At 54.1% G+C, this 141,666-nt stretch overlaps 1 protein-coding gene and 2 long non-coding RNA genes across 5 annotated transcripts; all 3 read right to left on the bottom strand.

Moving 5' to 3' along the window:
- Positions 1-763: 763 nt before the first annotated feature.
- Positions 764-63,230, bottom strand: RET (ret proto-oncogene). Its single transcript, XM_082424703.1, has 20 exons — positions 62,974-63,230; positions 33,383-33,646; positions 31,068-31,355; positions 28,594-28,835; positions 27,293-27,488; positions 25,755-25,954; positions 23,407-23,665; positions 22,531-22,656; positions 20,695-20,805; positions 19,997-20,119; positions 18,090-18,346; positions 15,303-15,450; positions 13,725-13,832; positions 12,418-12,632; positions 12,212-12,334; positions 9,886-9,956; positions 8,441-8,578; positions 7,265-7,364; positions 5,104-5,251; positions 764-3,775 (listed from the first exon to the last, which is right to left on the bottom strand). Exons 1-20 carry the CDS (start codon positions 63,038-63,040, stop codon positions 3,618-3,620), a joined length of 3,342 nt encoding a protein of 1,113 aa, XP_082280829.1. The 5' UTR covers positions 63,041-63,230; the 3' UTR covers positions 764-3,617.
- Positions 46,524-48,973, bottom strand: LOC309643177. The gene is made up of 2 exons (XR_014253608.1): positions 48,227-48,973; positions 46,524-47,047 (listed from the first exon to the last, which is right to left on the bottom strand). It is a non-coding gene; the product is annotated as an uncharacterized lncRNA (long non-coding RNA).
- A 543-nt stretch (positions 63,231-63,773) lies between the features above and the next one.
- Positions 63,774-93,659, bottom strand: LOC309643160. 3 transcript variants are annotated; one of them, XR_014253591.1, is made up of 4 exons: positions 91,787-93,659; positions 83,808-83,928; positions 78,172-78,295; positions 63,774-67,767 (listed from the first exon to the last, which is right to left on the bottom strand). It is a non-coding gene; the product is annotated as an uncharacterized lncRNA (long non-coding RNA). The 3 variants fall into 3 exon arrangements; XR_014253592.1 differs by lacking the exon at positions 63,774-67,767 and having other exon boundaries at positions 77,754-78,295; positions 91,787-91,944; positions 92,680-93,659; XR_014253593.1 differs by lacking the exon at positions 63,774-67,767 and having other exon boundaries at positions 77,754-78,295.
- Positions 93,660-141,666: the final 48,007 nt, after the last annotated feature.

Raw genomic sequence — 141,666 nt, forward strand, 5'->3', positions numbered from 1 at the left:
CAAGAATCGTTCATGTGAATCCCAGTTCCCTAAAGAGGTAGGAGACTCTACAAAGTTCTTTTTTTTTTTTAGTCGCATGGCACGGCGTGTTGGATATTAATTCCCCAACCAGGGATTAAATCCGCGCCCCTTGCAGTGGAAGCTCAACGTTCTAACCACTGGACAGCCAGGGAAGTCCCTACAGTGTTCGGAATGAGGCTACCAAGGTTGCTGCCGTGGAGAAGGGGCGGGGCGGGGCAGGCAGCCTCAGTGGAGGGTGTTTTCTGGATGTATAGGCCCACCCAGAGGGTAAGCACCACGTGCAAGTTCACGCTAAAGGGAAGGTGTGCCCTAACCGCTGCACGTGCCCTTCGGGCCCACTCTTACTACATCTTTTCCAGGGCTACAGAGATAAGGATTTCTTAGGCACTTTCTAGAACCACCCTAAATACCACCATCCAAATATCCTACATGTTAACATGCTCGAAGGAGGAGAGGAAACCATTTGCTCCTCTGCCTGGGAAAATGCTCTATTTGTAGTGGGGGAAATTATGCTTTCCTTTTGAATTTTCTCTTATGTGTTCAGTATCTAAGACCTGTTCTCAGACATTATATTCAAACTACATTTCCACCCAAATAAGCCGGCCTCGTGCCATCCTTTGTGGAAGTTGGTGGAGAATGTGCTTTTTCAGAAAAATAAACCACACACACACACACACACACACACACACACACACACACACACACACTCTCTCTCTCTCTCTCTCTCTCTCTCTCTCTCCCCTAATGGAAGTTCTCTGCTCTTGAAAAAGGGGTTTTTAGTATTTTAGTATAAGCTTTTCTCAGCATGGGTTTCTAAACATTCAGAGGCAAAGGCTGTAGCAAGTAACTGACCCTAGAAATTACGTTTATTTCCTGTCCCTGTGGTCCAGATTGAAGGAGGAAGCTGAGAACAGATGCAGGTGCTGAGGGCAGGAGCTGTAGCACCGTGGGCCTGGGGCAGCCCCTGGGTGATGCGGGCACGTGACTGTGTGTGCACATGTGCACCCAGGACAGGACATAGGCCCTCAGCATCCAATGCACAAGGCAACCACAAATCAGATTTATGTTGGTAACAACTCACGTTTCCCTATTGACCCACCTGCTCCTTGCCAGGTTTTTGAGGAGGAGCTCATACCATTCCTACACAACCCGACAGGAAGACATAAACAGAAGCATTTAGTATTTTAAGTTTCATAGTGGTTCGGGTCAAAATTTTTCCTCTAATGGACCTTCAGTCATGTCTATGCATTTTACATTCTCTCCCACAACTGTCCAACTCCAGCTTCAAGAAATAAGCAGTCAGCAAATCACTAGAGAATACCTGAACTCGACATCGGCTGCTGCTCTATTTTAGGGAAGGAAACCTAAAGGAAGGAATTCCTTGAATGGCAGGATGAGCTGAGTTTTAACAATGACTATAAATGTGGCTGTTCGTGTACATATTATGCAAGACAAGTCAACAGTATCACCAAGAGCCTCCTGGTCCTTCAATCGGCATCATTTCCCCGGTGGTCACCACAACAGACTCCCTTGTGACATCTTACTCCTTACATTGAAACTTCAAAATCAGAAACCTGATGTTTCCAACCGGGAAGTTAAAAAGAGAAAAGAAGTTTACACATTTGAAGATACACGATTTTATTTACATAACTGAGATTATTTTCTTAGTCACCTTGATTACAAAAGCAAATTAACATGGTATGGTTTAATAACCTTTCATAAATAGATTTAACAAATTTTAATAACGGACAGATTGCTACTTAATACTCCAGTAATGCTTAATAGTTAGTAATTTTTGCATATATGCATATGAAAACTCTTGTCTGATAGGGCTAATAAGTATGAGTACCTTTATAACTTAGGAATAGACAATTAGATTATGAGTCAAGGGTTAAATCCCCATCACTGGGTCAGCCAGTTAGACCTGGAGTTCTCACCCTGCCGAGGACAAACCTGCTGCACCCGCTCACACTGAGGAGGCATTCTTAATAACTTGACGAAGTTTATCCCCACTTCTGCATTTAACAAGGTTATCATTAAGCACATCTGAAACACAAAAGTTTACCACAACTAGATATTTGTAAAGGAACGTATCACACAGCGTGTCTGAACAATGGCCCAAACTAAAGTTGCACTGCATCTGCAGTAAGTGTTTCTCCAGCGCTCTTCCTGGGTGTGTGTGCACACACAAGGGCATATGCGCGCATACACACACACACACACACACACACGGCTCCTCCACATACTCATCCAAGCCTTCTTGGCCACAAAAATGCCATAATTTTACTGCTTTTGTGAAATGGCTATAAAATCCACTATTTTAATGAGACGACATTAAGTCCTTTCACAGCGGTTTAAGTATGAAGCCCAGGCAGTGTTTTGGTAACTGACACTCTCCTGCAAAGTGAGAGCGCTGGGACAGAAAGAAGAGCCGCTGGGACTTCCCGAAAGCCACCCCGGCAGGATGGGAGGAGTGCTGAGTGTCTGTGACCACAAACAAGCAGTGAAGAATGATAAGAAGCTTATGAGTCATGGTCAGAACCTAAAAAACAGAAACGTCTTACCATAGCAGCATTACGTTACAGTCACAGGAAGAGTGGATACATGTACCTTTTCACACAAGCTCTATAAGAGCCAAAACACTGTCTTTTCCACATCAGAATCGTAATCAGAGGTGTCACTGTCGATGCTACTTCTAACCTAACTAACTGAACTGTCCCTTTGAAACTGAGCGTAAGTCCCACCCACTAATGTGTGAGATGAGCCTCCGTCACTTTTCAGCGCTGGACGGGGGGACGCTGAAGGCTGTGGGGTGCAGGGATTCACAGCAGCCAAGTCTCTGCGGTCAGCAGTCCTTGGACACGAGGCCACTCCACTCAGCGGCCCCGCTCCTCCATACGCTTCTCGTCAGGGGGTTAGTGATTACTCAGCGACGGGAACAACTGTGTCCTGGGAGCCCTCTCCCCTCACACCACCTACCTACACAGCAAACGTGGCATCACGTCTCTCCACTGTGCTAAATCTAGGAATCATTTTAATCATGATAAAAATCAAATGTCTCCTTAAGAAAAGATTACATGATTTAAAAAAACAAAACAAAACAAAAAAACATTCTCAGGATCTCGAAGGCTGAGCCGAGGCCTGTCCCGAGGTCCCCTCTCCCTCTCCAGCCCTGGCTGGGCTTTGACAACCCTATGAGGCCTGGCCGGGCTCTCATTCTGAACAAGGACAGGTCGTCTGGGCCAGTTTTTTTTTCCTGCTGCCTTTTTGGTGTGTGTGCTTCATGTTTAAATCGTGTGGCCTCGTTTGGCGGCAACTGGAAAAATCAAACAGTTTGGATAGTGCGTGAGGGACCCACACGTGTGAGCACGGAGTATGTGGTGCTCACTGCTGAACCCAGACCAGCGCTGGGGGCTGCCGTGGACTGAAGAGGAAGGGACACCTACATGTTGGACTCAGAACACTCGTCCAGAGCGCTACGTCTGCTGGGAGGGAAAACCACCAGCCAGTGTGAAATGTGCAAGGAGGGGCCAGCAGACTTTCTGTTCTCGGTATGTTTCTTCCCCTGCGAGTCCATTACCTTTCACAAAGAACTGTTAACTATCAAACGTGTCCATTAATTGTGCCGCGGAGGGTGAAACCATCCAGTTAGCATATACACTATCATTTGCATATCTCGGACACCCAGTGTTGGTGCCATCGGCTCTCGTGAGTGGTACAGGACTCTCTTCAGGCCAGTTCGGGTCTGACATGCCTAAAAATGAAAACAGATCATTTGTTCTGCACTGAAGAACCCAAACTTCATGTGCAGACAGTAAGGCCTTGGCAAAACTCCCTTTGAGGTTCAAACCAAACTTCTGGTTTCTGGGCCAACTGCCTTCAGAGTTTCGTGCTCCAGGTTTCCAAAACGTGGGTAACATTTGGGGGGAAACATCACGTGCTCTCTGGTAACTGCAGCTTACCAGAAACTACCAATTTGGACTTTTATAAGCTTCAGACTCTCAAATCTGATAAATATTTGTTGACCTGTTTAACTCTTTTTCTAAGGCAGCATAAAGCATCAGCACCTTGCTGTAATACATGGCTTACTGCAGCAGGAAACTTTCTATAAAAAGTTCTCTAACGTAAAGGAGGCTGCTTGTCTTCCATCCCAGCCTACCACGGAGGAGAGGATCTTCCAAACCAAGGGTGCACGCAGGCGAGCCCCACAGCGTCGACAGGACAAATGGCAAGTAGCACTAGCCAGCAAGGAATCAGTGACCCAGGAGGCATGCAAAAGGAACAATCTCGGCAGAAAAATGCTTGAAACTCCAAGATTTCAAAACAATCCATGATGAAGTTAGGAAACAGGAAAAAATTTCAAGTACTGAATCGAAGACAAAAGAAGGAGTTTTGGCAAGAACCGTATTTACTGTCCATTGCAAGACCACAGCACCACACACTACGTTCTTTCAAAAAGCATTTTGCTCCAGCTTTTTGCACTGACTTCATAAGTGACAACTGTCATGACAGTTTGTTACGCAAAGGATGTGAAAACAGCAGTCTGCGTGTGTCCCCCCATTCCTCTCCCCCCGCCATGGTGGTCCCCAGCACCAGGTGGCCTCCAAGAGCTGCCTTCCACCCAGGAGGGGTCTGGGGGAACGGCCACTGGCTGCGCTCTTAGTGGAGGCAGAGTGGTGCTGGCTCCTCCTTTCTAAATTAAATGCCTCCCCAGATCAGGTAAATTTATCCCAGTAGTTAAATTAGAAGTACTATGACTTGATACCCACCCAGGAAATGACTTAGTCATCATTTTCTAAATATCCCCTGAGAGTTCTGCCCTGCCCTCTTTCTTCTCTATCATCCTAAGTTGCTGGGCAGTGTGGTAATTACACGTATTTTCACATCCTTTTAAAAAAACAGAATAGTAAAAATGCCTGAATGTAAACGGATGCAAAGTCAGACATTTACAAACAAAAAGATTCAGAGCAGACTTTGGCTTCATTCAGACCAGAAACACTCTTAAAAAGCATTACAGAGAGTAAGGACAGTGCAGAGAGGAACAACGTGGCTAGAATCTAGTAAATGCATGTGAAATTCTACCATAGAGTTTGTTTTCAATCCACGTGGAGGGGAGGGTTCGAGGGAGGGGAGCGTTATTACAGTCCACCAGGGGCATCTCCTCCTCCGACAGGCCGTCGTCGTACAGCAGGGAGTCGGATGGGGTGGACGCGGCCAGGTCCAAGTAGTCCTGGAAGGGAGAGACGGCTGGTCACCCCTGGCGCAGGCCACTACTGGACACGCCCGCCACTCCCTGCCCAAGAGCAGAAGCCCTGGCAGAGTCCCACCCCATGCCTACTGGCCTCTTGTGAGACCTGAGCCCCTCGCCAGGGTGCCAGCACTGAGCTCCTCCAGCCCCTGCCTCGCCTGGCCCTGCTCCGTGGTCCTCATCGCTCCCCCTTAGAAAATCACCTCCTCGGGGGCACAAATGTGCTCCCTCACTGTCCTAGTTCTCTCTCTGCAGCACTGGGGGCACCAGGCCGAGCACTGGAGAATCGGCCTGTTTACAAAACCCAAGGCTCTGGGAGAGCTCGCTGCAGCCCCATGACTCATTGCAGGAATGCCAAGAAGCACTCCCCAGCTTCCCTCCAAGCATCTCGAACATCATGTCAGGACTCAGAAATCTGAGGCACTGATGTGGGTTTTGCAGAGGACACTGCTATAGATAGGCTTCAGCTCCCAAGCATGACGATTCTTGAATACCTGCTATTTCCACTTCCCTGGTTAAATGTGTAAAGAATGGTTCCAGCGTTTTGCTGGCTGGTTCTCAGCACTGCTCTAGGAAGGCCATCTTTTGGCATCAGCTATCGCCTTTGTTTAGGACAAGCCTGCACTCACTCACAGGGTTCACCCAAACGGTACACTGATGCTCGATGCTGAGTTTTATTACAAGTGGCCGAGTCCATGCATCTTGCTCTGAAGAAATAACTTTTAGTAAATGTGTCAATGGAAGGACAAAACCACGACGGCAAGGTCTGTGCCTGTTTTGTTTACTTGCATGCCCAGCATCTAACACAGAACGTGGGAGTCAGCGATTGCTTAATCAATATTAGTGGAAACGTTGTTGACTTCCTCAGTCACCTGGAGTTGTAAACTTGGAGGCACACGGATACGACTGTTTGGCCCACACAGAGGTTTTGGAAATTTAAATGAGTTGCTATTAAAAACTGGGAAACAACATAAATATCCCTTAAAATTCAGAAGACCCGGCATGCCGGCACTCATGTCCCTACAGGTTACAAGTGTCCACAGTGAGGGGCCTTTCAGGGGCAGCTGGTGGGCTCCTGTCTGTCACAGTCTCCGCTGCTCTCTAGTCACTTCCCACCCCGAGCCGGGCCCCTGATAGCATATGAATTTAGGACACAGTCATTTCAACTCTACTTCCTCATGTTCTGTTATTGAAAATGATTCTGTTTGGCTTTGGAATATTTTCCTCCCACCCCTATCTGTGCAGGGCTCTTCCTAAGGGTCAAGGTAAAAATCTTGGTTTCTTCCATACAATGGAATATTACTCAGCCATAAAAAGAAACGAAATGGAGTTATTTGTAGTGAGGTGGATGGAGTTAGAGTCTGTCATACAGAGTGAAGTAAGTCAGAAAGAGAAAAACAAATACAGTATGCTAACACATATATATGGAATCTAAGGAAAAAAAAAAAGGTCATGAAGAACCTAGTGGCAAGACAGGAATAAAGACACAGACCTACTAGAGAATGGACTTGAGGATATGGGGAGTGGGAAGGGTAAGATGTGACAAAGTGAGAGCGTGGCATGGACATATATACACTACCAAACGTAAAATAGATAGCTGGTGGGAAGTAGCCGCGTAGCACAGGGAGATCAGCTCGGTCCTTTGTGACCACCTAGAGGGGTGGGATAGGGAGGGTGGGAGGGAGACGCAAGAGGGAGGGGATATGGGGGTATATGTATACGTATAGCTGATTCACTTTGTTATACAGCAGAAACTAACACTCCATTGTAAAGCAATTATACTCCAATAAAGATGTTAAAAAAAAAAAGAAGCACAAAAGGCCTGGATTAAGGACAAGGGTTCAGTCGCTGGCTCCCCCTGGGGGCAGCATGACCAACTCCCTCCAGGCAGGCTCACTCTGTGTTCCGCGCTGGGAACTCCACGGGCCGGGAACTCCACGGGCCGGTGGGAGGCCCGCGGGAAGCCGGCACCAGGAATGGGCTCCAGGTACTCACTCTGCTCTTAACCATCATCTTATCCAGGTCTTTGCTGATGTCGGCAAACACTGGCCTCTTGTCTGGCTCCTCCTTCCAGCACTGCAGCATCAGACTGTACCTGATGGGACACACAGGTGGGCGGTGACAATCCAGCAAGGACTGCCCGGTCATAGCCACCAAACTCAGTACAGTGCCCTGGGTCCCGGGGGCTCTGTTCCCAAACCTCAAAGCTGCTTTTGTGTCACTGACATCCTTCCCTGAGGTGGGTCAGAGCTTGAGGGGTCAGGAGGGGCTCACAGCGTCTGGCGCTGTGGTTCAGCTGTGTCCGCTATGATGGCTAAGGCAGAAATGCTGGTCATTAAAACTCTTAGGAAGGACGAACTGGGTATGAACACAAACACCTGCCAATCACACTCTGACCTGTACCTTCCTCCCTCCCCTGGGGCCCTGGCATGGCTGCAGGGCTTCCGGAGCTACCACGTGGGTGTGCGCTGGGCCCCTGCCTGTCAGCCCAGGCCGTCCAGGGAGGTGGCACCTACTCACCCTTGCACTCCCCCATCTAGCCTCGAGCCAAGCACGTGGCAGGTGCACGACAGACTCTGTAGAATGAATGGACCAGTGTCCCTCTGCCTGTGGATGACCCCTTCTCGTGTGTTCTCAACCTGTCCTCTGAGAATCACCTGATGGAACCACCATCAGATGAGAAGATTCTGGTGCCCTAGGGCTAAAGTCCAGGCGCCCCCTGCCCACTCCTTGCCTGCCTTTGTGCCTCCACCTGTGTACTCCCCTATATGCGCCCTTGGGGCCATTCTGAATTACCCACCCCGCCCCAATCATCCTGGGACAGGTCTCTGGCCTTTGGCTCAAGCTGCTCCCTCAGTCTGAAGCACCCTCTCATCCTTCCACCACCTTTCCCCAGGTCCTGCTCCCCCTCATCCCTGTAAGTCCCTCCAGGAGGCTGACCCAGCCCCCAGTGGAGTCAAGGGTCCCCAGCATCTGCCGTCACACCCAAGGGTGGTTCCCTGACTTCTGCCCCATCATGCCCTGCCTGTCACTACCCGCCACACAGCTCGCCCTGGGCTGGCACCCAGGGCTGCCCAGGAGCGGGAAAGAATGAGTGCACGTGTCTCATGCCCGCCAAAGGCCAGTGTGTCTGTGTCTGAGGAAGGCTGGGCCAGAGCAAAGCCTGCTCACATCTCCTCGCTGCAGTTGTCTGGCCTCTCCATCCGGTAGCCTGTCTTCAGAAGGTTGAAGAGCCGCTCTGGAGGAATCCCAGGGTAGGGGTTGCCCCCCAGGGTCACAATCTCCCACAGCAGGACACCGAAGGACCACCTGCAGGGAGCAAGAGGACCAGTGAGTGGTTGTACTGGGTCTGCAGTGCCCTCTGTGCACCAGACACTCATCCCCCCAGCAGCGTCTGACCCCGAGTCCCCAGTACAGAGAGCGGCCCAAGTGCTCACAGCTTCAGCCTGTGCTGACCCAACAGATGGGATGGGGAATAGCGGTGGGGATGAGCCATCTGCCTGCCCTGCCCCCACCCCTGCCAAGCCGCTGCCCAAGCTCAGCCCCCTCACCCGAAAGGGCACACGGCTGGCCCCTGAGGTGATGCTCTTAAGCACCACAGATGGCACAGGGCAGCCAAGCAAGCACATCAAAACGTAGGCGGGACCTAGGCCACAGGGCAGAGGGCTCCCTGCACAGTTCCTTCACCTTTTCTGCGTGCTTGCAAATTTTCGTAAGATCTTAGAAGAAAAAAAAGCACTGCTATAGAAAACATACTTAACTGTGAGAGAAAATTTACTGTGAAGGGGGGACAAAATCATATCACAAAACAGTATTATCACACGAGCCCACTTACAGTCACAAAAAGCATATACCTGCACGCCACAGAAAACTCTAGGCCATGCCTGCGAGGGCCAGCAGTAGTTACTTAGGGGTGGTGGGATCCTAGTGGCTTTTAGTCTCTTCATTTTGCTTTCCCCTGCATTTCCAATTGTCTTACAGTCAACTTTGTAATCAGAATACAGTTGTTAAAACTGTCTAAGAACTGCCTTTTCACAGCCCACATTGTTCAAAATATGCAAGCCTGTTCAGAGCAGAACACTTGAAAATAAGTCTGTTGTATTTTTGAAAACTATCAAAAATGTAATTGGACCTGGAAGACTTAGGTTTGGTTCCCATCTTGGAGTAGTTTGGGGCACCTGCCTAGAAACTCACTCAAGGCCACCCCTGCCTGTGGGCGGGGACCAGTCCCCAGGGACCTGCTTGAGGCCAGCCTGTGCTCAGGCCCACAGGAGGGGAACTGTTTGGCTGAGCCTGTGTGTCAGAGACACCCAGAGAGGAGAGGGGAGGGGAGAGCGAGGGAGGCGAGGGGGTCTGCAGCCATGGCTCACACCCTTACACTCCACCCTTACACTCTGAAAGTAGTAGCTGTCAGAACTACTGCCTGGGCCCTCGCCAATTGCTGAGTGAATACACAAAGCCCCGGCAGCTTGGAGCCGGGTTGAGCTGTGGCTGGTTGGCATGAGCCGACAGGCACTCAGGGCCAGCACTGTTCCCCAGTGGAGCTGCTGAGACAGGTGGCATGGCCCTATACATGTGTAACCGCCCCCCTCCCCGGGAAGGCAACACCCACTCACACGTCACTCTGGGTGGTGTAGATGTGATCGAAGAGGGACTCAATGGCCATCCACTTGACTGGGATCCGACCCTAAAGAGGGTGTGAAAGAAAGGCATTAACGTAGCTCTGACATCCTGGGAACTGGCGGGGGGGGCGGGGGGAAGGGGGGGCCACGTCCCAGGCTCTTCCAGCTCTGAGGGGATGCTGAGTAATGACACCAGAGTGGTCCTGGGTACAGGACTGGCGCCTCTCAGGGGCCGGAGCCCCAGCCTGGCCCTCGCAGGCTTGACTGAGACACCAGATGGAGTCAGCTGGCCTGCCCACATCTACACAACATGTGCCTGTCACGCACCGCATCCCTGTTGAGAAGAGACCCAAGAAATTGATATCGAGCACAAGCCAGGTCCCCCTGCGGCCGCTTCCCTGGCTGCTGCTGCCCAGTGGGTGGGCCAGGAACACCACACAGCGAGGCCTCCCTTGATTTCTGAGGGTGAACGAGTTTGGGAAACTGACATCCAGCATTTTCCATCTTGGGGACTTCGGATGCAAACAAACACACTAAGGGCTCTTCTGAGAAGCTCTGAGGGAAGAAATCTGTGTGTGTGCCTTCGGGCTGGTTTTTACCTCTTATTTTATCCCAGGGCCCTTTTAGCATTCTGTGAAAGAGTGCCCCCTACCACAGAGGTGCTGGGGTCAGACCTAACAAATCCTTTCTAATGCAACTCAAGAAATAGCTTTTCAGTACAAATAGGTCAGCCTTAAGGCAGAAATCAATTTTTTTTAAAAAAAGGCATGCATTTGACTTCAATGCAACGTTTACTATAATTCCTTTTTAAAAAAGTATTCTTGGGCTTCCCTGGTGGCACAGTGGTTAGGAATCCGCTTGCCAATGCAGGGGACACGGGTTTGAGCCTGGTCCGGGAAGATCCCACATGCCACGGTGCAATGAAGCCTGTGCGCCACAACTACTGAGCCTGCGCTCTAGAGCCCGCGAGCCACAACTACTGAGCCCACGCACCTAGAGCCCATGCGCCGCAAAAAGAGAAGCCACCGCAATGAGAAGCCCACGGGCCGCAACGAAGAATAGTCCCCGCTCGCCGCAACTAGAGAAAGCCCGCACACAGCAACAAAAACCCAACGCAGCCAAAAATAAATAAATAAATTAAAAAAAATTTTTTTCCTTTAGGATTTATGTCCTTAATGAAGTGTGACTGTTTCGGGGGTGTGTGTTCCCAACAATGCTGCCTACAGCCTGTGCTCCTGGGGGACCTGTGGCTCTTGGCCACATTGTGCTTCTTGCTTTGTGACACGGGGCTTTCCTGAGGACCTATGTGTCAACAGGAAAGCTCTGTCCACCGCCCTCCACAGGGCAGGGAGCAGCCGCTCTCCACTTCCCCTTCAGCACTTCTGAGATGTGTTGTCACAATGGACACCCCAGAAGAAATGAAGCATCACCCTCACAGCCCCTGGTAACACCAGGTCTTCTCCTGACCCTCAGAGCAAAGCTGAAGGGTATGCCGTCACTTTTTGTGTTTTTCTTTTTGAGCAGCATATGTTCTGAATGCCAGGTTAGCTGTGTGTCTTGAAGGTACCCGTGAGCTGGCCCTGTCCAGTCTGTCACAGGGAGGCTGCAGGAGAGGGGCTGAGAGGGCAACAGAACTAAGAGGGTCAAGACCAATGCCACAGAGAACTGGACCACGCCAGGGAACCAGACTTCCCGAGAAGGGCCCCTGACCACCTGTTTCAGTGACTCGGAAAAAGCTTCTGAAATCCCTACATTGCGACTCCAGACCCTGTCTCCAGGGCCTCCTGGTGCATCTTCCAAACTCTCTTAGGCAGGGGTTCCCAGGCCCTCGTCCCAGGAGAATCCCCACCTGTAAAGCGATTCATTCCCTTCTGCAAGGAATGAATAGCAAGCTCGGGTTTATTTCATTTCTCTCCTCTAAGCAAAGGACTAAAGGAAACAGTGACTTTCGCTCTGTAGAATCAAGAGGAACAACTGCAGAGAAGAAGGTTGTTATTTCTGCAGTGTTAGGTGACCTTCAAAAAGGATAGTGATCAAAAGCGAGAGAAGCTGCAGGGTCCCCACTACCCAGCGGGCAGCTCTGCAAGACCACATGCGGCCCTGAGGAAGAGAAGGAACAGACTTGGGGCTGAGTCCTGAGCTGGGTTTCTGGGGACCCAGGACTAGGGAAGGGTTTGGGGATGAGGGCTGGAAATTTATACTCTAAAAATCTGCTTTATCTTCTCCAGATAAAAATCTTGCCCCTACCCTGTGGGTACCCTGACGGTTGCCCACACCCAGCCTGGGAGCCCCAGGCCGGCACACCCCAGGACCTGGGTACCTTGCTCCTCTTCACGTAGGAATCCTCTTCATAAACATCTCGGGACAGACCAAAATCCGAGATCTTCATCCTGCGCCCCTCGGCTACTAGGACGTTTCTGGCTGCCAAGTCCCGATGGACGAGCTGCAAGGAAGACAACGGCAGGGACCCCTGAAACCCGGGCCCATGGCAGGCGGAGGGGAGGGCAGGGCTGGGGCGGCACACACCTTCATCTCGGCCAGGTACTGCATCCCCCGCGAGATCTGCCAGGCGAAGGAGATGAGGTCGCCCATGGTCAGGGCCCGCTCCTCCGGGTTGTCCAGGTAGCTGGAGTTGCGGCTGTCTCTGCTGCCCACGTAGCCGGGCCCCGCCTTGCGGCTCTCTCGGAGGAAGCCCCGCAGGGAGCCGTACTTGGCATACTCCACGATGAGGAGCAGCGGCCCTGGAGGCAGAGGGGGCTGTGGGCTGGCTGCCTGCGGGGCCCCGGGCAGGCGGAAGTCAGGCCAGCTCTGGGCAATTGCTTCCCAGAGCACGCAGCAGGCCGCAGGGCCCCTGGGCAGGCTCTGCACCTGGGCAGACAGACCCAGCCCTGCTCTGGGGGGCAAGTACCTGCGTTCTGGAAGCCTGAGGACTTAAGCCCCAGCTCACTCTCACATCACTGGCTCTCCGCCTTGCGGGGGCCATGCCAAAGCCAGCTGCCTGGGTGGTCGAGCGTGACCTCTTCCCTGGGTGCCCCAGGCAAGCAGTCACTGCATTCAGGACTGTCCTGGGAGGCACCCCCTGCTGCTAGGATGTCAGGCCTTTCTGCATCCTCGGTCCTGCCACAGCATGGCCTGGGGACGGCTGACAGAGGCAGAGTCTGGATCTGCCCGTGGCCACCTGCTCCCTGCTCCTGCCTGCTCTCAGCAGCTCTGGGCTGCAGTCCTGCCCGAGGCCCAGCCCTGAGTTCCGCTGGCGCTGACCAGTGTCCCTGCTGCCCTCTCCCTGTCAGCCCCGTCTCCCTCGCACCCCAAACACACACACACACACACACACACACACACACACAGTGGGAGGTGCCCTGGGTGGCACAGCAGGTTTGGAATACCAGCAGAGCAGGATGCTTTTATGTGAGAGACGGTGACAATGCCTTTGCCACGCAGGGCTGGGGTTGGGGTCACCCGGAGGTTATGGCATGTCTGGTTCCCCGTGCCCAGGAGGTACTGCTCGTTTCTGGAGCTCCCTGCCTTGGGGGCTCTGCCTGGAGCAGGGTGCTGACAACCAGGATGTCCCCGGAGACCTCATGGCAGCACTGGGAAGCCCAGGGAGCACACCGCAGGGAAGGCCTCACACAAGCACTCCTGCTGCACCCCTTCCGGCCCTCTCACTGACACGCGAGCTCCAGGCAGGAGCCAGAGCCGGAGACCCTGCTTCCGGGAGGAGAGAAAACAGGGGCCCAAGGAGAAAAGGACGGGGAAGGGGAAAGAGGCAGGATGGGGCGGCCCGGAGGCCCCTGGCCTGGGCCTGGCGGCCGCTTGTCCCAGGCTGGCCTTACCGTCCTGGCTGCAGGCCCCGTACAGCTTGATGACTTGCGGGTGGCTGACCTGCGTCAGGAGGTTGAATTCTGACAGCAGGTCCCGCAGCTCACTCGCCGAGGCGTTCTCTGAAATGCACGTAAACACAGCAGGTTGCAAAGCAGTCCCTTCTGTTAGCCCCTCCTGCAGCCCTGCTGGGTCACGGCACCCACACCGAGGGTGGGGGGCGGTCTGCACACACCCATTATCCCCTTCAGAGACATCCTACCCAGGTTCAGACGAGGCCTGCAAGGATCCCACTGCTTGGGGCTACTCTCAGCCCGTGGGAGGGTCAACAGCAGCCTCGTGTGCCTCCGAGGAGTAAGAACCCGAGAAGCACACGTCCATGTGAGCGGATCTTTCCATGGAAAGCCTCCCAGGGCTGGGCTGTGCCCACAAATGGCATTATTTCCCTGCGATCACCATCTCTCAAAGACAGTGGTGCACAGAGACCCCCTCGTTAACCCTTCTGGGAAGGTAAAGGGACTCCCTGTTGTCCCCAAACACCTGCTGACCAAGCACTCAACAGTGGCGGGTGAGGCCCTGCAGAAAGGTGAAGACCGCCAGACATCACAGAAGTCCTCCGGCCACGCTGAGCACGCGTGTCCCAAGGGTGGACGGAGCGTGCTCGGGCTCCCACCAGAATCTTGGGTGTGGAGGTATTCTGAGACAAAAGCTGCGGCTACACAGTCCTGCTGGGTCAGTGGTCCCACAGCCCAGTGCCCAGCTGTGTCACCTCCTCAGGGTGCAGACTTGTCTGGAGATGAGAAGACAGCTGGGAGATGGGGCACTGGGACTCTCTGGACCACATGTGGGTGACCCAGGGCCAGTCTCACTGTGCCCCTTAGGGCCTGGGGTCTCATGGGCAAGGGGCGACCCCAGTCTGAGGGCCTGGGCAAGTACCCAGAAGCACTCTGCACTGCATGGCCCCCTGACTGCTGAACCCACGTGTACATCAGCCGACTGTGTCCACTGCACGGCCGCTGGGCCCTCCGTCGGTCCACTTGGGCCAGAGCCCGGCTGTGGCAGAGGGCCATCTACCCAGTCTCTGCTGAGAAACACCAGTGAGGACGCCTAGCTTGCAGCAAGACTGGGGCGGGGCAGACCCGCTGAGGACCCGTGGGGACTGGGCAAGGCAGGGCCCTAGGGGGCAGGGACTGGTCCTTACAGGTGGTCTCTTCACCAGGACTCTGGCGGATGCTTGGCTGAGAGAAATGAATGGAGCAGACTGGGTTGGGGAGAGCTGTCAGTCCAAAACCAAAAGGGCTTTTAATTTAAACTCGGATCTTTACCCAACACTGGTACAGAAGTAGCACCACTCCAGAACCTTCAAAGGGAGGAACGTCCTCACCCTGCTTCTCCAGGGACCACGCCAGCCCACGTCATCCACGGTGGGGATCCCCAGACTGTAGCCGCTCAGGAAGAGCAACGGGGGGGCCTCTTCAGGAGGCAGCAGGCCAGCTGCCAGAACCCTGGCTGTCGCGTGGCTTCATTCACCCCTTGGGGCTCCCGCAGGTGTGTGTGGCAGAACCATCACTGTGTACTGCCTGGACAGATACCTTTCAGCATCTTTACAGCCACAGTCGTGTACCCCGCTTTGCCTTTCAGCCGGAAGGCCGTTGCCTTGACCACTTTTCCAAATTCTCCTTCTCCCAGAGTTTTTCCAAGAACCAAGTTCTTCCGAGGGAATTCCCACTTTGGATCCTCCTATGTTGGGTGTGAAGGAAGGGAGAAAAGAAAAGAGGGAAGAAAGATGGTGAGAAAAGGAAAAAGGCAAGACCTGGTGGACAAGCTCCAGTGTGCAGACAACTGACCGTCACCTGAACCAGCCCGTGACAGTCACCATGTCCAAGGACAGGACCCCACAGTCAGGCCCTGAGATGTCGTGACATGATGTGTCTCCCCCATGGGAAGGCAGGTGTTGCCACAAACCAGCCTGGACTCCGTATGTCCGTACCCTCGCTGGCCCCTGTCTGCCGAAGATGCCCTGTGCCACCCCAGGCCCGTGTCCTTGTCTGTCCAATGAGGGATTCAGGGCTTACTCAGCACCCACAGGGGCTCACAGGGGAGCACGGCCTCTTCCCTGGGAGTCAGGCCCAAGCTGCTCAGCACCGTCTCCGCTTTGGACACCAGGCCACAAGGCACTGACTGGCCAGCAGCCCAGATCTTCAGGTGCCCTTTCCAGAGACCCCCCCCCCCAGGACTCCCAAGAGAACCGAACTGGCACCAGTGGCCCGAGTTGCCTACAAGCCCAGGACCCCTGGCTACTGGTGGGAGTGTCAAGGACACCTTCCCTGTGTGGCAGCCCGTGGAAAGGTACCACCATGCTCCTTGGGAACCTCCACCCCAATACGTGGAAGACCCTGCTCCTCCCATAGGCCCAGGCATTACCCTGAACCTGCACCCCCCTGCCTTCCCACCGAAGTCCCATCCACATACCATGCCCACTCAAGACCACACCGGGGCACCTTCCCAGACCCCCAGCCTGGCTCATGCACTTGAATTCTGGGGATGCTGAATCCAGTCTGGAACCTGCCTTCCTGTGCCAGCACTGGGCATCCTTTACCCCAAGCCTCGCTGCAACTGGGTGGCGAGTGGGTGTGGCTTCAGGTGCTGTTTATGCTGTGCCCTGCCAGGCTCGCCTAACACACAGAGATGACACCACTGGGGACGCAATGCCCCCCAGTGAACAGAACCTGACATCTGGGAGCAAGGCAGCCTCCTCTCACCACCATGGCCAGGGGCGCCTTCCAGCCTGTTCCTGGGCATCCTGGTATCTCAGGTTCCCCAAGAACCCATAGTCAGGGTCAATGTTGACAACACGGTCACCACCGCCCTGGTGTCCACACTGCACTGGATAACAGTTTACTGCTCACAGAGACTGCACTAAGGTGGATATCACTGATTTGATCCTCTTAAAAACGTTAAAAACCATTCCCCCCACTTTACATAAGACAAAACAAAGGCCAAAAGATTGCGTAGCACGTCGGAGACCTCGGAGCTGGTCAGCGGGACTCCCGGGCCTCGGGCCCGGCTCTGAGTTGCTCTGGGCTCTGGGCTGGAGGTAACATGGGCCGAGGGTGGTTTTTGCGGAGGGGTTCCCCCTGCGCATGCACCTACCAGCACCACTCTCGCCGTGCGCCTCAGCCCCAAACCGCCAGGGCATTTAAAGGAATCAAATGGCTCGGCCCACGCGCCTGCTGTGGAGGCTGAGGTGCCGCTGGGGCTGGAGAACCCCACCTGTGGAGCAATGGGAACTAGGGAAGTCAGGAGGGAGGCCTCTGTGGCCACCACATGGGGGAATAGCCCTGACGGCCCGGACCCTCACCGAGGGGCCAGCCCCCCTTGGGTGGCACTTCCTATGAACTCTGGCTACCTCCTACCCTGGGCTGCGGACTGTGGCCCCCAGGTGCCGAGCTTCCTGCACACGGCGCAACGCTCCCTACCCCGCCTCGTGGGTAGAACTTCTGTTCCCACGTACCCTCGGCTCTGGCCACCTCCCTCAGCCCCGCCCAGCACCCGGCTGCCAGCAACTTGGGCGCTCCCAGCAAGCACGCTGAAGGGCACGGCAGGCAGAGGACTGGCCTGGCCAGGTCGGGGTGGTGTCTGAGGCGCCCACGCTGACCGCAGGCCCAGGCCCTGCCATGCAGGAGGGGCTCGGGAAGCCTGCTGGCTCTGGCTGGCACTCTTCATCGGCCGGCCGGTCACAGGCCAGAGACTGGCTCCCCCGCAGGTGCCCTAGAGGCCCCTCAGCACCCCCTCCCTCGGGGCCAGAGACAGACTCCCCTCTCTGCTGCTGCCACCCCGACCAAGCCCCCGCCTGCCAGCCTCTCTCGCCGGGATGGGGACAGTGCCTCCCCACGGGGCTCCCACCCCACAGACTCCCAACAGAGCGGCCCGCGGAAATGAAGGCAGAACACGGGCCCCACCCCCAGGGGTCCCACCCTCTGAGAATAAAATCCACCGTCCTCCTCAGCGCCTCCGCCAAGCCTTCCTCCTCCCAGCGCCTGGGGCATCTGCAGGATAGCTCCCGGTCAGGTTCAGCACGGCCCACCCTCCTCGTACCCTAACGGCCCAGATCTCAGACCATGTAAATCAGCACCCATCATTCTCCACCCTGCTCCATGCTCTCCGCCCCTCCCTGGAAGGCCGCTCAGTGAAGGCAGGGGGCTGCTGGAATGCTCACGGTGTCCTCCCGGTGGGTGAGAACGCATTAGACCCAGGTGACCCGTCCCCTCCTCCCCTCCCAGCTGCCCGAGACCAGAGGCCGGCGCCACCTGCAGGCCCCCTCCCCCCGGGGGGGGGGCGCTGCCTCCCCAGCCCCGAGGCCACACGGGGAACCTCACCGGGATCTTGAAGGTGTCCACAGAGACCTGGTTCTCCACGGAGTCCAGCGAGGGCCGGCGGGCACCGGATGAGGAGTAGCTGACGGGAAAGGCCTGGGCGGGCCGGCGGAAGGTCATCTCAGCTGAGGCGATGGGCGGCTTGTGGGCGTTCTTGTGGTAGCGGTGGATGCAGAAGGTGGACAGCAGCACGGACACGATGAAGGAGAAGAGCACGGCTGCCGCGATCACCGTGCGGCAAAGCTCGTCACACAGCGGGTCTGCAGGCAGCGGGGGTGGGCCGTGAGAGATGACACCCCGGGAGGGGGACCCCAAATACCCTCAGGAGCTGGTACAGAGCAGCTCTCCAGCCCGCCACGCCCAGGACAGCCGGGAAGTGTCTGCTGTGACCAGCTTTGAGCATCCTGGAGAGCACTGCTGGTGTGAAGGTCTGAGAGTAATTGCCAACCCTCCAATAGAAGCGGCCCACAGCAGGTATGGTTCTGTATGTTTTTGCTATTGGAGACTGTTACCACCCTTTTCCAGAAGGAATGAGAGTTTATAAGCAGCCTGCTTAAGGTCACACAGCAGAGGTCATGCACACCTGCACCCACCCACCCTAGAATGCTGCACTGAAGCCAGAGGCCCGGGGGCGCTGGTGGGGAAGTGCAGCTCTTCCCCTGTGTTCCTGATGTATTTTGTATTTTCTTTAAAGTCAATATAAAGGAGGGAGGAAAGAAAAGTGGCCCAGGACCTAGGGCTGTGCAATAACAACCCAAATACCAGAAAAGCATCCCTGGGCTCAGGCAGGAAAGCTCCACATGTGCTCAGTGGGGCACGTGCTGTCCCAGAAGAAGCACCTAGAGGCTCTGGCTAGGAGGATGGGGACCCATTTGGCCAATGCCATGGGCCCAGCAAGGCCCTGCACAGGGACAGTCCGAGCAGACACTGGGTTATCTGGTGAAAGAACTAATTTTCCAGCCCAACCTTTACCACAGAACTTCGGGCCAGGGAGTTCCCTGGTGATTCAGTGGTTAGGGATCCGTGCTTTCACTGCCGAGGGCACGGGTTCAATAATTCCTGGCTGGACATGGAAGCAACCTAAGTGTCCATCGACAGATGAATGGATAAAGACGATGTGGCACATATATACCATGGAATGTTACTCAGCCATAAAAAGAAACGATATTGAGTTATTTGTAGTGAGGTGGATGGACCCAGAGTCTGTCATACTGAGTGAAGTAAGTCAGAAAGAGAAAAACAAATATTGTACGCTAACACATATATATGGAATCTAAAAAAACAAACAAAAAAAGGTTCTGAAGAACCTAGGGGCAGGAGAGGAATAAAGACACAGACATAGAGAATGGACTTGAGGACGTGGGGAGGGGGAAGGGTAAACTGGGAAGAAGTGAGAGAGTGGCATGGACATATATACACTACCAAATGTAAAATAGATAGCTAGTGGGAAGCAGCCGCATAGCACAGAGAGATCAGCTCGGTGCTTTGTGACCACCTAAAGGGGTGGGATAGGGAGGGGGGGAGGGAGACACAAGAGGGAGGGGATATGGGGATATATGTATATGTATAGCTGATTCACTTTGTTATAAAGCAGAAACTAACACACCATTGTAAAGCAATTATACTCCAATAAAGATGTTAAAAAAAAAAAATTCGTGGCTGGGGAACTAAGATCCTGCAAGCTGCATGGCGCGGCCAAAAAAACCCCCAAAACACCACCAAACTTCAGGCCAGAAGGCAGTCTTAGAGGCCCTGACCCAGCTCCCTGTCTGCACAGATGGGGGAACCAAGACCCCAAGAGAAGGCAAAAGGTCTCCTGGGTTTCCGCGCCTTCCCGCAATTTCCTCCCTCGCTCCTTGGGGCTCAGGGAGGTGTGGGGATCCCTGCCCGAGTGGCCCCAGCCAGCTCACCCTGGCTGTCTTCCGGCTCGCAGAAGCACTTCTTCTCCTCCGGGAAGCAGTTGCAGATACCGAAGCCGGCTTTAATCCCCCGGCGCTCCCCAGGCTCGTGCCCACCAATGATGCTGCCGCCCCCTGATGATGGACACAACCCACTCAGCAGCCCACTCAGCCTCGGGGGGACCTGACCAGCCAGACCACCCGGACAGGAGCGTGAGAGGCCCCTCCCCACCTGATCTCAGCACTCTCAGGCCCAGGGAGCGCAGTGAGCTCAGAAGTCTGTGTCACCCAGGCAGGAGTCTCGGCACGACAGGCCCCCAAACCAGTCCCCTGGCCACAGCGGGCGAGAGGAGGAACCCACAGGCTGCCCAGGGCCCTTGCTGAGGTCCACACGCGGTTACTTTTCAGAAGCAGAGCACGGGCAGCAGGGGCAGCCGGGAGTCAGCGGAATGGGGGACAGGGCGCCGCACCCCCATGAGTCGGCCAGGGCAACACCGGAGAGGGTGGGTCAGGCCAGCAGGCGCTAGTCTTGGGGAAGGAGAGCCCTTTGTTCAAATGAAACGTTAGAAAAAGGCTCAGCGCACGCAACCCGGGAAGTTGGCTGGCCTGGCTGAAGTGCAGGTGGGAGTCCAAGCCCCTTCAGCTTGCTAGCTACACCCCCTTCCCAGGCCCTGCCCTTGCTCAGGTACACGCGCAGGCCCGGTGCTTACGGAGGCAGTCCTGGGGGCAGATGTTGGCGTCTCTGCTTTCCACGGCGTCACAGTGGCCATCGGGGCAGGTCTTGATGCTGGGGGAGCAGGTGGAGAAGTTCCTGGTGATCCCTACGGCACACAGCAGGCAGTTACTACCATGAGGGAGCACCTGTCCTGGGCAGACTGCCAGAGCCGGGAGGGCCACAGCCCAGGGCCTCGCAGGCCAAGCCTGCACTGCCGCCCGCAAGGAGAAGCAAACCGAGGCCCGAGCCGAGAAAAACCACACGTGGAGCCCATCCCTGAGGAGAGCCTGGGGGTCCGGGGTGTACAGGGCAGCCCGGGCAGTGAGGGCTGGAGGAGCTGGGCAGTCCCAGGGCTGTGCCCGGGCTCACATCAAGGAGGCCAGAAGAGACCAGACAAGGCCTGGGACCCTCTCAAGGCGGTACCGTGAGCGGGACCCTCACACCGGTGGGCGAGGCTTGGAGCCAGCAGCGGGCTAAGCCCAAGGCTGTGCAGGCCCCTCCTGCTTGGGGCCACTCTCCCTGGGCTGGGATCTCCCAGGTAGAGCTTCTCTGAAGATCGTTTTGGATATTTTGAATTTTTTTTAGGGTTTGTGTTTTTATGAACTAAAGCCAACTATGAATGATGTGCACAGTGTAACCTACATTATACTCATCCACCTTTTGGATGCATAGTAACACCTACCTTATACTCATCCACCTTTTGGATCTTTGAAAAGGGTCTGCGAACTATGTGTCTAAAAGCAGTGGGTGAGGGCTTCCCTGGTGGCGCAGTGGTTAAGAATCCACCTGCCAGTGCAGGGGACACGGGTTCGAGCCCTGGTCCGGGAAGATCCCACATGCCGCAGAGCAACTAAGCCCTTGCGCCACAACTACTGAGCCTGCACTCTAGAGCCTACGAGCCACAACTACTGAGCCCACGTGCCACAACTACTGAGACCTGCGCACCTAGAGCCCGTGCTCCGCAACAAGAGAAGCCACCGCAGTGAGAAGCCCGCATACCACAACGAAGAGTAGCCCCTGCTCGCCACAACTAGAGAAAAGCCCATGCGCAGCAACGAAGACCCAATGCAGCCAAAAATAAATAAATAAAATAAAATAAATTTATAAGAAATAAAAAAAATAAAAGCAGTGGGTGAATGGGGGAAGGTTAGGGGAAGGGATAGTTAGGGAGTTTGGGATTGACATGTACACTCTGCTATATTTTAAATGGATAACCAACAAGGACCTACTGTATAGCACAGGAAACTCTGCTCAATATTACATACAACCTAATCGGGAAAAGAATTTGGAAAAGAATAGATACTTGTATGTGTATAACTGACTCACTATGCTGTGCACCTGAAACTAACACAACATCGTTAATCAACTATGCTCCAATATAAAATAAAAAGTTAAAAAAAAATAAAAGCATGGGGTGAATATATTCACAACTGTACATGTAATTTATGTGTATATGGGTAGAGAAATGGAGACACAGATGCCAATTCACATCTAGTTTAGGGACAAATATATGTACAGAAATTTAGAATAAAATAAAAAGAAAACACGCACATCCCAACTTTGGCCCAGACCCTCCCAAGCCCAGAGCGAGTCCAGCCTCAGGCACCTGTGATCCCACGGTGATAAACAGCCCCAATGTCTTCATGCCACCCTGCACTCATGTCCACCCTCTCCTGGCATCAGGAGTCACAGCAGGGGACAAGCCGCTGGGGAAGAGACTCTGAGTGGGTGGGGGTGGAGGGCACCGCAGAGGCTGGCAGGGCCCACACAGACGCCCTTTCCACTCAGCCGTCATCACCCTCCCGGTCACCCGGCTCTGCACAGGGCCTACCTTTGCCGTCTCCCTGTCTCCACTCGCACCTGCCCGTCAGAGAGCCCAGGCCGCCGCATTCCTCACACTCGGGCCGCCTCTTGCTGACCGCGCAGGACAGGGGGCAGCCTGGCTCCTCTGCCACGTCTGGGGGTGGCAGAAAGCAAGTCACAGGGGGCCAGCCTGGGCCCTGTGTCCAGCCGCCAGCACCCACGGGGGAGGGCAGCGCTGGCTGAGCTGTCCCCACGGGCTGAGCCCAGAGGGGAGGTAGTAACTAAGCACCGGGGCGCAGGGCAGTGAGGGGGCTGCTGGGGAAGGGGTGGTACCACGGTCACAAAGCGGGGACAGCTACTGGGCTAAGTATGGAGGGAGGGTGTGAGGTGGCCAGACTCGGCCAGTGACACACACGACACCCAGTTAAACCTGACCTTCAGATAACGGTCAACACCTGCTTTGTGTAAATACGTCCCTAATATCACGGTGACACGCTTGGAAGTTTGTCTTCTAAGAGACACTGCAAAAGTTGCACGAGACGTACTTACACCAAAAAAATTGCTTGTTGTTTACCTGAAATTCACGTTTAACCAGGGTCCTCTATTGTATCTGGCAGTCCTAAAGCAAGTGCCCAGGTAGGACGCGTTGACAGAGGTGATGGGCAGCAGTGACCGTCCACAATGCTGTCACTCTGGGCTAAACTGTTTCACACTTTCCCCCTGTCATCCTTCCAGCTTGGCTGTGCAGCGTGCACTGTTTTCTCATCTTACAGGGAAGGCGGCTCAGGCTCAGGGAAGCCACCAGTTAGTGAGGGGGAGCAGGACCGGGCCCCTTCTGTGGGAGAAGCCCGAGGCTCTACTACGCTCCGTCCATCCCGACCCTCCCCGCAGCCCTGGCACTCACATGTCCCCTCCAGTGTGACGAGCAGTGGGGCCTGGGCTTGCCGGCGGGTTGGCCGTTCAACGGCCACTACCGTGTACTGGAGTTGGGCACACTCGGGCCGCTGCAGGGCCTCCGTGTCGTTCACGAACAGGGTCCCCGTGGTGTCCTCGGCCGAGGTGACCATCCCCAGGGCGCTGCAGTTGGCGCTGGAGAGCTGCAGCTTGTACTGCACGTGGATGCCACTGAACTCCTGGCAGTTTTCCACACAGACTTTCCCAATCTAGGCATGGGACACAGGGAATCCTTAGCTGGGTGGCTGGACCACCTGTGATGGTGGCTGGAGGGGCTCCCTGGCAGCCTGAGTCCCAGGACAGTTTCCTACTCAGCCCAGGATGGTAGCTCCCCATCTCCCCATCCTCCACGCCCCCGGAACCTGCAGACCATGCGCCTGCCTGGTCCTGCCCTGCCCAGACCGTGGGACCACCATCCACACCTGCTCCTCAGAGCCGGAGGTGAAAGAGCACGGGGCACTGGGGTTTGGTTTTGGGGCTGGCCCTCCAGGGAGGTGCTGCTGGCTTGCCCAGCTCATCCCTCACTTGCTCACTCATTCAGGCACAAAGGCAGCCTGTATGCCTCCTACACACCTCCCTCTCTTCCGGCCAGGCCAATTTTGCTCTGCGGATCACCAGTTCCCATCCTTAGTGCACATGGCTGGGGTGGTCCACGCCCGAGCCAGGTCACTCGCCTGGTTAGTCAGAGCATGTCACCCCGGCCACGATTCATGCAGCATGGTTGTTTGTCCCACACAGGACCCAGGGGGCCTTCCTGGGACTTGGGTTGGAACCCCTGGGAGAGAAGGGATGCTTCTCCCAGGGATGCTAGGCTGGCAGCTGTGGTCACTGGGGCCCAGAGCTGAACTCTCCTTTTTACCCCCTCAGCCACTCGGGTTACCGTAAGGGTTGCGGTGGCTTAAGATCAGAAGCTCTGACTAGTCAAGGCTGAGGGCTGGGGGCCTGGTGGGGGAGCAGGGATAGGGCCCTGCCTGCAGCCACGCACCATGCCCTTGCTCAGCCCGACTCAGGCCCAGGGCAGAGCCAGGCTCCTCCAAGCCCACGCTTGACGCCACACAAAACCACCTCCTGGGCTCCACACAAAACCACCTCCTGGGCTCACTTCCACTCTCTCCAGTGACTCTCAAAATTGCCCAAGGCCATCATCCACAATTTACAATCATAAAAACTGGGGAGCTGGTGAGAGACCACATTGAGTCTGAGGCCGGACTGGGACTCGGGTCCCTGTGCCCTTCTGAGTCTGCTGGAGCACAGGTGACCCACCTCCAGCAATGCCTGCTCCTGCTCAGCCCCCCAGACACCCCTCAGGCCCCTCTGCTTTGTCACCTCCCACCACCCTTGACCCCTGCCTCCAGGAAGGGCCTGAGGTTGGGTGGCAGGGTGGGGAGCCTGGATGTGTCCAAGGGTGGGGTTCTTCGTCCGCTGGCCCCGGGTGGCTGCCAGGAGGTAAGGGAACCAACCACAGAAACTGGCAAAACCACTGGAAAATAGGAGACGGCCCTAAACGGGACATTCTAAAGAGGATGTGGCCACAGCTGCCCCACTAGGAGAACGCAGTACGTTAAGTCATATGCTTGCTGTAACCACAAGTGAACTTTCCAAAGCGCTTAAGAGAAACATTCTCGGAAGAACTGCACCAAAATGTTACACACTGGCTGATATGAGAAAAAGAGATCACTCCTGTCTATCCCTTATCTCTTTTGACGAATACTTATTACTTTTATTTTTTCCATTTCTAATCGTTATTTTCCAACGACAAATGCAAAATTAGCTCTAGTAAACATACTTGCAGAAAAGTGGAAAGTAGAAGCGCTCCCTATCTTTCCCTGCAGAGGGCGCCACCGTTAATTGCTGCCTGCATTTGCACACTTGCAAACTCCCAGCAATGAGGACTTCGTTTTGAACATAGGGAGCCACCTGAGACCAACACTTACGCAAACCACTTTTTCACTTAATTCACCAGGAACGTCTTTCCAGGTCTGCATACATAGATTTACCTGGCGCTGCTCCTTCATGAGTACAAAATGTTTTAAAGACGCCAAGAAAGGAGACGGCAAAGAAGAGGGGCCCACAAAGCCCACGAGCCCTGCTCAGGACTGTCCCGCTCTTCCATGGCCCCAGCCTTCCTGGCCCCGTGCCTGCAGCTCCCTGGGGCCACTCTGTGTACTACTTAGCTCAGGGAGGGGGTGTCACCCACCCCCCAGCCCTGCTTGAAATCTGCTCAACGGAGCACCCCACCCTGGGGGTCTCCTGCCCCTCCACACCCCTCCCCAGGCAGGCAGCAGGCTGGGGGCTCACCTGGGCGAAGCGGCGGGCCCGCCTGCTCGCGGCAAAGGAGTAGGTGCTGGGCAGGCGCAGGCTGACGGGCAGCACGGACACGTTGAAGTGGAGGAGGAGGACGCCCTCCCCCGGGCCCTGGAAGTCCGAGTCGTTGACCAGCACGGCCAGCTGCACGGCCCGGCTCTCCGAGATGGGGAGGCTCCGGTTGAGAACCAGCCCTGCGGGAGGGGGGTGGGTATGTGTCTGTGTGGACAGGACACGGTGATGTTGGGTGGGGGCCCTGCGGGTTGGGACCACTGTCCCACACCGCTGCATGCCTCCTCCCCAACGCGCTCCCCGCGCACATGTGGAAACAGGTACCTCCACCCACACGGACACAGATAACAGACCTGGCGGGAGGCATTAAGGTAGAACTACTATTTAAAAGTGAGTCGCTGTGCTGAGCTGGGAGCCCAGAAGACCCTTCTCAGCTGGGAGGTAACCTTGGGGATGTGTGTGTGTGTGTGTGTGTGTGTGATGTGAGTGCGGGGCAGACCACACACGGTAAAGGACCGCCACCACCAAGGCCCTGGGAAGACCGTGCTGGCCCCTGCGAACTCTCAACAGCAGCAGCCTCCTGTGGACCCTTGGATTCCACAGGCCTCCAGCACCCGGGAGCTTCCGCCCTTCTGAGCACTCGCCGTGTGCCAAGGCTAAGGTTTTAGTTTAGTGGAGACAGAAAGGGGGAGGGGGGGCTCTGGTGCACATGGCACCAGAGTGAGTATGCAGGGGCAAGGATGACGTTTTCCCTCACACAGGACAGAGGGCTTCAGAGGCCTGGTGGGGGAGGGGAGGAGGAGAAACACATAGGATCAGGCCAGCCAGAATGGGGTAAAGGCACCAGTGATCCTGGGTTCCCTAGAAGCAGACCCCCAAACAAGGACCCAAGTGCAAGTGAGGTATTTGAAAGGTGATCCTAGAAAACACGGGCAGGAGGGCAGGGGAGGGAGGCAGGGAGGCTTGAGGATGAGTACGCCCCGTCCTGCAGGTGAGCACTGCGGGCACCTGGAGCTCAGCCCTGAGGGGGGGCGCATTCCAGGAGCCAGACAGGACAATCATCGTGGAACCCTCCGACTCTAGGACACTGAGCTGCTATTGTATGGATACATCAACCCCTTGTGAGTAGAGAGTTGCTGGTGGGGGGAGGGGGCAATAACCCCCGGGCACTCGGGCACCTGGGAGGTGGCAAAGCAGGTGCCAGGGGCCAGAGGGAGGCCTCGGTGACAACACACGTGTTGCAGTGAGTCCTGCCGTGGTCAGCACGGGGAGGTGTTGTGGTGTCCTGCCAGGGTCGGCCTCAGGACAGTTCATGGAGAGGACAGCCTGTGAACACCCACCAAGGTGGCCCAGGCAAGCCCAGCAGAGACAAAGGCTGGGAGGAGGAGTGGGAGGGGCGGCTGCCTGGTGCTCAGAGGGCCAGGACAAGCGTCTGTGTGTGCAGGGTGCTGCCCCACCCAAGGAGAGTGGGCCACCGGTTCCCCAGGGGGCCCAGCCAGGCCACACCTGGCCTCGCTTACTGTAGTCATGCATGGTTGCCCGCACAAAGCTGCCGTTGGCCTGGGCCAAGGTCTCGTTGGGCGAGTGCTCTACTCGGAAGGTCTGGAGGGCCCAGGCATCCCCGGAGAGCAGCGTGCTTGTGTACCGTCTCAGGAGCTCCCCGGATGCTGGCACCACATCTGCGTCGAAGACACGTAGTGTGGCCACAACAGTGCCCTGCAGAGAATAGGGGTGCCAGTTAGGGCCCTTAAAGCCAGAGACCATGGGAAGGCACGTGCCCCACGAGTGGACCAGGTGTGTGCAGTCAGAGCGGGCTCTAGGGACAGACTGACCTGGGTTCAAGTTCCCTGGGGCCCCTAGTCAGCCTGCCCCAGTCACCCTTCCCGGGCCACTGCAGCTCACCTGTGCAACAGGTGTGACAGGCATCTACAGATGCCCTGTAAGGATGGATTAGAACACATGCCCTGGTGCTCTGCTGAGGACCTCATCTAGGCCCCCATAGAGCAGAGCAAGCACTCCTACTCTTCTCTGAGGAAACCAGGCTCCACAAGGCGGAGGAGTTAGCTCAGTGTCATAAAGTGACAGACGGCAGACCTGGGATCCAAGCCCAGGTATCCACCAGAATGCTCTCCTCCGAGCATCTTAATGCTCTCCTCCAAGTCTCTTCTGTACACCAGGCTGGAAAGGGTCACGAGGAAGGTTCTGAGCAAAGTCACAGGGCATCTCTGCTCTCACCGCTAACCAGGCTCCCCAGTATCACCACCAGGGGTTCCTGCCAGGATCATTAGACAGTCCCCTGTGTCATGTGCCTTCCTCTCACCGGCTCATCCACCAAACCTGCTCTTGGGGTGCCCAGAGAAGCAGGCAGTGACAACATACTACGCTCCCACCCTTCCATTGCTCCTGCTGGCCTGCCGGCTGCAGGACAGCCCGAGGCCCAGCAGGTGGCAGTCACGCTCCACATGCGTGGACCAGAAAAGGGTGGGGCCGGGATGGGGCGCAGGGAGATTCCTGCCGATGTCAGCCCTGGGGCCCCGCCTGCGGCATCAGACACAGACTGGGCACTCAGGGCCCCCGGGGATCAGCTGGGTGCCGGTGGGGCTGGCCTCCTCTCTCCTCCTCAGCTGTCCTGGACACCGACAGAAAACCCCGACAGACAGACTGATGGACAAATGAAAGACGAATAGCTAGATGGACGGTCAGCCACACGTCTGGATGGCTAGACGAACCGCTGAACAGACCGAGGAATAAATGGCGGATGGAGGAATCCAGACACCGAACAGAGAGACACCAGACAAGCACCAGACAAACGGACAGGCACCTCCTTCCGCTTGAACTCCACGACGGCGCTGGCGGTGTCGACGCCCCCGAGGAAGCTGGGCGCAGAGTCGTCTTCGTCGTACACGGTCACGGGGAAGGGCACCATCACCTCCTCCTCACGCGCGCCGACGCGCACCGCGCACGTAGCCACCAGCTCATACTTCTCCCGCTGCTCGCGGTCCAGGGCCCAGCGTGTGCTCACCTCCAGGCTGTCCACAGCGCAGCGGAAGGGCAGACCCTCACCTGCGCACCAAGCAAACCAGGAACCCCGGGCTGACCCCCGGGCCGGGGGAAGGGTGAGCTGCCTTCCTCAGGGGCCCACCGGGAGTGGCGGCACGGGAGGGGGCCCTGTGGATGGAGCTGGGGTGCCTGCTGGCCCCGGGCCCTGGCCCCTCCTCGGCTCCACGGTGGGGCACGGCGCTCCAAGCACAGTTTGCAGCGAAGGCTGTGCCCTGAGCTGCACTGTGGCTGCAGCCTGCACTGGTGCTGATGGTGAACAGAGGGACCAGGAGGCCTGCATCAGGCCCTCATCCTCATCACCTAGGAGGGCTGGGCACACCCCTTCACACACCTTGCCTCTGTTGTGGGGAGGGCTGGCACCAGCTCAGCCCAGAGATTCAGCTCCCAGCATTTGCTGGTTTCTGAAAAAAAAAATTTAGGAATTTTTTTTTTTTTTTTAAATTATGGAAGCGGTATGTGCTTATTTTAGAGAATGTGAGAAATAAAGCTATTCCACCACTTGGAAACAAACATGGTGGACATTTGGTGTGATTTTATATTAACACAAAAATATTTCCGACTGCCTGATTTGAATCCCTGTCCTATATACAGGACAGGGATTGTGTGGCCCAAGGCTGGTGGTTCTGTCTCTCTGTGCCTCAGTTTCCTCACAGAAGAGGAGATGATGAAGGCAAAAGTGTCTGTTCCCTGCCAGACACTGCTGTACGTTCAGTGACTCACGTGTCTTCCCACAACCTGATGAGGGAGGACCGCTAACAACAATACACTCTTCAAGCCAAGCCTGTCCTGGAATTCATCCTCCAGAAATGACCCAAAAAAGGGGAAAGGCTGAAGGCTTTAAGGTCAACACTGACCACCCCACAGCCAACCACGGGAGGGCTGTCAACTCCACTCAGTGGGAAATCACATCAGAGCCACACATTACATGTCAATTATACATGTGGGAAATGCTTATCACGCAAACATTTCCCTCTATTGTTTACAGTTACAAAAAACCTTTCTTTTAGCAAAAAAGGCAGCTAAATCATACACTTTGCCGGCAATTCTGCATAAAGACATCTATCCCTGCTGCAGGACAAATGAAAAGATGCTGGGAGAGTGTGAGTGACTACTTTCCTTACGCTACTGAGATTTCTTCAATGTTATTACCGTGTGTATGCCATCAACCTGGTGTGAATCCAGGTTCTACTTACTAGTAAGTCCGGCTTTTAAGTGTCCCTTTTGAGTCCCAGTTCCTCGCCTTTAAATGGTTTAATGGCACCTCAGCTGCCTTCTCTCATCTCCACTGGGATCCAATTCCCTTCCCCTCCCCACATACGTGCTCTTGGCCTCCCCAGGGCCATCTTGTGGCAGGACCATCTTGTGGCAAGGTCCACTGTCCTTGCGGCTGCTCAGGCAGAATCTTGGAACCAGGCTTGGTCCCTTCTTTCTTTCAACACCCCACATCCAGCTCACCAGGATATCCTGCAGGATCCTCCTTCCAAGCATGCCCACAACTCGCCTGCTTCTTGTTGCCCAAAGGTTTCCACCCTCAGCCCAGACCTCATCCTCTCACTCAAGGATTTCTCCTGCCTCCTAATTTGTTTCTCTGCTTCCCCCTAAACCACCCACCCCAAATCATTTCTAACACAGCAGCCAGACTAAGTTCTTAAAGGTATGTCCTGTCAATGACCACCCCCTCCCAAACACCTTCCATGGCTCCCCAGTCCCTCGCCAGGAAGCCCTGCCCCCTCCCTTGGAACTGCTCTGCCCTCAGCAGCCTCCGCCATGCCCTGCGGTTCACTGCACTCCAGCTACATGGGGCTCCCACCTTGGGGCTCTTGAAGGGGCTTGCCCTGCTTGCCTGGCACCCTCCCACCTTTGCTCCAGCGTCCCCTTTTCCCAGCCATCTGATGTGAGACAGTGGTCTCCACCACTCCACACCCTCTCAGCTTTTCGTCCCACCTAGTCCCTTCAGAGGCCACCCGATTTCCTTAGCACGTGTGTGGTCTCCATCTCCCACGGGATGGAAGTTCCAGGTAGGTGGGATTTTGGCCTGATTTGTTCACTCTCTCATCCTTGGTCCCTAGAACAGTGCCTGGCCCATGGCAGGCGTACATGAGATACTTGTGGACTTCTGAATGAACGGATGACGGGGTGGTGCAGAGTAAACTCGACGGCTTGTGTAGAGGGACCGCAGCGCCGTGCCTGGCACTCAGCAGGCACCGAGGAAGGCTCCACGCGGCGGGCACTCACCTCCCAGAAGCCGGTAGGCCACGCTGACGTTGGGGCAGAGGAATTGCACAGGCAGCAGGCGGAACTGGTGGAAGGTGCCGGGAGGCCTGTTCTCCCGAATGCGGAAGGAGAGGCCCGTCTCGGGGAAGCAGAGCTCCCGGGGTTTGAGGGCACCGCAAGCCGGGAAGGAGGCGTTGATGAGGGAGAAGTACACTCGGGCACAGCCCGGCCACTGGCACTCGCCCTCACGAAGGGACGCGGGCGACAGGAAGACCTGGAGGTAGACGGTGAGCAGCGGGAAGCCACCGTCTGCAGAGAGAGAAGAAGTCAGGCCCGCCGGGGGGTGGGGTGGGGGGTCAGCCACACCTGCGCAGCGGTGGGGAACGGAGCAGGGAGGGGGCAGGAGCTTGGGGCTGGGGCAAAGCCCAGTCCTCACCAGGGTCCACAGGGCTCCTCTGGGCTCTCTGGCCCGGCCACCACCTCCTGGGGGTGCCTCACTGGCCCACCTCTCTTGTTATTCAGGTCTCAGCTCGAATACCCTTCCTCAGGGAGGTGCCCTGAGCCCCGGGTCTAACACCAAGTGGAGAGCTTCCCCAGGGAGGGCTCTTGCCCCGCCCCTTTCCCAAAGGCAGTTTCTTTTTTTTTTGAATTTTTAAAAACACTTTCATTTATTCTATTCTATTCTATTTTTCTATCTTTGGCTACGCCGCTTGCAGGATCTTAGTTCCCCGACCAGGGACTGAACCCGGGCCCTTGGGAGTGAACGCGCAGAGCCCTAACCACTGGACCGCCAGGGAATCCCTGTCCCCACCCCTGCCTCCCAGGCAGTTTCATTGTCTTCGGAGACACACACTTCCCCAGCACCTAGAGAGGGGATTTCTGGCAAGTTCCAGCATGGAGGCACCACAGCAACTCCCCCTCCAACTGGTCTGGATCTCAGCTGGGGTCGGGGGCTCCTCCCGGGCCCTCTATCTCAGCCCTGGGGAAGTGGCGGCCCCTCACATATTCATTCGTTCTCTGTGCTTCTTACTAGCCTGTCCTCCGTTGCGCCAATCTCCTGCCGTGGTTAATAATTCTCTATACAAACTTTCCCTGTTCAAATTACTGATTTATCTCCTGAATGGACCCGACAGGTACCCGAGGTCACTCTCCAAACACGAACAGAACAGGCCTCCTACGAAACTCAGATCCTCAGCAAATTCCACTCTGGCCTCCACCCCAGTGGCCCTGGTTCTTCAAGTTCCCCACTGGGGGCTCGAGATGCAGACGGCGGCAACTAAGTGTGTGCGGAACCAAGACGTATGTCAGGTGTTACCTCCTCCAGGAGCCGCCTGGGGTACCCTGAGCGGGGGGCATCTTTACTTGGGGACCCTGGCTTCACTTGGCAGATGGGTGCGGTCATTCTGCCCCTGCCGGGCAGAGCCGCCCACTCTGTGTTCCCAGGCATGTCGCCTGTCTCTCAGCGCACACGGGGGCTCAGGGTTGGCGTGAGGGTCCAGGGAGGCCATGTCTATGGTGGAGGGGCTCAGAGGGGGGCGCTACTGGGTGTGTGATCACCATTTGGTGCCACAAGGCACAACTCTGCTCCACGACCCCTGCTCCCCGCAAGTCCCAGGGTCCCACGTGGCCTACACTCCAGCTCGGACCTCTGCTCTGAGGAGTTGGCCAGGCCTTCTTCCTGCTCTACTTCCGTCTCTGGCACCAGGCCCAAGTCCCTGCCAGGTGTCAAGGGCAGCTTGCTGCTGACTTCCCTGGTGGCGCAGTGGTTAAGACTCTGTGCTCCCAAAGCAGGGGGCCCGGGTTTGCTCCCTGGTCAGGGAACTAGATCCCACAGGCATGCTGCAACTAAGAGTTCGCATCCCACACCTAAGGAGCCCGCCTGCTGCAACTAAGGAGCCAGTGAGCTGCAACTAAGGAGAACTGGGAGCCACACTTTCCGTGGGAACTGCTGCTTCTCCAGCAAGTTGCAGACCATTTGCTAAAGCAAGATCTTGGGAGTTTTCTCCTCTTAACGCCTCTCTCACAACCCCAAATCCTTGTTAACCCAACTGGAAAAGGCATCTGGATCTGGAGACAGCACCCAAATCCTTCACATGGCTTCTCCAAAATCCAGACAGCCTCAGAAGGCCTAAGGGTCATCAGTGGTCCCCAAGCTCACCCTGGCTCCCTCACTGGCTGCGCACAGAGGCGGGCCAGCCTCATCTCACTCTCTCCACTCTCACGCAGCAGGAGCCATAGGGGAAGCCACCCTCGGTGTGATGTGTGCTGTGTGAGGCTAAGGCGAGGGCGGGGGGTGGGGGCAGTGAGGTGCGTAGGCGTCAGGGCTGCTCCCTTACTGCGGATGCTGAGCTTCTCCCAGGAGCTGTGGTCCAGGCTCCGGTTAAGGTAGAGAAGCCCCGTGTCCTCCTGGATACGGACCCAGTCGTTCTCGTGCAGCCGCGTGCGGTAGGCGCCGTAGAGGTGCTGGCCCAGGCGGAAGCTGGGCACCTCCTCGGGGACGTCCTGCAGGGCGTGGACGTAGAGCAGGGGCATGCCGGCCGGCTGGTCCACGTACAGCTTCTCCCAGTAAGCATCCCTTGAGAAGTAGAGTCCCAGCGGGGCTGCAGGAAGCAGGGAAGCACATGAGGGAGGGAGGGAGGGAGGGAGGGGTGATGACGGTGATGACAGAGCCCAGAGCAGGCCTCCTAGGCAGACCAGTATTCCCCAGCGGCTTTATTTCACATTTTTAAAAATTGGAGTATAGTTGCTTTACAATGTTGCATTAGTTGCAGCTGTACAGCAAAGTGAATCAGCTACATGTATACATATATCCCCTCCTTTTTGAATTTCCTTCCCATTTAGGTCACCACAGAGCACTGAGTAGAATTCCCTGAGCTATAGAATAGGTTCTCATTAGTTATCTATTTTATACATAGTATGCAAAGTGTATATATGTCAATCCCACTCTCCCAATTCATCCCATCCCCCCATTTTACATTCTTTGTGGACCCAAAAAGAAAACTTCACTAATTTAAAATTCTGATCTTAGTAGGTCTTTCTCATCTGTAGTCCTAAGTACATCAACACACAATTATCTATATAGCTAAACACTAGCTGAGGGACCTCCCTGATGGCGCAGTGGTTAAGACTCTGTGCTCCCAAAGCAGGGGGCCCGGGTTCGCTCCCTGGTCAGGGAACTAGATCCCACATGCATGCTGCAACTAAGAGTTCGCATCCCACAACTAAGGAGCCCGCCTGCTGCAACTAAGGAGCTGGTGAGCCACAACTAAGAAGAACTGCGAGCCACAAATAAGGAGCCTGGAAGCTGCAACTAAGACCCAGTGCAACTAAATAACTAACTAACTAACTAAATAAATATTAAATAAAAAACACTAGCTGAAAGTACACCGCTTTAAAACAGAAAAAGGAGGAAGTGAGGCAGCTTAAAACCGTTGCAAAATCGTTCTCGATTACCCAAGTTTGATAAGCAGGTGAACCACTCAGCTGGGAGCTCACCCAGGCTTCTGAGCAAATCACCTGGAGCCAGAGTTTTCAAGGGTACAAGACGCTGCCAGACAAGCAGGGCAGGCAGGAGTCACCAAAGATGAACACAGCACTAATAAATCTTTAGCTAAAGTCAATCACACTCCTACCATATGACCCAGAAATTCCACTCCATTTATCCAAGAGAAAGGAAAACATATGTCCATCAAATGACTTATTCACAAATGCCGGGGTTATTCACAGAGCCAAGAACTGGAAAGAGTCCCGATGTGCTCCAGCGGGTGAACAGATAAGCAAACGGTGGTCCGTCAGGGCCACTGACACACAGGACAGCCTGGACGGATCTCACAGACATCCTGCCAAGTAGAAGGAGCAGCATGAAAGAATCACATGGCACGGTTCCAGACTGATTTTAACAGACAGAAATCAGACTGGCTACCTGTTGGTGGCGGGGGAGGCAACACACCAGGAAGGGCAGGAGGCATGTTCTGGGGAACATAAAGGCTTTGTATCCCGATACGGGCGTGGCTCACACAGGCACATCCATTGGTTAACAGTGTACAGCCAAGATTTATGCGCTTCAACCTATGTAGATTTTGCCGAAATTGATCGCCAAGGGACTGTGGGTAGCGCTGTAAATGCCACGAGGAAGGCGGATGCTGACCATGGCTACGCTGGGTGAGCACACGGGAGCCCTCATCCTACTAACTCTGCTGACTTTGTGTATGTTCAGCTTTTTTCATCACAAAAAGTTTTAAAAAATAGTAAGAATTTTTAAAAAGGTGGATAAATGGGCAAGCAACGCTTTAAAAACCTGCAAATGCTTAAAAACCTACTCTACGAAGCACAAAAAAGTACCAACGCACGAAGCAAACATGAGAAACACTGTACTTGTGTGTAATCGATTTCTCCTTTCAATCGGTTTGTTTCCACCTACATCCCGCTTCCCCTGCAGCCATGGGGGTGAGTGGCCGGTCCACTCCGCACCAGCAGAGGAACCCTGGGTCTGCCTGGGTCCTTGAGGACTCCCTTGGGTGTGGGAAACGATCAAGTGCCAGGTGAAGTCAGGTTAAGAGAACAGGTGAGACCTTTTGGATCCTAAAGTGGTAAAATAGTAAGAAAACTAGAAGGCTGCTTGCACTGTGGAAGGTTTCCCAAGGATGACCTCAGAGACAGCCAGGCTGGGAATGCCAACTTGGAGGGAAGTGTGCATTCGGTCCTGCCAGCCCAGTGCCCAGTGTGGGAGCTGCCCTGCCAGACAGGCCTGGACCACAGAGCAAGGGGGAGAGGGAGAGAGCAGGAGAGAAACAGAGGGAGAGAGAGGGAAGGAGCGGAAAGAGAAAGGGGATCAGGTGAAAGGGGGAGAGGAAGGGGGGGAAAGAGAGCGATGCTCTGGCTAGAGCCAAAGGCCTGGCCCTGCACACCCCGCACTAAAGACAGAGATGGAGGGAAGGGGGCTGCACGCCTGGTGCTGACCCACTAGACCTTCAGAAATCTGCTCCCTGAGAGCGCTGTCCCTGGAGTGGGACCCAGAGTTACTGGGCCTCTGCAGGTGCAGTACAGGGAAGGGCAGGCTAGGACCTCCAGGAGCCAGCCTTGTGCCCTGAGATAGGCTCTGTGCTGTGGCCTTCCTGCCCTGCAGCCTCTTGGGGGAGGATCCACCCCAGAGCATCACACTGCCTGCCATCCAGGGGGGAGGCAGCTCAAGGAGCCGCAGGGAGAAGTCACGCTGGGGAACTCTGGGGAGGGAGAGCTGAGACACTGCTTCCCCCACCCTGGGGTCTCGTTGGCAGAGACCACCGGCAGGAGCTGCCCACACGTGGCTGAATGCCACCCTCCTGTCCCCACACCCTCCCTACTGGCCCAAGACGACACAGGCTGCCCCGCAGATGCACTCAGGGCTGACTTCTTTGGGATTTAGTGGCTGATGCCCACAGAGAGGCAGGCAGCTCAGAGGGCTGTGTCAGCCCCAAACGGCCACAAGACTGGACTCTTCCCTGCTCCTGTTAAAGGGCAGCCAATGGCCAATGGCACCGGCTTGGAGCAGGCCTTTTGCAAGCTGGGCCGAGTGATGGGCCACGGCTGACAGGTCCTCCCACACAGCTAGGATTCACTCCACAGGCTCGAGCTTCCCGGGAGAAGCTCATAGTTTGGGGTCCCAAAGAGGATCCTACCACACTACTCATCACGGCTCCTTTTTTTCTTTTTTCTTCATTTGAAAATATCTTCTTCCAATTTATGACTTACATATTGATTTTTTTTTTTTAACATCTTCATCACTGCTCTTGAGACAAAGGCAGGAGTACTTCCTGTGGTGTCTCCTCACCCAACAGGAGAGGAGAGTCACCCAATGGGAGGGGAGGGACAGCCGCAGAGGGGTCCCTGATGGGGCTCGTCCCCCACTAGGAGCGTGCCGGAGCCCCACCGCGCCACCTGGCAGAGTTAACCCCGGCTCTGTGCTCCTCACAGAAATCAGACGGGCCCCCAGCCTATGGCAGCACCCTGCCCGGGAAGGCCGAGTCTGGGAAGCCAGGTTCAGAAGGGGGACAGAACCAGGCACAGCTCTGCTGCCCCAAGACAAGGGCCTGAATCACGACAGAGCCAGGCTTCCCTTCCCTCCAACCCACAGTCCATGAGGCTGCGAGTCAGAGGGTCTAGTGGGAGCTCTGGGGTGGGGGGTGGACGGGCAGGGGGAAGGGGCCCAGAAGCTGCTGCTCACTGCCCCGTGGACAGGAGAAGGGAGGGTCTCCCTTCCCTCTACCACCGCCTTCTCCAGAGGACCTGGCCCACTGCAGCTCCCCACCGCCTCGCAGCGGTGTGGTGTGCAGTGAGCGCAGCCGGCTGGACCGACAAAGTGCAAGGCCAAGCTCCCCACCCCCCCAACACACAGACCCTCCATTTTCTTCACAATCCCAGACGGAGGTGCCAATGGGACCACTGCTTTGCAAACAGACACTGAGGTAGGAACAAAAGAAAGCTGTCTGCACGCTCAAGGGCACACATACAGCCAGCCAGAGAACTGGGATTCGGACGGCAGTCTCTCCAGCAGCACACCCCTGTCCGGCCTGCTCAACCCCACTTCACAGCAGGCCAGGCCCTGCAGCCACCGTACCCACTGCCCCGCTGAGCCCTGCGTGGTGACCGCAAGTCAGCAACACCAGCCTGCAGTGGAAGGCGGTCCCCGAGGGCTCACCTTCTCTTGGGAAGCTTGCATTCCCGGCCACAAAGAAGGTGAGAGACTGTAATTCCCAGTGGTTGACAGGGTGGTGGCCTGGTGGCAGCCCAGGCTCGTGACACCACGCTGGGTGGGAAGGGGGCTCAGCCAGGGCCAGGGCCGCCAGCGTCCTCCTCACCCTGGCAGAAAGGCGCGCACCGACCGCTAGTGATCTGGGATGCTGCCAGCGGGTCCCGTCTCACAGAGCTGCAGGCAACTCCGCCGGTGGGGAGCCCAGGGTGGATGTTGGTCCACAGACAGCACACCGCCAAGGGCAGCCTGTGTCTGCCAGCCCGCTAGGCCACCAGCTCTCCGTGGTCTGCCAGACCCCTCCGTGGAGAGGTGAGGTCTGCGTTCTGGCCCCCGGCGTACCAGTGAGAGTGTGCTGTGTGATGACTGAGCCTACGTCAGGAGAGGAGCACAGCTTCTGCCGGCTCATCCTCTGGGGACACACACGCACACACCCCGGCCCCGGCCAGCTGTGCAAGAACCAGCTGCCCTTGGAGTCACCGGGGGGGGGACCTTACAGATGGGTCTGCTGTGGTGGGGGGAGATGCATGCCCCACCTGCCAGGTAGGCAGGAGCAGATCCAGAACGGGGCTCCTCCTCCGGGGCCCCCTGGAGTGCATGCACTTTCAATGGTCCGGGATCCCGGAGGTAGGAGGCGCCCGAGCTCCCGGGAGCCCCTACCTCCAAGCTGGTCCAGTCCCCACCATACAGACCACATGTGCAGGAGAAAATGGGCCTTGCCCGCTCTCATCTCACAGAGCCAGGCCCTACGGGATCTGTGTGGGGCTCAGTCGGTTGCTGCCTAAAGGGATTTGTGGGCTGGGCAATGCTTGTGAGCAGAAACAGACTTAAATGTACTTAAAATGCCTCCCAGGTGGTCCCTGATCAATGCTCCTCCTTGTCACAAACACTTTTAGATGGAAAAACGCATGCTCCGAGGTGGGGAATGAGGACGTGGTTGCAGGGCTGGCCTCAAGGAGGTGTAGCCTGGGGAGACCACAGGACCCCATGCTTGGTTTAATGCTCTGCTGTCACTGTCCTGAAATCCTTCAAAATTCTAGAACAAGGGGCCCACATCTTCATTCCACACTGGGCCCCACAAATGATGCGGCCAATCCCGGTGGGTAAATGAGAAGAGCCTGGGATGGGCCGTCGCGGGTGTCCAGTTTTGTGGGGCTGTGCAGCCTCTGTAGAGTGGTGGCCTCCTCCAGACCTCGCTTTCTTCAACTGTGAACAAGAGGAGGGCAGGCTGGGGAGAGGAGGAGCAGCCGGAGCAGGTGCAGACAGGCCTCACCTTTGCACAGGTACATACCGTACAAAGCTCTCACTTCGGATTCACTAACACCGTGCGCAAATCCCTGCACTGCCCCATTTCACAGGTAAGAACACTGAGGCTGGGAGGTGAGAAGCTTTCCCAAGGTCAAACAGCTGGAGATTCTGCATCTCGGGGTTTGGTACAATGGCTAACAAAGTGGTGGTGGAAGTCAGGATCAGGGCAGACGCTGGTCCCGCTGGGAAGCCCAGGGCCCTGCCAGCTGACCACTCCTCCCTGCCGGCATCGTTTTGCCAGGAAGGTCTTCCTGGCCTGTGAGCTCAGACCTGCCTCTGGTGAGAGCCTCCCCTGGAACTTCGGGCAGGTCAACACAGCAGGACTTGCAAAGCCTGTCCCACCCATGCCTTCCATCCCTGAATGTCACCGGGTGACAGAATTCTCCCCCCACACAGGTTCATGTTTCTGCCTGGACAGGTGATGGTCCGCATCACCTCAAGGTTCTGGTTCCTCAGGTTGCCCCGGCACTGCAGCAAGGGCTGAGGAGCTGGTTTCTGCTCACACAGGAGGGGCGAGTCCCGCACTGCTCATGACACAACTGCCAAAGGCCCAAGTCGCTGCTCGCGTTTGGAGAGACCCCAAGAACCTTCACGGCGTGTGCGTGTGTGTGTGTGTGCATGCCCGGGCATGCAGGAGGTGGCAGAGGTGCATGGGTCCAAGACCCCATCTGCTCCCACCCTGCCCCACCCCTGCAGGGAGAAGATGTGGAACTAAGGTTCAGTGGGGGTGAGGTGCTGCTCTGCTCCGAGCAGGGCCTCCTTCAACATCTTTACAAGTAGAGTGACCCGGGCACTGACGCTCTCATTCGGTGCATGCAGGCACCAGCCTTCTTGCACCCCGGAAAAGCAGCTTTCAACGTTCCATACCTGGCTGGGATGTATCATGTGCTTGTATTTGGATGCAGACAGAACCAGGCCCAAGTCCCCACCTCACTCTCGTTCATTTAACTCTCCACAAGCTCAGACGTGCGTGCACACTCGCACAGGCACTCTTACCCGCACTGGTCACAGGGGCGTACGCTCTCAGACGTGCACGGGATGCTCTGAACACCCTCCTTTGCGGTGGAGGACATCGCAGGTGGACAAGGGTTTCTGGCTGTCATCCCTTGCTTCCGCGGCACAGGGTGTGGGGACATCCTCTGGGCTCCACCTCAGTCACATGCCAGACGCACACCGTCCCTCGGTGCCGGCGCAGCCCACGCCCTTACCCCGCGATCACCTTCCCACCGCTTCCCAGACCAGACGCCTCTGTACGCCCGCTGACAGCCTCAATTCCCCTGTGCCTGGAGGGTCGCCTCCTGCTAGCCTGCACAACCTAGCCAACTTCTCCACGTGCAGTGGGCTGTGACCCCAGCCTGGGGAGGGGGCCCCTTCCCTGGGTGTCCGCCCTTAGCCTGAGGGGGGGGCCCACAGAGCTCTCCTACACTCACCACTGCTGACCAACTCTTATGTTAACCTCTCCTGGTTCCTTTACTGTGTGGGTACTGCCTCCTGACCGGACGCAGACTGATACACACACAGCTCCCTCTTACATATACACTTCTTATCTCACACGCACGTGGTTACACACTCTCACATTGTTGCACACTCACCCCCCCTTCCCCATTCTCGCGTTCATTTAGTGAGACGCACTGGGCCTGCCCAGCCCTGACTGTAGGCTCACCTCACTAGCTCTCCTGATCAGCCCTGGCCATCAGGGGCCACACACAGCTCCCCTGAGGTTCCCTGGACCTCCTCGCCACCCTCAGTGGAGGATGTGCTGCCATCTGACCATGCCAGGCCAGATCCAGGCAGTTACTTCCTAACCGGGTGCCCTTGGCTAATCAGAGGGAGTCACACTCACCGTGGTCATGGACACACCCAGGGCCCCAGACAACTAGAAATGTCCTAGGACTACACCTTGAAAGCCAGAATTTGGGGCTCTCAAGAAAGAAAAAACATTGTGAGATGGTATGATCTGGGAACCGTGTGGGGTTACAGCAGTGCCTGAATCTGTGTGCAAGGCAGGCCCTTCCTGCAGAATCCACTCACCGGGCAGCCCCGCTCCTGCCCTTGATGAGCGCCAGATCATGCAGATGACAGTTTTATTATGGCCCAGCAGAACCTCCTTAACAGACGGTTTCCTAATGCCATCATCTTCACTGGGAATAGGAACCAGATCTCGTGGACTCCTCCCCAGGGGCGGCCCCTCCCCCTGTGGGCCAGCTGTCCCCGTGGGGGGGGGGGAGTCCCTCCAGCCCCAAGGCCCAGACAAGGGTGCTTGGCACCATCACCCTCTCCTCGTCCACCTCACGCCCCTCCTCCCATATCCCGTTCACGTTTTCTCTTTATTCCAGTTGAATATTTGATACGTACAAAGAGTATATTTTGCAGAACATTTATGCCGAAAGTATATTCTGTGACAAACATCCATGAGCCCATGGCTGACCTAACTGGACACTTGGAATTGCTGCTGCCCGTCCCACGCCCTCACCTTCCACCTCATCCACTCACAGCAAACGTGAATCTGTGTCTGTGTTTTTCTTATCCCCCTCCACTTTAAAACACTTTTACCTCATTCTATTTTTCTTTTTTGGAATTTTTGAATTTTATTTTATTTATTTTTTTATATAGCAGGTACTTATTAGTTATCCATTTTATATATATTAGCATATATATGTCAATCTCAATCTCCCAATTCATCACACCCCCGCCCCGCCACTTTCCCCCCTTGGTGTCCACGTGTTTGTTCTCTACATCTGTGTCTCTATTTCTGCCCTGCAAACTGGTTCATCTGTATCATTTTTCTAGGTTCCACATATATGCGTTAATATACGATATTTGTTTTTCTCTTCTGACTTAGTTCACTCTGTATGACAGTCTCTAGATGCATACACGTCTCTACAGATGACCCAATTTCGTTCCTTTTTATGTCTGAGTAATATTCCATTGTATATATGTGCCACATCTTCTTTATGCATTCGCCTGTCGACGGGCATTTGGGTTGCTTCCATGACCTGGCTATTGTAAATAGTGCTGCAATGAACATTGGGGTACATGTGTCTTTTTGAATTATGGTTTTCTCTGGGTATATGCCCAGTAGTGGGATTGCTGGGTCATATGGTAATTCTATTTTTAGTTTTTTAAGGAACCTCCATGCTGTTCTCCATAGTGGCTGTGTCAATTTACATTCCCACCAACAGTGCAAGAGGGTTCCCTTTTCTCCACACCCTCTCCAGCATTTGTTGTTTACAGATTTTCTGATGATGCCCATTCTAACTGGTGTGAGGTGATACCTCATTGTAGTTTTGATTTGCATTTCTCTAATAATTAGTGATGTTGAGCAGCTTTTCATGTGCTTCCTGGCCATCTGTATGTCTTCTTTGGAGAAATGTCTATTTGGGTCTTCTGCCCAGTTTTAGATTGTTTGTTTGTTTTTTTTAATATTGAGCTTCACGAGCTGTTTATATTTTTTGGACATTAATGCTTTGTCCATTGATTCATTTGCAAATATTTTCTCCCATTCTGAGGGTTGTCTTTTCATCTTGTTTGTAGTTTCCTTTGCTTTGCAAAAGCTTTTAAGTTTCATTAGGTCCCATTTGTTTATTTTTGTTTTTATTTCCATTACTCTAGGAGGTGGATCAAAAAAGATCTTGCTGTGATTTATGTCAAAGAGTGTTCTTCCTATGTTTTCCTCTAAGAGCTTTATAGTGTCCGGTCTTACGTTTAGGTCTCTAATCCATTTTGATATTATTTTTGTGTATGGTGTTAGGGAGTATCCTAAAATCATTCTTTTACATGTAGCTGTCCAGTTTTCCCAGCACCACTTACTGAATAGACTGTCTTTTCTCCATTGTATATCCTTGCCTCCTTTGTCATAGATTAGTTGACCATAGGTGTGTGGGTTTATCTCTGGGCTTTCTATCCTGTTCCGTTGATCTATATTTCTGTTTTTCTGCCAGTACCATATTGTCTTGATTAGCTTTGTAGTATAGTCTGAAGTCAGGGAGTCTGATTCCTCCAGCTCTGTTTTTTTCCCTCAAGACTGCTTTGGCTATTCAGGGTTTTTTGTGTTTCCATAAAAATTTTAAGATTTTTTTGTTTTAGTTCTGTAAAAAAAAAGCCATTCGTAATTTGATAGGGATTGCATTGACTCCGTAGATTGCTCTGGGTAGTATACTCATTTTCATAATATTCATTCTTCCAATCCAAGAACATGGTATATATCTCTCCATCTGTTTGTATTATCTTTAATTTCTCTCATCAGTGTCTTATACTTTTCTGCATACAGGTCTTTTGTCTTCCTAGGTAGGTTTATTCCTAGGTATTTTATTCTTTTTGTTGCAATGGTAAATGGGAGTGTTTCCTTAATTTCTCTTTCAGATTTTTCATCATTAGTGTATAGGAATGCAAGAGATTTCTGTGCCTTAATTTTGTATCCTGCAACTTTACCAAATTCATTGATCAGCTCTAGTAGTTTTCTGGTGGCATCTTTAGGATTCTCTATGTATAGTATCACGTCATCTGCAAACAGTGACAGTTTTACTTCTTCTTTTCCAATTTGTATTTCTTTTTCTTCTCTGATTGCCGTGGCTAGGACTTCCATAACTATGTTGAATAACAGTGGCGAGAGTGGACATCCTTGTCTTGTTCCTGATCTTACAGGAAATGGTTTCAGTTTTTCACCATTGAGAATGATGTTTGCTGTGCGTTTGTCGTATATGGCCTTTATTATGTTGAGGTAGGTTCCCTCTATGACCACTTTCTGGAGAGTTTTTATCATAAATCGGTGTTGAATTTTGTCAAAAGCTTTTTCTGCATCTATTGAGATGATCATATGGTTTTTATTCTTCAATTTGTTAATATGGTGTATCACATTCATTGATTTGTGTATATTGAAGAATCCTTGCATCCCTGGGATAAATCCCACTTGATCGTGGTGTATGATCCTTTTAGTGTTGTTGGATTCTGTTTGCTAGTATTTTGTTAAGGATTTTTGCATCTATATTCATCAGTGATATTGGTCTGCAATTTTCTTTTTTTGTAGTATCTTTGTCTGGTTTTGGTATCAGGGTGATGGTGGCCTCACAGAATGAGTTTGGGAGTGTTCCTTCCTCTGCAATTTTTTGGAAGAGTTTGAGAAGGATGGGTGTTAGTTCTTCTCTAAATGTTTGATAGAATTCACATGTGAAGCCATCTGGTCCTGGACTTTTGTTTGTTGGAAGATTTTTAATCACAGTTTCAATTTCATTGCTTTTGATTGGTCTGTTCATATTTTCTATTTCTTCCTGGTTCAGCCTTGGAAGGTTATACCTTTCTAAGAATTTGTCCATTTCTTCCAGGTTGTCCATTTTATTGGCATAGAGTTGCTTGCAGTCGTCTTTTAGGATGCTTTGTATCTCTGCAGTGTTTGTTGTAACTTATCCTTTTTCATTTGTAATTTTATTGATTTGAGTCCTCTCCCTCTTTTTCTTGATGAGTCTGGCTAATGGTTTATCAATTTTGTTTATCTTCTCAAAGAACCAGCTTTTAGTTTTATTGATCTTTGCTATTGTTTTGTTTGTTTCTGTTTCATTTATTTCTGCTCTGATCTTTATGATTTCTTTCCTTCTACTAACTTTGGGTTTTGTTTGTTCTTCTTTCTCTAGTTCCTTTAGGTGTAAGGTTAGATTGTTTATTGAGATGTTTCTTGTTTCTTGAGATAGGCTTGTATAGCTATAAACTTCCCTCTTAGAACTGCTTTTGCTGCATCCCATAGGTTTTGGGTCATCGTGTTTTCGTTGTCATTTGTCTCTAGGTATTTTTTGATTTCCTCTTTGATTTCTTCCATGATCTCTTGGTTATTTAGTAACGTACTGTTTAGCCTCCATGTGTTTGAGTTTTTTACGTTTTTTTCCCTGTAACTGATTTCTAATCTCATAGTGTTGTGGTCAGTAAAGATGCTTGATATCCTTTCAATTTTCTTAAATTTACTAAGGCTTGATTTGTGACCCATGATGTGATCTATCCTGCAGTATGTTCCGTGCGCACTTGAGAAGAAAGTGTAATCTGCTGTTTTTGGATGGAATGTCCTATAAATATCAATTAAATCCATCTGGTATATTGTGTCATTTAAAGCTTGTGTTTCCTTATTAATTTTCTGTTTGGATGTTCTGTCCATTGGTGTTAAGTGAGGTGTTAAAGTCCCCCACTATTATTGTGTTACTGTCAATTTCCTCTTTTAGAGCTGTTAGTAGTTGCCTTATTTATTGAGGTGCTCCTATGTTGGGTGCATATAGATTTATAATTGTTATATCTTCTTTTTGGATTGATCCCTTGATTATTATGTAGTGTCCTTCCTTGTCTCTTGTAACAGTCTTTATTTTAAAGTCTATTTTATCTGATATGAGTATTGCTACTGCAGCTTTTTTTTGATTTCCATTTGCATGGAATATCTTTTTCCATCCCCTCACTTTCAGTCTGTATGTGTCCCTAGGTCTCAAGTGGGTCTCTTGTAGACAGCATATATATGGGTCTTGTTTTTGTATTAATTCAGCGAGCCTGTGTCTTTTGGCTGGAGCATTTAATCCATTCACGTTTAAGGTAATTATCGATATGTATCTTACTACTACCACTTTCTTAATTGTTATGGGTTTGTTTTTGTAGGTCTTTTTCTTCTCTTGTGTTTCCCACTTAGAGAAGTTCCTTTAGCATTTGTTGTAGAGCTGGTTTGGTGGTGCTGAATTCTCTTAGCTTTTGCTTGTCTGTAAAGCTTTTGATTTCTCTGTTGAATCTGAATGAGATCCTTGCTGGGTAGAGTGATCTTGGTTGTAGGTTCTTCCCTTTCATCACTTTAAATATATCTTGCCACTCCCTTCTGGCTTGTAGAGTTTCTGCTGAGAAATCAGCTGTTAACCTTATGTGAGTTCCCTTGTGTGTTATTTGTCATTTTTCCCTTGTTGCTTTCAATAATTTTTCTTTGTCTTTAATTTTTGTCAATTTGATTACTATGTGTCTCGGCGTGTTTCTCCTTAGGTTTATCCTGCCTGGGACTCTCTGCGCTTCCTGGACTTGGGTGGCTATTTCCTTCCCCATGTTAGGGAAGTTTTCGACTATAATCTCTTCAAATATTTTCTCAGGTCCTTTCTCTCTCTCTTCTCCTTCTGGGACCCCTATAATGCGAATGTTGTTGCGTTTAACATTGTCCCAGAGGTCTCTTAGGCTGTCTTCAGTTCTTTTCATTCTTTTTTCTTTATTTTGTTCTGCAGCAGTGAATTCCACCATTCTGTCTTCCAGGTCACTTATCCGTTCTTCTGCCTCAGTTATTCTGCTATTGATTCCTTCTAGTGTAGTTTTCATTTCAGTTATTGTGTTGTTCGTCTCTGTTTGTTTGTTCTTTAATTCTTCTAGGTGTTTGTTCTTTAATTCTTCTAGGTCTTTGTTAAACATTTCTTGCATCTTCTTTTTTTTTAAATGCCTGGCTTTTTATTTATTTATTTATTTTTGGCTGTGTTGGGTCTTCGTTTCTGTGCGAGGGCTTTCTCTAGTTGTGGCAAGCGGGGGCCACTCTTCAACGCGGTGCGCAGGCCTCTCACTATCGCGGCCTCTCTTGTTGCGGAGCACAGGCTCCAGACGCGCAGGCTCAGTAGTTGTGGCTCACGGGCCCAGCCGCTCCGCGGCATGTGGGATCCTCCCAGACCAGGGGTCGAACCTGCATCCCCTGCATTGGCAGGCAGACTCTCAATCACTGCGCCACCCGGGAAGCCCTTTTATCTCATTCTTGGAAGGCACTTTTGCTGGGTAGAGAATTCTGCAGGACTGTTATTCTGTCCTTCAAAGGCATGTTTCTGCTGCCCTGCTTCTGAAAGCTCTGTGCTTGTTCTAATTGTCCCTCCTTGGTGTTCTCTCTTCTCTCTGGTTGCTTCTAGGACCTCCTGTGTTTGGTGCTCTCCAGTTTCACTCCGATTAGCCAGTCTGCTCACCCCCATGCGGCTTTCCTCCTTCTCGGCTTATCCTCTGGGTGCTCTCTCTCCAGATTCTCCTCTAGCAAACGGCAGCCAGTCCCATGGCTCAAATGACTGCCTCTGGGCTGAGGACTGCCACGTTCACCAGCCCTGACCTCCTCCCGAGTGCTAGACGCACCTCTACCAACTTGCTCCATCCTCTCCCTTGTCTCAGTCCAGCTTAGAGAACCACGCAGCCTCCCCACCCCAGTCCAGGCACCATGCACCTCAGACTCGCTCTGAGCCCTTCCCTCTTCCATCCCTTACACCAGCCCACAGACTGCCCTCTGCCACCCCCCGCCCAAGCTGCTGTGCACCCTCACCTCGCTCACCTGGACAACACCATGATGCCAACCAGTCTCCCTGAGGCCACTCTTGACCCCATAGGCCACTTGCCCCAGAGCAGCCAGGGTTAGTCAAATCACATCACCTTCTGCTTGAAAGAACTGATAGAACAAACTAATAAATGAACCAATGAATGAATCAAGGAAGGAACAAACTAATACATAAATGGTTTCATGAACACATGTGGGTAATGGTTGGGCACATTTGGGTAATGGTCAGAATTGGGGATAGGAGAGGGGCTGGGGCCAGGGAGGTGGTTCAGATCAGATCAGACTCGGCTATGACACTCTGGCTTGGTCTGGGAGCCACAGGTGGATGGTCAGCAGCAGGATGAGCTGGACGGAGCCTCGTGGATGCCCCTCCTGTGCTCACAAGGCTCTCGTGGGGCACGCAGCGCCCTTTAGCGCACTAGCCGCCTTAGTGAGGGCAGCAGTTGGTGTTGAGCAAACAGCCATGAGAACAGCTGAGAACAAAATCACTGACCCTGGCTCAAGAAATGACACACTGGTAACTGAGGAACACTGCCACTGGGAGACGTTAGGCAGAACACGTGTGCTCATTCACACGTGTGCACGTGCACACACACACACACACACACACAAATGTATGCACTCTCAGGCAGGGTCACCCTGCAGTATGCTTCACACACCCTGTAATCTCGATGCTTTGTCCCAGCTGGAGGCTGGCTTTGCAAGGGATTGTAATGTAATTTTGCTCTTAGGAAAAAAGCACAGATCAGGGAAGGCTCTACTGAAAATAATGAATTTGGGGGTGAAGGGGATCCTAGTTTTTAAAATTATTTGTGGTAAAATACACATAACATAACTTACCATCTTAACCATTAGGTGTACAGTTCAGTGTCATTGAAACAAATTCACATTGTTTTTCAACCATCACCACCATCCATCTCCAGAACTCTTTCGTCTTGCAAAACTGAAACTCTACACCCATTAAACACTAACTCCCATTCCCCACCTTCCTCCAGCCCCTGGCAACCACCATGTGACATTTTGTCTCTGAATCTGACTACTCCAGGTACCTCATATGAGTGGAATCATACAGCATTTGGCTTTTTGTCACTGGCTTAATTTCATTTACTGTAATGTCCTCAAGGTTCATCTATGTTGTAGCATGTATCAGAATGTCCTTCCTTTCTTAAGGCTGAATAGTATTCTGTTGTATGGATATACCACATTTGGTTTACCCATTCATCCACTGATAGACAGTTGGGTTGCTTCCACTTTTTAGCTATTGCAAATAATTCTGCTATGTACATGGGCATACAAATATCACTTCGAGACCTTGATTTTCAGTGTATACTCAGAAGTGGAATTGCTGGATCATATGGTAATCTTATTTTTAATTTTTTGAAGAACTTTTACGCGTTTTTCACAGTGGCTGCACCGTTATACATTCCCACCAACGGTGAATAAGCGTTCTAATCTCTCCACATCCTTGCCAACACTTGTGATTTGCCATTTTTTTTAACATCTTTTTTGGAGTATAATTGCTTTACAATGGTGTATTAGTTTCTACTTTATAACAAAGTGAATTAGCTATACATATACATATATCCCCATATCTCTTCCCTCTTGTGTCTCCCTCCCACCCTCCCTATCCCACCCCTCTACGCAGTCACAAAGCACCGAGCTGATCTCCCTGTGCTATGTGGCTGCTTCCCACTAGCTATCTATTTTACTTCTGGTAGTATATATAAGTACATGTCACTCTCTCACTTCATCCCAGCTTACCCTTCCCCCTCCCCATGTCCTCAAGTCCATTCTCTACGTCTGTGTCTTTATTCCTGTCCTGCCCTAGGTTCTTCATAACATTTTTATTTTTTTCTTTAGATTCCATATGTATGTGTTAACATACGGTATTTGTTTTTCTCTTTCTGACTTACTTCACTCTGTATGACAGACTCTAGGTCCATCCACCTCACTACAAATAACTCAATTTCATTGCCATTTTTTTTGACAGTAGCCAACCTAATGGGTGTGTGGTTATATCACACTGTGGTTTTGATTTGCATCTCCCTAATGATCAGTAATGTTGAGCATCTTTTCATGTGCTTACTGGCTACTTCTTCTCTGGAGAAATGTCTGTTCAAGTGCTTTACCCATTTTTTTTTAAAGTCTTTATTGAATTTGTTACAATATTGCTTCTGTTTTGTGTTTTGGTTTTTTGGCCAGGAGGCATGTGGGATCTTAGCTCCCCAATCAGGGGTGGAACCTGCACCCCCTGCATTGGAAGGTGAAGTCTTAACCATTGGACTGCCAGGGAAGTCCCATTTTGCCCATTTTTGAATTGGGTTTTGTTGATGTTGTTGAGTTGTAGTTCTTTATATGTTCTGGATAGTAACCTTTTATCAGACATATGATTTGCAAATATTTTCTCCCATTTCACAGGTTGCGCCTTTTCACTTTGTTGACTGTGTCCTTTGATGTTTTAAATTTTGATGCAATACAATTTATCTATTTTTCCTTTTGTTGCCTGTGCTTTGCTGTCATGTATGTTTTAAAGATGTGCCCACAACTCTTCCTTTAGAATCGAGTAAGAACAGAACCAGTAAGTTCTTGGCTCCAATCTGGCAGCCCACCCACGCTGCCCTGGCCGCCTGCCACCGGCCAGGTAAATGCCTGTGCACTGCAGGTTTCTGCTGTGGCTCCTGCCTTGGCTCACAGGACCACAGTACCCAGGTACAGGAGAGACCTGAATGGCTGAGGGGCTCACCATCCACCGGGAGAGGGCACACACAAGCCTGGCCATGTGGGCCCACCCTTAGTGCCAGAGTCCCAGGGGTCCTCCATTTCCAATAGGCACCGACACTGCAGATGCTGGGGCATGCGCCCCCCCACTCTAACTGCCTCAGCACACACAGTGGGCACAGTGCCCAGGGGCCCACACAAATGTTTTAGTTTATGTTAAAGTCAGAAGGAAGAAAAAAATGTAATAATAAGGACTATGTAATAATAAAGCAGCCTGGATTACATTTGTCTTTATATTAATAGTCATGAAATATATTACTACTTTTTCATGGGGAAAGGGGCCCACAGAGGTCACAGGGCCTGAACCCACAGTCAGTAGTCATGACGTGGCCCTGGCCCAGGCTCCAGAGTCCCCCCACAGAGAAGGTGGAGTCCCAGGCCAGCTGAGTTTGGCTCAGAGCCCTTCCCTCTGCCTGTGTGGCCACACCTCCTCCCCACACGTGCCAAGGTGCCAACCCCAGGAGTCCTGTGTGACCACTCAGTGCGCCCTGCCCAACAACTCAGTTCCCTCCTGCCTTCTCTGCACCCGGGGTTCAGAGGGCTCTCGGGCTCCCGCCTGCCCCGGGCAGCCAACACACACGCCTGTTCCCAGGTGTCTTTCCGAGCCCTTCGCTGGGCTTCCTGTGCCCGGCCCGATGCCCACAGCCTTGGCCCACAGGTCCCACTGTGGAACCCTGGCTCCGGGCCTCGTGCTCACTCTTCCCAGCCTCGCCCACGACCCCCGGGTACGTGGTCCCCCACCCCGTCTTCTCTCCTGGGCGAGCCCCTGCCCAGCTCAGCCCTCTCCCCCCACTCCCCCAGCCATGCTGGCCTTTCCCCCCTTAACTCCCAGAGCACCAACCTGATGCTAAAAGAAGCAGAGACTGTAAAGACCCACAGGGCCAGCACAGGGCCTGTGTTGCTCACCGCTGCATCCCCACAACCTTGCCTGATGCCTGGCACACAGGAGGTGTGAAGGGAAGGCCTGGGTGGGCTCTAGTAATTTGACAGTCCACAGGCAGCTCACCTCTTTTTTTTTTTTTTAATTAATTAATTAATTAATTATTGGCTACACTGGGTCTTTGTTGCTGCTCACGGGCTTTCTCTAGTTGCGGTGAGCGGGGGCTACTCTTTGTTGCGCTGCGCAGGCTTCTCATTGCAGTGGCCTCTCTTATTGCGGAGCATGGACTCCAGGCGTGCGGGCTTCAGTAGTTGTGGCTCGCAGGCTCTAGAGCACAGGCTCAGTAGCTGTGGCCTAGCGGGCTTAGTTGCTCCGCGGCATGTGGGATCCTCCCGGACCAGGGCTCGAACCCGTGTCCCCTGCAATGGCAGGTGGATGCTCAACCGCTGCGCCACCAGGGAAGCCCAGGCAGCTCACTTTGAGAGCCAGCTGCCTCTGTCCATGGGTCCCTGGCTCAGCTCAGCTGTACTCAGTCACAAGCCAATGCCTCCTGTAGAGGGAATCTGACAGCTTGTCCCAGTCCTGATGCTGCGAATTGAAGCCTTTGTCTACAAAATCATCGAGAAAACTCTGGCCTCTGCAGGCGTACCCAACAGATGGCCAGCTTAGTGCATACACCGGGCGCTCAATAAATGCCAGGGCTATCTTCTGCCCTGATGCCCAGCGACGACACCAGTCACCACTGGTGCAGCCTTGATTCCAGTCGTAAATTTCTTCTCCCTCAAAATGCTGCCAGCAGCCCTCAGTGGGCAGCGTGTGCCAGGGTGGCCACAAGTCTGAGTGGCCTTCCGGGTCTGGCCTGGGCACCCAGCAAGGGCCAGCCGCTTGGGCCCACACACAAGGAGGAGCAAGCAGCCATCCTGGCACACACTGGGTGCCCGGGGCTCTCCACGCTCCTGCGAGCTCTGCCTCGTACAGAGCCCCCGCTCCTGCCTGCCTGGCTGGTTCGCGGCTTCGCACACAGCACAGCTCTCCGGGCCCTTCCCACCATCATCCCTCCAGCCTGAGCCCTCTCTGTGTGGTCCGTGGTGGGGAGGGCAGGGGACCCCATGCAGGGGTGCAGTGTCTCCCCAGACGCCCGTCTTCCTGGGCCCTGGCTGGACAGGGTGGCCGGTGGCCTGTAAGAGCAGCTGGACAGAGGAGGAGAGACCTGAGGGCCAGCCCGTGCTTCAGAGGCACCACCAGCCCTGCACGCACAGGCACCCTCCTCCACACGTGCGAAAAGCTCTGCCTTGCACACCTTGCCTGAACTCTCGCTGTAGACCTCGCTCTCCCCATCCAACGCTGGGAAACGCAATTCACCTCTTGCCCTCAGAGTGGAACCGCAAGCAGGCCCGGGTCTCCTGACACCCCACCACGCCATGCGCGCCATGCACGCAACCCTCTGCTGAGTGGGGAAGGAGTCAGGGCGAGGCTGAAGTTCGGGGGAGTGAGCCGTGCAGCTGAGGTCTGCAGCCCGGCAGCCCGGGAGGCAGCAGCCCAGACTCATCCCCGGCACACAAGCCCCAGCCTTCCGCTCCCAGAGGCCTGGGGCCCAGGCTGCACCCAGCACGCACCCGGGGCCACCACCCACGCTTCCCCACCCGCCCAGGCCAGATGCAGAGGCCTCGCTCAGATGACGGACACTCCTGCCCAAATGTGATTTCCCAGCTGATGCCGAGTTAATCACCAGCCTCACTGGCAGTTCCTTCCGGCTTCTGTGCAAAGGAAACTGCCAATTAGGTTACAATTAATTTCTTACCCAGGGCAAGGCCTGGCTGGAAAAAGACTGGCCACCCAAGTGGCCTGCTGATGATTGTGTGCGGGTCACCAGGCTCTCTCGGCTCCAGGGCTCTTGTGCCCTGCAGCCCCAGTCAAGGGCGGGTGTGCCAGCCCTGGCTTAGGGGTGACGGGTCAGGACATCCCCGGCTTGGACCCTGGTGCCACTGCTTGGGCAACTGTCCCCCCTCACACCCAGCAGGGCACTGCGACTCAGACTTAAACCTGTCACCCCACCTATCTAGAGCTCCTCAAACAGAGGTGGTCCTGCCCATCTCTGCCCCTCCCCCAGCACCCTTCTCGCCCTTATTCAACATTAACCGGTGAGATTTCTACGTTCTTCCCGAGAGGCCCTGTTCTAAGTGCTTCACGCACGTTGTCCCACTTAATCAACACGACATCTGCCAGAGGTAACGACGACAGCCAGAGGTAACAATGACAACTTTGTTTCCTGTCTTACAGAAGGGGAAACCAAGGCAGAGAAAGGCTACCTTGCCCAAGGCCACACAGAGAGTGCGTCAGGACTTAAGCCGAGGGTCCCACCCAGGCCAGTGTACGTGGCCACCAGGCTCCTCTGCTCAGTGACGGCCGTGCACACGTGTGCGGAAAAGCCAGGGCACCATGACCTGGGACTCCGGGCCACCCACCCACCTGCTTGCTAACCAGGCGGAAAATGCAACCATAAATAACCATCCACAACCTCCTTCAGCCTCCTCGAAAAGGCAGGAGTCCCTAAAAGCCCCTCATGTAAATTTGCTCTTTCACGTCTCAGTGAAATAGGGCGAAGGCCCAGGAAGGCATGACCAGGTGGGAGTTTGCTCAGCCAGCGCCCGCCTGACAGGCACAGACACAGTCACGGCTGCTGTGTGCGCGGGCGCCCATGGATGCTGGGGGCCTGACGTGCCCTTGCCCGCTGGACACAGAAGAGAGCCTTGAGGGTCCTTCACTCTGCCCCTGTCAGGTCCTAGTACCACCTTGAGAAGTGAGTCTAGATACAAAGGAGAGATTTCAGTATGACTTGCGGAAGCAGAGAGACAAGGGCAGAGGCAGGCCAGAGCAGTGCTCCTTCACTGCCTTGCTGTATGGCCAGCTCGGCATTCAGCCTCTCTGGGTCTGTTCCCAGCTGTGAACTGGGACAGGAACCCCTCCCTGGAAGCACTGCTGGGACAGAGCACCTGCTGGTGGAAGCCAGAGCCAGTTCTCCTTCCTCCCTCCCTGACCCTCGAATCAGACCTGCCTGGGCCCACAAAGGCTTCCTGCTGAGCCCAGTCAAGGCCTTCCCACCCTGTGCTGGGCCCCAGCACTCATGCAGCTTCTGGGTGCAAGCTTCTGGGTGGCGGGCGGACTGCACTGCCTTGGTACGTTCTGCTGTCCCGGGAAAACGGCCTCAAGGGACTGGCAGCATGACATCACACAGTTGCAATTACGGTAATCAACTTACACCAGATTTGCCTGGTTATTTTTAGAGTCTGGACTGAGAGTTTAGCGAGACAGGGCAGCCCTGGGTTCCCCTGCTGCTGAGTCCCACCTTGTCAGGTGGGCTGGGTGGGTCACTGGTTCCCAGAACCCCTCCCTTCCTCCCATCCCCTGGGTCCTTCACAGGATGGTCTTTGGGCATTGGCACCTCACATACAAGATGTGACACCATTGCTTCTGGGACATTTGAGCTCAATGTGGCTTCAGGGTCTGGGTCTTCTGACAATGTCCTCAGGGTCCCAGTGGGGTCATGGTGGCTCAGCCCCCACAGAAGGACACTGGAGGAACCCATGTCCTCTTCGAAAGGGACCTCGGGCTCAGACACTGAAATGTCTCTGGACAAAAACTGCTCTGCAACACTTGGTGGAAATTTGATAGAGCAAACTCAACAACAAAAAGACACACCCACCCAATTAAAACATGGGCAAAGGACCTGAATAGACATTTCTCCAAAGAAGATACAAACGGCCAAGAAGCACACAAAAGATGCTCAACATCACCAATAATTAAGGAAATGCAAATCAAAACCACATGAGATACCACTTTGTACCCAGTAGGATGGATACAATTTAAAAATATAAATAGAAAGTAACAAGGATTGGTGAGGATGTGGTGAAATTGGAACCCTCACATACTGCTGGTGGGATCCTAAAATGTTTCAGTTGTTGTGGAAAACAGTTTGCCAGTTCCTCAAAAAATGGGACTTGGAATTACCATATGACTCAGCAATCCTACTCCAAAGTATACACCTAAGAGAACTGAAAACAGGGACTCAAACAGATATTTGCACATAAATGCTCACAGCAGCATTATTCACAAGAGCCAAAAGGTGTAAACCACCCAAACATCCACCAAGAGATGAATGAATAAATAAATGTGATATATGCGCGCAATGGGATATCGCTCAGCCTTAAAGGGCATGAAGTACTGATACATACTACAATGTGGATGCACCTTGACAACGTCAAACTAAGTAAAAGGAGTCTAACACAAAGGTCAATTTACACTAAATATCCAAAATGGACAAGTCCACAGAGACAGTCGCAGAGTGGCAGTCACCAGGGGCTGGGGTGGGGGGACTAGGCATCACTGCCTAATGGGTATGGGGTTTTCTTTTGGGGGCGATGAAAATGTTCTGGAACTACACAGGGGTGATGCCTATGCAGCACTGTGAATGTACTAAATGCCACCGAATTATTCACTTTAGGACAGTTAATTTTATGTTACGTGAATTGTAATTGTTCGACACCGCATCCTTCCCCCCTCCCCACCCCACTCCCAGCTGCTAGGCCCCACACAGGCTCCTGCTGTGCTGACCAGGAGAGGCCGACCTGGAAGAGCGGTACACAGGGGCACAAGTCCACAGGGGACCACCGGAGCGTGTGCAAGTGCCCCAGCGTGCACCCCACTCACCCACCATGCTCTCTCTCCTCTGGGCGCCAGCCTCCCTTGCAGAGAGAAGGACCCTGTGACAGACCAGCCCGTGGACATGGGCAAAGTGCCCCAGGCCCCTCCAGGCCTGGCTCCTCAGAGCTCTGTGCCCCTCCCCGCGCACACGGCCCGGTGTGGAGTGGCTGACAGGGGCAGGGTGGTGGGACACCACGAACAGGAGACAAACGGACTGTGTTGAGACACTGAGACTGGGGGTTTCTGTCACCCCCAAGTACACAGTCTCTCCTGCTCACAGATACAGGTGGGTGGGAGGCTGCAGAAGCAAAGATTCGAGAGGGTCCACAGTGGAGACTTTACAAGGCTCTGTGGAGTCACGTGTGTGGTCCTGCTGGATGAGTCTCCTACAGAGACCACCTGCAGGTGCCCGTCTGACAAGGCTCAACCCCTCCCAGTGGCAAAGCAAGTGCCCAGAGAGCTAAGTGCGTGTTAACCCTGCTTCCACAGGCGAGGAGACAGCGGGTGCTGCACCCACTTCATGGCTAAGTGGCGGCTGGAACGGAGCCCTGCTTCCCAACTCCACCCTTTCTCCTTCCCAGAAAGAAGAGAACAGACAGCAGTGGACGGCCCACAGGCAATGCTGGAAGGGCAGGATGGGGGAGCAGGCAAGGAGAAAGCCCACCCAGGAGCCACCTCCAGCTTCTGGGTCTTCCACCACCTCACTGTGTCTGTGTCTTTGGCTGTTTCAGAGGCAGGAAAGTTTGAGTAAGAAACTGAGTAAACTCCTTCCCTCCACTCGGACTCCCACCATCACTCTGTGTGCCCCCAGGCCACCCCCCCATTCACCCCGCTCTCAGGTCCTGGCACACAGAGTGCACATCTTCCCAAGCATTTTCCAGGCTGTTAGTTAAAGTTTAGGAACTTACATTGTTCCTTTTCCCCTTTTTGTAAGAGTGAGAACCCTCAGAATTTTCTGGCAACCCCACAGTCACATGGGAGGGGGGGGTGCTGCAACCAGTTTTGACGTCCATTGTCTTGCCAGGGGCCTTCTGATTGTTTTCGCAGCAGAATCCTTCCTCCAATCAGAGCGCAGGTCAGGGCCAGCGCTCAGGGCAGAGCTCGGACCTTTGCCTCCCTCTCCCGGCCACCCTGCCCCTCAGGCACTTCTCTGGAGCCCAGGGCCCTGCGGAACCCAGACAGCAGCAGCCCATGTCAGAAGAGCGAAGGCTTAAGACTGAGATAAGGTGCGACCGCCGGTACCCGAATCTGGGAGGGGGGCTGGGGCCCCCAGGACCTGGGTCTGCAGGGGCACGGGCATCTCCCCTGAGCAGGTCCCAGAACTGGTCCCTGCCTGCCAGAGCCCACCAGGCATTGCTGATGTCATGGAGAGCCTGCACCAGCTGGACCACCAGGTGGCACACACCTGTGCAGGTGCACAGGTGACCTTTCTGCAGAGGTGCCCTGGCTGCTACACTCTGTGGAGCCACTCACAAGGCGAAAGCAAACAGAGGTGTTTGCTCGGGGCCGGCCACCTGCTCTCCTTGAGGGCCCAGGCGGCGCCTGAACTGCCTCCCCCAAGGTCCCATTGGCGTCAATGCACCCACAACCATGCTTTCTTGGGGGTGTCAGCTCCAGTGGGGGAGGAGCTAAGGGAACAGTGGCACCTCGCTGCTGCTCTCACCGCCCCCCACCTCGCCCAGTGGACAGCTCAGTGGGCCACTGGCTTTACATCCTCCAGCCTCAGGGACAGAAGCGGGTCCCAGGGGCTCCCACAATTACATAGCTGTGAGGCCAGAGCTCGATGGAAGCCCAGGCGTCACCTGGCCCCAGAGCTCAGGGAAGGTGGACTGTGGGAGGACCAGGCGGGGGGAGGAGGGCAGGATGAGGGTCCCGTGCATAGGGGCTCCCAGGTGTCCTGGAGCTGCAGCCCGAAGAGGGCCTCATCCTCTAAGGTCCTCTGAGGTGTGATGGAGCCCTGTCTCAGGAGGTACAGCCTCCCCTGAACCCCTAAACACGCCGCCACTCTCTGCTGCTCTGAGGCAGGGAGAGGAGAGCAGTGTGGGTTCTGGAGGCCTGAGCCTTCTCACCCCTTCAAGCCCCCCAGGAGCGCCCTCCCCAGGCCACCCAGGTCACGGCCCTCAGAGGGACATCCTGGGCCTGGTCTCTCTGAGCCATACCAATGCCCCAGCCTTCCAGGGGCTAAGGACCCCCACCCAGAAAGCACGGAAGATGGGCCCTTGAAGACCCAGAGGAGGCAAATGGCGGGGGGAGGGCGAAAGATGACCCCCGCTGCCATCACACCCCTGTGGCCCAGGGCCAGGAGGGCCACTTCCCTGCCTGGCTGCCCACCTGGCTCCCACCCTACCCCTCAGCAGCCCTCCTGCCGTGTACCTCCGTCTGAAATCACACACACACATTTGAAGTAAGTGGCTGCTTAGGGCTTCCTTTACTGCCCATCTCTCCCTACAGGCAGACAGCTCTGAGGTCAAAGGGACCTTCCGTCGTCTCCCGGAGTGCATCCCTAGCCCCGGAGAAGCTCCCCAGGCAGCAGGTGGTCCCTCGGGGAGTGCTTGTGGGCCCATCACTATTACTGTTATTGTTACTGTTGAGTCACTCAGAAAAACAATTGCAGAAATGAGAAGGAAGAAGAAGAAACAAGGAGGAGGAGAGGACGCGGGGGTTTGAGCCTGAACACTGCGCCCACACAAGGAAGCGTCCTCTCCCACACCCACGGGAAGGGGGAGGGGTTCCACAGCCGAAATGCAGCCACTTCTGTAGGATGGAAGGCATCACTACTGTTTGCGGGGGCACTTCTCCAGCTCTGCCTTTTTCCCAGTTGGGCACTTTCTTCTCCCAGTCTGTCGTGGAGCCCCGGGTAGGAGGGCCCTTTCTTGGACAAGGAGACACAGTTGTACCCATGTGCCTTGAAGTCCAGCCCCTCCTCAGCACAGTAGCTCCTGTCAGGTTCTGGGTCCCCAGGCAGAGGGTGGGTGCAGGGGCCACACACCCAGCCTACACCACCAGCACAGAGGCCTCTCTTCCTGCCACGCCAGAGGACACACGCCCCTCCCCTGGGGCTGGCTATGACCAGACCCCAGCTGGTGGCAGCTCCCGGACCTGCAGGACTCCCAGACATCAGCTAAAGCAGCGGTCCCACCTGAGCATCAGCCAGACCCCGACGGGCTCCTGATTCAGGTGTTGAAGCACAGTGGCACACTTTCCTCGCAGACCCGGGCCAGGCTGTCCCTAGGGCCCCTGGAGCCCCGAGCAGGAGGGTCACCAGTGGGTGAGTGAGCTCAGGGCCACCTTCCTCTCCCGGGACCCCTCCTCAGCCCCACTCCTGGTCCCTACCACCACTGGCCCAGAGAAGGGGCTTGCTGAAAGCCAGAGGACCGGAGCAGGGAGACACAAAGTCCTCTCCATGGATTCAAGTTCACAGGCTGTGGGAGCCTCAGTTTCCTTACCTGTGAAATGGGAAAACAAGGCTACATCCCTCAGGGTTTTGGGAGGATACAGTGAGCTAGCAGACAGGCAGTGCTCAGCACAGAACCGGCAGGCCATGAGCCCCCTGGGGGTGGCTACTGCTGGCATCAGCCTTATCCAGTGAAGATCAGGGGATGGAGGAGTCCTCTCTCAGGTCACAGAGGCGGGACGGCCTCAGGGGAGGCAGCAGCTTCCTGGCCCTCCCTTCCCCTTGGCACCCCACGCTCCAGTTTAAGAGATACCATAATTTTAAATTAGTTTTCTCCTCTCCTGGCTGAAAGGCCATTAGCTCCCCATTAGGTGAATGCATCCCATTTTCTTCACACCACCAAGGAAACAGTGATTTACTTAGCCGTCCCTAAAGCAATTCTGCAGAATAAAGGCAATTTTGCAGTGGTCTCAATAAACTTCCTCATTTGCTTTCTGCTCACAGACCCCACCCTTAGGAGCCCACCAGCTGACCCAGCCCCTTGGTCCCTGAGTAGGTTGGACTCTGCTAGGGCCCAGAACAGCCAGTGTGGGACACAGGCAGCTCCCAGAGGCCAGAGGGGCTTAGTGGGCTGGGGCGGAGGAGAAAGAAGGCTGGGCCTAGGCAAGCCTGGTGAAGCAGGACACCATTCATCTCTGGCCAAAGAGGGAAGGGGCTGAAAGAGAGAGAAAGTCAGCAGAGCAGCCTTCCTGGCTGAGGGGCTGCTCTGGCACCTGCTGGTCCAGGCAAAAGTGGCAAACCCAGGTCCAACAGCAGAGGGGTGGGCCCAGCAGCCTGGAGAGGGGGCTGCTAAGTCATGGCCAGCTTTCCTTTCTTCAGTACCCGGGAGTGAAAGGCCCAGAGGGTGTGCACACAGAGAGGGCAGGTCTTTCCTTGTGGCTACAGGTGCTGAGCAAAATGGGACCCAAGAAGCTAGGCCATAAAGATGAGAGATGTGAGGCCTGGTGAGGAGCAGCAGGAGGTCAGGGAGATGGAGATGTGTGAGGGGTTAGCCTGAGACGTTCAGGAGGATCCCCAGAAGCTGGGGCTCAGTTTCTTCATCCATGCCACAGGGATGCCTGTACCTGCGCTGGAGCAGCAAAAGGCTAGAAACTCTTCTAAGAACAACTTTTAGATGGAAGTTCTTTAGCTCTGGTTCCAGGATACCCAGGGTTGATGGGCTGTGCTCCTGAATATGAGGTGGGAGGGGCAGGTGTCCCTGTGTACACATGTGGGGGTCCCAGAGTGTGTGAGTGGCAGAGAGAGGGGCTGGGTTCCCTGGGGGAGGGTGGAGTGTGAAGGGCCAAGCCACGCTGCGTGAGTGTGTGTGTGTCCACAGGCCTCATGATCACATATCCTTGAGAAAGGGCAGGAGTGTGTCTTAGTGATGACCAAGAGTGACTGTGAGTGTGTGAGCATGGATTCAAGGGTGTGTGCGTGTGTGTGTGCCCGTTCGTGCACTCACACGGATACCAGAGTGTGGGTGAGGAGTCCTGCCTTGCTCTGGGAGTCTGTGTCTGTGTTGGCTCCTTTTTCTGAAGGTGTGTGCATTCACACACAATGAGAGTGTGTACATGTGGAGGGGGGCACACCGTGAGGGTCTGTTTATGCCCCAGGACCTTGCTCTGAGCATCCCTAGGCCCTCGAGCCCACCCCTGCCAGCCCTGGGGCGGTGCTGTTCCTTCCCCGGCCACTGCCTCTTCATCTGGTTGCCTCCCTACCGCCCTCTCGTCAGTTCCCCAGCACAGAAGAGAGCTTCCTATCTCGGGGAGGTGTCTGGGCCAGCACAGGAAGGCTTTCCTCCTCTAGAGACCCGGCCCATCCCCCAGGCAACAGGCCTGGCCACAGGAGGGCTGCGTCCACGAGAGGGCGCCCCGGGGCCGAGCTGCTCCCAGCCTGGTGGAGTCTGGGTGGGAGCAGCGGCCCAGCTCACTGGTGGCGGTCTGGAGCAGCTCGCTGAGAGCCAGGCTCAACAGCTCCGGCACTGCTACTCCGGGTAGAGGGTGCCCGCAGGCCTCTCCACAGGCCCCGCTGTCTCCTCTTGGGTATCGCGGGGCCACCTCTCAACTCCCAGTGCCACCAATCGTGGTTTCTTGCTCATCCCATGGGGAGGGTGGGTGAGGCAGGGGACTTGCTTTCCCCGGATTGGAGGGCCTTTCTCTGACCACCCAACTCCGTGCGTCCAGGCTGTGGAGAAGCCACCTGCATTCCCACCAAGTGTCACAGGCCGCCCTCGCACCCCTACCCCCAACTCCAGCCCCCACAAGGCCTCAGTTGGGCCCCCTGGCTAAGCGTGGGACAGGCACAGGAAATCCTCCACAAGCTTCTGAGGCTGCCCGGCGTGCCCTGGCTTCCGGCTCACACCTGATCACCCGCCCACAACTACAAAGTTGCAACCCAGAGTTACAAGAGGTCTCCTGAACACCTTGTTTGTGTTTACTTCTGCCCTGCCTCCGGCCTCCTCCTGCCTGTTTTCCCCTCACAGCACCGGGACCTCCAGACTCCCAATGCTTTCCCCCATTCTTCCCCAGGTCAAAGAAAGGGTTTCTCCCCTGGCTTCCCTATGATGGGCTGGGGGCCCATTCTAGCTTCAGTATCTGCCTCTTGAGCTCAAGATCCAGTCACACAAATGAAGCCTTGGGCAGGCCTGTGAACCCAGAGTCTGTGCAGGACCCAGGGCCAGACGCAGGGGACCACCACCTCTTCTGTTCCCAAAGGCCACAGGGAGAGAAAGCTCTTTGTAAGCAGTGAGGGAGTGTGGCCGGAGCTCCTCTCTCAGGGAAACTTGGTGCATAGTGAGTACTGAAGAAGAGGAAGTCAAGGACAGTTCGAGGGAAACTAAAATTCGTGGTGTGTGGGCAGGGGGGCGGGCAAAGATTCGACAGCCTTGGGGTTCACTCATCCCGTCAGGGTTTTGGGGGTGGAGGCAATGGCCAGCCTTTGCAAGGCCACATCTAATCCTCCCAGCACCGATGTTGGCGGTACACAGCCCTACTCCACTCCAGGACGGTCAAAAGTGCTTGGTACAGGTCGGCCCAGAGCCGTCAAATGGTTCCAAAGGCCGCACCTTCATGTGTCCCCGCCTGGCATCAGCGCGGTACTCGGAAGCCGCGCGTGGGACTGGAGCCACGGCGGGCCCTCAGCCGGCTGCGCTGGGCCAGTCCGAGCGGGCCCTCGAGGGCAGCCTCCCTAGAAACCACAGCCTTTTGGGTTTTCTTAAGGACTAGAGCGGCAAAAACGCACAAGGGAAAAGCAACCATTTTTCAAAATAGCAGATGCCCTCCGCATCCCGCGGCTAGCCAGGGTATCAGAGCTGCAGGAAGAATGCACCGACGTGTAGAGCGACAAGGAAACCAGGACGGAGCAATCTTTTACAGAAACACAACTCCTCCCCGCCCAAGTCGCAGGCTTTCTAGGGCTACCTCACCCGTCCTCCCCCACCTGCACCGAAACGGCTACAAGCTCCGTTCGGTTCGCTCGAAGACGCTGCTGTGGCGCGAGGCGCCAGCAGGCTGGGGAGCGCGGCTGCGACAATGGCCCTGGGCACCGACCCCGGCCGCCCGGCCCGCGTGCCGCTCCGACCCGAGTCCGGCTCCAGCCCGAGACCCGCCCAGCGCGCGGGGCCCGAGGCGCCCTGCCCACCACACCACCCCGCTCGCAGCCGAGCCCGGGCGGCCGGCAACTGCGCAGCCCGCTGCCCGCCGCAAACAGAAAGGCGTTTCCGAACGCGTCCACTCAGCCGCTCGGCGCGCGGTGCCAACTTCGCCTCGGCCGCTGCGGGCACCGGTCCCCGGCAGGACTCACCTTCTCCGAGCAGCGGCAGCAGCAGCAGAAACCGCAGCCCCACGGTGCCGGCCGTCGCCTTCGCCATCGCCGGTGCACGCTGGGGCCGCAGCGAGAGGGATGGTGGCTTGGGCTGGGGGGTCTCGGCGGCGGGGTGCGGCGCTCAGCCGGGCTGCCCCATGCCCGGCCGGGACGCGGCGGACGCGACGAACACTGCGGGCGCAAAGCGTCGAGGCGCGGGCTCCAAGATACTCTCCGCAGCTGCGCGCCGGGCTCCGGTCGCGGGACTGAGGCGGGGCGGGGCGAGGCGGGGCGGGGCGGGGCGGGGCGGGGCGGTGAGGGGGCGGGGCGGGCGGGGCCCGGGTGCGGGCGGGGTGCGGGAGTAAGGGCGGGGCACTGGGTACCCGACCGGGCGAAGCCTGGTGTGGTCCCCGCGGGGCGCGGGTTAGGAGACCAGTGCCGGACGCGGGGTGCGGGCCGGGCGGGGCGCGAGTAGGGGCGAGGTGCGGGACCCGGGGTACTGGCCCGCCAGGCGCAGCCCCCATCCGCGCACCTCCGCACGCACAGCCACTCTTCCTCACTCTATGCGCCCGCTCTCGGTCTGTGCGCTTCGACCTTCCCCGCCACCCAGAGAGGGCAGGGAAACCACGGGGATGCGGGGTCTGGGCGGACTGGCTGGGGTGCTCCCGAGTGGACGTGGAGACTAGGCAGGCGCCCAGCCTCCAGGCTCCGGGCGCGGTGCGCATCCTCAGCCATTTCTCAGAGGGGGGAGGCGCGGTGGGAGCGCGGCCTCTCTTGGGGCCGGAGGCGGGAGGAGGGGAAGAGCCCGGGTGGGGGAAGGGGAACCTGCGCGCTTTCTGCGCACGCCAGGGGTGAGCCTGGCCTGTGGCTTCCAATGTCCGCGGTCGCTCTAGGGTTGTCCTAGGGTTAGTTTGTGAACCCGCCTCTTTAGGACTGGTCCAACCAATGAAACCAGGAAACTGACTGGAGCTGGCTCTAATGGGGTGCTTGGAGGGTAGGTACTCTCTCTCCCCAACCAAACAGAAGAATTCTTAGGATGGGGGGCTGACTGGGTAGCAGAGCAAGTAGCGAGAAGGAACTGGAGCCCCAAAGAATTTAATTTTTGCCCCAAGAAATGATGCCCATAAACACATCCAGTACTAAAAAGGGAAGACTCTGGGTCCCCAACATGGGGGGTCCTGGAGGTTGGAGGTGAGCTCTAGGCCTCTGTGGGAAAAGTCCACTGTTCTACTCCCACCCGCTAGCTGCCTTTGTGGTCTGGCCCTCACCTAGGCACAGAAGAATGCATGTCCAAGGGGCCTTGGGGTGGGAGGGTCCAGGGTACCTAGGCCTGGGGTGCCCCTATTTCAGTGTCTCTTCTTCCTGCTGTGCACAGAGCCCCGCCCTCTTGCCTGGCTGAGCTCGGGGCTGAATAAGAGCTCTGCACATCACTCTGCAGATATGAAGTCAAAGTGAAGTCACCCTCGCAGGCAGGAGGAGGAGCTGCCAAGACAGGCTGGCTGGGGACTCTGCCAGGCGAGATGTCCAAGCCGGCCTGCTGGCTGGAGGCCAGGGCACAGTGCTGCCAGCTCGGGAGAGCCACCCTGCGGCCACCAGACCTTGTGTTGCCTGCCTCACGCTCCCCGAGCCCCAGGCCCTTGGATTTATGGGGCTGGAGTTGGCCATGGGGGACTCCCCTGGGTGTAGACAGGCCCGACCTCTGGTGCTAGTAATAACTACCAAGGCTGCACATTCAGGCCTGTGCACAGGAAAGGGACCTGAGTGGGAAGGGAGGGCCTGAGGGGAACTTCTCTGTTACCAACAGGCTCCCGTGGCAGAAGAATGCAGAAGGAAGAGGGGTGGCCTGGCCCATTCTTCCAACCAGCCCCACCCCTGTGCGCCCCAGGGACCACCCTGGCCAAGCCTTGGCTGACACCGGTCAGGCTGGATGTCTGGTTGTGCTCTGTGTGACCACCTCAAGGGCCCATTTGAGGCTGTGTTCCTTCCTCGGTCCTCAGACCCTTCCACTCTCCTGCACCACCCTTGGGGGTCTTGAGAGGACATCTGACACTATGGTGGGGACATTGCCCTCTTCTTAGAAAAAGGTCTGGGGAGCCTCATATGTGTACCCCTGTACCCACATGTGCCTACACCTGCGTTCACGTACAGGGATATGCACGCATAGCCTTACCTGCGTGCATGCCCAGAGATCTGACCAGAGGGGGATCCAGGAGAGCGCAGAGGTGAAGTGCTGGGCTTGCAGACCTCAGGTCCTGCATATCCATAAGAGACCCCGCTGTGAGACTCAGACAAGGCCTGACCTCAACTCTTTGCCTTACTCACCCTTCCATGGGCCCCCTAATGGAGTTGTTTTTCTCCTCTGAATTTCCTGCCCCACCTTCCTTTCCTCCCTTCCTTCCTCTGCTCTCACCTTCTCCTCATTCCCCTCCTTCCCTCCCATTCTCTGCAAGAATCTCTTCTCCATTCCTTTGCCCCAGCACAAGAACCAGGCTAGCTGCCTCACTGGGGCCTCAGCGTCTTCATCTGTAACACGGAAATCACGATATAGTAACTGCCTTGCAGTGTTATGGCTGAACCCAAATGAAGCATTGACAGAATCAGCAGTTTCTGGCTCCCCAGAAAATGAGCTTTTTTTTTTTCTTCTCTTCTTCCAGGGTCCTCTGAAGTCCAAGGAGCTGTCTGGGTGGTAGGCTGGGGGCAGTTGCATCGTGTGAAGGTTGAAGGTGTGCTCTGAGTTGTATCCTGGCTGGGTCCCTGGTCTGTGTGACCTCGGCATGTTTGCAACGTCTCTGGGCCTCAGGAAGGCAGAGCTCCATCCCCCCAGGTGCCTGAAGACAGGTGAGTCCCCGGCAATCAGCATGAGCTGTCACTGTCATCATTGATTCCCATCAGCTGTAGACGCTGAGGCCGAGGCCAAAGCGGTCAGTGGACATTGCTAAGGTAACACGGAAAGCAGCTGGTCCCTAAATCAAGCTGTCTGCTGCCCTCAGCTCTGGCTCCCCACTTGTACAGGTAACGAATCACACCTGTCTGGGGATGGCAGCCAGTGAGACCGGCCTGCAGGAGCCAACACCTGTCTCTGGCCCTCCCCATAGGACCTGCAGCTTTCTCAGTGAAAGGAGGGAGAACCCTGGGACCCCAGAGTCCTCTCTGCCACAGCAGCACTTATCTGGGCGTATACTTACACATTCGGGACCAGTGGGTTGATTCATGCTGACGCCTCACTGAGACTCTGGGGGCTTGGCTCACACCGAGTCCCCAGCCCGAGGGTACCACTGGCCCGAGGCCGCTGGAACCTGATGGGGCCTCAGGTCTGGCAGTGCCCGCCTCTTGCCTCAAGGACACCAAGGAGAAGGCCCATCCTGGCTCACGAGTAAGCGTAGTAATAACAGGGAGCTTGAACTGGCGAGTCCGGCAGATATGGCCTGAATGCTTTTTAGAAAAAACATCTCCCAAGGCAGTTTCATAATCTGCCTTGTAATGCAGATTTAGACAAGTTTTTACGAATGCACTTTTTCAAATAGGTCTTAATGGATCCTTTGCAGTAGTTACAGTACATTGTGTAAATGCAAACAGAAGGCTTTTTGAAAACATGTATTATTGATCAGAAAGGCAGCAGCAATTAGAAGCCAGTGTGTCATATCATTCAATGCACACTTCCTACACAGCCCCGCTTGTGCTCTCTCATAACTTTCTGACAAATTATCCTGTCCCTGGGAAGCCCTTTCTTTTCCCTTTTGCTTCTGAGAGCGAAGGACCTCCCCGTCAGTTACTAGCTAGAGGTGAATGAAAAATTAAGCTTCCCTTTACCATCGCAAAACCTATTTACGACTTCTCCAGTTTCAAGACTGAAATGGCAAAACCTTCAGGTAAGATGGATGATGCTTCTCGACTTGGTCTATGGGCCACAGTGAAAAAAAACAAAACAAAACTGGTGACAGAGAGCATGTGCTGTGGGAGGGCAGAATCACAAAGCTGGGGAGGTCTGAGCCAGAAGCCCTGCAGGGAAGCCTGCTTTGTGGGAGGGGTGTTCAACCAGGGTCCACAGGGAGGAGCTCTGGACGCCCCTCCCCAGTCATGGAACCTAAAGTGATCAACCAGCATAAAGCTGAGACTTGTTTTTGCTTAAAAATCCATATTTGGGTCTGTATTTCACCCGATCTGCACATTTCCCATTTGCCCTTCTTCTTGAAAAGTTCATTTATTTAACAAACATTTTCTGGGCACTTACTGTATTCCAGGCACCCTTTCCAAAGTACAGTGAACTAAACAAAGACCCTCCCTTCTGGGTGCTTCTTAAGGACAATCACCAACACGTAAGGCACACATGCAGCACAGTCGGAAGTGACCCCAGCTGGGGTGAGACACGGGGTGGGGTGTTTATCAGGGCTGGATGTCCTGGGGAGCTGACTTTGGGCAAAGACAGAGCTGTGGGGACAGCGCTGCCTGCAGGGAGGTGACAGGACGTGCTTTGGAGTTCCCTGCGTTGCCCCAGCAGGGACGAGGGGCCATCCTTTGTCTCCCCGTGAAAGCATCTTCTCAGCAGCCTCACCTCACCCCTCTGGAAGATGCAGCTCTGGTCTCTGAGAGGGTTACAGCCTGCAGGATCTGCAGAGTGAATACTCTGGCCTGGGCAGTCTTTTGGAGCCGAAAAAACCTGCTGTGCTCTTGGTGTGCTGACAAATAGGAAGTCCGTTGACTTAACGCCCTACGATGTCTTCCAAAGCCTCCTTGCCCAGGATGGCGTGGCTGCAGCTCCAGGCACAGTGTGCAACTTCCACATTCATCTCAGGCCTGCGGGCGATGAGGTGGTTTGCTGTGAGCTGGAGGGGAGGGGGAGGGGGGGGCCAGCCACCTGCCCTTGGGGGGTGCCCAGTGTGTGAGGGCACAGCCTGGGTGGCTCCCCCAGCCCCCTGTGCTTGCAGACAGGCCCAGGAGAAGCAGGGCACTTACTTGCCCCCTTCTCCCCACCCCCACCCCAGAAGTGCCCCGAAGACCTCGCTCAGCTGTTGCAGCAGCCCCAGGTGGGAGGGAGCGCTGTTCTCAGGTAGATCTAGAGTGCCCTCCTTGCTTCCTCTCCAGCACCTCCCTAGGGTTGCTACCTGAGCTTAGGCGCACTGGGGGCTCCCAGCCCTGCTGAAGACCCCTACCCAGCCTGGATGGGGCCCCTCCCTGCTTGCTGAGAAGCTGGCCAGCCAGGCCTTCATCCCCTAGCGCTGTCCAGTGGAACGTTCTGCAGTGGTGGTAACTTCCTGCTCTGTGCTCTCCAACGCGATGGCCACTGGCCAAGTGTGGCTGTGGAGCACTTGAAATGTGGCTGGTGTGAATGAGGAACTGAATTTATAATAATGTAAAATTAAATAGTCACATGTGGCTAGTGTACTTGCTGGGCGTTGATGCTCTAAGAAACACCTTCCCAGCCTCTCTCGGAGGCTTCTGGGGGCTGGGCAGGCTCCTAGCCCAAACCTCCCCCACTGGAGGGAGAGCGGAGAAATCAGAGCCTGCCGATTTGCCAGCCCCAGTGGGCTCTCTGATCCAGCAGCTGCCACTCTGTTTCCTGGTGGTGTGAAGATGCCATAGTCACCCCCCTGCCCAGAACGACAGTGGCATTGCTGGGGTTCACCCTGGGCACGCTCTCTCACTCGCCCTGGGGAATCTTCTGTGGCCATGCCTCCTGAAATCCCTGCTTCCTGTAGGCAGAGTGAGCGCTGCAGGGCCCTGCTCTCAGGGGCCTCTTTGCAAAGGGGCTGATGAGCTCGTGCATATTAAGATGCGGTGATGAAGGGCTGTCAGGGGACTCTGCGCGGCAGCCTGAGACCCAAGGGCCTGCTCGCTAGTGCTGGGAGCTCAGCACCCGGCCCCTCTCCAGGGCCCTTGTCCCTCTGCTCACAAGCGCCCCCCCGTGGTCCCAGACTCCCCACGTGTTCTCTGGCCACTGACCTCCACCGGCTGTTCCTTCTGCCTGGGAAGCTCTTCCTGCCTCCTCCTGGCCCCTTCTGTTGTTCAACTCCTATTCAACACTCAGAAGTCTCGGCTCCAAAGTACCCCTCTCCCCAGTCCGTGCTCAGATGCTCCGTCTAGACAATCTGAAGGGGGCCCAGTGTGCGTCCTGGTTTTTGTTTTTGTTTTTTTGGCCGCAAGGCATGCGGGATCTTAGTTCCCCAACCAGGGATGGAACCCATGCCCCCTGCATTGGAAGCGCAGAGTCTTAACCACTGGACCGCCAGGGAAGTCCCGCTTCCTGGTTTAACTGTGCTGTATTTATCTCTAGCCCTCTGTGTGGGGACCTGCTGAGGACTCAGAGTGCCGGTCGGGTGACCTGCCGTGAGAAATGACCCTCGTGGCCAAGAGGACAACCTGGGCAAAGGCACAAGGTATGCTCAGGAGGCAGGAGGGAAGGGCGTGGCCGTCTGTGGTGACAGCATCAGTGCTTGCCACCCGTGTGCACACTCACACCCCTTTGCGCCCCTTCTTCCTCTGGGCTGCCCTCTCAGTGTGAGTGGGAGCCCGTCTAGTCTATAAACATCAGCAGAAGGGGCGACAGGAGCAGGGGCTGGAGCCGGAAGACAACTCACAAGGAGGGAACAAGGCACCCCAAATAAATCATTTGGGGCCTGACATTTGGAGTGTTTGAGTTTGAGACCAAACACAGATGCCCTTTAGATAAATACATTTTTCAGACGTGTTCTGCAGGAGAAGTTTATGACTTTAATAGGTTTTTAGTGTCAGACGAGCATCGGGAAGTGTTTTGTTGAGGGACTTTCTCTTAAAAGCTCAGAATCCTTCTTTTCCCTCCGGCCCTTTAAACATAAGGATACAGAGATCCTCAGCAAGGGAAGCTTCTCTTACTCCTGGTTCCCTGGGGGTTGGCTCTGGGCTGGGATAGCTCAACTGAGGAATGTTCTGGGAGGTTCTGAAGACCTCAGTGCTCCAGGCCAGGGGGGGTGGAGGATGGGGGGGTCTCTCGGGAAGCTGATTTAGAAGCTTAGAAGCATCCTCCTGCCTCAGAGCAACTCCTCCTCTCCTCCCCAATCCCCCCACCCAGAGGAGGCTGATGGCTGGTCCTCAGGGATGAGAAGGGCTCTGTGTGGAGGACGGGGGTCCCCCTGAGGCCTCCGGAGGTTGGCAATTTTCTGTGGATTGGAAACTTTACAAAGATCCCTCACGCTGAAGCCCAGGAGTACGAAGGAGCTGAGCTCACCACAGGCCCTATGCCAGAGAGGAGACACAGGAGAAGGTCAGATGCAATCATGTCTGGAAGCTTCTCCCTTCCGACTTAGAGACAGGCCCCCACCTGCCCATCCTGGGCTCTGTCCCAGGACCTCCAGGGAGCCCCGGGTCCTGCAGCCGCCCGCTGCCCAGCTCTTGCCTGAGCACCAAGTGGCCCCATGTGGGGCTGCTTCTAGTACCCCATGCGTGCTGCTCAGCCCTCTGCCTGCCCCCCAAGACAGGGGCTGCGTTGTGAGGGGGTGGATGCCATCTCTCCCATCCTTGAATGAGGCCAGCGTGGAAGAACTCACCCCAGGTCGTCTGTGCTGTGGCTCTGGGCCACATGGGGAGGACCCCTGGCCGAGCTGGACTGACCTTGGGCTTGTCTTCCCAGCACAGTGGGTGTGGGTGGGTCGGGGGCCCACGGCACCCAGGTGGGAAGAGGAGGGGCCCACTGAGACCCAGAACCTGGCTCGCAGAAAACACACAGATGGAACTGAGAGGAAGCCCAAGTGAACTTAGTGGTGGCGCGGGCTTCGGGGGCACAGGCAGGCCACTTCCTAGCACAGCTGTGAGATGCGCACTGGGGTAGTGGGGGATGGGAGAGAAGGGACAGTTGTGTCTGTGCTGTTCTCCAGACAGGACATCTCCCGGGGGCAGGAGGAATGTTCTCATCAACCAGTACACCGAGACTCCACATTGATTGCAAGGAGGTCCCCTCGTTCCCCTCAGGTGACACCTAAGGGAGACCTTCTGAGGACACCTGGAACCACATTTTCAACAGCTCCAGCTGCTGTAACTGAGAAACCTGACCTCAGTTTTTCCATTTCTGTGGATAATTCTGCCCTCCCACCCTGCTCCTCCATCTCCCGCCCCCTAGCCCTGGCCCTCAGGGGCCTGTCTCAGACCCTCTCCTCACCCCAGACCCCTCTCCTGGTCCTGGTCATTTTATCCCAGGCTGTGTCAGGAATGAACGAACAAGGAGATGGATGCAGAGAGGCTGGGACTGAGCAGGGACCTGGGTGCCGGCCCTCCCTATCCCCACCCAGCCCCCCACCCCAGGCCACTAAGTCACCTCCTCTGCCCCTGGGACTTGCCAAGACCCTCATCAGGAGTCCGCCTAAGGGATGGATGAGAAGAGTTTGGATGAAGCACCTATAATCTTCTAAAGCTTCGCTCCTGCCTCATAATTATTTCCTTACAGGATGCAGACGCTTGGATACGGCCAATTTCTTAACCCCATTCACAACAACCTCTTTTTGTTTTTTTCACGGTTGTCTTGGAAGCAACTGCCCACAAACTGAAAGCAGCCTATAAACTACATATCATTGTTGGGGTCTCTCATGACCTTGCCTGTGTGGGGGGGCCGGAGGGAATGACCTCTGTTTTATTTCCCAGGTGGATACCCTGGCTGGGGCAGGGGCTGGGGAGGTTGATTGGTTACCCATTTGCATCTGTAATTTATCAGCATTCTCAAAATCCTAAAGGTTTGGGGCTTAATTATTCATGTCTGACCCCTAGAAGAAAGGCTGAGTGAGGTCGCCCTGGATGGCAAAGCTGTGGGGCCTGAATCATCTCTCCTAGAAAAGGAGGCAGGTCCTGGGTGGGCGCAAGTGAGAACAGCTCATGGCTATGGACATCCCACCTGGGGGCAGCCCTGGACTGGAGCTTCTAATTCGTTCAGGGTCACAGCACCTGCCCGGGTGGTAGCAGCATCCCATTTTACAGGTGAGGTGCCAGCCCAGGGGTTCTTTCTCTGGGCTTCCTTCCCGCACTCCACACTGCTCCCGGTTCTCAAACGCTAGTGCAGGGCTGGTCAAACACAACGGGAGCCCGCCCCTCAGGTTCCAAGGCTGCCCTCGGGACCAGTTCCCAGGGGTTCCTGATGCTGCTGGTCCCGGGCCCACACTGTGGGATCCGCTGCCCCAGAGCATGATGGGATGGGAGAGATGCAGGTAAGGGTCTCAAGGTGGAAGGTACTCGCTTCACCCTCCCGCCGGCACGCCCTGTCCCCAGTGAGCCTCTCCTCCTCTGCGTCTCTCCTCCCTATTCCCAGCCTCCTTCCGCCCTTGGCTTACACCCGTGGTCCTGGCGTCGCTGGGAGCCCACCCAGAACACCCCTTCTTCACTCCCATGCAGGGACTCACCTGAGTTTGCATACAGCTGTCTCCCCCTAACACCCATTTCTTTAGCTGGGTCCCTCATGTGAGACTCAGGCCCGTTGGAGTCCACTGGGGGACCCAACACCCTCACTGTGTAGGTAAAGGGGGGGTCATTTCTGTGACTGGGCTGGATCCTACTGCGACCTGTGACCCAACCCTTGCACGGTACTGAGCTTCAAGGAGGCTACAGCAAACGCATTTCCCCCGTCTGCAGAGCAAGAGGGCTATCGCCATCGCCATCACCCAGAACACGCCTGCTTTGCTCCCCTGCAGGGGACCTATTTCTTCAACTGGGTCCCTCAGAGCAAGACGGCTATTGCCATCTTCCTGACGACCATGTGCACAGCTCTAGGGGACTTGGTCTCTGCCAAGGCATGGTCACTTGGTAAAGCCTGACTCAGCACCTGTGTATGGCCAAGGGGGGGACTGGGGAAACTGAGGGAAAAGGGGAGGCCAGGGGACCCTGCACCCTTAGGGTCTCATAGACCCCTCCAGACAGCACACATAGGTGGCGGTGGTGGCGGTGGCAGTGACTCTGGCTGGCCTGTGCATTGCTATTTCCAAAGACTGAGTCTTTGGAGCAAAGGAATTTTCATTCCTTTTTCATTAATGAAAACCTTGCAGCCAGAGGAAGCACCCCACTAAATGACTGATACTCCATGAGATATGCACTGCTCAGAAATGTCTCCTAGTCAATGAAGAAGAGATAACAGTCAGTGGAATAAAAATTAATCTGGCCACTATAGGAATTAATATAAAAACATCAGATGCGGGACTTATAAGGGATGCCACCTCCAACTAACCCTCCCTGGGTTAAATACCCCAGGGACGATGATTTACATTCTGTGCTACAGGCTTCTGCCGGCATAATCGATAGGGATGAAAAATGGGGCCACCCAGCCGTGCCTACCCATGGGTCTGGGGAAGGGAGCCGGGGGGGGGGAGTGCCTAGGGCTGCCCTGGAGGCTGCTGGGAGCAGGGCCCATCAGAGCCATCCACTCTTTCTTCCCCTTCCTCTACCTCCCTGGTGAGCCCCAGGCCTGCGGCTGATGGGTTTCTCGAAGTCTGGGTCATGGCACCATCTCACGAGGCCTCACCCCAGCGCCCGACTCCTCTGGGGGTACAGGAGGCGGCCGGGGGAGAAGAGGGCAGGGCAGGCTGGGCCAGGTGCTGCCGGAGACCAGAGCAGTGGGACCCCCACTGAGAGCTGGGCTTAGGTGAACCTCCTGACGGTAATCAATCACTCACCCATCTTTGCTCTGCAAGAATTACCGCTCCAAACTCTTGGTTTAGGGTGGAACTTGCCTAAGCGACTGTTTATTCTCACCATCCCAAACTTAGGATCTGCTGTTTCAATCGAGGAGCTTTAAGTCTAAGCCCTTGCCGGTCAGGCCCCGGGGTGCTTCTCTGCAGGGAGCTTCAAGCTGGGGCTCATGCCCAGAAGCAGATGGGCCTCACCACAGCTGCAGGGCTGGCCTTCCTGCTGTGCCAGGCGAGCGGCGACTTATCCTCGCTCCTCCATGGTGAGGGCCGTGCTTGCTCAGCTTTGCGCCATGATGCACCAGCCACACCCGGGTTGGGGGTGGGCAAGCCAGTGTCAGGGCCAGCCAGGTTGCCCCCAGCTGGCTCCCTGCTCTCCATCCTGCTTGGACCTGCTCCTGGGGGGCGGGGCAGAGGAATACCCTGTCATGGCCCTCGATGTGGAGACCCCAGAGGAGGCTGATGCAAGGAGGACAAAGTGTGGACCCCACAGCCCCTCCCTGCCAAGCCCCGACTGTCCCGCAGCCACACTGTCTACTCTGGAGTTCCGGCAGCTGTCCGGGGTGGGGCACCAGCTCCCCACTGTGCCAGCCTCTCATCACGTCCTGCCCTGCCCTCTGCTCTTACGTGAAACACTAGTCATTGCTCTTCAGATGTGTCGTTGTCTGCTGCTGGACTCTGACCGTACAGCCCCCAAGGAAAACTCCTGTAGCGCTAGTAGTGAGGAAACTTTGGGGGGAAGGGAAATTTTGGTCCCTTGTTTTTGATGACACAAGAGCCTGGCCCTTCCCAGGGAGGCCTACTGGTGTCTCCTTTGTGTGCCCCACCCTGAGCAGCCTGGCAGGGTGCCCTGGGTGATCGCCACACTTCTGCTCACCCTCACAGTGGGTGGACCCGGGGCAGGCCTCCATGCCTTATGTGGTGCAAAGCCAGGGACTAGTGACCTCGAGCAATCTCGGGGATGGAAAGGCCCAAAGGGACCACTCAATCTAAGCCTCATCATACAGATGGGGAAACTGAGGCCCCAGAGAGATGGGCCAAGGCCACAGAGTAAAGCAGGCCTCCTGGCCCCAGGGCAGTGCCCTCTCCCCTCTGCCCACTGAATCGCCCATGATGCTGGTCTGGGCTACCGTGCAGTCATCCTGAATCCTACTGAGACAAACATAAACCCTAATATTATTCTTTTCATTGTATTAGGAGTTGAATTGCATCCCCCCAAATCCATATGTTGGAGTCCTTAACTCTCTGTACCTCAGAATGTGACCTGAGGTCACACTGATTTGGAGATAGGGTCTTTACAGATGTAATCAAGTTAAAATGAGGTCACTGCAGTGGGCCTCAATCAAATATAACTGGTGTCCTTATAAACAGGGGAAATTTGGACAGAAACATGCACAGAGGGAAGTTGAGGTGAAGAGACACAAGCTGAGGAGAGAGGCCTCGGACAGATCCTTCTATCACGGTCCTCAGAGGAACCAACCCTCATTTCAGACTTCTGGCCTCCAGAACTGTGAGATAATAAACTTCTATTGTTCAAGCCACGCAGTCACGGGAAACTGATAGTGCCTGGTGCATTCTAGGTGCCAAGGCCCTTTTGGGATGTTGGCTCTGATGTTGCTGGGATGGAGGTCAGAGAATTGCTGGAGATGTGGGCTTTTGGAGGCATGGAGTGGACAAGAGAGCCATAGCCCACATCTCCTGCTGTCTTGGTGATGTTTTCTGTACCCACTAATGGCAGAGACCTTGGATCCAAAACCCCATGGTGACCCATCTAGGGCACCTCCAGCCAGCCAAAGAGATGGAAGGAATGGGCTACTGAGTGCTTGCTTGTCCTTTCACGTAGTAACAGGTCAGTGTTGTTCTAATGAAAAGGACTTCACGGGCATTACTGGTGTAGGCGTAATCACACAATATGTATTTTAAACAAAATCACAGACCCCCACTTGGTGAAACTTATTCCAGAGAATTTCAGCGTGTTGTTTGATGCCCCATTGACCCACCCTGCTCAGTGTGCTTTTGCTGTCACAGCAGCCCTGCCACTGGTGGTTTTCAGTGGAGGCTTAAAAAAAAGCAATTTCTCCGCAGGCCAGAGCTCAGCTTGCTGTAAGATCACAGGAGGGATTCAGAGACCTCACAACCTTTGGGAAAATGATCAAATATCTCATTCTGAAGGCTAATACTTAACATTTTGCTACCATGAAAACATTTCCCATAGAAACCCCCAGGCAAAGCTTCCAGGCATGATTCACTTCCCCTCCCATGCATGGCAGACCCCCTTGAGTGGCTCTCACAGACCCAAACCAATTAAAGCTTCCCAGGACGAGGAGCCCTGGGTCCGCACACATCCTCAGTAGGTCATCCACAGAGCGAGTGCTGCATCCCTGGGACAGAGAAATTCAGGGAAGGCGAGGGATCACCTAGGGATCACCTAGGGCACTGTTCTCACGTCTATTGTTCAGTCTATTGCTGAATAACAAACCATCCCCAAACTGTCTTAAAACAACACCATTATTTCTTTTGCTTATGAGTCTGTAACATAGGTAGTGCTCAGCTGGGGTAGCTTGTCTCTGCTCCACTCCACTTAGCTTAGGGTGGCTTGCAGGCGGGGCTGGAACCACCCAAGGTTCTCCCTCATGTGACTGTGGTTGGTGCTGGCTGCCAGCCCAGACCCTCTGCCTTCACTGGAACCGTCCACCAGGACACAGACATACAGCCCTGTAGGAGCAGGGCTTCCTTACAACATGGTGGTCAAAGTCACATCACCTTCTGCGTCCTAGCCTCAGAAGTCACCCTGCATCCCTCTGCCATGTTCTCTTCATCACGGCAGCCATGAAGCCCTGCGCAGTTTCAAGGAGAGGGGAAACAGAATCTGAATGGGGGCGGTGGGGTGGATGGCAAGATTCTGGAACAGCATGTAGGGCAGAAATATTGCTGTGGTCATTTGGGGAAAATGTAGGCTGCCACATCATGGCCCAGAGGTCACACCAGGGAGTCTGGGTCAAGGGGGCAGGTTCCCAATATGATTCACCATCAGGAGTTAGGGACACAGTGCAAAAAATGCCTCCCTACTGCCGCTGAAGTGAGTCTGAGTCAATACTCCACAGGCCACACCTGTGTTCCCCTTTGGCCCCGTGGGCCCATCAGCACAAAGACCAGCCGTAATCCTCTCTCAAGGCTCCTCAGCTTTGGCCGTCTGTGAGGCCAGGACTCTCCAATCTATGGAATGAGTCACCGGTGGAATCTCCTTCAGCAAATGACCCACTCAAAGGGAGGATTTGTCATGCCTGGGGCGTTTTATGAATCTTGTTGCTTCGTCTGGCAAGCTGTGATTCCATCAGTAACGACACAGCCAGCATGAGGTGATGCTGCCAGGGCAGACGCTCTGATCAAGGGCACACGGGAGGGACGTGTGGCCCCCGCCCGGGCTGCCTCTTCCCACCTGCCTCAGGGGGACCCTGGGTGGTCGGCTCCTCCCAGCCAGGGTATTTGGGTGGGGCAGGGCTGCAGCCTCATCAAGCTTGCACTCTATACCTGTGACACTTTTGTGAGTGACAGAACGCCCTGAGCCAGGCCCCCCTGGACCCCAACACGAGGGGGGAGCTGGCCAGGGTGCAGGGACAGCTGTTGCACACAAGGACCCAGGCCCACGCCCTGCTCTTCCACTGCCTGGTGTGGGCCAGTGTTCACCGGCTCACCTGAAGCCTCCTTCCTCACCTGGCGCACAGGTGACACCCACCTTGCAGCAATATATGTCAAAGGGCTCAGCCAGAAGCACTGACTCCAGCCTTGTCTAAGCCTGAAGGCTGAAGGCCTCCACCGCACTGGGCCCGTGGTGACCCTCCGCTGTCCACATGCACTCAGAGCCCGGCAGCCCTGGACGTGCCCATCTGCCTGCCGGCCGCCCCACACCCACCCCGGACCTCTCCTCACTTGGCTTCCCGGACATAGCCCCTCCTCTTCCTCATCCGTGTGCCTTCCTCGGCTCCATTGCTAAACATGGATGTGTTCACAAAGGATGCCCATCCTGGGCCGTCAGCTTACCCCACACTAGCTCCTGGATGACCGACCTCATCCAGGCCCGGCTTTGAACCCAGCCCACCCCGCCCCCAACGCTCCCCTCCAACCCGGCTCTGCTCCCTCAGCCCCTCCTCCCCCTTGAAGTCCACTTACTGAGCTGCCTGCCCTCCATGGCCTCCAGTGGGCAACTCAGGTTTAATGCATCAAAAACAAACTTTTTTTTTTTTTTGGCCACACCGCACAGCTTGCGGGATCTTAGTTCCCCGACCGGGGATTGAACCCGGGTCCTCATCAGTGAAAACGCGGAGTCCTAACCACTGGACCGCCAGGGAATTCCCCAAAACAAACTCTTAATTTCCGCTTTTCCCACCCCCAAATCTTGCTTCTCTTTCAGTTTTTCCCGTCTTAGTAAAAGGTGCCATATTCACTCAGTTTCTCAGGACAGAGACCAAAGAGTTAACGAGTGATTCCCTTCTGTCTTTTATACCTTGAATCTGATCCAGTAGCATGTTCTGTTGGTTCTCCAGAGCATATTCAGAATCTCACCCACCTGTGTTGGTCATGGCCACCTTGGTCCAAGCTGCTGTCCTCTCCAGGCCGTTGCAGTGGCCTCCTGTGGGGCTCCCACCTTTGTCCTCAACGCCTTCTGTCCTCCTCACAGCCCCAGAGTGATGCTGGGAAAAAAACAAGGCCCATCACATGGAGGAGGCAGCTGAGGCCCCACCCCAGCTGGGGCGATATCTCAGCAGCTGCACCAGTTTGCCTGCCCCTGAGTCTGCAGCCTACAAGATGAGTGGTCCAGAGCCTGCTCAGATGGGTGGGTGCTTCCCCACCTCAGCTCACCCCATCTGCCTGGCCTCAGCCTCCTCCCCCTCCCGCTCCCCCTCCTCCTCACTCCACTTGGCCTCCTCCAGCCTGCTGTGCTTGTCCTTAAATACAGCATGCCTGCTGGTACTCGGGCCTCTGCACTGGCTGTCTCCTCTGTCTGGGAGGTGCTAGTCCCACATGCCCTTGACCTCTCCCTACTTTGCCCAGATGTCTGCTCAGATGTTCCTCAGTGGCTACGCTCTATGAGCAGTACTCCCATGCTCTCCCTGCTCCACTTCACTTTCCTTAGAACCCTGTTATATTTGCATTGTTGTATTTGTTCGCATGCTCATTTGCACGTGTGTGTGTGTGTGGTTTTACACTATAATGTAAGCTTCCAAGAACAGGGAGTTGGCTCTTCTGTGTCCCTGGTGCCTAGAACAATGCTTGGAACATAGTAGAGGCTAAAGAAATAGCTGCTGATTAAATAACTGAGATGATGATTCACCCACATCAGGACATGTGGCTTCCCTGGGTCTTCCCAATAGCTGTGTGCTATTCCATTATGTGGATGCGCCCAAGTTTAATTAACTGGCCCCCTACTTGAGGACACTGAGCGTTTTTATTCTTTTGCTATAATAAACAAAGTTGCATTGCACATCTTTCTATACCTATCTTTACATTCATGTGTGAATATAGTGAAAAATCCATAATTCCAGGCTCTGGACTTGCTGGGTCAAGGAGTATGTGCGTTTAAAGCTTTGGGTGATAGTGCTAAACTGTCCCCCAAGAGTATTTTTAACAAATTATGATTTTTAAAATATTTGAAAACATGTATTTAAAAGAATGAAATTAGCACCACTCCCTTATAGAGCCCTTGAGACTCCGAGATCTGGCTCAGGGACCGAGTGTCATTTCACAAGGGTGAGGCTGAGTCTCAGAGAGGGCGTGAGGTCTATGATTTCTTGACCGTGGGCATGGTAACTAGGATGGCTCCAGTGCTGGGGTCTCACACCCCAGCCTCTTTTACTCTTACAGAAATCAACCTTCAGTGCCTGTCACTGGATCACGTTGTAACACAGGAAAATAAAAGGACAGTCACTGAGGGTGGCTGTTTTCCTGCATTGTAAAGAACTTCTTGAAGTTCACCAGCACCAACCCAACAAGCATCTATTTAGTGCTGGCTATGTGCTGTGATGGTGTAGGTGGTGAGGATACAGCCTGCAACAACATAGAAAAGCCCTGACCTCAGAGAGCTTGCATTTTCACTTGAGGAGACAGACAGTGAACGGAATGGTAAGTCGGATGGGAAGAAATACTATGAGAAAACCAGCAGGAACAGTGTGGTCGCCAGTTTCAGAAGTGGCTTCAGGCGGTCACACCTCCAGGTGCTCACACTCTTGTGCAATCCCCTCCCTCTGAGTGTGGGCTGGACATGGAACTTGCTTTTAATGAATAGGAAAGGCAGAGTGATGGGCTGGCACTTCCAAGACTAGGTTACAAATGACCGTGAGTCTGTCTTATTGGCATGCCCTCCCATTCCTCCTTGCTCACTTTGATGTTTCGAGCAGCACCAGGTGGGCCCATGTGCAAGGGACTGAGGGCAGCCCAAGAGGAGCTTATTTCTGCCCACAGCCACGTGAGACAGCCTGACGCAGATCCAGCCCTGAGAGGACCACAGCCTAGCCAACACTTTGACCGAAGTTATGAGAGACCCAGGGGAACAGCTAAGCCACACCCAGATTCCTGACCCATAGAACCTGCGAGATAAATGTACAAATGTTGTCTTAAGCCTCTACATTTTGGGCTAATTTGTCACTCAGCAGTAGCTAACTCATACAAAGAGGAGTAGAGAGTGCCAGGGTAGGGGGTGTAGTTTAAAATAGAGTGGGAGGGGAGGAGTTATTTGAGAAGACTTGAAGAAGGGAGAGACTGAGCCCCAGGATCCCAGGGGCAGAGTTAGATTCCGGGACAGGAGTTGGTGGGAACTCAGGAGACAAAGGTAGCTGGAATAGAGTGAGAGGGGCGAGAGGCAGGGGCAAGGCAGAGAGGGTGGAGGGATGTCACGCTAGCATTTGACCTTCAACTCTGAACTTGGGGAAAGGGAGCCTTTAAGACTTTGAGCAGATGCACATTTTAACAGGCAGGTGATAAGTGTTAGGGAAGGTGGGGGGCAGCAGCAGGGAGATGGCCAGAGGTGTCAGATCCTGGGTTTACTTGAAAGGTGACCGCAGGATTAGACGTGGGGTGTGAGGGAGAAGTTCCTGCATCTAAAGGCAGGTGGTGGCGGGCAGGTTTGGGGAGACCTGGAGGTCGGGGTTCACAGGCCCTAGACGCCTGTCCGACCTTGAGGCGGAGGGCTGAGGAGGCGGTTAGGCCAGGCAGCGTGTAGAGTGTTTGTAGCCACGGGACAGGAGTGAGTGTGGGGAGAGGGGAGGAGAGGACCGAAGGGTGGGGAGGCCAGGGCAGAGAGCCTGCAACGCAGCCGAGCACAGGGTTGGGCAGCGGGACCGGAGCGCTGAGTGACCACAAGGCGAGGCTGAGTGCTGACCTAGCAACCTGACGGTCTGAGTCCAACAGAGGGATGTCTGAAAGATGGGCAAATAACAGTATATTCGGACCTGATGGGAATGATCGAGCTGGAGAGGGAAACACCCAGGACGCAGCAGGGAGGGAGGCGGCTGGAACCAGGCCTGAGAGAGGGAGAGAGAAACGTCCCTGGGAGCCAGTCGGGAAATCAGAGCGTCTGGTCCTCAGGAAGTTCCGGAGGACGCAGGTGCCCCTGCAGCACACGCCCGGCCCCTGACTTCCCGCGGCAGACAAGTGACCCTGGGGGTGACAGAGCGAGCTGGAGCCGAGCTGGGCGACTGCCCTCGGAATTTCCTGACCTGGATGAGGTTCAGCCTTTAATCTCATATTGCATCTACAGCCTTGTCTCATGTGGTTTGTGAGAAACGGGGGGAAAAAAAGTGCTCCTAAGCTTTACAGCCAACCTAAGACACATTTGAGTGAGATCTAAGGTGCTGGGGACTGGACAGAGACTCTGGGGGCCTGAGCTGAGGGTGCAGTCTGGGGTCCGAGCATGCTGGGCTGCAAGACCAGGCCCAGGTCCAGGTGCCCGCTGTGGGGCTGGCCTTCCTAAGCCTCGGTTTCTTCATCTGGCAAATGGAGTGACTGAGAACACCACCTCACAGGCTGTGTGAGCAGGAGCCCTTGGGGGGCAGTGACTCTGTGTAGTTCTGGGAGAGTGACCAAGGTGGCACCAGCAGGTGGGGAGAGTGCCCTGGAGAGTCAAAGTATTGCTCTGCCTGGGGGCCAAAATCACTATGAGAGTACAAACTTGCCACTGAATTGAGGAAAAACCGCTTGTTTGCTACAGCATCTGTTTCCCTTCCTCTTCATCTGGGCCTAGGAGGATTTGGTGCCTCTCCATGGCCAAGAAAGCAGGTAGTAAGAGCAGGACCCGAGGGCTCGATGTCTTGACAAATGGAATTTTCCTTCTTTTCTGGCCTCTTGGGAGAGATATTACTTCCTCCATTGATGCAAATGTGTTCAAAGTGCACTTCCCACAAACTCAGAAATATCGAACTGCCTTTCCGCTGAGGCCTGGGACTGTGGCCTTGGCCCTCCTGCTGAAGGTGGTCCGTGCCTGGCCACAGAGCCAGCACCTGGCACTGGGGCAGAGCCCAGGTGCCATGATGTGTGAGCCAGGGGAACCTGCAGAAGGTGTGCAGAGGAGAGCAACCCCAGGAAGCACCTGGTGCACCCCCTTTGCTTTGCAGAACTGGGGCCCAGAGAAGGCATTGAGTTGCCCAGGGCACGCAGGGAGTCCTGGGCGCCCAGCCTGCTTCTCCTCCCCTGGCCATCTCAGACCAGGATTTTTCTGGGAAGCAGCAAGGAGGTCTCAGCCAGGAGTTGGTCTTCAGCCAGGAGTTTGGGTTTCAGCCAGGAGTTGATATTTGTTAAAAGAGTTGGAAAAGGTGAAGCTGTTATCAAGAAACAGTATCTGGGGTCTGAGTTCACTGCATGGTCTCAGGAACTAGATACCATCAGCCTGGCCTGCCCAGCGGACATGAAAGGAAGCTGTGGCGGTCACACATGGGAGCCGCCTCCTCCCTGGCTGGCCTGCCCAGTGCTCCCAATAGCCCAGAAGATGGAAAGCAGGTTACCAGTCCAGGAGGAAAGGAGTAGAGATGCCCTTGCTGCCAAGGGCTGGGTCTAGAAACCTGACTGCTTCTGGCTCCTTCACTGGCCTGGAGCTGGCAGCAATGGTCATTTCTGGCAGAGAGGTGCCTGGGTTTGGAAGTTGGAACTGGGGGCTTTGGAAGCCCTGGCTCCTGCTCTGCAAGGCTCTCAGCCCCCAAGAAAATTCTAAGTCCCCAAGAAAATGTGAGCTCTCAGCTGGTCCCCATAGCTGGACATTTGCCTCTTGTTTCACAGTGGGTGGGCCTCTATTTAGATGGACCCCAAGAGCAGGAGAAAATGTTTGGTGAACCTCACCACCCACTTCCGATTCACTAAACATGGTCACACAGATTTTTCTTTCATGGGATAAAGAAAAGAATGGCAGGCTCTGCAAGGTCGTTCCCAACCTCCTCTCCCTTGTGATCTGTGCTACTGAGGCTGAAAAGCTAACTATATTCCCAGCCTGTCTTGAACTAAGTGTGGTCAAATATCACAGTTCTGGTAAAAGAGATATGATTGGCAGTCAGCTGGGGGATTCTGGGAAGGTTTGTTTTCTTGATAAAAGAGCCATATGTGGCTGGTATTTCCAGTTTTCTCTCCATTTCCCTACTTCCTGCCTTGCAGGTGGATGTGATGTCAGGAGTTGAGGCAGCCATACTGTAACACTGAGGCAGAATGTATGAAAAAGAGGCAAAGCACTTGCGGAGACAGGCCCTGATATGGCTGAGCTGCTGAACCCAGGCCAGCAGCTGTCAACTTGCAGGACTCTTGTAAACTGAGGTAAAACGAAACCTTATTAATTTAAGCTGTTGTGTTTGGAATTTCTGCAGCTGCAAGCATTGCTGGCTAATGCACACCACTGTAGCTATCAGCCAGTATCACATGTGACAGTGAAACCCTAGCTGCATTCCCATCGCATTTTGAGACAAGGGTGTGTCCACTGTAACCACTAGGAATGATAATAATACAAATAACATTTTTGAGTGTTCATTACATGCCAGCAACTATCCTAAACACTTGGCATATTGGCTCATCTGATCTTCCAATAACCCAAGGGGGAACATTTTACAGGTGTCAAAACTAAGGCACAGAGAGGTTGAGGGAACTTGCCCAAGTTGGTAAGCAGTGAGCCAAGATGTGAATGCAGAAAGTCTGGCTCTAGAATCCATCCTCACAATCACAGATGGTACTCACCATGTATCTCTACGATCAGGAGGCAGGGAAGAACAGCACAGCCCTGACGAGGCGTCTTGTCCTGAGCTTCACGGCCACCTCATTCCCTCCCTCCACGCACTGCTCTGGGGAAGCCAGCTACCTGCCAAAGGAGGGTGGAGAGCCAGGATCAGAGCTGGGGAGGTGCCATCTAAAACGTTTGAGAGGGACTTCCCTGGTGGCGCAGTGGTTAAGAATCCATCTGCCAATGCAGGGGACGTGGGTTCGAGCCCTGGTCCGGGAAGATCCCACATGCCGCAAAGCAACTAAGCCCGTGCGCCACAGCTACTGAGCCTGCGCTCTAGAGCCCGCGAGCCACAACTACTGAGCCGGCATGCCACAACTACTGAGGCCCGCGTGCCTAGAGCCCGTGCTCCGCAACAAGAGAAGCCACTGCAATGCGAAGCCCGCGCACCGCAATGAAGAGTGGTCCCCGCTCATCACAACTAGAGAAAGCCTGCGCACAGCAACCGAGACCCAACGCAGCCAAAAATAAATAAATAAATAATTTATTTTTAAAAAAAGTTTTAAAAAAATTAAAAAAATAAAATGTTTGAGAGCCTCAGGCTGGGGGAGCCTGTGGGGCCACTTCACAGAGAACCGAGACCTTGGGCTAAGGCCTCTCCTCTGCTCCAGGGCATGTATGAGCGAACACTGCCAAGATTTTCTCCTCCTTCTTCCGTTTCCAAAGCTGATTGACCTCACTTCTGATGAACATCATTTTCTTTATTTAAGAAATTTTTTAAAATAAATTTACTTATCTATTTTTGGCTGTGTTGGGTCTTCGTTGCTGCGCGCGGGCTTTCTCTAGCTGCTGCAAGCGGGGGCTACTCCTCGTTGTGGTGCGCAGGCTTCACATTGCGGTGGCTTCTCTTGTTGCGGAGCATGGGCTCTAGGCGCCGGGGCTTCAGTAGTTGTGGCTTGTGGTCTCTAGAGCACAGGCTCAGTAGTTGTGGCGCACAAGCTTAGTTGCTCCGCAGCATGTGGGATCTTCCCGGACCAGGGCTCGAACCCGTGTCCCCTGCACTGGCAGGCGGATTCTTAACCACTGCGTCACCAGGGAAGTCCCTTCTTTATTTTTAAAGCTACTTGAGTATTCAATAATACTGTAGAGTCTTATAGCTGGGGAGCTGGCTGTCTCTTCTTCACCTGTTATCACCTAAAGCTTTTTTTTTTATTGTGAAAGTAATACGTGGCTGCTATAAAACCTTCAGATAGTTCACAAGTGTGTGAAATGAAAAGTATAATTTTCTGCTCCCATGTTTTCAACTTCCACAACCTTCACCCACAACTCAGAGGGATAGCATTGCCTAGGAGATTAGAGGGTGTCCTTTCAGTTTTCCCTACACAAACAGACTCACCTATGTAAGATGCACACATCTGATCTTAAATTTTTTAAAAAATCAGTCTATACATGGCATTCTGTAAGTTGCTTCTTCTCTGAAAATAATTCATGGACTTAAATTTGGTTCATTGATTTCAATGTATGCTGGGTGTTCTTTAGGAAGGAGTACTGCAATTTCCTTAGTTAACTTTGTGTCCATGGACACTGGTTGTTTCTGACGTGTTGCTTTTGTGTGCTTGTGTTCTAGTTTGGGTTGAAGAGACTCCTACAAGTGGCATGGCTGTGTCCATGTGCACGCCTATCACCATCTGACAGGTATGACAGGTAGGGCCAAATGCCTTTCTTCACTGCTTCTCTAGTCACTCTCCCAGCGTGCTCCTCACCCATGCCTCACTAATCCTGGATACTTTCAGTCTTTAAAAATGTTGCAAACACCCCAGTCACAACATCCAGTACCCAAACCTTGGTTTCTAAATACAGTCTCCACTAAAAGGAGCCAGGGACCAAGGCTCCTCGGAGAAATGACTGATTCCAGGGCTGGGACAGGGAACTTAAAAATGGGCTTAGGATAGCTTGCTGTGACAGAAAGTAAGGAAGTAATCAAACTATGATGGGGACGTGTCAAAGGGACACAGGAGACAACTTGAAGGGGCTCCCACTGACCCAATCAGGACATTTTGAGCATTAAAGTAAGTATCAATAATTACAGTAATGAATTATAACCACTAGAATTAAAACTCCATGCATCTATAACGGGATTAAATAAGTAAATAGAAAAGCAAAAGCTAGTCTTTGTAGTAGAACGTCAGCTAATAAATGTAGATGGAATTTAGAAAAATTATCATTTGGCAACAATTGTAATAATAATTGATTCAGACAGGGGTCATCAGCAGATGCTAAATTTGTGGGTGAACATTTGAGCAGCAAGAGTGGAATCACTGTACTTGTTTATTACAAAAGGAAAAGTAGTAACTTGGGGCCTTCCCAAGGCAGACCGGGGTCTGGGGAGATAAAGTCATGGCAGCCCTTGTGCAGTGGGGTGTGGCTGTGGGAGTGGGGACGGTCAGTGCTCCAGCCGCACATCCTCTCCGTGGATGATCCTGAAAAGCTTCTCAGGGGGAGCCCAGCAGCCCCCACTGATGGCCACCCCTCTCCTCTCTCTCACTCCTGCCTCCTGCCCTCGCCTTCCAAACCAACTACCCACCCCACGTCCTTGTCTCAGGCCCGGCTTTGGGGGACTGAGGCAACATGCTTGGTGGGCTCCAGGGGCTCCAGGAGGGCCATGCGTCTTGGGAGACCAGTCAGGAGCGATTGTTGTGGTCTAGTTGAGGGCCAGTATGGGTGGGACCCCTGGCTGGGGTGGGAGGGTTTGCTGATGGAGGGTGGGGGACAACAGCAGAGTCACGGTGGCTTTGCCCCCAGGCTTTTGAATGGAGCACTGGGAAGGACGAGGTTGCCACCTGCTGCCCTGGAGGAGAGGCCTGGGCCGAGCGGCGTGAGTGCCAGGGACGGAGCAGGAGTTGCTACAAGTCACCCTGGAGGTGCCTTTCAGAGGGTCAGAGTGATCTTCGTGGGTGGCATCAGTGCACAGATGCATGAAGCCACGGCCTGGATGAGCTCACCGAGGAGGGAGTAGGGAGAGAGAAGACAACCAAGAATGGAGGCTCCCGGGACATTCCAGAGTCCACACGTCAGGATGAGAGGCTGGAGCCGGCCAGGGGACCAGCGGGGGTGGGTGGCAGGTGAGGTGAGACTCCAGGGCCATCTGTGTGGGCCGGGATTCTGCTATGACCACCCGCTGCTGCTCCGTGGGTCCCGGCCAGGGAGGAAAGCACTTCCAGGAGGGAGTGACTCACCGCATCAAGGGCAGCCAGCAACGTGGAGGTCGCAACAGGCCTGAATATGAGCACATCCCTCAGACGTCCTGAGATCCAGAGAGGGGTGACCAGCTCCCTCATGGGCCGTTGCATCTCTGACATGTCATTAGCACTCAGGGCAGGAGGACAACTGACCTTTTTTTCTTTATGTTTTTTAAATTTCTCAGTTCTCCACTTTGAATAGATGTTATTTTTTTATAAGGAAAAAAAACATGAATTTTACTTTATTTAAATGTAAGTTAGGTTCCAGAGATGTTCTGGATCCCATAGGCATGGTGGTGGGCTGGTGAGAGCCCCACGGCTCCCGCATGGGTCTGGGGACTTCACACCCAGGTGAGGGCAGGTCACCTGGGCTTTGGTTCAGTGGGGCTGGACTTCTGCGTGATCCTGAGAAGTGTCCCCTGCAGAGAACCAGATCCCCGTTTCAGACCGACTGTGCGGCCTTGGGGAGTCCCTAGGCCCCTCTCTGGCTGTTCCTGCCTCTGTCCACGAGGGTGGAAGAGTGGCCTCTGCACACCGGGCTGGCACGAGGCAGAGGCGTGTCGTCGCTTGTCATTCTGTTCACCTGCCGTGACCTTCCTAAGAGGGCAGGCGTGGAGGTCATCGTCTCCCAGCTCCAAGGCCGGCTCAGAAGGACCGTTTGGCAGCCATCACGAGTGTTCATAGTTAACATGGATTTATTCAGCATTCACCTGTCAGACAGTCGCTGAGCGCCCACCGTGTGCCATCCACCGTTCTGGTTGCTGGGTATGTAGGAGTTAACAGGAGATGCGGTCAGAGTGAGATCAGGGACAGTGGGATGGCCATGACCGTGGACATGACAGGCAGAGGCAGGCCTGTGGCCCAGAGCTGAGCTGGTGCGGCAGTCCGATCTGTTGAGAACTGGGAGTGGCCAGGCCCGAGAGCCCCCTTGCAGAAGCATCGCCACACCGGGTGAGGAGTCTGAGGACTGGAGAGGGAAGGGCTGCCCAGGCCCGTGAGTGGTGTCCTTCTCCCAGGGCCTAGGCCCACTCTCTGTTCCCTGCCCCTCCTTCACCAAACTCTCCACTATCCCTCACCCTAACTGCCTATTCCATGCCCCTGGCCCCATCAATGCCTGGCACCTCCCAGGAAAGGTGACCTTGGTGTGTACCATAGGGACAGGTCACAGGCAATAGCTCCTCCACAGGACAGGCCACACCGAGTCATTTACAAATGTTTAGTTTAGTCATTTACAGTTTTAAAGGTCAGTGCAAGTCATAGGACATCACCAAACCCGTCAAACACCAATGTGGTAAAGCAGAAAACCAAAACCAAAAGCCCGCTGACGTGGTAACCATGAGTAGCTTTCTCTGGACACTGGGACCTGGGTGATTTCTATGGTGATGCTTCTTTGGGGCCTTGGACCCCTGGAAAAGTGGGAGTCAGCCCTGCAGTTCTTCTCACAGCATCTCCATCAACTGCCCTTTCAGGCCAAGTCTCCAGGCTGAGAACCCTCTCATTGCTTTGCTGTTTTGTTGGTTCTGCCTGTCTTTTCCAAACTGTGCACACAGAGTGAGTTACTTTTAGAACTGAAAAGCCAATACTTTCATTAAAATGCAAAGGGAAGTTTACAGTTTACTTTTAAAAACAATAGAAGCAGCTCTGGCTAAGCCTGGGTTGGGTAAAGTGTGTGCCCGAGGGTCCTTCTGGCCAGCGCCTGACCCGCTGCTGGAGCCTCTGAGTATTTGGCAGGACAACTAGGTGAGTGGCTGCTGATTAATTTAACACAGGGTCTCTTGGTTTGAGCTTGTAATCATCTTGGCCTCTGGGTCTTCTCCTGTTCCTGGCCCCTCCCATTTTTCTTCTTCCAAAATGACCAAAAGAAATACAACCTCCCATTTCAGTGGGGAAAAAAATTCATCTAAGTAACCTTTTAATAAAAACAGAGGCTCTCGCTTGATCACAAAATCAATTAGTCGGTGGAGAATTTTATTAGTCAATCATGTAAGTAATTAAAAATATTGATTGATGGGAGCGCCTGTGGCTGAGAGCTGCTGCTTCACCCCAGCAATATGGGGCAGCGGCTGGCACAGGGGCACCGGGAAGTGATCTAGAGTGGGGGCTTTTACATCATTTTCTAGTGCGCCTCTTCCAAGGTCAACTCGGGACACATTAGACAAGGGACTCAGCTGATCTTGGAGCCTCCATTTTCTCACATGAAAAATAACAGGGCTGACCGCATGGGATTCTCTTGTGGATTAAATGAGACAGAGTTTGAATGGTGAGTGGCCCGGCCTCTGGCTCATGACAGGTGGGGTTGTATTCCTGAGGATCAAGGAATTCTGGGCTCCAAGTCTAGCCTGGTCCTGGGGCCGTGGGCTAAGAGGGACAGAACGGTCACTGGGGCCCTGTCTCCTGAGTCAGGCTGCACCAGGCAAGGGCTCTCCCAGGTTCATCTGACCAGAGGTGGACCGGGTGATGTGGGCACTCAGCCTCCCGTGCTCAGCACCCACCTCGAGTTCAAGGGGAGAGGAAACAGACTCCCTCTTGGCGGAAAGTGGCAAGGTTCTGAGAGAGTGCGTGGAACTAGAAATACTTTTGTGGCCGTTTTTGGAAAATTTCACCTGCTGCACAGGACCGTCTCTTCCAGAGGCCCAAGGAAGGTGTCCTCCGTCATGAGAAGCACCCGCCTTGGCACCCACTTCAGAGACATCATGAGAGGGGAATGAACCTCCACTGACTGAGTGCCCTGCCCCGTGCCTGGCACCAAGCAAATTATCCTACTGTCTCCTCTTCATAGCACGTGCGGTGGAAATTACTTCCCCACTCCACAGATGAGGAATGGGGATCTGGGAGGCTCCGTGACTTACTGGTCCAAGGTCCCCCTGCCGGCACGCAGGAGTAGAGCTGGGGTTCTAGCCCAGCCCACAGGGCTCTAGAGTCTGCACCCCTCTCCCCGTGCCTCCGGCCCAGAGGCCTTGCCTTGGCCGGGGGGCTGACCATTGGCTTTGGTCCTGGCTCCTTGCCCACCTGCTCAGCCTTGGCAGCCTTGCCTGTGGTGGGCTCAACCTCCCGGATCAGTGACAGGAGGTGTGAGTGTCTGCAATGAGGCCACAGGGCCAGGTGGCCCACCTTCACTGCCCTGAAAACGACCTCCTGGCCCTCTGAGCAGCTCCAGCCTGCCCACCAGCGGCCGGCCTCACACTCCTGAGCCACTGCCGACTTGCTGGCTCTCCCTGCACGTGGCTCTTGCCTGGACACAATGCACAGGGGTCATGTGAACCCACATGGGCCCAGCACCCTGACAACCTTCCTTGACTGTGGTGACAGCCTGGGCCCAGTCCGTCCCCGCCCTGTGAGTGGCTGCAGCTGGACCTTCCCCTCAAGGAGTGTGGGCACCTAGGGCCCGCTGTGTGCGGCAGGGTCTCGGGGATCCCCCAGCCCCTAACGGATCCAGCTCCCTGGACGCTGTGCGCGCTGAGGCTCTAGCGGCTCCCCCAGCACCCCAACCAGGCGAAGGCCCCAGTATGTTCAGGCTCTGGTGTTAAGTTTCCTCCCCCATTCTGGGCCTCCCTGTGCCCCTGTCCAGTGGATGCAGTGAGGCCCAGCTCACCTTGGGAGGTCCCTCAGGATCAGACCCCCGGGGGCCTTCCCTAACACAGAGATGGACGGAGGGAAGATGGGGCTACAGGAAGTGGACCCCTGTAGGGGGAGGGGAGGAAGGGAGAGACCCTGAGCCTGAGTCGTCTGCTGTCAGCCCCTCCCCCATCCCCTTGCCCGCAGGGCACAGGCCAGCCCTGCCTGAGGGTCCTCAGGAGGGAGACCCGTCAGTTCCTCAGGGCCACCTGAGACAGTCGCCCCACACCAGGCCCAGGGTCCACCCGCCCCTTCCTCCCCAGGAACCCTGTAAGCCTTACCTCTCTGGGCCCTAAATGCTTGCCCCACCAGGAAGGATTCCGAGCTTCCTTCCTGGCACACAATTTTTCAAAGCCACCTCAAAAAGCGGGCCGCTCATCCTCTGTAAAACCTGGCTATTTGTTTAGACTAGCTGACATTTCCATGGTCTTTTATTACAGAAAATATCCTGGGGAGAAGGCAGGATGTTTGCACAGAGCTTACACCCTCCGCCTCTGGTCTCCAGCGCCCCGGAGTGGCTGGGCCTGCACACCTTGAGTGGGCGGCCTCTCCCCCGCCCTTCTTTCCTGAGAAGGAGGGGTGGTAGGCAGCCCCTGCGCCCCCCGGGCACAGGACCCTCCAGGTCTCTGCCTGGCCCTGTGCTGTGCTCTGAGGGGCAGGACAGACAGGCCACGTAAGACCACGGCTTCCTCCTCCATGGGGCAGTGGTTCCGTGACTGCCATCCAGCTCTGTCAGCTGTGCCCTGCCATAGCCTGTCTTGGGCTTCGGTGTGCTGTACCCTTTCCTCTCCTTTGCGTCTTTGTTGTCAGCATCTGCCAGGGGCCCTGGTAGCCAAAGGGGTGGGTTGGCTGCTGGTGAACTCCATTTTGAGCTAACAGTCCTAATTATTCTCCAGGATCCATCTCAAGGACTATCTCCTTCCCGAGGCATCCCCAGCCTGGCGCACCTGTGGCCCGAGGAATAGTCTTCTCCCTCAGCCCTCACCCAGGCACTTCGCACGTGACTGCACTCGGGTCTTGCGTCCTCCCCAGCACTAGGCCACGGTGTCAGTCACACTGACTGGGGTGTGGGTCCCAGCCCTGCCCCTGACTGGCTGTGCCCTCTTGCGCAGTTGCCGTGCGGAAAGCCCTAGGGTGCTTACCGTACATACATGCTTGACCCTCCCCAGGGCAGCATCCTAGGGGTCCCCGTCTTCCCCGCTATGCCTGGAATGCAGTCTAGGTACGAAGTCCTGGAACCCGAGCTGGTAAGCAGTGGGAACATCGGCACTTTCCGAGGCTCCGTTCCTACCTTCGTGTCCTGGAGAGGAGTAAAGAAGGGCCGCTCAGCACCGTCATCCAGCAACGCCCGGCAGGGAGGGCCAAAGCCCAGGGCTGCTTTGGCCTTAATTAAATCACCCACTGGCCCAACTCATCGAGATAAATTGCTTTCACTCCTGTGGACCCATTTCTGGAAGTATCCTTCCACGTCTGTGTAAACATCCCCACGCCCTCCACTCCAGCTCCCACCTGCAAATCACGGGAGGCGTTTCTATTTTAATTGAGATCAGCTGCTGACAATTAGGGATCCTCTGTCTCAGTCACCAGGAAAGGGCTACACATTTGCGGATTAGGAGACTGAGCTGGGCCTGGGGTGGCCCAGGGCGCCATGCAGCCTGAGTAGGTGGGATGGGGTGGGAATGCCTCCCTGCTGCAGCCCAGAGCCCACCTGCCCGATGTGGGGATGAGCCCACCTGCCAGGAAGCTCCCCTGTGGACAAAGTTTTAGTCTTGTCAGCATATGGGGGTGGGGGGGCGGAGTCCCAGGTGCTGAGAGCCTGCCTGAGGGGTCAGGCCTGGGCAACTTTGGCATCCTCACAGGAGGGGGGCAGGCGAAGAAAGGGAGGGGACAGCACCACCACCACCACTTCTGTCTGAGAGCAGAGCAGAAGCCTCTCCCTGGCCTCCCTGCCCCGCTCTGGGTGCCCCCAGCACCTCCCCCGCTCACACACACATTAGCCAGAGCGAGCTTTCCAAAACGACGGAGCCTGACCCACCTTCACGCACGTCTCTTAGTAGCTTCCTGTCGCCGGTAGAATAAATTCCGCATTCCTTCCAATGGCCCCCAGGGCCCTTCGTGGCCTCCTGGCCCCTCTCCTTCTTCAGTCACTTCCTTCCCTGGGACTACACTGCCGCCCGTCCTTCTGGCCTCCGGCCCCTGTACTTTTCTTTCTGTCGGGTCCCCTTTCTCCTCACCTGTCTGGCTTTATCGCTCTCTTCAGCTTGAGCTCAGCTGTGGCTTCTCCAGAGGGGCCCTCCCTGAGCACGCCCGGCCATTCTGTGTGAATCACGCCTCCCAGCAGCCTCTGTCCCCTTCGCCTGTCTGCTCCCTCCTCTACACCTGCTCCTCAGAGTCGGCCGGTATCTTCCTTACTGACTTGTTCGCCTTCTCTCTGCTGAGAGAGGTAGGGGCTCACCTGTCTGGCCCCAGGCACTGAGTGGCCGCAGCTTCAGGCATGTCAGTTTCGCCCCCCCTCCACAGGCTGTCAGCTCATTGAGGGCAGAGGCCGAGTTTCCCGTTGTCATAGACATCGTTCCTTGCGCCTCCAAGCCGGGCACCGTGAGGCCCTTACCTGCGTGGGCTCCGTTCACTGAAGGTCATGGTGCTGATCTTCTCCCCATTGTACAGATGAGGAAACTCTGCCTTGAAGCCCCCGTGCCCTGGAGGGGCACTCCCGAGTGGAGAAGCAACAGGGCCCATGCTGGCTGGAAGGCCTGTGCGGCTATGGCTCTGCGGACCCTCGGCCGAGGCCCTGCCCCCAACGAGACGCACAGGGCCTGGTGCCTGGCAGCCCTCCAGCTGTGGCGGACATCTGCAGCAGCTGGGCCTGACCCGCCGCTCTGCCACATGTGTTCTGTCTCAAACCCTCCACTGGGGACGTCCCTCACACTGCGATTTCCTGTGATGTAATTTGCTCCCCGGAGCCTGGGGAATGGCCGCCTGCGGGTGGGTGGAGGGTGGGCTCCCCTGCAGGTGTGTGTGTGCACGCGCGTGTGCACGTGCGTGTGTGGAGCTGCTCCTCGGGGACTGAGGGGTCTGGGACGGAGAGGCAGCACAGTTTGGACTTCTTGTTAAAGAGAATGTGTCACAGGCCGTCTAAGCATTTTGGAAACTCAGAGGCCCTGCTTCCTGGTGCCCGACCCTGACAAGTGGCTCAGCCTCTCAAGGCTCTCAGAATATTCCTCCATAAAACAGGGTAACAACTCTACCTCGTTCTCAGGCTCGCTGTGAGGATGAAAATGCATGACAAGTGCTGAGGGCACCACAACCGCCCGGAGAAGGTGCTGGGAAATGTCACTGAGCGGACTGGGGTGGGGCAGGAGGGAGACCTCGGGGTTCAGCCCACTTAGTGGAGGGACCTCAGGGAAGCCGGTAACCTCAGAGGTGACCTCTTCCCCAACTACTCAGGAAGCAGCTGTGAAGGTCCATGAGGAGGCGGGCCCAAGAAGCCCAGCCTGGTGCCAGGAGTTACAGAGACAGTTACTCTCATGGCTGAAATCTGAGCTCTGTTCAGGCCGCAGCTGCTGGGTGTGGGCATATCTGGGGGAACTGCCTTTTTCCCTGGAACCTCCTGAGATTTTCCAGCCTGGGAAGATGGAGAGCACCAGCCCTCAGGGATGCTGAGGGGATCCCTGGGAGCTGGAGAGGAGCAGGAAGCTTCAGAACCTGCCCTCCGCTGCAGGGGGAGTGTGCACCACCCCCTCCATCCAGGCCAAGGGGTTTTCTGGGGCTGCCGGGGCAGGGGCAGGGGGGTAGCTGAGATCACACCCCGAGCCCTTGGTCTCCGCAGGGCAGGCCTTGGGAGGCGTAGGCAGGTCTGCAGGGCGCGTCCCCTGGAGGCTCAGGGTCCATGTCGCTCTCCAAGGTGCTCTTCTCCTCCTTCAGCAGCCGGACTTGGCATGTGGGAAGGATGAAAAACAAGAGCAGTCAATCCCAATCTACTATATATAAAATAGATAATAGGGACCGGCTGTATAGCACAGGGAATTCTACTCAATACTCTGTAATGGCCTATACGGGAAAAGAATCTAAAAAAAGAGTGGATATGTGTATATGTATAACTGATTCACTTTGCTGTACACCTGAAACTAACAAAACATTGTAAATCAACTCTACTCCAATAAAAAAAAAATAACACAAAAAGGAGCAGTAGCAGGAAAGGCTCTCTAGCCACCCAGGGTGGCGGGAGGTCCCTGCACCTCCCAGATCTCTGCTGTTTCATGGGAGTATGGCCTGCCCTGCCTGCTCCCAGGGCCACCAGAGGTCCAAGTGACAGTGTTGTGTGAAAGGATGGAGGTAATAAAAACGATAAAAACAAGTCAGCACAGGTTATGATTTTGCCCTCCATGTCCTTGTTCCGCTGACTCCGCTGGCTCTGGGCTGAGCTGAATGCCTCCTGTGTAATGAGACGATGGACAGTTTATTCCTTTGTGCGCAGCCGACCAGAAACCCAGCTTAGGGCGCCACGGTCTGTGCCTGGAGGGCAGTCCCCGAGCCTCTGCGTGTGGGTCTGTGAATGAGCCTCGCCCTCTCTACCTCGGTTTCTCCTCCTCGGTTTCTCTAGAGCCTGCGCTCTAGAGCCTGCGAGCCACAACTACTGAGCCCGCACGCCTAGAGCCCGTGCTCCGCAACAAAAAGAAGCGACCGCAATGAGAAGCCCACGCACCGCAGTGATTTGGGGCACTGGAATGGGGTTGCCTCAGAGCTTTCTTCCTTTCTGAATTGGGCTGTGTTTTTCCTGTGTTCCCTGGGGTCTTTCCAAGTTGGCTTTCCCTGAGGCATGGCATGGACTGTTCTAGCTCTGCAGGTGTACATGCCATCTCAGGGGATGGGAGCTGGAGAACACTGAACCCCTGAACCCCATGTTTCCCATGGCCTGGGCACATCTCCCAGAGCATGAGACAGCCCAGCTGCCAAACTGAGGCTACCTGGCTATGCCCTCTGCTTGGTGGGACTCCTTGAAGGCAGGCCTGGACCATAGACCAGGCACTAGCCTCTGAGCCCCTCCTTCCCCAGCACCACAGGGCACTGGGCAGAGGCCTTGTGCTTCCCACCATAGCTCTGAGGCCCAGAGGTTCTGCACAGAGGGACTGTCGTCACACAGGCAGAGTGCAGACACTGGGGAGGTCACCCCAGCTCCCTCTGAGGTGGGGATCAGCACCCCATCATGCCACACACAGCCTCCACCCGGTGGCCAGCCATGTCCCTGGTCCCTCCCACTGCAATCCTGGGGCACCCCATTCTCTCAGCCTCGCGTGTGTCCTGGCTTTAGGCATTGTCTGCACTGTCCCTTCTGTGTCCCCACATGTGCCTCTCCTGTGACTGCAGGGCTGGGGAGAGGGCCAGCTCCCTGCCTCTCTGTGTCTCCAGGCTGTTCTGCTCCAGGGAAGGGCAGCAGGTCACCTGCCCCACCCCCAGGCCCATGCTGACAGGTTGAATGAATGAGTGCCCAGTGGCCAGGCCTCCATCTTCTCCAAAGCCCTGCTGGGCTGGGCCAGTGGGTCACAGACCTGGTGATGAAGTCAGAATCACAGATTCCATCCAACAGGCCAAGCTCCTGGTCCCTGCCTGGGGATGGGTCGGTTCACGAGCCATGGGCAGGAGGCATGTGTCACTCTCTCCTCTCAGACAGTCCCAGGTCCCTGAGCTCCCAGCCTGACCTGCCCCAGGCTGCAGGCTTCTGCTGATGGGGTGAATCCTTCACTCTGTGCCCAGTGCTAGACGGGCATTTCTTTGCTGTTTTTTGTTATCGCTAACACAGCTTCCAGGATTAATTACGAAGTCATATTTGAAAAATAGTTATTACAGAACCAGCCCATCATGAACACCATAACTCGATAAACAGCAAAAAATGGAGATCACCAGACCACTGACCACTGTCCTCTATGAAGACAGATGCAAAAACATTAAATAAATTATTAGCAAATGGAATAATATGCCACAACCAGGAGGCCATCCCTCTGTTGAGTAAGGCTGTACACTGTAAGGAAGGCTATTAACAGAGTCTACTCGTTAATGGATCAGATGGCAGACAGCGATTGGAACGGTGCGGAGGGGCTTCCGGACCCGGCAGTGCTCTGACCTGGATGGGTGACACAGACATATGCAGTTTGGAGAATTTGTGGAGCTACATATTTGGAGTTATGCAGTCTCTGTGTGGTGCTACACTTCAAAAACAATTCAATAAGAAAAGAAACCAACAGGGAGAAGATGTTTGCTGTACATACAGCAAACTGAAGATTAGCAACTTAAAAATCAATAAGAAAAAATGCAAATAACCTATAGGAAAAGAGGGCAAAGGATAAAAAAAGAGCAATTTGCTTAAGAGGAAACATGAATGGCCAATAAAAAATATGAAATCAGATGTTCAACATAACTAACTATTGAGAAAATACAGATTAATAAAAATGGAATATCATTTCGTATCCATCAGTTTGGGTAAAAATTGTGTCTGATAATCCCAAGAGGGGATGAAATGATGAACAGTAAGAAATTTCACACCCACGGACAGGGGTGCAAATTAATCCAACCACTTGGAGGATTGGACAGAAATATGTGAATTCGAAAAAGTGCATGCCTCAAGAAGTGGAAATTCCACTCTGGGTACATGTCCTTGGGTACCACTGGGAGGCTGAATAAGAATGTTCATCATGATATAGTTTGTTATAGAAAAAAAACTGGAAATAACTTAAATCATTAAGGAAGTAGACAAACAAATTGTGAGATATTTATGAGATAGAATCCTCGTGGAAAAGTTAAAATGAGTGAATTAGATCTGTATATATCAATGTGGATGAACTCGAATTTAGATTGTAGTGTTTTTTTTTGAAATTAGAACCATTTTTAATTAAATGGCATGGAAAATACAACGTATCAAACTTTATAGGATGCCGTTAAACATGTCTAGAAGAAAATTCATAGCTTGACACTCTTTTTGAAGCACTTATGGCTTCACCATCCACCTGTGCTTATCAGCCCTGTGTGCATGTGTGAGTCTATATGTCTCAAAATTATGGAAAGCACCTTGAGTCAGGAGGGAAGGTATTCTGCAATATTTTGTTGCTTTTACATGAATTTAAAACTTCTGAAGTAAACATGACCAGGTCTCAACATTTATAAATTCCAACACTGGTGTCTGCTATAGTCTGTACTTTTCTATAGTTTTAAAACTTTCTAAACAGAAAAAAACCCCCCAAAAACCCAGGAACTTCCCTGGTGGCACAGTGGTTAAGAATCTGCCTGCCAATGCAGGGGACACAGGTTTCAGCCCTGGTCCGGGAAGATCCCACATGCCGCGGAGCAACTAAGCCCGTGCGCCACAGCTACTGAGCCTGTGCTCTAGAGCCTGTGAGCCACAACTACTGAGCCCGTGTGCCACAACTACTGAGCCCGCATGCCTAGAGCCCGTGCTCCGCAACTAAAAGAAGCGACCGCAATGAGAAGCCCACGCACCACAACGAAGAGTAGCCCCCGCTTACAACTAGAGAAAGCCCACGTGCAGCAGCGAAGACCCAACGCAGCCATAAATAAATAAGTAAACAAATAAATAAATAAATAACCAGAAAGGAAAACCAAGGGAATTAACTAGAAAAAAACCCCACAACTATTAAAAAAAGGTGGGTGGATTTGGAGAAAGTGGCAGCTGCTGCTACTCCAGAACAGTGCAGGCCCCTGGCCAGGCTGTATCTCAGGACTTCACACTCATGAACTCGCCCAGCCCATGACTGGGTCTGCGTTTGCAGAGGCTCCTGGCCGACCTATGAGGACGGCACCCACGGGTGCCCTGGATCATAGAACTAGTCACTGCTCACTCAGGCCACGCAGGCCCTCAGTTTGGGTCCAGCTCTGGCCTCTGGGCAGCTCCTCTGGTCTCTAGCTCACCCTCATCCAGGAAGCTGCTTGGGGATCTGGTGGCTGTGGCCCCAGCCTGAGGTCAGCCCTGTCCACTCCCAGCCACCCCAGACTCCAGAGCTCAGACCAGCTCAGAGCTCCAGGCAGCCCTCCACATGCCCCCACCCCCGGTCCGGGCTGGAGGAGAAGCCGGGTTTACAGCAGAGCTATAAAGAGAACAGCCCACATTTATCTTGTGCTTAGAATCCACTGTTATCACTGGTCTACCCCTCACAACCACCAGGAGACCAGGACCCCTCACAAGGGAAATCCATGCTCCTTTTAGCCCAATCAAGACCCAGGAACCAGGAAAGGACCCAGAACAGACAGGGAGAGGGGAAAAGGCTGGGAAAACGATTATTTTGACATTTTTTGTTTTTGTTCCTGACACATGGAAGTCAGGGTGAGCTCATATCTGAGTGGTGATAAGAATGAGTGGTCCCCCAGTGCTGGCTGCCCTTCCAGGCTTGGGAGCTCCCTCCTGCCTTGGGAGGAAGGGCTGGGGGAGGGAAAGAGTTGCCCTACGGTCAGGAGAGGTAGGGTCCAGGCCAGCACTGTTGAGTGAGGTAGGCACTGCACTGTGTCCTGGGATGTCACCTGTTGGGCCCCTTGCCCTCCAGCTCTGGTACCTCCTCACAGCCCCACAGCGTGGGCACCCAGAGGCTTCACCTGACCCTTGCCCCCGGCTGGCCTTCTCAAGTCTCAGGGGCGGGGGCTAGGGGTGCGCCACCCCTAGAGTGGGCAGGAGCTGGTTTCTTGACTTCTAACCAGCACTCGGCATGAACAGAAATACGTTCCAGGGACCCAGCATCATGCCGTGCTCTCCACAGCCCACGACACTCTCTAGATTCAAAGAATTCTGTGGTCACGTCTGTTTTTTCCTGCTGGAGACCATCCATGTTTGCACATCAGAGTGCAGTGGTGATGGAGCTGGGGTTGCCTTTCTGGGCACTGCACCCCCTATCTCCCCCCTGAGAAGCTGGCCATGGTGTCGGCTCACAGTGGACCCCAGGGAGGGAGGCTCAAAGCTGGGAGAGTCTGAAAGGATAGTAATGCAATCACCACCCTGAGACCCTGTGCAGAGAGCTTTCGTCGCAGTATCATGTTCGTGCCTCGTGACCCCAGCACACGGCTGGACGGGGAGCCCTGGTGGTGGCCAAGGCCCTTCTGGGGCTGGCACCCTCCATCTGTCCAGCATTAGCTCCTGCCACGCCCCCTACAAACATTTCTTGGACCACCTGTGCTCATTCCCACCTTCAAACTGTGCTCGTGCAGGTCCCCCTTCCCAGGATGGCTGTCTTCTGAGCCAGAGGCCCTGCTCAGAGGCCACATCCCCCCAGACATCTGCTTGTCTGACTGCGCCTGCAAGAAGCCAACTCTCCTATCTCAGACAGCATCTCATTTACATGCCCAGTGTCTCAGAGGAAAGTTGTGAGAAGTAAATCTGACAAATTCATGTTAGTCTGCCCAAGTTCATTAGAAATAGTCATCATCATCTTTGGGAAAGCAAGGTTGAGCTAAAAAGTAAAAGTATACAAACAGGAAAAACAGGGCAGCTGAACACCAGCAGGTGTTCTATCAGTAAACGCAAATCGTTTTGCAAAATTCGGGTGAAGACCCATGTTTGGTCTTGCACAGGCTTGGAAGCTCTGCAGTGGAAAGTGGAAGGTGGAGGAGGTCGGCTCTAAGTCGGGGAGGTCTCCTTCCGGACACAGGCTGCTCCTCCCCAACCCAGTAGCCCAGGGCAGTGGGGGAGGCCTGGGTGAGCTGGGTGCTGGGCCAGGGGCCTGCCCAGCACTTCTCATTCTCAGACTCCCGTGGGTCTGCATCCTGAGGTCCTGGGGCCGAAAGGGCAGCCGTCACATGGCCTGGCTCTGCTCCTGGCAACCAGGCTTGTATTATACATCAGCAAGATGGGTCAACCCTGCGGACCCCACTCACCTCACAGAGCCGCAAGTTAGAAGCCATCCAGGTGGGAATAAGGGTGGGAGGTCCTGGGTGCAGAAGCTGTTGCGTCGTCTCTATCTCTGGGCCCTGGAGGTGCCCGTCCCATCCTAGGTGCTCGACAGATACTCAGTGGGTGGTTGATGCGTTTATTCAGCCAATAGTTATTTAGCACAGGTGCCAGGCGTGGGACTGGGGCCAGTGGCTGATAGGACAGACACAGCCCTGCTCCTGGAAGCTCGTGTTCTAGTGGGCGAGCCAGACCCATAAACGGAGCAGCCTGGGCAGCAGGAGGGATCCCTGAGAGAAGAGGCCCCGGGGCACGGGAGGACCCCTGCCCTGTGAAGTCCCAATTACGTGGACACGGAATCAGCCAAGGCAGAGAGCAGGGGACAGGAGGCATGGCCAATCTCGGCTATGGCCATCTTGAAATTCTTAAAATTTTACCTTTGAACTTGTGTTCTCTGAGTGAGGTTCTGGAACAATGGAGCACGCGTGATCTGGGGAGACATGTGAATACGTGTGCAGCTCCATCCTCATTATCTTCACGAAGCCTCATGAGCACAGGGTGCTGGTGGACGGTGTGTGACTCAGCGAGGACAAGGAAAGCTTGTCACGTCGATGACTGAGTAAGGGTGGCAATGAGACCCGAGGGGCCGCGCGTTCTGGTAGAATCCAGATGCTCTCGGCACTGGCAGGGTTTCTTAAAACCCAAACAAGGGGCCCATCATGTCCTTCCTCTCTGGCGTCACTTCCTATATCAGCCAACCACGTGGATGAAAATGATGACAGAAGGAGAGGGACTTCCTTCCTCGCCGGTAAGCTGAGGTTGAGGGTGTTGGTAGAATGTGCCCTGGTGTCAAGAAGTGAAATTAAAACAGTTGAGTTAGTTGTGTGAAGCGTTTGCACCGTTCTGCTGAGAAAAAAAATACACATGCATGTATGAGCTATAGAAATTTTGGTGATTCCACGCATCAGTTAAATGCTCTTATATTTGCATTTAAAACTGGCATTGAACAATAGAAAGGTGAATGGTAAAATTCATGCTACTAATTAAAATTAAAAATTTTTCTTTTCTTAGAATGACATTAAATAGCAAATTAAAACACTGCAAAAGAAAGGAAGATGGAGAAAGAAAGGAAGAAGCTTCACATTTCAGTACCTTTAAGCACACGTGTTCCTTGCCTTTTGAATGCGGGGCCCACACCTCACTCTGCACTAAGCCTGGGTGAGCGTCGTATCGGAGCCACGGTGCCAGCAAAGGGCAGGTGGGAGGATGTGGGCGGGAAGGGGGTGGTCAGAGAGGAGGCTGTGAGAAGGGGCCCAGTGTGGCCTCGGGGGATGGTGGCTGGCCCCCAGGTGTGGTCACTGCAGGGAGGCGGAGCGGGGTAGAAGGGGACCCCTCAAGTGTGCCACTTAGTGCCCTCTTAGGGACAGCCTGGGAGTCGGGGTGCAGGGCAGAAAGGGAGCAGCCCCCCGCCCGGTGTCAACCAGAGCAGCTTTTACGCATTGGGCCTCCATGTAACATTTCACCTGAACATGGTCTGAGGCTAAGAAGTGTGTGGAGACCTGTGGAGAAGGCAACCCCTGGGCCTCATTCAGGACTGGACTTGACCCTTGCCAGCCTGGCACCCAGAGCTATCTGGGGGCACGGGACACCCCTTCCCCACCAGGGCCCCTGGGAGCTGGGGTTATGGGAAGCAATTTGATTTGAACACCTCGCCCCACCCCCAGCCTGGAGACAATCTTGGCCCCGAGTGGGCTCTGCCTGCGAGGAAGGTCCAGCATCTCTCCTTTCACTCATCAGCCCTGTTCTGCACGCCGAGTTGGAAGATGATGGCCTGTCTGGTGTCTGGGAAGTACTGCCTTCCACTAGAAAGTGTGGATGATTAAAGCCGAGGTCAGGGGTGATGGAAGCGGCTCCATGAGCGCCGGGCGAAGTGGCACATGGTTCTCCCTTGTGCTCTTGCTCTGGGCCCTCCTCAGGGGTCTCTCACACTCACACACACGCCGCCCCAGGACCTTGTGTGATACTAACAGCCACTCTGTGAGGTCAGCAAGGTGGGCCTGGGCCGGCTGGTTAAGGAAGTAGAAGTAAAGAGAACTCAGGCTTCCTGCACAGCCATGCTGGACCGGGCTCTCGAAATGCATTACCTCATTTATTTAATCCTCACTTGGGTTCTCATAACTATTATCAGAGCAACTGCTGTTTCCAGAGCACCGACTCTGTGCCAGGGATTTTCAATGTTTCATCTCAGATCTTCATGTGAGTTTAACTGACCAAGGGGCAGTAGGGGTGCCTTTCCATTTATTGAGATCCTCTTTCAGGTCATTCAGGAATGTTTTGTAGCTTTCAGTGAACAAATCTTGCACATCTTTTATCAAAATGTTTTCTTAGTATTTAATTCTTTTTGATTCTATTAAATGGAATTTTTCTTCATCTCATTTGCAAATTGTTGTTTGCAAGTATATAGAAGTACATGGATTTTTGTCTGTTGATTGCTGAACTCATGTATGTTTTAATAGTTTTCTTAAGGATTCCTTAGAATTTTTTATGCACAAGATTACAAATAGTGATGGTTTTACTTCTGCCTTTCCAAGCTATATGCCTTTTCTTTCTTCCTCCCTCCCTCCCTTCCTTCCTTCCTTCCTTCCTTCCTTCCTTCCTTCCTTTCTTTTTTTCTTGTCTAATTGCCCTGGTTTGAACCTCCAGTACAATGTTGAATAGAAGTGGCGAAAGCAGGCATCTTTGCCTTGTTTCTTATCTTAGTGGGAAAGTACTCAGTCTTTTGCCATTAAGTATGATTTTGTGGGCTTTTCATGGATGCCCTTCTGAAGATTAATGATGTTCCCTTCTGTTCCTAGTTTGTGGATTGTTTTTCACACGAAAATATGTTGTATTTTGTCTAATACTTATTCTACATCTACTGATATAATCATATGACTCTTCCCTTCATTCTATTTAATATGGTATTTTACACTGATTCTTTTTTGTATGTTATACCAACTTTGCATTCCTGGATAAATCTCACTTGATTACAGTATGTAATCCTTTTTAAAAAACATGTTGCTGGATTTGATTTGCTAGTATTTTTGTGTCTATATTTATAAGGGATATTGGTCTGTAGTATTCTTTTATTGTGGTGTCTTTATCGAGTTTTGGATTCAAGGTATTATTGGCCTCATGGAATGAGTTGGGAAGTGATCCCTTCTATTTTTTAGAAGAGTGTGTGAAGAATTGATAGCAACTCATCTTTAAATGTTTGGTATAATTCACCAGTGAAGCTATCAGGGCCTTGATTTTTCTTTGTGAGTAATAATTTGATTATTAATTCAACTTCTGTACTTATTATAAGTCTATTCAGAAGTTCTATTTATTCTTGAGTCCATTTAGGTAGTCTGTGAAACAGATACTCTAATTTGTTGGCACACAATTATCCATAGTATTCCTTTATAATCCTTTTTGTTTCTGTAAGGTTGGTAGTAAAGTTCCCTATTTATTCCATTTCTGATTTTAGTAATTTGAGTCCTTTCTTTCTCTAGTCAGTCTACCTAAGGTTTGTTCCTCTATTTCTCCATTACTTCCTTCTTTTGTGTTATATTTTCTAGCATACTGTTTTAGTGTCCTTGTTTCTTTTACTGTATTTTTAAAGTTATTTTCTTAATGGGTTCCTGCAGATTACAATGAACACATTAATGATCAGCTAATGATTGGGAAGAGATTTCCTTAAATGCTTTTAACAAATAAATCCTCTAGCCTTTGCTGAGGGACTGTGTGTGTGTGTGTGTGTGTGTGTGTGTGTGTGTGTGTGTCAGAGCTCACCTTCAATGCTCAGGCATGCAGTTTACAAGTCTGCCTTAACTTTCACTTTCTGCTTGCAGAGAGCCTCAAGTTATACCAGAAGTGAGAGATTAGGTCCTTAACAGGTTTTTCCTAAGCATGTGCATAGCCCTGCACTTGCATATGACCTTTTAGATTCCCAGGAATATGTCAGAGCTTTTTAAAGCCCCCTATAGACATCACATTCCCTAGGTTTTCTTTTGCAGTTTTTTTGTTCTGCCTCTTGTTGGCCCCAACTACTATTGCTACCTCAAACAGCTGCAGTGTAGAACACCTGCTGGTCATTTCTGTCAACAAACACCTTAGGCATAGAGCTATTCATGTGCAGTGAGCCCTGATTTTTTAAAAAATCATTTATGGAGGATCCTAGAATGGAATGCAGAACGTGACAAAAAGAATCTAACGGCACTAAAAATGTCAGACATTATTTCACTGAAGAGGATGGGGAGAAAAGGTGCTGACCTAAGTAACTTCAGAAATGAGTGGAGTTTGTAAGACTAAAGACAAAAGGAAGTGTACATAAGCACTGTATTCTAGTTGATATAGTTGTTCCTCACAGAGGTATGGGTTAACAATTCTGAAGCCATTCTACATGTATACTGAAACTGAACAATTAAATATAAGGATGGTTGACGGTGGGAGCCAGGTTTCTCACTGTCGGAGTGGGCGGTTACAGATGAACAAGGGGGGAAAGGTAGAATGATCCACAGCCAAGCCAAGGTGACACAGAAAATTAACCATCACATGTAGTATGGACTCTAATTTCTTTGCTTTGTCAGCTAAGAGACCCTAGAAGCAACAACACCACAGTAGCAATGAGCACACTCAGCCCCCAGATCTTGATTTCTAAAACCATTCTCCAGTAAAAGGAACCAGAGCACCTTGGAGGACGGCTGAATCTAGGCTGGGGTTGGAAATATACAAGATGAGCCTGGAGCATCTTGTAGTACCAGAATGTAAGAAAGTGGTAAAAAAAAAAACAAAACATAATGATGGGGCTAAAAGGGACCCAGGAGTCAACTGAAAGAGCTCTCAATGGCCAAAGTTGGAACAATTTGAGTGACAAAATAAGCTGGTATTGGATTATAACCCAAATTATAAAATAAATATTGATGATTCTTTATTGATATAAATAAAATTACTAAATAAATAAACAAATGGGCAGAATAGACAAATATCCTGTGCAGAAGAATTCCAAACAATTGTTGTAGATACTCCACACTTAGAGGTAGAGTATAACTCCCATTCCTTAAATGTGGGCTGTTCTCTATAGAATACATTCTACTTTGTTAAAAAAAAAAAAAAAAGAAAGAAAGAAAGAAAGAAAAAAAAGAGTAACTTTATATAGTAGAGAAACCTCACAAATACTATCTCAGCCAAGTGACCAAGGTCAATATTGACAATCCTAAGCCATATTAACAGCAAAGACCCTTAATGTGATATGATGAGAAGGGCATTTTGTCTCTGTGGTCTTCCTCTCCAAAACATATTACCCCAGTCTAATCATGATGTACCATGAGGCATATCCCAACTGATGGATACTCTACAAAGTACCTGACCAGTACTCCTTGAAACTATCCAGGTCATCAAAAACAAGGAAAGTCTGAGAAACAGTCACGGCCAAGTGGAGCTGAAGGAGACATGATGATTACCCGTAATGTGGTATCCTGGATGGGGTCCTGAAACAGCAAAAGGACATCAGGTAAAACCATGAAAATCCAAATAAGATGTACTGTTTAATTAATGATAATGTATTAATATCGGTACCTTAGTTGTGACAAGTGTACCATATTGACATAAGATGCTAATAATAGGGGAAACTGGGTGTGGGGTATATGAGAACTCTCTGTCCTATCTTCACAGTCATTCTGTAAATCTAAAGCTCTTCTAAAATAAAATTTTTATTTTAAAAAATGGATTGGAAGTTTTGTATAGAGAGATGTGATCGATGTGCCAGCATTTTAAGTAAAGGATCTTTCCCTAAATGCCTTTTCTCTGGGATGATTTCATTTCCCTGGAGAAAAATCCTCTAATTTCTGGCCTGGGGACTACAGGACTGGCTACTGGTACTTGGGCTGCTGCTTCATGGCGGAAGTGGGTGGGGAGCCTATGTCATTGCTCAGGAGGCAGATGTTCACTCACCTGTCCCTCACTTCCAACATGATGCCTCGCCTTCTCAGTAGGTTCTTGATGTTCCCAATACAGGACCTCTCTGGCTCACTTTCCCTGGGAACACACCTCCTACCTCCTGCAGGCATGTGGGGGGGTCTTGAGGCCTGACACTGGGGCTCCGTCACTGCTTCTCACCCATTTCCCTCCATGGGACTCAGGGCTGTTTCCACCAAATCACCTGCTTTCCATGTTCCCACAGTGTGTTGCTATCAGTTGTTCGGTTGTCTCTTCCCCTGTGTTTTGATCGACTTGTTGTTTATTTGTCTCTGTAGGTTTCAAACTTCTCTTTTTATTTATGGTCACTTTGGTAGGATTCGGGGAGAGAGCGAAAATAAATGAGATGCTCAATCAGCCAAGTTTAACTGAAAGTTTTATGGTTCCTCCACCATGATCAAATATTCTGTAGGAAAATTGGGGCATGACATTTCCTACCCTAAGATCCTGGGACTGAGTGCTGGCCCTGAGGCTCCTGTCAGACAAAAACTAATCAGAAAAGGGGTAGATAAAATATCTGAGCTGAAAGATCAAAGTCAGAATCCCCATCTCCCTAAAACCCCAGATTCCCTTAGAAACAAACAACCCCATTACCTCGAAGGAAATATGGCCATACAGGTGAGCTTCTCCGAGCGTCAGCTTGTCTGGGTAGGTGGCAGCTTCTGCCTTGTGGCTCGGGAATTCCGTGGCAGCTCTGATCTCACCGGGGCCCACAGGAGCCTCTCAACAGAGCCTGAGTCACCATCATGAAGTCAGCCAGCACGCTGTTCCATCCCCAAGTAGGCCAGCAGAGCTCGGGCATGCTCCCATTGCCCTGATGGACAATTCAGAGAAGGGGTCACTCAGCAAGTCCCCTGACCCCCTGTTATCCTGACATACTCACATTTAAGGTGTAGGCTGCAGCCCCAGTGGAAATATAAAAAAAAATATAAAAAACCCAATTCCACGGGTTTTTTCCTCACAAAAAGAAAGCTAAATACCGTCACTCAGACCAAAGTAGCCTGAACATGAGGTGTGAAGCTTCAGGAGAGAACTTAAGAGGCTGCCTCTAGAAGTCTGCTATCAGGGCTCTGTCTTTCCCTGGAGCCAGGAGGATCCTGTGTGGGGTTCTGCTCCCAGCTGCCCACCAGCCTTGGTGTCACCTCGTTTTACTCGGGGTGACAACCAGGCCAGGAGATGCTGGCCTGAGACCTGCCCCTGCCATACAGGGAGCCTGTCTGAGGCAGTGTCCCTTCCCTGCTGGGCTGAATGTCCCTCTGAAAGGCCTTCCCCTCCCAGCAATCTCACAGCCTGGAAAATGCCATGACCAGGTGGTGCTCTCACCTCCTGGCAGCTGGACGGCATCATTTCTCCTCCAGCCCGCACGGAAGTGGGCATCATCTGCACTGCTCTCCCTTGGCTCTGTGGCCCTGGGAGCCCTGCTGGGAGGCTGAGGCAGGCCTTGGAGTACCCAGGACGTTCCCTCCTGCTCACAGTCTAACTCACTCCCTAGAGTCCAGCGAAGCCTCCTCCAGCCAACCTGGTCGGGCCCATTTACCTGGAGATGGGTGGGGGTCCCAGCCCCCTCCTAGGGGTGAGTAGCCGTGTCTCCACCAAGGCTTGGCTCCTGTGGTGGTGGGGAGGTCCCTCGAGCATCCACCCCTCACCCTGCCCTCCTGGGACTGACCCCAGCGTCCCCTCTGCTGCGTGCCCTCTCCTGCCGGGGCCCCGGCACCACTCCCTAAATGCAGCCCTCCTCACTGCATTCCAGCCCTGACATCATCTCTAGACCCATCACCCCTGCCAGGTGCTGCCCGCACGGGGAAGGAGATCCCTGAGGACAGAGCTTAGAGCAGCAGACCTGGGGGGCCTCACAGGGAGGCAGGTGAGGCCACCCGAGGAGGTCACCACCAAATGTCAGGGGCCCCAGTGCCTCTCACTACCTCTCCCCAGGCAGGGGCCAGATCCAGGCAGGCAGGCAGCAGTCAAGTGCATCTCAGGGCCAGTCTGACAGCCCCACTCCCTCCAGGAAATAGGCTCTGCTCCATCTTCATGTATTTATAATAGCCCTTTCTTGTTTTTTGTCAAGCTGTGTTTTCTGTGTATCAATAAAATCAATGATACGAATCCCACACCAGGGCCTGATTTGAGATCTCTGCTGGGAAACGCTCCTTCTAAAGCCCTCCCTCTTCAAAGAGCTCTCTCTAAAAGGAAGTAATGGTCTCTGCCCAGGCAGGAGCCTTGTGGGACACAGAGGGCCATGGCTCTGCAACCTGGCCTTCCATGGGGCTCTCTCATCTGCACCCCCATAAGTGGATCAATCAGGGATACCCAGCTGAGGAGAGCACGGTATGGGTGTCCTCCCCCAAAGGGACCCTAGGGTGCAGAGCACCAGCAGGATGAGGGCTCAGGGGCCTGGGAGGTACGGGCTGCTCTGGGTCTCAGGCCCTGCCACCCTCAACCCCACACCCCCACCTCAGCCTGCAGCTGCAAGCAGGAGCCCCTGAGGAACGTCCGTACTGGGCCAGAAAGCCTGGAGTCTAGTCTAGGGAGGGGTGAGAGCTGAGCACCGCCGCTTGGGGGAGCCCTGAGGAGCTCCTGGGTGAGGCCCCAAAGCTGCAGAGCGCAGAAAGGAGCTCTCAGGAGAGGGCCTAAGGCCAGAGGTCTGGGGATGGACTGCATGGGGCTCCTGGACCTGCTCTGGAGCATCAGAGTTGGGATGCAGATTCCCAGGCCCTCTTTCTTTCGGGGCCTTGCCTTCTCCAGGACATGGCAAGTCCCACATGTCTCATGGAAACACCAGCTCCTGTCGGGGTCACCAGGTGGGCTCACAGGCATGGGGTCAGCACAGCATTGGTGGTGGGATCAGCAGGGAGAGGAGAACTGGGGACTAACGGCCCTTGGTGCCTGATGACCTCCATCCCTCTAAAGGGAGGCTGGCTCAGGGTTTCTGGATTCCAGGGAGGGCAGGCAGGACCCCTGGGGGTGCCCTGGACCTGTCCCGGCTCTGTCTGAGGGCCTTGGATCTCCTGGGGGTCACCAGCACACAGTTGGGCAGGGGACATGCCGTGATAGCAGTTATGAATTAAACTGTGTCCTCCTCAAATGCATATGTTGAAGCCCTAGCCCCTATTGTGACTGTACTGGGAGACAAGGCCTAAAGGGAGGTAATTAAGGTTAAATGGGGTCATGAGGGTGGGGCCCTAATCTGATAGGACTGGTGTCCTTATTTTTTTTTTTTTTAAGATTTTTTTTGATGTGGACCATTTTTAAAGTCTTTATTGAGTTTGTTACGATATTGCCTCAGTTTTATGTTTTGGTTTTTTGGCCGCAAGGCATGTGGGATCTTAGCTGCCCCACCTGGGATCGAACCCGCACCCCCTGCATTGGAAGGCAAAGTCTTAACCACTGGACCGCCAGGGAAGTCCCAGGACTGGTGTCCTTATAAGAAGAGGAAGAGACCTCAGAGAGCTCTCCACCTCTCTCTCCCTCTTTCCGCATGCATGGAGGACAGGTCATGTGAGGACACGGGAGAAGGTGGCTGCCTACAATCTGGGAAGAGAGGCCTCACCAGAAACCAACCCTGCCTTCAGAACTGTGAGAAATAAATTTATGTTGTTTAGCAGCCTTAGCTGACTGATACAATGGCCCCAGTAGGAATGTTGTACATAGACAGATGCTCTGGGCTGTGAGTCTGGGGCAGCAGGGGTATGATCAGCGAGAGGCACAGATAGCACAGGTGCCTGGAAGTGGGGCATATATGGACTGGGGCTTGCAGGACCCCTCCCCTGGAGAACCCCTCTGAAGCCAGGGACATACTGGGCCCATTGTGGAGCTGGGACGTGGTGCTGAGCAGTCCTCAAAGGTCTCTGAGACCACTGATGACAAGCTGATGACAAGATTGGCATTGAGGGTTGAAAGTGCAATGTGACCAACACATCCCTGGAAGTTAGCTCTTGGGCCAGCTGTCATGGGAGAGGCATATTGCGGGTGTTACTCTTGGCTGGGGACCTGAGGTTTCCATGAGGTCCAACCTCCACGGTATGACCCATGGCACAGATGCAGGCCCTGGATGCCTCCCAGTGGGGAGGCACTTACCCTCCTGGGCACTCCCAGAGGTGCTGGGCACACAAACCGCAGAGGAACAAGGATTTCAAGGTCGGGGTCTCGGAGGCTGCACCTTCTGTCTCCCCTGGGGCTCCCACTCCCAGTAGATGCATCTGATGGACAGTTGCAGGTGTCCTGGGCCAGGTGCCTCTTGGCATACAGTCCTGGGCTCTTCAGCAATGGGGCTTAACCCTCTGTCCATGGCTAGATATGGGACAAGTCTGGCCCTTTTATGGGGGCCAGTTGTTTGCGTTCCAGGTTTTCTGCCACCAGCTAATACTTATCCAGTGTCAGCTGTGTGCCAAGCACTACACTGGCTATTTATAACCCTGTGAGGCAAGAGCTCTCACATCCCTATTTCACAGAGAGGTAACTGAGGGTAGGTAGCTTGCCCCAGGCCACAGCTGGTTGAGGGTCTGAGTCAGGTTTACACCTCAACCCGCTGAACTTCACAGCCCAGGCTGCCTCTCTTCACAGCAGCATTGACTTTGGGGGTGGTTCCCTCAGCCCATGGCTTCTGACCTCACAGATCCCGGAAGTGCTGGCCTAGGCAGTGTGGTCCTGCCCTACTTGAGGACGCACAGAAGAGCAGATCCTTTCTGGGTACAGTGGGCCCAGGGTCATCCCCCACTCTTGGGCTCTGTATTAGGGTTTTCCAGAGAAACAGGACCAGTAAGATACCCTTTATATATATCTATCTATCTACCTATCTATCTATCTATCTATCTATCTATCTATCTATCTATCTATCTATCTATCATCTATTATCTATCTATCATCTATCTATCTACCATCTATCTATTATCTATCTATTTATCTATCTATCATCTATCTATCTATGCATCTATCTAGGGATATTTATTATAAGGAATTGGCTCACCTGACTGTGGAGGCTGAGAAGTCCCAAGATTTGCAGTTTGCAGCTGGAGACCCAGGAATGCTGATGGGATTCTAGTCTGATAGGCTTGAGATGCAGTATTTCAGTTCAAGTCTGAAGGTCAGAAAAGATCAATGTCCCAGTTCAACTGTCAGGCAGGAGGAGTTCTCTTTTGTTCTAGAGAGGGTCAGCCTTTTGTGCTAGTCAGGTCTTCAGCTGACTGGATGAGGCCCACCTGCATCAGGGAGGGAAATCTGCTTTATATCGTCTTCTGATTCAATGCTAATGTCACTAACACAACATTGTAAATCAACTATACTCCAATTTAAAAGATGCTAATGTCATCCAGAAACACCCTCACAGAAACACTCAGAATACTGCTTGAGCAAATATCCCGGCACCCCACTGACCTAGTCATGCTGACACATAGAACTCACTATCACAGGTTCTGAGACTCCAGGCCCAGGAGCCCCGAGTGTGCGCCAGCTCCCAGCCGTACACCTTGCTCTGGGACAGGCTTTGGCTGTATGGCCTGGATGTGGATGAGATCACTTAACAGCACGTCCCCTGGGCATGCCCTCCACACTCTGAGCCTCCTTCCTCCTCCGTACATGGGTGTACTGTCCATGACCAGTGACCCATGCAGTGTAGACCAGGGCACTGGGATTCGGAGAGGTCCCACAGTCAGTCAGAGGTGCTGCCGGGATCTGAACCCAGGTGCTCTGGCTCCCAGCCCCAGACTATTCTGCTGCCTGCCTCCCGCTAGGGGATGGTGTGCTTTCCCCACTCTCACCGGGCTCACGGCTGTTTCTGAAGTTGGGCGGCCTGCCAGCCTAGGGTCCCTGGAACAGTCTGGGATGTGAAGAGGAAGCTGATGCAGAGTGGGGGACCCTGAGGGTGAAGAGGACGACTCTCTCCTGCCGAGAGAGGACCATGTCTCTCCCTTGTACCCACCAGGGGCTGGCCTCGCAGGGGATTGTCCAGGAGACGCAGTCAGAGGGAGGCTGGATGTCCTCGAAGGGGGCAAGTCTCCCAATGCCGTGGTGAGATGACCCTCACATGGCAACCCCTAGACTTGCCATAAGATTCCAGACAGAATGATCTTCACATGCAGTTTAAGAACGGCTCCTTCTAAAAATCAGTACGGGCCATTACATACTGAAGTAATTCTGGTACATGCTGAGATTTGTAGAACTGAGTCCAAAGTCCTGGTGCGTGCGTGCGTGTGTGTGTGTGTGTGTGTGTGTGTGTGTGTGTGTGGCGGGGGTGAGTGTGGCCCTAAGCAGGCTTCCAACCACAGAGGATGGCCTTCGAGGTCCTGGAGGGTGGATCCAGGGTTCCGCTTAAGGCTGGCACACTTTTGACAGGGTCCTTGAGGGCTCAGGACCCAGAGATGGAGGCTGTTGAGAAAAACAACGAGCATCCCTGGCAGGGAAAGCTCTGGCCTACGGCTGCTCACGGCGAGACCCAGGTCCACACAGTTCACGCCCTCCAGGCCTCAGAGACCTGCACCCCCATCCTCTGTCTTCCAGGTGAGGCCCCTGAGGGAAAGGAGCAGGTTCCTGCCAGGCCCCGCATGCCAAGACCAGCCAGGTGCTTGGTCACTGCCCCACACTGGACCCCAGTGGTCAGCCCCTCCTTCTCCCTTTGTGTCTTGCCCACATATCACTTTAGCTTTGTTATACTTCCTGTAAATCAACTCACTTTTTAACCTAGTCTCATCCTAAGCAACGTCAGCCTTCAAACAGTCTTTCAACGTACTTGGGTTTCTTTTCCCTCCATACACTGTCTCAATGAAGATGACTCATAGAGATGAAGATGGTTCAGGCAGCTCCTGACTTAAGGAGTCAAGCTTTGCTCCGCAGCCTCTCATTGGGCGGCCCCGTCCCCAGAAGGACGGGGTTGGTTGGGCTGTTCTCTGGGAGCCAGGCTGTCCTGAGCTGATCTTGACCATGACACCACAACCTTCAAGGAAATGCCTTTTTCTTTGCAAAGCCAGGCCACATGCCATGACTGACTTGACCTCGTAGGTGTGAGGGTTCAGTAGAGGAAAGCGAGCTTCACTTTCTCCTGTGTCTTCTCCGAGTGGCCATATTTACCCCCATGACACTTGGTGTCTGAAAGTCCATATTGTTTGGGGATGAACACATTCACATTTAGTATTCATGTGACAGGATTCCCCTAACCTCTTGCCTTCTACCTTTTTATGCTTCAGTGTGACACTTGTCAGCAACAGAAGCCTAGATTTTGCTTTTGTGTCCAATCTGACAGTCTCTGTGGAGTACATTTGTGGTTATTGTTTTTACTGATCTATGAGAACTTCATTCCAGCTCTTAATTTTTGTCCTGGATTTTTCTAGACTTCTATTTTCCCTCTCCTTCCTAACTCCTATCAGAGTGACTAAATTTTCTGTCTTCCCTTTTCCTCTTCCTAATGGTTTGGAAGTCGTGGTTGGCTGATAATAGTTCCCAAAGACACAACCACGCACTAATACCCAGAACCTGTGACTATTACCTTATATGCAAAAGATGTCCTTAAATTAATGCTCTCGAGAGTAGGAGTTTATCCTGGGTTCTTTGGGTGGGCCCTAAATGCAATCACATATATCCTTATAAGAGAGAAGCAGCGGGAGATTTTACACAGACCTACACAGACGAGAAGGCTTTGTAAGGACTGGCAGAGACGGCAGTGATGCAGCCACAAGCCCAGGAAAGCTAGGGCAGCCACCAGAAGCTGGAAGAGGCAAGGAAAGATTCTCCCATAAATCCCCAGGAGGGAGCGCTACGCTGCCTTCTTGACACTTGGTTTCTGTCTTCTGACCTCCAGAACTGTAGACGAAGAAGTTTCTGTTGCTGTCAACCACCAATTTTTGTGGTAACTTGTCATAGCAGTCACAGGAAACTAACACAGAGGTCATATTTTCTACTTCTACTACTTTAATAAGTTGCCCTGGAATTCTTTCCCTGTCTTCTAGAACATGCAGACTCTTCTTAGACACAGTCAGCATCTCTGCCCTGCTCCTCACGAGGGTGCTGGACTTTGCTCCTCAGTATATCCATTCCCACTTTCTCTCAGGGGCCCAACCTCTTGACTCCTCTCCTGTGAGGACCTTTAAAACTGGAAGCAGGCCAAGATGCTACATTCACCAAAGGGCTAATTCATGGAAAATCAATCTGCTGAAAGTCGATTTTTCAAAAAATCAATTTGCTGAAGACAGACTTTGCCAGCTGACCAATATGGCAAACTTACCAATTTAAGAAACATTTGTTTCCTTGATGAAAATGAAGTGTGCAGCTATTGGGTGATAGCGTTGTTAACAGTTTCTAAAGCTTTCTGTGAAGGTTTAGCTGGCGGTTGTTTAGCCTGCTGGCAACCCTCTAAGGCAGGTCCAGCTAGCTGGATGCTGAGGTCGTGGGGTGCAGTCGGTCTTTTGTGTGTATCTTCAAGCCCCAGTCCTGGGCGAGGCAGCCGTCCCCCAGCCCTGCTCTCATTGGCACAGCATCAGATCAGTGCCTGGGTTCACATGTAGTGCTTTCTCGCTCTTCATCTCTGTCCTTGGAAATGCCCCTTGCTGCCTCGAAAGCTCAGTTGTGCGTTTAAATGTTGTTTGTTATATGTTGCCCAGGTTTTCTAAGCCCTGTGTGGAGGGGGTGGGGTAAAGGGAGAGGATTTCCAAGGTCTCCAGGATTGCTGGAACGGAGCTTGCTGTGCCCTTTCTGGGGACAGGGAAGCTGAGGCCCGCAGCAGGAGACCCGCCCTACAACAGTCGCAAAGAGACAGGGGTGGAGTTGAGATTTGATCCTGGCTCTGCCTCCTGCTGCCTCTTCAATGGACGGTGAAGGATCTTCTGTTGAATATTCAAGTCCTTGTCAAGGTTCACAAAGTGGCTTTGAGGAGGAGGGGCTGAGAGCCCCCCAAGGCCCCCAGGGCCCCCAGTTGAGAAAGATCCTGAGGACTCATCTGGGCTCAGAAGGAAGGGGGGGCTGTAAGTGACCCCCAGTGCTGGTGCTGGTGCCAGCTTTGCTGCCCACCTCGACTCCAGGCCTGGCAGCGATGGAAGGGCAGCAAGAAGGAGAGGGCTGCAGGCTCTGCCGTGGGCTGCAGACCTCTCGTCCCCAGCCTGGCGCACCGTGGACCCACCCAGGCCTGTTCTTGTGCCTCTTCGGGCTCCGTCCGGGGAGTGCGGGTTAATGAGCTATTACATATTGCATGAGGCAGCCTGCGGATGAAGCACGCGGGATTCTTGCTTACAGGCAACCCGCCCCTGAGCTCAATGCCCAGAGGGTCCCAGTAGCTTGGTCGTCCGGTCGATCGCACCTTGGAAAGGCTGGGCTGGGCCTGAGTTCCTCCCTGACCGCTTTGCATTGGAGGAGCAGGTTTCCCTCCCACCCCTGGGCACAGCTGTGCCCAGCTGGCAGCCCAGAGCCAGGTGAACGTGGGGGGCTGGCTCTGAGTCCCCGCCCCCCCGACTGGCGGCCACAGGCCGCCATGACCTTCTCTGACCTGCCTCACCTCACCCTCCCCTGCCTGGGACTGCACCCCCAATCTGTGCCACCCCCAGCCTCAGGCTTGGCTGTTGCAATCGGCTGATCTTTTAGTCACTGAAGCTCACCTTCACCCTGAGCAAGCTCAGGTGACACGTGTCACAGGCTGTCCTCATGGGTGGCTGACACGCCAGGCAGATCCCACCTGTGGAAGGGGAGCTCCCACGGGAGTGCTGGCCTGCAGGCTTCGTCCCGTCCAGAGCTGGCCACAGTTGGTCTCTGTGGCCTGCAGGACCGTGCAGGCTCTCTCCTGCCTCCTGACCAGCCACATTTCCCATGACGGAAACCGCCTTTACCTGGACCTGTGTGGATGAAGAGACAAGGTGGGGCTTGGTTCCTGGTGGTGACACGGGCAGTTCTGGGGGTCCCTGGCCACCTGCTGCCCCTCAGGCCTGCCCTCCGGTCATCTCTGTGGAGCAGCCCCCAGCGTAGGCAGTGGACATGGGTGGCCCTGGGTGCATGTCCCACGCAGGCCGGAGAGCAATCTGCAGGGCTGCAGAGCAGGCCCCGAGGGGACACCTCACCGCGAGCTGGTCTGGGCGGGCTGACCACTGGGTGTGATGGGCCTGCTGTCGAGCAGGAGTTCCTTCCTCCTTGTGGATCTGCATCTGCCCCCCACGGTGAGCCCCTCTGTGCCTGCCCCTGCCTAGAGGTGACAAGGGGTCCTCACGACGTTCTCGGGTCCACCCCGGAGTGTTCACGTCCTCCTGAGCTGAAAGTTTGGGGGTTAAGCTCTCAAGCTGGTGTTTCAGGGGAAGTGACGTTGGTCTCTGAATCACGCAGGGTTCGCCCTGCGACCCAGAGCAGGTAGTGGTGCGAGCTGGGGAGGCGGGAAGGAGGTCCACAGCTAAGGTACCCGCTTGTGTGGCTGAGATGTGGGCTCCTCCTCCAAGGGGCTGACCGGACCCCCCGGCGCCCCCTCCCCGCTACAGCGAAGCCCTGACAGCGGCTGCCTCACCACCTTGCACAAGCCCTCTGGCTCCTTGGCCTGGTCAGGCCCTGGGTGCCAGGGTGCAGCCTACCCACGGCCCCTTGGCCTGAGCCTCCAGCCTGGCCAGTGCAGGGACCCAGACATTCTGGAATCAGGAGTCCCAGAGGCCAGCCACTGCCCCTGTGCCACCCCCCACTCCCAAGGAATGAAAGGAGGTCACACGCAATAATCACATGGGTTTCTATCAACCCCCTGTCTTTGGAGTTACCACATCCCGTCTGTGAAAACGGGATGCCAGCCCCTGGCCAGGCAACATGGAGGAAGGTGCAGCTGGTCAGCACCCTCCCCCGTCTCTCTCTCGATAGGCCTGTTGTCAGTAAAAGTGTCTCCACATATCACTGCACTGAATTACAGAGGGGTCCTGGCTAGAGGCAGCTAAATGCTAGGAGCTGACAGACACGATCCTCCCGGACTGGCGAGGCTCCAAGGCCCAGACAGCAGACCCAGCCCAGGAGGGACGAGGGACAAAGGGCCCCTGGCCCCAGTGAGCCCACAGTGTGTCCAAAGGATGGGGTTGTGCCGCGACCCTCAGGCCCTGACTGCTAGGGAGGGGCCTGCTCAAGGCCACACAGCCAGCTGGGCCTGGCCAGGCTGCGGATCCCTGAGTCGTGAGCCAGCTGTCCGCCTGCTGCCCGCCCTGGGCTCCACTCCCTGGTCGGACTCAACGTCCAGGTGCTTGTGTGTCTCGCGGGCCTTCTAGCGCCCTTGGGCCAGACTGGCGGCCCTCCAGCTTCACAGCCTGGAGCCAGCGGGGTGCTGGTTGTGGTGGTGCCATGAGGGCGGGCTTATCGCCCAAGCCCTGCCCTGGCCACAAGGGGACCAGTTTCTCTGCTGGATGCTGCTGTTAGCAGGTGCTTCTGTGGGAATGATGACAGCATCCTGCTGGAGGCCCACTTAGGAGAGTCAAGTGAGGGCTGAGGGGCAGTGCTGTGTGGCCGTCCCTCACCTCCAAGACCACTGAGGACACTTCGTCTCAGAGTGGGCATGCAGGGCCCTTCCGGGCCTGGCCAGAGACCCTCCTTACCAGCCTTCGTCCCTCCTGCCCTTTATCTTAGGCACCACTGGCCCTGAGGCCTTTGGAGTGCAGCAGAAATGTCAGGGGTCCTCACTTCTCCCCGTGGCTACCTGTCGGGTCTTCACAGCCCTCCTGGGAGCTGTCCCCAAGTGCCCTGCCTAGGACACAGCCCAGATCGAACTCTGCCAGGGATGCGGGTGTGGGCCCCCAACAAGCTTTTCCGGGCAGGGCCTCGACCGCTGTCTGTGACACGCTGTCCCTGCCTGAGCACGGGGCTCACAGAAGGACAAGGGCAAAGACAGCCATGAGACCCATCCTTGCTACACCCATGGGGAGATGGGTTAAGGAAGGTGGGACCTCAGGCCTTGGGCCGCAGAGAGGACCCAGGCCCGGGCCCAGGCTGTTGCCCCACCATGCTCTTGCACACTCATGAGGGTCGCTGTGGGGAATGGCCACCCTTTTGAAATTTTGAAAAGCAGAGGCAGGATATACCTGTCCCCTACCCCGTCACCCCACGTCCCCTCCACGTAGGCGGCTCTGAGACACCAGGGGCCCAGGGCAGTCCCGCCTGCAGACCGTGTTCTGGAAAGGCCCAGGGCGTAAGCGCTCTTAAATCCTGTGCGGGACCTGGGGCGGCGGGGGTTGAGCCTTCCCCTTCTCTCCTTCCCAGGCCAGGGCCCAGCTCTGAGGCTTGCACTTGCCTCCTGGCTGCCTCTCGTTCCGGCCCGTGTGCTAATAGGGAGAGCTTCCATTAAGGCCGATGACAGGAACTGCCACCCAGGAGACGCCCTTTGATCTCAGGGCGGCAGGATACAGAGGAGTCAAGAAGGGGGGCTGCCCTTCCTGACACACACCATTGTTGACCGGCTCTCTGAGTTTCCTGGACCTGGGGGTGGCAGGAGAGGGGACGGGAGGGCGGGGCTCTGGGGGGCAGGCCCCTGACCTGGATGGAACTGTCCACAGAGGAAGGGCCCAGCCTAGGGAGGTCCGGGGAGGGTGTCCAGAGCGAGCTCAGCGGGCCCCAGTATTCCTTGGCCAACCACGAGGGCTGGCAGCTCCGGGAGGGGGGCGCCGATCATTTTCCAGAGCCCCTCTTGGAACTCTCCCTGCCCTTGCAACAGTCACAACCTTCAGGAGACAGGCTGAAGGGAACAAGCTGCACTGCGGCTCATCAAAATGCTTCCTGCACGGCCCCTCTGGGCCACCTGTCCCCGCCAGCAGAGACCCCTCAGCTGCCCACACCTCAGCTTCTTTCTTGAGAAATCTGAGGACCTGATGCTACCCCGATCCCCTGTGCCGAGGTCTGAACAGCCTCCTAATGCAGCCTGAATTTAAGGACGGCCCTGAAGGCGGCCGGACGAAGCTTGGGGTCCCAGCCTCTGAGCTGGCAGGGTGCTCTGAGGCATGGCACCCCTTCTCCCGCAACTGCAGACACGTATGGAGCCTGGCACCCAGGCCGCCCCTGCCTGGCTCACCCCAGTTTTCCCAGAGGGGTGCACGCCACTAAGGCCTGAGCACCCAGCCCATGGCCCAGGAGGGCCCCCTTCCCAGTGGGGTGCAGTATCCACATGTCAAGGGCCTCTAAATGTTCTCTCACCAAAGCTTATGCCTTTGGGAACCGGCGTTCTACAGAAGCTGTCTGAGCCTGAGGACGGCACCTCACCCAGCCTGGCCCGCGGTTGGCAGTGACCCTCAGCCCCTGATGGTCCACACAGGGGCAGAGTCCTGGTCACCCCTCAAATCTGACCTTGCCTCTCCCTGCCAGCAGCAGCCAGGAGTGGAGGGGGGTGAGGAAGGGGTGCTGTGAAACACGGTATCCACTGAATGCTGGGGAGATTCTCCAGAATCCAGACCCACGCCTCCAGGCTGTTCAGGCCTGTGAGGCACAGCAAACGTGGGTGGGAACAGTGAGGCCAGCAGGGGCAGGGAGGGCACCATATGAGTTCACCTCAGGGGCGCCTATCCAGCGCGGTTCCCCGTGAGGCCGCGGCAGGGCAGGAGCCTCCCGGCAGGAGGAGCTTTCTCCGAGCCGCTGGGGCAGAGGCCCCCGTGCAGGGCAGCCCACCACCCGGTCCAGGCTCCGGCATCCCGGCACCGAGGGCCTTCCCGAGACCTGGCCGTGAACATCACCAATCCTGGTCCAGGGAAAACTGGACATGGGCCATCGTGGGGATGGGTTGGACAGACAGACAGGACGTCAGAAGGAGAAGCAGAGAAAAATAAGAAAGAGACTAAGAGAAAGGAAAAAGAATGACAGACAGGGAGGCAGAGACAGAAGAAAGAGAGACAGAGAGGACGGTGTGAGGGAGACCAGAGAAGGAAGAGAGGCACTGAGGCTGAAGCCAGGACAAGGGCAGGAGGGAGCGGGTGTCTCGCGGAGAGGAGGGGGTGGACGATCCTGCAGCCAGTTCCCAGGGCTGCACACTTAGGCGCTGAGCATTTCTGAGGGACTGGGCCAGTGACTTGGGGTCCTAGTGTGGGGCTCTCTGGGCCCCTGCTCTCCTGCCGTGCAGAGTGCCAGGGCTGGAGGGGTCTTAGAGACCACAGCCTGAGCCCCTTTCACTGAGGCAGCCACTGCGGCCAGAGAAGCATGGGTTTTGGACCCCCCCGAAGTCAGCCCTGAGCTGGGCCAGACCCAGAGACCCTGACTCCTCACCCAGGCTCCCGCTGGCACCCCACTCAAATCAAAGCCTAAGCTAAGAGGGTGGACATGAAAAGGCCAAGAGGCACAGGTGGCCTGGCTCCCGGGGCTGGGCAGACGAAGGGCTCAGAGCACTGCCATGGAGCGAAGGACTGACCCTCCCCACAGGTGGCCCTTGCCACTCCCCAGTTAGACAGGACGGGGCCCCCTGGCCATGAATATGCAGTGATAGGCACATGGGTGGGCTGATAGGCTGGGTCCAGGGTGGACAGGAAAGTGTCCAGGGTGGTCAGGAAAGTGTCAAGGGTCAAAGTCATCCTGCTGGAATCTCACCCCTGGGCATACACCTGGACAAAACTATAATTCAGAAAGATACATGTACCCCTATGTTCATAGCAGCACTATTCACAATAGACAAGACATGGAAGCTACCTAAATGGCCATCAACAGAGGAATGGATAAAGAAAATGTGGTACATATATATACAGTGGAATACTACTCAGCTGTAAAAAAGAACAAAATAATGCCATCTGCAGCAACATGCATGCAACTAGAGATTATCATACTTAGTGAAGTACGTCAGAAAGAGAAAGACAAATACCATATGATGTCACTTATACGTGGAATCTAACATATGACCCAAATGAACCTATCTGTGAAACAGAAACAGACTCATAGACATACAAAACAGACCGGTGGTTGCCAAGGGGGAAGGGGTTGGAGGAGGGATGGAGTGGGAGGTTGGTGTTAGCAGATGTAAGCTTTTACATATAGAATGGATAAACAACAAGGTCCTACCGTATAGCACAGAGAGCTATATTCAATATCCTATGATAAACCATGATGGAAAAGAATACAGTTTTAAAAAAAAGAAGGTATATATATGTATAACTGAATCACTTTGCTGTACAGCAGTAATTAATATAACATTGCAAAACAACTATATTTCAATTAAAACAAAGAAAATATTGAAAAACAATGAGAGAACAATTTAAGATGATAAAAACATCCTGATCCTTATCAAAATTTCTTCTAGATTTAGCATCAATTAAAGATTCTTTCCTGAACCAAAAAAAAAAAGAAAGCCATCTTGTTGGAGGCAGGTTCAGCAGGTGCCCAGGCTGAGCCCTGCTGGACTCCTTGGCCTCCATGGGGAGGGATATGTCTGCTCTACAGCCCGTGGTATCATGGACAGTTGGCCCAATTTGCTCTACTGTAGGCAATGCCAACCCTGGACTCCCATTTCCGAGAAGAAAGTTGCTCAGGCTATTGGCTTGAATTCTGGCGCCCGGCCCTCACCATCTGTTTAATCCTGGGAGGGTGGGGACACCTCGAGCCTTGGTTTTCTGCTCTGCAAGATGGAGACCGGAATGCCTGGGGTTGATGGGACGCTGAGTGAGAAGAGGCGCTCAGGTGCCCCAGCTGTGGGGCGAGAGGGGCGGGGGTAAGCCTCTGGGTGTAGACCCAGCACGAGCCTGCAGGACTCCCGGCCTGAGAGCACCTGCCCGGCGCTCCTGAGTCGATAGCCCGGACTCTAGGAAAAGGGAGGGTCAGCAAAACAGGGCAGCGCAGCCCTCGCTGAGAGGCAGCAGAAACGTCCCGGGAGGTAAGCACCAGGCCATAAACATAAAAAGGAGTCCAGCAGGACAAACTAATGGCCCTTCGGTGGGAGAGGCAGATAGCTAGGATTCACAGGCGGGCTTCCAGATCAATACTTGTGTGCTGATTTGCTGAAGAGGCTTTTATGAAGTTTAAGCAGAGTTCATTGTTAAATACTCTTCTGTACAAAGGATGTGGGCGGCCGTATTAATTCCTTTTCTCTTACGGATCAATAATTACATTGCTGATTTGCTTAAAAGGCTCAGGTCGAGGCAGGGGTGAGGGAAGCGGGCCTCACGGCTCCAGAGAGCATGGCTGCAGGTCCAGGAAGACCACGCTGTGGTCGACGGAAACCACCAGGGTCCAGAAGGGGCTGGTGACAAAGGGACATGTAGCAAGCTGGCAGCCAGTTCAGGGTCGCCTCCATTCCCCAAACTTCCCTCTAACTCCGTCCTCCCCTCTTCTTCTTGAAGCCCTTCTCTAGGAGCCGGGCTGACAGGGAGGTCCTGGCTTCCTCTGGAGGCAACGCTTCACCCACTCGCAGGCGCCCGTCCTGGCCTCCTCTACTCTTCCCAACAGCCCGTCCCTCGGGCCCAGCTGAGAAGAGCTGGGAGAGGAGGCGTGCCCTGTGAGCCGGACAGAAGGGAGGGAGCGGGCAGGCCCAAGTGGGCCAAGGCCAGCAGAGGGGCCAGTGCTGACACGGTTCTCAAACAACCAGGGAGCTGGTGGGGAATCTGTGCCCTAACCCGCTGTCACACTCAGGCTGAGAGCAAGCCCTCCCCGCAGGGAAGAAGGCAGCACAGGTGGCCATAGGCTTCCCTCAGCTTTGACTGTCAGCCTTGATGTTCACTCTTCAGTATCATAAAACCAACGGACCACGGCTTGTTTGCTGGTGACTGCCAATAATCCCGGCCTTGTTTAGCAAGGATCTGGGGTGGTCTACACAACAGCCCTGTAGGATGGGAGGTAGGTAGGCTTGGGGCTGCTCTTTCCTGACCCTGGAATACAGTCCTGGGCTGGGCCCACTTTAACAGCCTGGAGGAAGTTCAGCTGGAGGACCCCAGTCACCTAATGTTATCCATGCTCAGAAGTCATAATGAAGGAAGGAAGGAAGGAAGGAAGGAAGGAAGGAAGAAAGGAAGGAAGGAAGAAGGAAGGAGGAAGGGAGGGAGGGAGGGGGGGAAGGAAGGGAAGGAAGGAAGTAAGGGGGGAGGGAGGAAGGAAGGGTGGTAAGAGCCATTAATTAACTTCTCTTGTCTAGATGGTCAAGAGGTTTCCTTGTCCAGGCTCAATAATATCATCTGTTGATGGCTGTGTAGGGGAGCCATGTCTGACTCTGGGGTGAAGAGTGCCTATAACTGATTAATAATGTCTGCCATGGGCATGGAGTAGGCAGTGGTGGAACATAAAAATATATGTCACATATTTTTAGCTTCAATGAACCACAGAATCTGTTTGGTACCAAGAATACCACATGGCTTGAGACCTGGTTTGAAGAATCTCTTGAAAAAGGCTGTATCCTGGCTGAGGGGCCTCCTAGGGTCCTGCCTGACCCTGCACATGTACACAGGTGCACAGATGCTGTCGGGAGGCTATTATGAATTCTAATTCATCTAATAGCCTGGTCAGGAAATAGAAAGGTATATTACAGATCATTAAGTGGGTAAAGGAATTTGACAACCTTTGATCTGAGTCGGGAAAATAGATGGTATGAATTAATTTGCCCACTTGTGAAGAGAAGAAAAGTCATCCCTCAATAGTGACAGTTCAACCTCCAGGGGCCTGGTCCCAGGGAAGGCATGCAGCAGCAATCCTGGGAGTGGAGGGTTTGGATGCACAGGGGTCAGCAGGTGTCTGAGGGCCATGGCTTCCAGGCTGCCCTCCCCCTGCTCCAGTCCAAGGCACAGACCTGTCCCTCACCTCACCACCATCAGGGCACTGGCTCCCAGAGAATGTCCACTAAGGCAGGGACAGCCCTCAGGGACAATACAGGCACTAGGCACCCCTGCGTGTCAGGCCCATGTGTGGTACCCAGGTCCCATCACATCCGCCAGGGTCCCTAGGGGATTTGCTGCACTGATGCTGTGCTGACCCTGGGAGGCCAGGGACAAGGGCCCAGAGCGGGGATGTCACAGCGGGCTCACAGATCCAATGTCCAGTCACACACACTTCCACTGGCGTGCCCAGTAGGTTTTCAAAAGGCACCTGCCTGGCCTCCCTCCCCAGCAAGCATCCCCCTCCCCCCCACCCCAGCTGATGGCAGCTCCGACCTTCCAGTTTCTTAAGTTACAAGTCCTGGTGTCTCCCAGCGCCTTTTCCTCCCATCCCCCACGGTGCATCTTCCAGCAGATCCTGCGGCCTGTACCTTCCAAATACACCAGAATCTCACTTCTGCTCACCTCCCTGCCCACCCCACCAAAGCCCTAACATCTCTTACTCAGTTCCTGCACTAGCCAATGCCTGTTCTTCTGTGCCTCCCTGCCCTACAGTCTGTCCTCTCCCAGAAGCCACAGTAGTCCTTCTAGGCTTAAGTCAGAACCCAGCAGTGGCCGCCCTCCTCCCCACAGCAACTTCTTTGACCTTGCCCTGCTCATCCTCCAGGTCCTGTGCTCCGCTGGCCCCGTGCTCATCTCTAATCCTCCAGGCCACGCCTGGCCAGGGCCCTGGCTCCGGTGCTTCTCCTGCTTGGTGCCTCAATGAGGGCTGTCCTCGGTGAACACTGCAGCCCTTTGGGCAGGATTCTTGTTTGTTTTGTCACTGCGGTGTCCGAGTGCCCAGAGCCGGGCTTGACACACAGTGGTCCCTCAATCAACGACTGTTGAATGAAAGTGTCCAGGCCTGAATAGGACGCTGCCTGGGGTGCAGTGTGGCCAGGAGAGGGCTGGCGAATGTGAGCTCAAGGCAGGCAGGGACTAGTCCCAGGGGTGCAAGCACAGCATCGTGGAGCTCCAACACCTCTTGAATTGCAGGGAAGAATTTTAACAGGGGGAGTGAGTGGGCATATATCCGGACAAAACTATAATTCAAAAAGATACATGCCTACGTATGTTCATAGCAGCGCTATTCACAATAGCCAAGACATGGAAGCAACCTAAATGGCCATCAACAGAGGAATGGATAAAGAAGATGTGGTACATATATACAATGGAATACTACTCAGCCACAAAAAAGAACGAAATAATGCCATTTGCAGCAACATGGATGAAACTAGAGATGATCATACTAAGCGAAGTAAGTCAGACAGACAAAGACAAATACCATATGATATCACTTATATGTGGAATCTAAACTATGACACAAATGAACCTATCTCTGAAACAGAAACAGAATCACGGACATGGAAAACAGACTTGTGGTTGCCAAGGGGGAGGGGGTTGGGGGAGGGATGGAGGGGGAGGTTGGGATTAGCGGATATAAGCTTTTATAAATATTGTAGAATGGATAAACAACAAGGTCCTAGTGTACAGCACAGAGAGCTATATTCAATATCCTATGATAAACCATAATGGAAAAGAATATATATTAAGAAAAAAGAATGTGTATGTATGTTTAACTGAATCACTTTGCTATACAGCAGTACTTAACACGTAAATCAACTATACGTCAATAAAAATAAATAAATTTTAAAAAGACACCAAAAAAGAAGGGAGTGAGAACATTTTGCATTTAGAGGTTTAAGCTGGGGGTGGGCAGGACAGATTGGAGGGGAGAGAAAATGCAGGGAGAACAGTGAGGGGCCAGTATCATGAGCCAGGCAGGAAGGGGGAAACTGAGTCGGCCAAAGGAGATGGAGCGGGGCGGCGGGGGGTGGGGGAGGTGTGTGAGCAATTTTCTAGAGGGTTCGCAGCTTCCCCGTTCACCAGCTGCGTGGACTTGGGTATGTTCCTTTATTTTCCCATCCTCAATGTCCTCACCTGTAAAACGGGCTAACAGTGGGAATCTCTCAAGGGCAGACTGAAGTTAGATGAGGTAGGTGTGCAGAGCACCTGCCCACAGCCCAGGCCCCTGCAGGCTGAGCTTCTGCCCCAGGCTGCCCCGGACCCTGGAAGGGGCTGAGTGCACACAGCCCCTCTGAGCCCCGGCCTCCCATTGACGCTCCTGTCCTCAGCCTGCCTGCTGGTAGCTCAGAGGGCAGAGCCTTGATGGATAATGAGACCTTTCTCTCGAAGAGCACGCTGTGCTCAGTGGAAACATGTCCTTAGTATGCAAGGACACTGGATCCATTAGCTTTGAGTACACCATCATATTGCTGGAGCGATTGTTCCTCAAATAGAATTACTTCCTACAATTATCCTCTAAAAAGACAGGCCCCGGGCTACGGGCGAGAGGTGCTGGGAGGCCAGAGTCAAATCAAATCAGGGACCTGGTTCTTTGGAGATGAGTCTGGCACTGGGGTCCGCGTGGCACATATGTACGTGGGGACCGTCGGGACCCTCAACTGTGCCACCCGTGTTATTCCCCCAGCCCCAAACCAAAGAGATCGGAGCCCCAGCCAGTAGAGGTGGGGTGGGGCAGGCTGACCAAGAACACTGCTGAGTGAGGGAGGAAATGGCAGGCAGACACAGGAAACACGAAAAAGAGGGACACTGTTTAAGGTGTATTCTGCTCTGAGTGAAGCCAAGTCTACGGTGGCCTCATGGCCCTGTGCTGTCTGCTCTCCCTGTGCTCCCTGACTGCACCGTCCCAAACAGATTAAGCAGCTCAACATTAATGGCATTAATAGTAATCAGACCAAACACTGGCCTACAGCCCTAGAGCATCCCTCATTTAAACCCCACGACTATAATTGCCCCCGTTTTACAGATGAGGAAACAGAAGCACAGGAGGCCATTCAGTCAGCATATCTGGGGCACTGAGCACCTTCACGGTCCTGCTCTGGGCATCACGGCGAATGAGATAAAGAGTCAAACAGCTGACACGTCAGGGTGAAAGGAGAGACTCACCATCAGTGTGTAAACGAATACACGAGCCAGCTCGGCTCAGGCGGTGGTAAGAGTGTGTAGAGGGGGCCCCAGGGAGGGGTTCTGGCTGGGCTGGAGAGAAAGCCCCTGAGGGGACATCTGAGTGGAGGGAAGGAGCTGGCCTGCAGAGATACAAGATAAAGAGTTCCAAACAGAAGGTACAGCCAAGCAAAACCCAGAGGCTGGACGGATGTGGTGAGGTTGACAAGGGCAGCAGCGGCTGGAGCATCTGATGCAGGTGCAGAGGTGGGAGAGGAGATGGAATTGGAAGGTGAGCGAGAGCTGGTGGAGGGTTGTGTAGGAGCGAGGTGGGTGGGTTTGTCTTGGCTGCATCGGCAGCTACTGATGGGGTGAAGCCCAGAAGCAACGGGACCAACATGCACTTGGGAAGATCCTGGTGTTGCAGGTGTTGGGGGTGGGAGGGGGGTATGCAGAGTCTGGCTGGACTGGACTCAGGGTAGCCGCTGAGGTGACAGGGTAGACGAGTCCACGTGAGAGAAGGGTTCAAGGGAGGTGCGTCCAGGTGAGGGTGGCTGTGATCAGGTATTCTGGAGGTTGGCAACAGAGCTTCCTTGGATTGGATGTAGGGGTGAGGAACAGTGGTGAGGGGACTCAAAGGGGTTTTGACCTGAGTAGCAGGGATGGGTCAATTCAGGCGGGGAGATCTGGGGTGGACCTTAGTCTGGTTCTGGGCCCTGGGTACCAGATGCTGTAGGGGATGCAAAGCGTGCAGCTGGCAGGTGAGTCTCCAGCTGAAGAGAGGCAGGGCCCAGGGAGAGGAGGGCCCAGGGCACGAGTCCGAGTAGCCAGCACAAGGTGGCAATGGAGTGGAGGTGCTGAATGAGACCATAGCAGGGCAAGGGGACAGGGATGGAATCGAAGTTCCCGACTTATGTGATGTGAGCGATGGAGAGAAAGGCGGAGTCTGCAGCCAGCTCTGGCTCACCCGCCTAGCTCCACCTGGGATCCGCCAGTTCACACAGCTGCACACAGCTCTCCCCCGCCCCACACACACGCTGCCCTTCCTACACCTGCCTTGTGTCTGGACCCCAGGGGGGCCCCAGAGCATATGTCACCCTGCCTCCTCTGACTCCCACCAGGATGGGGCCCTGTGCCTGCCTGTCAGGACAGAAAAAGCTGGACTTTATCTCATTTGTCTCTGTACCCCCATAGCACTTAGCAAAGAGTAGACCCTCTGAATGCTATTCCATTAAATTGAATAAACCAGGGAATTTTCTTATCTCATTCCTGCTCAGAAGTGGGCTTGCCTCCACTTGCATCTGGGCCCATCATTCAGCGCGCTCTATTCTGTGGGGCGCACGCGTGCCAGATTAGGATCGCGGTCAATATCTGTTTTATTGTCCTTCCACACCAGCGCGGCGGAGCGTGATCGATCGCCTTCCTGGCTGCTGATAAGGAGGGCTCTCCGCTCGGTCAGACGAGGCTTCAGGCGCCGGAGCTGAGGACCCCGGCCTCCTTGCCTCCCCACCTCCCCAGCTCCAGAAAGCCCTGCCCTCTGCCGGCCTGCCCTCCAGTCTGGGATGACTCAGAAGGGAGTGGAGGTGAATGTGCATGAGCACCTATGGTGGGCAACACAGGGTGGGGACACAGCAGTCCCTGGCATCTGATTTGGGGCTGGCCTGCGAATGAAGTGGCCCTGGTCGGGGTGGAGGATGCTGGGGTGCCTGACAACCGTAGGCCACCTGAGTGAGAGCCACTTGCCCTCACATGAAGCCCACCACCGTTGGGGCCCACACCTAAGCTTACCACGCAGAAACGGCCCAGCCTCTGCCCACGGGTCATCCCCCCATTGTGCAAGATCACGACCTCACCATGCTCAGGGCCGCCCCTTGGCGAGTGTTGCCTGGCCTGGACCCGTCAGAATAGCGTCCTACTCCCACCCCGCCCTGGCAGGGTAGGGGGAGGTGTGGCACAGCGCGAACTCAGGGTGCCTGGAAAAGAGCAGTGCCTGCTCCCCTCTCAGCTGTGGCTCAAGGCATCGAGGACCAGCCCTTTCTGTTCTCTACCTCACCTGTGTACCCTTCACTTCCCCCACCCTCTTTGCTCCTGATGGACAGGTTGTGAGCCCCTCTCCTGGTGCTCAAGCCAAGACTTCCAACGGTTTGCATCTGCTGTCTCAGAGCCCCCCACTTTTCCCTGTGGCCCTCGATGCAGACCGGAGCTGAGTGGAGGACAGGGACCTTAGAGTGTGACTGGCAGAGGCCCTGGTCCCTCCCCCGACCCCCATGCATGCACCAGCAGAGCTGTAGAACTCAACGTGGGATCTTGGTCAATCCTTAGAGTGACGCTGAGAGATACAGTTATTCCCATTTCACAGATGAGGAATTAAGATCCAGACCCTCCTGGTCCCTTTCCATGAGGCCTCTCCTCCTTTGCTCCCACAAGGGGCTTTGCCCCCATAGTTAGACGCTGAGCGTCTCCTGTCCAGCCCTCCAAGCATCTGAGGGAGACCTGCACTACGTTGTCTTCCCGTGTCTGCGCCCTGGCTGTCCCGGCTGTCCCGGCTGCCATTCAGCAACTGAGGCCAGGTACCAGTACCAGTGTCCCTTTACGTGGCCGTGGCCTTCCCCTGTGTGGGAGAGGGGTGTGGGAGGGGTCAGCACACAGTGCCTTTACCCGAAACTGCCATTGCCCTTCTGTGGATTTGCCCAGCTTGGAGGCAGGGAGGCTCCCCCAGCTTGTTCCAAGGTGAGCTGCTTCGGGTCTCACCCTCCACTCTGGGCTAGGCTGTCCAGCCCGGATGGCACTGGCCAGTGACAGCATTAGCCAAGGTACCTAGAGACTCTGGTGAGTCACCCAGCCAGGGGCATGGCTCTCCAAGCCAAACGGGATGGCAGCAAAGATGCCAGAAGGAATTTCTGAGTAAAAAGACTCCCTTGGAACTCATGGAGAGGCCTGGCCTTTTCACCTTGTGGCTCTGTCCCCCTCAGAAGGCCCTCTTCCCATTCCCTGTCCCCACCGCACCCTGCTGCTTCTCACACTGGAACGATCACGTCCATTAGTTGTCATAGCAACCCAGACAGGACGAAGTCATTTTCTAGAGGGCCCTGTGCAAATTATGGCATTACACCAACTTATTGCCAATCTTTTTAATTAAAACATTTTGCTTTCAACTCTACTAATGGCAGAGATCAGTAAACAGGGAAGATTGAATTACTGATATTGAAGCTCCCACATCTCTTAAAAGGCTTAATTACTGGTGGGACCACAGTGAGACCAGAGAGAGGCTGCGAACAAGCAGGTGGGCCTCACCCATGAAGGCCAGCCCCTGTGAAGGTAACCAAACAAAGCCCAGAGCACCGAAAAGAGACACATTAAAAAAAAAAATTTTAGAACACTTAAAGGACATAGAAAGTTGCTAGAGTTATGGCTACAATTCAGTTTCCAGGAACCATGATGTCACATTGCTGGCTGCTCAATTTCTGTTTAATTAAATTGCCTGGTCTGACACCTGGAGGCAGAACCCTGTGTCCATGCGTCCACAGTGCGTGTCTGACTGACTGATAAGGGGGCCACAGACCTCACTGGCCACTTGCTCCAAAGTCCCTCCCACCCCTCCTCCCGCAGTTAACATCCTTCTAACCAAAGCCCCCAGGGAGCACTTCCCCTCCCAGCAGGCCCCAGCAGGGTGGCTAGAAGCGGCTCAGCAGGAAATGCCCTCCGATGGGCCTCATTTAGTGAAGGGAAAACAAAGGCCCCAGAGAGAAGGGTCACACCAAAGCTCCTTCTCTGTATAATGAATTGTGCTAATTACAGTTATCTCCTTCATCTCCTCCAGGGTCTATAATGCCCAGGTAGGAACCAGTAGCTATTTTTAAATGGAAATTTTCTGTTAATTAAAACTGCTTCGAGTGTGTGTGTGTGTGTTGTATAAGAGTGTAGATGTGTGTGAGGCGTGTTTGTGCAGGAGTGTGCGTGTAGCACAAACTGAAGCACAGACACTTCTAGGCTCCTTATTCCTGAGGGTTCAGGACCAGTTAAGGTCCCTACATCAGAGCAGAACTTGGTTCCCATGAATGCACCTAAAATCAGATCATAGAAAAAGGTAAAGGGATAAAATATATACCCTGAAAGTCCTAGACCAAAATGTCAAAAAAAGTTCACATGGCAATAGTAATTTCAGACACAACAGAACGCAAGGCAGAAAGCATTAATGAGGATAAAGAAAGACACTACAATTATGTCCACCAATATGACTCACTGACCATGAACTTGTGTGCACTTAGCAATACAATCTTGCAAATTTGCAAGATTTGCATAAAACTAACAAATTCACCCCTCAGTGGAAGCTTTAAAATACTTTAAAATCAGAAATGGATAGCTCAAGGAGACAAAAAATTAGTAAGTAAAAGGAAAGAAAGTCTCATGAATGTTCAAAGAATGATATCATACAGCCCACACTCTGACCACAGTGCAATAAGTTGGAAATCAAAAACTAAGGAGTACTTACATAAAAGTGTTCTTGGAAATTTAGAAATGTACTCCTAAATGACTGAATTCAAGATGAAATTTCAAACGATTTAGCATAGTAGGGCAGGATATAATATATAAACTACTACATATTAAAACTTGTGGAATGTGGTTAAATTGGTATTTAGAGGAAAATGTATAGCCTTGAATACATTAATTGAACAGCAAGAAAGATTTTAAAGTTTTTAAATTAAAAAAACAGAAAAAGCAAGTAAAGCAGTGCTACAAGGCAGAGATTAATTTAAAAAAATTAAGAAGAAACAAGCACAAATAAGGCTGAACGCTATTTCTGTTTTTTAAAATACTAATGAAATTGATGAGGAAGGAAGAAAGCCTGTTTTAAGAACCCAGGCACCTGGGTGCCCCCCACCTCCCCTGTCCCTCCGGGTCTGATCTCTGGCCCTGGTGGGGTTTTCTCCTCTAGTTCTCAGGGCACCTAGGTACTCTCTAAGGCCTTGTGGTTTGGACAGCCTGTGTTCTGTAAAACAGTGGCAAGTAATTTTGCCTGTCTCTGCCTTGTCTTCTTCCCAGGGTAAGCAAGCAAAGGGGAGTTGAGGATGACCAAGCTCTTGGTCAACCATAAAACTCTAGGTAACGTATGAGAATCAACATGAAGTAGCATGTAAGAAGTTTAATGTAAGTGAGCACTTGCCCAGCTCTTTATTCACTCAACTTGTTCTAAAGTTTTAAAATTAAAAACAGAGGGAAGTGGAACCTGGAATTTGCACTCCCACCTCCCCAAATGTGAAGAAGAGCCCCAGTGGGGAGTGTGCTTCCCCACAAGATAGAGGGCTCAGAGGACAGGGTGATGTCCTGCTGTGGCCTTCAGCCCCGTCTAGTGTCCATCTAGGCGCTCTGATTCCAGGGGTCTGCAGGAAGCAGAAGTTCCCACCAAAGGATCTGAATCAGGGAGGCGCTACCCCCAAGCTCCACTGTCTGCCCTCTTGGGGTCTTCTCAGGAACAGAGCCAAATGCCCTGGTCTTTCCTCAGGCCTCCTAATAACAAGCGCTTCCATAAAACGTCACCCTGCTGCTAGCTCCTTGCCACATACTTTCCTCCTTACCCATCCCCATGAGATACTATGAGCATCACCACCCTCACTTCATGGATGAGAGAACTAAGGCTCAGAGAAGATAAATAACCTGTCCAGGAGCCCAGTGCAGGAAGATGGAGTGCGGGTTTGAATGGGGCACCCTGCCTCCCAGCCTCCACCCTCACACACTGGCCCCAGCCTGCCCCTGGCCCTCCCTCCAGACAGCGAGGCAGCCCCTGCCCGGGGCCCAGCCTCTGTCCCCTTCAGAGCTACCCCCACAAGCTCTGCTTCTCAGGGGCACAGCCTCCCTCTATCAGTCTTATCTGCCAGCAGGAGGGAGAGCTGGCAGCTGAATCACAGAAAGGCGTCCTCTCCCAGTGGAGTTGCAGATAAGGAGGGCTGCATTAACCCCAGAGCCCGCCTGAAATGCTCCGTGCTCAGGAAGCGGCTGCAGTCAGAGTCACAGACCCCATCAATCGCCCTCAGCAGGGGCTGATACACTGTCGGCTGTCGACACACAGGCCTTGGGTGGGCGGGTGGTTGGTGGGGGAATCCATCTCCCTCCCCTTGATATACGGGGGCACAGGGACCCTGACCATCAAGCCGTCGGGAATTTCTCATCTGCCCATGATGTGTCCCCAAGGCGAGTGTTTATCAGTAGGTCCAATCTGCGACCCCATCCATAACGCACAGCCTGGTAAAACGGTCTTCTTATACTCATTGGAGGTGTCGTGTTCCTTGTCCTTCTGGAAGATGGGATATTTGGGCCGCGGACTGTACCTCTGCCCAGGAACCCTGCGTCCCGCACGCCTGAGCTCCCTCTTGGGCAGTTACCAGCTCACATCTGGTCAGCGCCTCTGCTCTGCTCACGCTGGGACTGCGGGCACTGATGTGTCAATGGTGGCCCTGTGCGTGTCCCCAGGGATGGATCAGCCCATGCCCACTGGCACTGGGGTGGGGGCAGGGGCGTCCTGGCTTTAAATCCTGCTCCTGACTCTGTGGTCTCTTCTCTGAACTTCAGAGGGATGAGGGCTGCCGGTCTGTCTCTCGCCGGCCCTGATGCTTCCAGTTCCCTCCGGGGGTTACTGGCGTGGGGAAGTAGATCGTGCGGGTGGCTCACTGGGCCCAGGGTGGGTGGGAAACACCTTTGACTCCCACTGCAGGTCAGGGCACTTCCCTACCTTTGCCTCCCTCTGCCCTCTGCCCCCAGGACCGTCCCTCTCCCTGTTTGCCCCACGCCTGTCCCCTCCAGAGTGGCTCTGAGCTGGTGTTGGAGGTTCTGGGAGGTGCAGAGCCTCAGGGAGGAGACATGGGGGTGTCTGGGGCTCTGCAGGGTCGGGCCGCCTGCAGGGGAGGTTCCAGGCTCCTGAGACTGACGGCCTGTTTGATTACTCTGGGCTGTGCTCAGCTCCAGGGCACTTGCTGGCGGGAAATCTCAGGGGTCCTTTCAAATCGCTCAGGGTCGGCCCAGGGCAGCTTGGAGGAAGGCCGGCACCACTGCTGGAGAAGCAGCTTCCCCCCCACCCCCCCGTCCCACACAGCCTCTCAGGCCTGGTCTCACCATGGTGGTGGGGGGGGGGGGTCCAGCAGCCATTGCAGGCTGCCCACCGTCGCAGGTGTGCCAGGGCCTAGCCCCCTCCTCCCGGGGTGTCTGCCTCACCCCCAGGCACTCAGAGCCCAGAGAGGATGGGGGACTGGGCCCTCAGTGTTCAGCTTTCTCTTTCGCTCGTTCAGGAGTGCGGGCTGAGCCCCAGCGTCCTGGCCTTGGGCAAGGCTTCTGGAAAGGCCTGAGGGAGGCCGAGGGGAAGGCCATGGGCTTTGGAACTCAGAGACGGCAGAGCATGGAGACAGAGCCACGAGGAGGCTCCTTCCCCTGAAGCTCGGGCTCTTCTGTAAAGCGGGACTAGAGCCGTCCTGGAGGGGCAATTCTGAACAGCAAAGACCCTCAGAATGGGCTGTCTTGAGGCACCAACGCCTTCGATGACGTGCTCTTAGCCTCTCCACAGGGCTCCGCAGTCATTTCTGGGGCCCCAGCAGCCCCGACCCGAAGCTGCAGGGCCTCATTTGCTCCCAGTTCACCAGCTGCTGCCTGTAGCCCCCTCTCTCCAGGGCCCCAGGGAGACCCTCTCCCCTCTCACCACCTGCTCTGTGCCCCCGACCCCTGCCAAGAAACACCCGCCTTCCCAGTGATGAAAGTCCCCACGAACATGGGTGTATTGTTTGTGTGAGTTTGTGTGTGTCAAGGACAGAGACAGAGAGACAGAGAGTCATGGTCTTGGTGGCCAACTCCCGCTCTTACACGGGTTGGGGAGGGCGTAGAAACAAGAAAGGGAAGACCCCACGCAAACTGCCGACTCCACCCACCTCTCCTTTTCTCTGGGTGTCCCAGCCTGGGGCCTGTTTCCTCGATTTCCCCTGCTGCTCCCACCCAGCCCACCCTCTGTTCACCCGGCCCAGCTCTGCGTGCATCCGTGCAAGAGCCTCCAGGAAATTAGGGGGTGATTTGGAGCAGTAATAAGTGCTGACTCCCTGCTGCCTGCCCCTCCACTCTACCCCAGAGGAAGGCATCTACCTTTTGAGCGTGGACTCAGGGTGGTAGTGGGTTCACTGGATGGTGTAAGAGACCTGGCAAGTGGGGGTGGGGACTCGGGACACCACTCTCCTGACCCCAGGGTGTCAGAGCCAGTGGTATGGCCCACAGTAGACAGGACATTCCCTCCTGACTCGACCCTACCTAGATCAAGCCAGTCTTCAGCCAGGTGCCCACTTGGAGAGCGGCACCTGGCTGGATTTCAGCCTCCACTTGTCCCTTGGCGGGGTATCTTGGGCAGTTGTAAATGGAGGCCCTGACTCTCTGGTCCAGGCAGGCAGGCTGGCGTCCCAAGCTGGAAGCTCCTACGGGGCCCCAGCTCTGTCGATCCAAGAGATGGGACAGAAAATGTCCCTTCAAGGAAACTGAGCCCTTACAATGAGGAGGCCTGGCAGTCAGCACCTCACCGTGCAATGGGACCGGCGGTGGGTGACCTCACTGGGGACCCCTCGTCCACACCAAGGAAGCCCTGCCTGCAGGACAGTCTCCCTCAAATGGGCTAAGAAGTATCTAATCAAGCTACCAGGCCTAACCTCTAGTTTACAGGCAATATAGGGGACAGAGGAACAAGTTCAATGACACCATGAGGAAACAGGCAGATCCTGGATGTGGGTCTTCCATGAGACAATGGGCCCTGGATTCTTTGGAAAGACAACATCATAAAAAGGGCTCTTCTCAACTAGAAAGACCACAGGGGCAAAACCAAATGGCAGCATGGTCCCAGATTGATTTGGACTTCTTAAAAAGGACATAAAACAGATTCTTAGATCAGTTTGGGAAATCTGAGCATAGAGTGGAGATTGCATGATATTTTGGAGTCATTCTTAATTTTCTAAGGTATCATAATGGAATATAAGAAAATATCCTCACTTTTGTGTGATGCAGGCTGAAATATCAATATCTAGGCATGAAGTGTCATGATATTTGCAACTTAATTTCAAATCATTTAGTAAAATTATCTGTGCATCTGTGTGTACAGGTGTGTATGTGTGTGTGTGCAAGGAGAGAGAGGGAGGGAGAGAGATAGGAGAGAAAAAGCCAACATGGTAAACATTAACAGTATTCACAGCTGCTCAGTCCAGGTGGGCTTGTGCTACTCTTTCAACTCTTCCAACACCTGTGTTTGATACTTTTCAGAATAAAACGTGGGGTACAAAAGTGCCATGTGGGCCAGCCCCGCCAGACATAAAGCTCTCCCTCCAAGGACACGTGCCTCTGGCCACCGTTCCTGGGTGGCATTCTTCTTCCAGACGAAGCCAGGTGGCCCTGCTTGTCGGCTCTCTTCTCACGTCCCCTCCCGCCGTGCCGGGCCTGTCAGTCCTGCCCTAGGCAGCAGGGGCCTTTGGCCTTGGAGTCCCCATCCCTGCTCTTCCCTGCCTGGAGCCCTCCTCCCTCACCCCCACTCCACCCTTCATGCCTGTAAGCATCCCTTCACCAGGGGGCCTTTCCCGGCTGCTAGGCACTGTGGGCACGGCCCCGTGACATGGTCCTGTCCTTTCTCATTTGATGTCGCCTTTATCAAGCCAGAGTGACTGGGATGCTCTCTGCCAGGCCAGGATCTGATGACTGGGGACCACTGACGGCGGCGATGAGGTCCGAGGGAGACTGGGGACGCTGTGGGGGGTAGCCAACACCAGCCAAGGGGCCATTCCCTCTCACTAGCTTCGGTCCTTTCGCCAAACCGATGTGACTGCACTGACCTGGGTCAGGCTTGGTCCGGGCAACCCCAGCACACCGTGGGCATCACTCATTTCCCACCCTGGGTCATATGCTTCCCATGCTGCTCTAAAGACCAAGCCCCAGCCTGCTTGGGTCACACCTCGATGAAGCTTCCTTGGTGTGTCCTGGAGCCAGCAAAGCCCAGTTCCTCTAGGCTCTGGACACGCCCACCTAGGCTGTCCCCTCCTCCCTTGCCAGGGTGGGGCTCCTTGTGGCCAAGGAGGTGAAAGGTGGGCTCCCTGGGGCTGCGGCTCCTTTCCCTGCAAAGCACCTGGGAGGGCCCAAGAGCAGCTCCACATGACACAGCACCCTGTTCAAGGATATTTTTCATTTGGCACAAATTAAATATGTTCTGAAAAGAAGTCAATAGAACTAAATTTGATAATGTCCAGTCCTTCCTAATAGGGAACGTGGCAATCTTCTGATAAAGGAATGAGAGTTCCAGATCCGGGCGCTGAACTGCCCGACCAGCTCCTCAGCCTGTGTGTGGTCTGCTGCAGGGCCCATGCAACCTGGCCCAGCCCTCCCCAGTCGCATCCAGCCTGAGACCCGAGGATGCTGAGCCCCGGGCCCTCACACCTCTCCAGGGTCAGCATTCACCCTGATTCACAGGCACATTTGCAGCTCGTCGGCCTCCCTGGGCTTCCCCTTGGCCAAGAGGAAAGTCTGGCCTCCAGGCAGCACAGAAAGTCAGAGGTGCTGTGTTTCCTGGCAGGGACACAGACCACCAAGCGCAGGCTTCCTGGTTTCCTGGTGAGCCAGAAAGATGCCCCTGACCCCTCCCTTCCTCAAGGTGAGGGTGAGGAAACCCCAGTTTACGATCACCCCAAGAGACCTCCCTGAGCCTCTGTCTCCCGTTTATTGCTTCTGTAGGTTTTCAGGAGGGTTGGCTGAAGAGGGCTGCACCCAGCACCTGGCACAGCGCACCCCAGGTGAGAGAGTGACCCACCAGGGCTCACGTGGGCCACAGGAGCCCCCGAAAGGCCCACCCAGAACTGCGGGCCCTGCCAGAGAGAAGGGCGTGAGCTGCTGGGGGCACTGGGCACCCACCGCCCCATCCAGATCTCAGCAGAGCAGACCCCGGTGTGGCAGCCTGTGGTCTGGGTCCCCTGACTGCCCACCCAGCTGTCCCTGGAGGGGACCCCAGGCCTGAGCCGCACAGGGCCACCTCCTCCCTTTGGGCACACTTGGAGCTGAGCCCCAACCCTGGACCTGCAGAAACACGGCAAAATTGCCGTATGATGGGCTCTGACCCCCGAGTCTGGAACTCTCCCTACACAGGTTGCCGTTGGGCCCAGCAGTGACAGTGGGGTCAAGGCCACTTGAATCCAGGCCTCTGACAAAAGGGAAGAGGCTCACACCATGCTGGGCCTTGCCTTGGGGCCAGTCCCCCTCTCTGGAGAAGCACTTCCCTCCTGTGTTGAAGGCTGAGTGGCACAGGCTCACCCAGGATTGGGGCCTCTCGTTCCCTGGTCCATCCTGGAAGGGGGGTGGTTATGCGTGGTAGGAAGTGTCACCATGCACACTTCCACTCTACTCACCCTATGACGGCTTTGGGGCAAAGACAGACACTCTCCAGTTCACAGGTGAAGGAACTGAGGTTTGGAGAGGTAAAAGACTCAGGTCTGACACATGGATAAATGGAACAGAATAGAGAGCCCAGAAATAAACCCACACACCTATGGTCAATTAATCTTCGGCAAAGGAGGCAAGAATATACAATGGGGAAAAGACAGTCCCTTCAGCAAGTGGTGTTGGGAAAGTTGGACAGCTGCATATAAATCAGTGAATTTAGAAGACTCCCTCACACCATATACAGAAATAAACTCAAAGTGGCTTAAAGACTTAAATATAAGACATGACACCATAAAACTCCTAGAGGAGAACATAGGCAAAACATTCTCTGACATAAATCATAGGAATGTTTTCTTAGGTCAGTTTTATTTCTTAGAAACAAAAGCAAAAATAACAAATGGGATCAATCTAACTTATAAGCTTTTGCACAGCAAAGGAAATCATAAACAAAATGAAAAGGCAACCTATGGACTGGGAGAAAATATTTGCAAATGATGCAACCGACAGGGCTTAATTTCCAAAATATACAAACAGCTCATATGACTCAATAATCAAAAACAAACAACCGAATCAAAAAATGGGCAGGAGACCTATATAGACATTTCTCCAAAGAAGATATACGGATGGCCAATAGGCACATGAAAAGATGCTCATCATCACTAATTATTAGAGAAATGCAAATCAAAACTACAGTGAGGTACCACCTCACACTGGTCAGAATGGTCATCATTAAAAAGTCTACAAATAGACTGGAGAGAGTGTGGAGAAAAGGGAATCCTCCTACACTGTTGGTGGGGATGTAAATTGGTGCAGCCACTATGGAGAACAGCATGGATGTTCCTTAATAAACTAAAAATACAGTTACCATACGGTCCAGCAATCCCACTCCTGGGCATGTATCCAGACAAAACTATAATTCGAAAAGATACACGCACCCTTATGCTCATAGCAGTACTATTTACAATAGCCAGGACATGGAAGCAACCTAAATGTCCATCAACAGAGGAATGAATAAAGAAGATGTGCTATATATAGAAAATGGAATATTACTTAGCCATAAAAAAGAATGAAATAATGCCATTTGCAGCAACATGGATGAACCTAGAGATGATCATACTAAGCGAAGTAAGTCAGAAAGAGAAAGACAAATATCTATGATATCACTTATATGTGGAATCTAAAATATGACACGAGTGAACCTATCTCTGAAACAGAAACAGAATCATGGATATAGAGAACAGACTGGTGGTTGCCAAGGGGGAGGGTGGGTGGGGGAGGGAAGGACTGGGAGTTTGGGATTAGCAGATGTAAAGTATTATATATGGGATGGATAAACCACAAGGTCCTACTATATAGCACAGGGAACTATATTCAATATCCTGTGATAAACCATAATGGAAAAGAGAACGAAAAAGAATATATATATATATATATATATAACTGAGTCACTTTGCTGTACAGCAGAAATTAACACAACAATTGTAAATCAACTATACTTCAATAAAATTTTTTAAAAAAGACTCAGGTCTGAGATGTGAGGCATCACCTCAGGAACTCTGACTCCAGGTCTCCCGTTGCTCGGCCTGGCCTATTCTCATGAGGGACCGTGGTGCTGGGATGTCCTCACTTCCCTCTCGGGGTGTGCATGTATGTGTGGTATGTGGTAGGTATATGCATGGGGTGTGTGTGTGTGTGTGTGTGTGTGTGTGTATTTTTTGGGTGTGTGTGTGGTGTGTATGTGTGTGTGTGGTATGTGTATGTATGTGGTATGTACATAGATGTGTGTATGTGCTGTGTGTGCTGTGTGCATGTAGTGTGTGTATATGTATGTATGGGGTGTGTGTATACATGTGTGTGGTGTGTGTGTGTAATTTCTGTGTATATGTGGTAGGTGTGGTGTATGTGGTGTATGTATGTGTGTGCGGCATGTGTGGTACATGTATGTGCGTGTGGCATGTGTATATGTGTGTGGTGTGTATATGTCTGTATGTGGCATGTGTGGTGTGTATGGCACATGTGATATATGTATAAGTGTACGGTGTATGTAGTATGTATAAATGTGTGTATGTGCCATAAATATTTAGCGGGTGTATATGTGTGTACGTGTGATGTGTGTTATGTGTATGCATATGGTGTGTATATACATATGTGTATGCAGTGTGTGTGGTGTGTGGATGTAGTGTGTGTGTATGTGTGGATGTGTATATGGCACCTGACTGCGATACCGTCCATGTCCTCCGAGAACAGGGTTCAGGATTCCCAGGGCTTCACAAGTGAAGCTCAAAGCCTCTACCTGCGCACCGAGCTGTCTGAGATGGGACGTCTGGAGGACATTTGCCAGCCCCAGGTGAGTGGGGCTCCTGGGGTCCCCCTGGCCTCCGAGTTGCTCCCCTTGGTCCACTCCACAGCCCTGTGTGCCAGCAAAGAGGGGCCAGGGCTCCCTAGAAGCCAGCTCTGCCTCGCTCACCTTGGGACCCCAGAGGATGCAGGGGTGCAGGGCGTGGACGAGTACATGGGTTGGCCTTTCCCATCCAGCACCTCTGGACCTGGCTTCTCTGTGGATGCCTGCCCACCATGTGTCCACCTGGACCCTGCTGGTCCTCGTCAACCTCTGCACCTGGACAGGTCCACCCCAGGAACACCCTGGGGCCTGCCGAGGTCAACTCACTGGAAGCGTCACCGTGGCCTCTCTGGGACTCTCCTTGGGCCTCTCGGAGCAGCTAGACCTCCCCACCATCCATGCTGACTGTAGGGGTCCAGGTTGCAGAGGAAGGAGAGGTGGGCTCTCTGGGCGGCCTGTCAGCTGGTGGAGGGGGCAGAGCCTAAAAGACAGGTGGTAGGAAAGCAGGACCCCATACTGAGAAGGATACCTGGAGAGGTCCCACTAAGCCAGCAGAGGAGCTGCTTACCACTGCCCCAAAGAGGCAGCACCCCAAGCATCCCTGGGGTACGCTGCCTCGGCCTGGGCACCTGGGGCTGGCAGGATGGCCCTGGGAAGGCCAGGGCTGTAGTAGTGATT

Source organism: Balaenoptera physalus (assembly GCF_965194825.1).
Source record: "Balaenoptera physalus genome assembly, chromosome: 14".
NCBI lineage: Eukaryota > Metazoa > Chordata > Mammalia > Artiodactyla > Balaenopteridae > Balaenoptera > Balaenoptera physalus.

Excerpts from the sequence above, each read along its gene's own strand:
- RET (XM_082424703.1), bottom strand. The coding sequence starts at position 63,040 with ATGGCGAAGGCGACGGCCGGCACCGTGGGGCTGCGGTTTCTGCTGCTG. Across the intron at positions 25,955-27,292 it reads GGCAACCATGCATGACTACA|GGCTGGTTCTCAACCGGAGC; the intron begins GTAAGCGAGGCC and ends CCCCTCCCGCAG. Across the intron at positions 5,252-7,264 it reads AGATGATGGTTAAGAGCAGA|GACTACTTGGACCTGGCCGC; the intron begins GTGAGTACCTGG and ends TCTCCCTTCCAG.